Consider the following 144,179-nt stretch of genomic DNA (forward strand, 5'->3'; position numbering starts at 1 on the left):
CGTGGAGGCCGCACCCCCCCCGCTTTCTTCCTGGCTGCCGCGGAGACGACGGAGTCCGGGGTAGGCTGCGCCCGGAGGCATAGGGGGGCCGAGTCCGGGACCCGGTACTTTTTCTCGTACCGGTCTCTTTTCGCTGGCGTCGTGGAAGGGTTCTTGAGGAGGGAAAGGCCCTCATCCCAAATGTCGTCCAACAGAGGCACTGCGAGGACCGTCTTCCTCTTGGTCTCGCGCCGTTGGTAAAGGAAGCCTTCCTTTTTCTTCTCCTCAGGGCAGAGTTGGAAAAGCTCGGATGCCCTGGCGATCATTGAGTGGAACGATCCAATCTCGTCGGGCGGAGAAGCCCTGGTGGGAGGCGACGACGGAAAATCCTCGTCGTATGCCTCGTCGTCCGTACCCGTCGCTGCCGTGTCAGTCCCCGTATCATCCCCTCGGGTGGACGGGGAGGAGGGCTGGACGGGGCGCGACGGTTGAAAAGGAGGCGGTGGATGAATCCTTCTTTTCTTGGTAGGGGGAACACCAGAAGGTCCCGGTTCTGGATCCCCCGACGGGAGAGGTTCCTCCGTCGGTAACGGTAGTCTCGTCCTTATCTCGGAGCATAAGGACTGTATAGCCAACAAAATGGCCGCTGAGTTGTCTTGCGGCGCTGGCAGAGGGGAATCCGACGGGCGAGCAGGGACCCCGTCGGTATCCTCGACGATGTCGTCGTCGTCACCTGCGTCGGGGCCCATTCCGACGGGCTGGTCTTGTTCCACGCCTAGGCCGTGGCTTAAGACCTCGATCAGTTCCTCTTCTGAGGTTGAGGCCGAATCTACGACGACGCCCTGCCCCCCCTTCTTCCCCACGGAGGGTTTCACGGGGGTCCTATCGATGGGCACGAAAGAAGACTCCCTCCGAGGAGGCAGGGAGATTCTGGGCCCCGAGGCCGCCACCACTGGTGCAGCCTCCACAGGCTGGGCCAGGGCCGCCGCGACCGTTTCGATAGAGGGCTTGGTCGAATGGATCAAGGCCTTCACCACCTTAGGTGCGCTCACCGCCTTATCCTTGAGGGAGGGGGCACTGCCACGCTCCTCCTCTGCCTTAGAGCTCGACCGGGGTCTCTCCAGGAGCTTCGCCGGGTGCTCGGCCTTCCTCTTACCCGACCCAGAGCGTTGGCTCGTGGTTGATGGTGCCGGGGAGGGTGCGCCCTGCCTGGCGCCCGTAGAGCCCGACCGTTCGGCGCTCCCGGTGCCAGCGGACTCGCGGTGCTTGGCCTTATGTTGGGCCCCCGTCGCCGGGGCGCCCTCAAAGGTCTTAGAAGACCGCTCAGATTTCTTCCTCTTCTCGCCAGACGGGCTCTTACCCTCCAGCCAGCTGGCGAGACGTTGATGGCGGTCCTTCATGGTCCGTTCCGACATGTTGCCGCAAAACGCACAGTCCTTCTCCACGTGCGTCTTGTCCCCATGAAGGCAGTAAAGGCAGAAAGAGTGTTCGTCCTCCTTGAAGACGTTCTGCAGCTGGCATCCAGGGCAGGCCCTGAACAGCTTTCCGGGCGTCGAGCTTCCCTTCTCCTGGGCCATATCCGAGACCGGGCCTGAGAAGCTTCTGGAGTCCTCCGAAGTGTAGCTCGACGAAATCTTCACCCTTGAGGGGCACAGATGAATCCGACACGGGTCCCCGTTGATCGGATGTAGGATCGGTGGAGCTTGAGGCTCTTTTGACCGAAAGAATCGAAGTTTTTGTGAAAAAGCGCGAAAAAATAGCACTAACGCTCGAGAGCAATAGCACGAGGATCCCAACACATGAACGTGCGGTAAAAATCTGAAGATGGCTGCCAGAGGCGGTGCTTAGGTAGAGGGCAGTCATTGGCTGTGGTCAGTATGACGCAGAGACCAGTGATTGGTTATTACTACGAAAGACAGATCAGAAACGAAACTGATACTGGTTTTTTCTTTACCGAGGATTCCCAGCCTGACGACGGGGAATATTCATGAGCATGTGAATCCATGCCAGACCCCATGCTGGAGAAAGGATCATACCATTCACCAACAAAATACTTATCATAGCTCTCGTCATGTCCGGAGTGGATTACACCAACAGCTTCTACGACTACAAAAACTACAATGCATACAAAATGCAGTAGCCAGACGCCTTCCCAAACGACCCCAAAGAGAACACATCACACTGGCATTAAAACACTGCCTACCAATAAGACAACAAATAAAATTCAAATCAAAGTGCATCACGCACAGAGCAACACACAGCCAAGGTGCCAAATGCCTCAGGAATAAAGTACACCTTTATCAGCCAACAAGAAGGTTCAGCTCAAGCAATGACATTCACTTGGAACCACAACTCTACAACAAAAGAAAACTGGAGGATCCTCTTTCTCTCCCCAGGCTACGAAAACTTGGAATAACTTACCAAAGGAGACAACACAAGAAAACACCTACTATTCAGGAAACTATCCTGGCTCGTCAACGTGTAGTTAAAGATCACCCACATGAACACACTGCTAAACCAATGAATTTAGGAAACAATCCCAGCTCTCAGCATGCAATCAAATACAGAGCTTAGGGAACGCATTCCACGACTCATCATACAGCACGAGAGATACGCATGAAGGAGGACAGTCAAGACTGAAGACCTGGTCATAGCTGTGGAAACTCATAAGCAACGCTGGGAAATATGAATGGTGGCATCTGCCGTGTCTGGATGGGGATGCTGGCTTACGATGCATCTCAATTGGATGTTGGATGGCAGGTGCCACACCTGCATGGAGTGGGTTGACAAGTGACACATCTAGAGTTATGAATGACATGTGCAGCACTGGATGGAATGTTGAATGTCCCACTCCCCATTAGTGAGGACTCCCAAATTCAGATGTGCCCCCGTCTGCCAGTTATGTGCTGAAGCCCACCCACAGTCAAGCCTAGACCTTTCACACACTATGCAGGAATGTCGTACCTAGGGATAGCCTTCATCTTTGCATGCTGTATGGCATGTAAGTTTATCGTGAAATCCAGACCTCTCCAGAGAGGGGCACTCGAACACAGGTGTGGTACACACCTGTCCATTGTATGCTGAAACTAAGGGTATTGAGAGACCAGTGCCCCCCCCACCCCTTGAAGGACCGTGAAATCCACACTTAAGCATACTGTGAAGATTACTTACCCATATAACCCACCAACGTCAAACTCTACATACTTAACTCACTCAAAAACACAACCACCTCTTGCACTGCAAGCCGCATGCACTTTATCACACTGCAACACAAGCCGCACCAACAGCACACGATGACGGCCATCAATCCAATACTAGCACCAAAGCTCAGCACACAGTGTATACCGATTTCAAGCTGCCAACAGCACACCATCCATCTCACTATCCTACTCCCCCTTAGCCTTACTAACCATCCCACCTTCTCGTTTGCCGATCCGCCAGAGCACCTCGGGACCAACTCTGTTGGTGACGGTGCAAATCCCTTTAACATTTAACCCTCTCCCATCAAATTAATAATGTATCAAAATCCTGTCACTACCCTAACAAGCTCCTAAGCCGACCAACATACTAACCACTATTATGTCCACTGTTAAGGATTTGGTATAGTCCAATCTCAACATATCCGGGTACACCAGCATACCAAACTCAAACGCTGCTGCCAGACTCCTTGCACTGGGACACCAAGATCACATCTCCCCCATTCTCTGCACTCTCCACTGGCTCGCTGTTGGACAAAGGGCCCAGCATAATTACACCCTACCACACCCAAGGTCAAGGCCTGCCCTCTTTCTAATGATTCCAGTCAGCCTCAGTAGGGCTATTTTACTGCAAGATATATCCTGACCTACATCCAGTATCCTGCCAAGACTACAGTCACCAAGGGCATTCAACAGACAAGCGCTTTGAGATCATCCCATTGATATAGGACAGTATATAAATGCCAAATAACATAACAAGGGAAACCCAACACATTGCTACATGCACCGTTTACCCCAATGTAGCACCACTTAAAATGCAAAGCCCTACCACCATTATCGATCACAGGGACCCGACAGGAAATACTATCGAAGAATTATATACTGCATTACCATTAAACTCCCCCTGGCACCCTACCACAATCTGAATGACACATGGCCTAGGAAGATAAGTTTGTTTTGTCCATCTGTCTTCCCTTGTTGCATCTAGAAACACTTGTGTACAGTCCCATTATAAATGACACATTACAGGTAGAGCAGTTTAATGATATGGTGGAAAAAGTGTCAGCCCAGCAACTGTTTTATTTACTGTAAAATAGCAGTTTCAGAACTTTATTTTTGAAAAACAGAAGCCATTTAGCGTTTTCCACCAACACGAGGAGCTTGAGTCTTCATAGGCTTGGCAAACTTTTGTTTGGGTGCAGACTTTGAAGGAGCCTAAAAGACAAAAATATTAACATTCAATCTACGATAGAAAAGGATCAGCATGGAAAAATCAAAGTCCAATTGTATCGTAATACTTTACATGCCATGCGTTAGTAGTTAAAAGTCAGTTACTTACCTTGAACCAGTATCATAGCAAGCCTTGTAGTGGCTAGAACCAGACCTCTTTCAAACACCTTCAGACATTGCTTGTTATCTAATTCGGTTATACATTCGTATACATCGGACTGTTGCCACATGTGTGGTGGCAGATCGGCAGGGGTGCAAGAGCTGTGATGTTGGCAGCTTCAATTCAGGGACATCGTTCATGGAACGCAAGCATTTGTTGGTATTCGCCATGTGGTGATGGGCAACACAGCCCGTATCAGCTACTTTTACTCCCTGAAAATCCCCAATACTCATAAAAGTGAGTAAAAATACTCCCTATAAAAGTAGAACAGATTGGTGCTTGTCTCCATGCTTTCACCCAGAGCTAAGCTGATGTTTGGAACCACATGTAGCACCATAGAAGGCACAAGTTACTATCATTGTCCAGCATTGATTCACATGCTCATGAATATTCCGTCATCAGGCCAGACATCCTCAAAAAAGAAACAGTTTCACTTTCAAACCGTCTTTCTCCTCTAACCCAATCACTGTTCCCCTGGGTCATACTGCCCCCAGCCAATGACAGTCCTCTCCCTAAGCCCCTCCTTTGGCAGCCATCGGTCAGATTTGATAAGTGGCAGTATGACCAAGAGCAGCCACAGGGGGGGGGGGTAGGATGGAGTGTTTGCATGTGACTCCATGCTGGAGAAGACATGCATTACTCACTGTAATAGCATTTCCGATTCCATCTGCTTAGATTAACATGCAGTGCATATGTTCCGACATCCAGTGGTAACCGCAGAGTATTGCATCTCGTCTTTCGGGGACCGAAAGGGGACGTCGGCATAGGCGTGTTTAACACTATCCCTATCCTGTAATGTACCCTAAATCCCTCACACGCTGAGGTCCCTCCGATTGTATTTTTTCTGCTATGAGGGAAGCCCAAGGCTATTCTGAGTACATGAAGAGAGAAAGTAGTAAGATGTCCATGTTCCTTCCACCCCGAGCGGGGAGGCAAGGAGGGCGCATGTGAATCTAAGCACATACAATCAGAAATGCTATTACGGTGAGCAATGGAGGTCTTCTGATGCTTGTTAATCTGCCATGAAAGCCCCAGTGCCCCGAGTAGTGTGCTCTAGGCTTGAAAGGCAGTTCTCTTAGCAAGAGTAACAGTGTGATGCATTTGACAATACACCTTGAGATAGCCGATTTAGAGACGGGATTCCCTTTCTCTGCCAGCTGCCGTCGTTCCTCAGTGGTTTCGTTCTTTCCAGGTAGAACATACCACATTTAGATCCCATCCAGGAGCTGGGTGAGAAATGGGGGGGTGGATTCTCTTAACCACTTCCATAAAGGCCTTAATAACTGGTATTTTCCATCATGACACTTTGTTGTGACATGGTAGTCTGAGGGAGCAGCAAGATGAACCTTTAGGGAATTGACTAGTCCTGACATTTCCAGCAGATGACCACATGGGGGCCCACCAGTCTCATGGTAACTGGTTCCTGGTGCATCTTGTGCACTATCTTGTAGATCAGGGGAGGAGGAGCGGATGGGAGGGGTGGGGGGGGGCTGGAGCGTAGACATTTCCCTGACCATGCTATCAAGAGTCGGTTCCCCTTGGAGCGGTTCTGGGGATACTTTTAAGTGTAGTCCTGCACTGAGCGTTCTCCTGAGTAGCAGACAGACCAATCTCTGGGAAGCCCCATTCTGCAAAGACGTTGAAGACTATGTCTTTGTGTAGATGCCATTTGTATTCGAAGGGCAGTGGGAAATCTCTGCTGAGCACATCTGCCAGAAGACTGCGTTCTCCTGGAACGTGTTGGGACAACAGAAACTTGTGTTTGAGAGCCCACATCCAAATGTTTTGGGACAGCTTGGTTAGCCCTGGAGTGTGTGCCCCCTTGGTAGTATATGGCTGTGGTGCTGTGTCAGGACCAGAACTGTCTTTCCTTGTAGTTGAGTCTGAAAGGCTATTAGTGCCTTGAACACTGCTAATGGCTCTAACAGATTTATATGGAACGAGTTACTTACCTGTAACTGTTCTAACTTAACTCTCCAGCATGGGTCTGGCATGGATTCACATGCTCATGAATATTCCGTCAGGGTGGGAAATTGTTTGGTTATTAGGGGAAAGAAAGTTCAGAAACAATCACTGGTCTCTGGGTCATACTGCCCCGAGCCAATGACTGCCCTCTACCCAAGCCCCTCTGGCAGCCATCTTCAGATTGGGTAGCACGTAAAGTGGCAGTAGGACCAAGAGAAGAGCCGCAGAGGGGTAGGCGGGAGGGTTCGCATGTAAATCCATGCCAGACCCATGCTGGAGAACAGTTACAGGTAAGTAACTTGTTCCTTCTCCAGCATGGGGTCTGGCATGGATTCACATGCTCATCAATAAAAGAATACATAGCAGTAAACATGCAACCACGGGAGGTGGCAAGGCTCAACATTAAGCATTTCCACAACGCAACATTAAACATCTCTTACCTGCTCACCAGGCTCACCTTCAAGCAACAGGTTGCGCAGCACTGCTTGGCCAAGGCAGGGGCACACCAGACAGGAACGCCGCAGTTGCAGCAATTGTACTGGTTGAATGGGCTCGGAGGGCCAGGCAACGGTCGGTTTGCCAACCGATGACAGTGCATGATGCAGTCGGAAAGCCACCTGGAAATTGAAGCCTTGTAGAGGGCCTTCCCTTGGTTAACAGGTCCAAAGTTCAGACCGCTGTGATGTCTTCCGAAAACTGCAGTCCACGTAGAACTTGAGCGCTCTAGCCACATTTAGCAAGTGCAAAGTCCTCTCAGCCAGCGACAAGAAGAGTAACACCAAGGGCTTGTTGAGATGGAAGTCAGACGGCACCTTGGGCATGAAAGCGGGGTGCGTCCTCAGCACGACCCTCGTTCTGCGGAACGTCGAGTACGGTGGCTTACAGGAGAGGGCCTGGATCTCTCCCACTCGTGCGGAGGTGAGGGCCACCAGAAACGCAGTCTTCCAGGATAGGAATTTCAGAGGCGCCGAAAGCAGAGGCTTGAACGGGGGACCCATGAGCCTAGTCAGCAACACATTGAGCTCCCACACTGGGGCAGGAGCCTTCACCGGCAGGAACGAGCGGAAAAGTCCTTTCATGAACTCCTTAACCAGGCGATGCGACCAGTGACGAACACCCTGGAGTTCTGGTGTAGCAGGAGATAGCCACCAAATGGATCTTGATAGAAGCGTGTGCTAGCCCCACCTTGGCCAGCGACGGCAAATACGGGAGCACTTGAGGGCTGTAATCCATAGAGGGTTTATCTTCTGTGCACTGCACCAGACAGTGGACCTCTTCCATTTGTGTCCGTAGCACTTAAGAGTCGAAGCCCAAGCCTTGGCAAGTACCTGCCTGCAGTCCGCCGGGATCTCGTATCCTCTTAACTCTAGCGCTGGAGGAGCCAGGCCTGCAGGTTTAGCCACCCCAGGTCCCGATGCAGAATTTCACCTCCTTCCCTGCCGAGAAGATCTGCTTCTGCCGGAAGCTTGACTGGATGGGATGCTGACATGTCCAGAAGGTCCGGGTACCAAATCTGCCTCAGCCACGCTGGTGTGATGAGGATCATCCTGCACCGGGACCGTTGACTGGTCGCAGAAGCAACGGTGGGAACGCATAGAGAAACTGGCCGCCCCGGGGGAATGAAAACGCATCCCCCATGCTCCCCCGGGTGGGAAAACCTGCTGAAGAACCTGCAGCACTGGTGTTCTTCGCCGTCACAAACTGATCGATCTGATGATTGCCCCATCATCGAAACAGTAGGTCCACCTGATCTTGCCGAAGTTCCCACTTATGGCAGGAGAGCAACTCCCTGCGGAGTGAGTCTGCGACAGGGTTCTTCACTCCTGCTAGATCAAAGTGTACCAGGAACATCTTCTGGGCGATGGCCCAGTGCCAAAGGTCCTGCGCTTTCTTGGAGAGGGCTGGTGCCCCCCTGTTTCCAAATGTAGAACATTGTGGTGGTGTTGTCGGTGAAGACCTGCACCACCTTGCCCTTGAAACACAGGAGACTTGAGGGCCCAAGACACAGCTCGGAGCTCCAGAACGTTGATGTGCTACGATCGCTCCTCTGGGAGCCACAGACTTCTTGCGTGGAGATTTCTGGTATGTGCGCCCCATCCCTCCAAGGAGGCATCCACCGTCGGTCTCCTGATGCGCTGGGGTTTGAAAGTCCGTGCCCGCCGCGAGATGTACGTGGACACCGCACCACTGAATGGCTCGACAGAATGTCTTGTTGAGGGCGATCTTGTCCTCCAAGCTTCCTGCCACTTGCATCCACCGGGTATCAAACTCTTGCAGTGGCCGCCTCTGCAGCCTGCACAGCCGAACGAGGTAGATGCATGACAACATGCCGAGCAGGGACTTGATGGACCTCACCCTGGCAACTTCCATGTCAACAACCGTTGTACCTTGCCCAGGAAGTCCTTTATCCTGTCCTCCAACGGTGAAGCTCAGCGCACCACCGTGTGGAGTCCGGCTCCCAGGAATCGAGCAGAGCGTCCTGGAATGGCTCCAAGTAGGACTTCATATAGTTTATCGAGAACCCCAGTTCCGTGAGCAGGCGGACAGTCCTAGCTGCGAGTGCGACGGCAAGTTCCCTTGACTTCGCCCGGACGAGCCAATCATCCAGATAGGGGTAGACGTGGATCCCTGCAGGCGCAGTCGCGCCGCCAGGCACTTGGTGAAGACCCTTGGGGCCGACTTCAGACTGAAGGGAAGGGCCTTGAATTGGTAGTGCCACCTTGTAACACGAAGCGCAGAAACTGTCAATGCCCCTTGTGTATGGGGATGTGGAAGTAAGCATCTTCCAGAACCCGCGACAACAGGAACTCTCCTTCCTCCAGCTGTCCCAGCACGTGCTGAAGGGTGACATCCGGAACTTCTGGGATTTATGTATTTGTTAAGGCAGCGATCTAAAATGGGCCGCCAACCGCTGGTCTTTCGGACGAGGAGGTCTCCTCTTAACTGGTGGCTCCTCCAATGGTCCAGGCACCGGATCGCCAGTCGGCATGGGCAGCCTTGTCCTCATCTCCGTGCACAGGATGTGCAGAGCTTGTAGGTGGTCTTCCGGTTGCGATGGGAGTGGCCTGGAGTCTGGATCCTCCCCGTGCTGCCGTTCCTCTTCAGTTCCCTCGTCACTCTCCCCATCCCCCTCGTCGGTGTCTTCCCCGTAGGGCCTGGCCTCGACGCCCTTCTCAGGCACTGTCAGGCCCGAAAGCTCCTCAGAAGAGATCCAAGTCTAGCTAGTCCACTACACCTCCCCACCCTTCTTGGCCATGGGCGACGGTCTCGGGGAGATGGGCGGCGTCTTTACAATGCGCACAAATGATGATTCTCTCTGGGCAGGCAGAGAAACTCATTTTGGTGGATGCCTCCTGGGAACCCGCATCCAACAGGGATGGCACCACTCCCTCAATAGACGTTTTGGCCTGGTGAACTTGGGCCAACACGACCTTAGGAGTGTCTCACCGGGGGGGGGGGGGGGCGGGTACAGCACCTCGATCCCATTGGCTTTCTCCGTCAGACGATCGGGCCTTCTCCCGAAGCTTACCTGGTTGCTCAGACTTCCTTCACTTTGCTGAAACGGAGCATTGGCTTGCGGTTTATTGTGTTGGCGAAGCTGCGCCCAGGCTGGCTGCCAAGGAGCCTGTACCCACGGCGCTCATGGTGCCTGCGGACTCAGTGCTTTGCCTTTTGCTTGGCCCCTGTCGCCAGAGCGCCCTCAAAGATCTCAGAAGACCGCTCAGATTTTCTCTAGGGGAGACGTACATTGCCGGGGCTCACCTGCCACCGGGTTCCTTGTCTCCAGCCACTCAGCGAGCAGTTTGTGACGGTCCTTCATGGTGCGGGAGGACATGTCGTTGCAGAACGCACAGGCCTCCTTCACGTGCTATTTGTCTGAGTGTAGGCAGTTAAGGCACTGGAGTGCCCATCCTCCTTGAAGACGTTCTGTAGTCCACATCGGTGGCGAGTCTCCTTGGTCTTCGGCCATGTCCATGCGGTGTAGGCCTCAAGGATCTTCTGGAATCCTCCAAGTGAAGTGAGGGCATAGAAGTTTCCGAAAACGGGTCCCCATCAATCGGATGATGAATCAGTGGAGCTTGAGGCTCAATTGACCAACAAAAAAAATGGAGAAAAATTCTCTGAAAAAACACCAATACGCAGTAGAAGCTCGAGAGCTATAGCCCGAAGACTCCCAACACTTGAAGGTGTGGAAAAAATCTGAAGATGGCTGCCAGAGGAGGGGCTTAGGTAGAGGGTAGTCATTGTCTGGGGCAGTATGACCCAGAGACCAGTGATTGGTTATTAGGGGAAAGACAGCGATTTTTCTTTACCGAGGATTCCCAGCCCAACGGTGAATATTCATGAGCATGTGAATCCATGCCAGACCCCACGCTGGAGAAAAAGACATTCCACAAGCTGCGGTCAGAGCAAATCCTGAATGGGGTGTGGGGGGGGGGGGGGCATTTGCATCCTTGGTCCACTCGGGTTAGGCCTAAAGAATCTTCTGAAGCCTCCACAAAGAAACGCAACAAAATTCACCCTTGAGGGGCGTTGAAGAATCCAAAAAACAGGTCCCGAAGGTTCTGAGCCAGGCTCAGAGATCGCATCTTCTCCAGTATGCCAGCAGGCTTTGCCACAGAGGAGGCTTCCCACCTAGGAGGTAGGGACACCTTTGTCGCAGTAGGTGTGACCTTCATGGGGTCAGTCCCTTTGGTCTTCGAGAGAAGCTGCCACCCGCTCAATCGTTGACGAAGACTTCTCTCCTGCGCCACCATGGCCATCTTGGGCAGGTCGGCCACCTTCTCCTCCGTCCTTGGCCTCTCCGGCTGCTTAGCCGGGTTGGGCTATTTCCTTTTGATGAGGAGCTCGCTGGCGATGGAGCCTGCGTTGTTAACCGCACCCTGCCCATCGCGGGACAAGCTTACACAGCGACCCCAAGGCATCAGGGTTCCGGTGCCTGCCTTGGGCCCCCACGGATGGAACACCCTCAAAGGACTTAAAAGCCCCACCCTCCTAGGATCAAGCAGTCCTGGGTGAGGCATGACCATGCTCTGGGGACAGGGCAGAGGCCTTGGCGTTTAGCCACATCGCCAGTGTTCATAATTTTCTTGGAGAAGCTGAGACAGATCTTGCACTCTCCCTCCTTGTGGTCCGGGTGAAGACAGGCATGGAGGTGTTCATCCTCTACAAACATGTTCTGTAGCCCGAATCAGATGAAGGGCCTTAAAAGCGACCTTCCTTCTCCTCCATCGGAGGTGCAGAGTAGGCCCGATGGCGTGCTGGTAACTAAATGACCCCCACCCTTAAGGGATGCTGAAATTCACAAACAGATCCCCACTGTCGTCAGATGGAGAGAAAAGCACAGCAAAAATAGGAACTGTCAGAAAAAAAGTAGATTTATCTCACGAAGCAAACCGAGGACTCCAACACTGAAACATGCAGTAACAATCTGAATATGGCTGCCATAGGAGGGTCTTCGGGAGAGGATCGTCACTGGCTGGGGCAGAGGACAGGGATTGATAGAGACAAAAAAGATATGCAAAGAATAAAAAGACTTGGTTCTCTGAAGAACAGAAAACAAAAATTGGTTTTGAAGAAATAGTTATGTTTGGAAACGTGAACTTAACCCAGTTACACTAACCTTATATAAGAAAGCTGTCTTGGACTATAAAAATGATATACTTCTGGCTAAGAGAAACTTACATCACTTGCATAAGTAATGCAGTTTCCAATACCAAAGAATTGTTTACAATATTAAAGGAACAGGAAATCACACCTGCTCGGGCTTAGAGGAAATAAAAGACAAGGACTGGTGTCAACTTAGCCAAGACGGTCTGCAAAAGAAGTTGCATAATATCCGAGCAACTATGTTGGGGAAAAAGATGAATTCCGCCTCTCTGGATATTACGCCACCGAAGGTATTTAACAGAAACTCAGATATCGCTATTTTTAAACTTTCATCCAATAACCGAAATGGAACTTGAAAATATAGGACAGATGAAACCACCAGTGTAGAGGCGATGCTTGTGCATCCACGATAATCAAATCTGTGCTCCATCCATAGTTAAAGCAATCTGCACTTCGTTAACGCCTCACTTGAGGGGCTACTGCCATTGGAATTTAAACAAACTAAAGTTACAGGGCTGCCGAGATAATCCATTGAATTTTCGCCCCATCTCCAACACTGCATTTTTATTAAAAATTGATAGGGTGGTTTACCAAATTGTTCAACACTTGAATCTGTATCCTCTATTGCATTCTGAATCAGGTTTTAGAAAATTTGGAACTGAAAACTCTTCTGGAGCTTAAATCCAGGCTACTAAAAAATGGACAAGAGCGGGCTCTCACTGATCATATCCTTGGATCAGTCTGCAGCCTTCGACTTAATCGAACATTCCATATTAAACACAAGGCTTAAGTGGCTAATTTTTCCAACCAGGCTGCTGCTTGGATCACGTCATTTTAGCACACAGGCACAGTAGTGTCTGCTCTGATATTGCGGAAGCCGATTCAATCCTTGTTCTCTTTGGAGTTCCACAGGGGGCTAGTACCTCACCATGTATTTACAATCTATTTATGGCACCTCTTTTCTACATGGTGGAGCAGGAGGGTGTAATTTTTTTCTTACTCAGATGACACCGATGTGTGGTTCACCTAACAGGCTCCCATGAACTGGATGAGCTCGAAGTTAACAGAATCTTTAGCCGGATTGAAAACTGGCTGCTGAATAATTATTTGGCACTGAATAGGGCCAAGACTGAGTTAATGATTGTTGGCCCCCCACCACATTCTCTGAAGGTCCTTAATCATGCCTACAGCTCTTTCAAGCTAGGAGATATTATATGCCCACTTCAAAAAAAAATATTGTGAGTCATTCTTGATCAGTCACTCAATATGAAAGCGCATGTGTTATCGGTTGGGTCTTCCTCGGTTTATTATGTTAAACTTGTTGGCCTCTCATATCACAGAAAAGCGCTGAAACCATTGCAAGAGCGATAATAGAGGGGGGGCAAAGCTGAACTATTGTTGTAGCCTATTAGGTACCTGCAAGCTAGCCATACAGACACTACAACAGGTTCAGAACTGGGCTGTGAGTTTTAGTGGGGCTATCAAGGCGCAAACTTGTCTCAGATGCCAAGCGGGGGCTTCACTGGTTGCCAGAAGAGTCCAGAATTAAATTTAGAACCCTGGTTATAACGTAGTGTAGAATTCAAATGATGCCTCCATATCTTCCATGCCACATCAAAGAAAGTAAACACCAGACCATTAAGGTCTGGTTCGTACAATCTTCTGGAGCAACTTAGACCAAAAACATCGAAGGCGTAGAATGGGGCTTTTGCTTATAAAGCTCCCATATTATGGAACCAACTTCCAGATCATCTGCGCAAACAAACTCCTGACAACATTCAAGCAAGACCTCAAAACCTCTTCTCTCGAGTACGCCTCAAGGGACAGCACTATTTTGGAAATACATTTCCAGCTGGTTTTAATCCTTTTACCCTTTTAGATGGGCTCTTTTACATTAAAATAAGTATCTTTATTCGTTGTCTGTCTTGTACCTCTGTTAGCGCCTTTATGCCTACGGGCCCATAGAGCGTTATATAAATGTGTGAAAGTGACACTTTTCTTCTACAGGGGATTCCCAGCTTGATGACAAGGAATATTCATGAGCATGTGAATCCATGACAGACCCCATGCTGGAGAAGGTTAGTGTCACTAAACCGCAATGCTCTCCTTGGCATGTAGCTAAGGAGAGACTGTTTTGAACTGTATTCTAGCAGCCACAGGCAGTCAGTGCAGTTCTTTTCTGGCTTCCGAGATATGGGCTCTATAAGGGATATTTCTCACAAAGTGCACTGCCTTGTTCTGCACTACTTGAAGTTAATGAATGCTACCTTTGCTAGCATCAGCCAAATGGGAATTACAATAGTCAATCCTATGCAAGAAAGTCGCTTTGGCTAAGATTTCATAGTTGGAGACACTACTAAGTCACAGATGGCACTGAATTTTTAACAAACAGCAAGAATATGCTTCAATTAAACATTTAACAGTAGGTTCCTTAAAACAAAAGACTCTACCTTTGCAGTTGAGGTTGTAGTTTTCTTGGTTGCAGCTTTCGCCTTTTTGGCTTCCTTGGCAGCCCTAGAAAAATCAAACATGTAAGAATGAATCTCACTGTTTTAGTGACCCCACTGGCAAAAGATGTTGCTCCAGTTTCTATATCTGATAAGTTACCCCGTTCTTCTGATCCAATTGTATGGTTCTTACCTATGCCATTGGCAAATTGTGTTTAAAGGTAACAGTTGTCCAAACACAGAAGCATTTAATTTTTTTTTAAAAGCAAACACTTCCTTGTGGTCATCCACCTGGAAATTATTGATTAAGTGGAAAACAGTGTTTAAGAATATCAAGTCTTTTACATTAGACAAAATGTGGTGAATAAAAGAAACTACTGAAGGCTTGCAGGAACAATGGGGTGTGGTGCATTTTTAAGCACATTAGGTCAACACATGGTCACAAATGGGAGCATTTGAAGACCACTTACAGAAATGTTCCTGCGATATATGGGAGAACTTTCCATTACAATTAAGGAACATGTTACTTACCTGTAACTATTGTTCTCCAGCATGGAGAAGGCATGGATTCACATGCTCATGAATATTCCCAGTCATCAGGCCGGGAATCCTCGGTAAACAGTACTTACAAACTATTTCTCCTCTAAACCAATCACTGAGCTCTGGGTCATACTGTATCCAGCCAATGACTGCCCTCTCCCTAAACCCCTCATTTGGCAGCCATCCCCACATTTAGTAGCACGTAAAGTGGCATGAGAACAATAGTTACAAGTACTGGTTCCTTCTCCAGTATGGCGCCTGGCATGGCTTCACATGCTCATGAATAAACATTAGACAACCATGGGAGGTGACAAGGCTCATCAGAAGCAAATACCCTTACCCCCGGAGCAAGCTCACTTTCAAGCAAACAGGTTGCTTAGTACTGCTTGGCAGACCCTGGACTCCTCTGGAATCCCTGTCGATGCAGTAGAATCATGTGAAGGTATGCATGGACCTCCACATAGCAGCCCTGCAGAAGTTTAGCAGGGGCACACCAGACAGGAACGCTGCCACAGCTTGTACCACAGCTCCCAGTCGTACCTGGCCAGGATAGCTAAAGCGTTCACCACCTTGACTGTCATCGCTGAGTAGAGGACCCTTCTACCAATGGCATCCAACTTCTTCCCCTTGTTGTCCGGGGGAACAGAGGACAACAGGTTGGATGATTACTTCTTCCATACAGCCGAGACCAGAGTCTGGTGATGGCTGTGACCGCAGACTCTCCTCCGGCATGAGCTGAAAGAGTTCCAATGTGCAGGTGACCATGGAGTGGAAGGGGCCCGCTTTGTCCGGGGGAGAAACCCTTGGATGCGGAGAGATGCCATCTGTGTTGTCGTCATAGTGTCTGTCCCTGTATCCCTAGGTGTGGTGTGGAGGGTACCAGCGGCTGGAGTGGAAGTGTAGGGTGCCTCTTCCTTTGGCGGCGGTGGCCCGGATGTCAATGGGGTCGTCTCCAGTGGTGCGGTCATCTTCTGTAACGCGGTCTAGCGTGTGGAGTGTCAAGCAAATCATGCAACAGATCTCTGGGAGTTGCCTGGTGAGTATGGTTGCTGGGTCCAGTGCCTATGAGGTCATCTCTGCAGACACCCCAGGGGAACCACCTCCTCAATGTTCCTGTCATCCTAACGTCTTACAGGATGAGGACGGAACCCCTCGTCAGAATATCCGTGCCCTGCAGTTCTACACTCCTCCCCACCCCCCCTTTTGAGTCCTGAGGGGTCAGTCTTTTCCACTGGTTTGGCTGAAGCCTTCCACCTGGGAGGAAGAGCCACCGTAGGGGTACCCTGGACCGTTTCAGCCCTTTTTGCCTTCAAAGGGGCAGTGCCACCAGCGCAATACAGGACGATTTAGCCTGTATCACCTGGGCCTTCACGTGCAGGTCTGACACCTTTGTCCTGTTGTCCGACCCTCTCCGGTTTCTCCCACAGATTCCCCGGGGTAGTTGACTCTCCGAAGAACTGGAGCGATGGCTGGAGACTGAGGCCGATTGAGTGGATTAACACGGCCTGGCAGTCGCAGGACCTGCTTGCGCAGCAACCAACTTGCAGTGCTTTGCCTTTGGGCCCCAACGGATCGAGCGCCCTCAAAGGACTTAGGAGCCCACTCTGACTGGCTGGATCCGATAAGGCATGCCCCTGTGAACCACATGGAGTAAAGGCCTTGTGCCAGACCGCCAGTCTGGTGTGCCTATTCTTCATAGTGCACTTGGTAAAGTCACGACAGATCTCGCAATCCTCCTTATACGTCAGGTGAAGACAATAAAAGGTACTAGGAATGCTTGTCCTCCATGAAAACATTCTGCAAACTGCAGCTGGTGCAGAGCTTGAAGAGGGAAGTCCTGTCCTTTTCAGACATCGGGCCTGCAATCGGTGCGGCATGCGGTGCAGGCCCGATGGCCTTCTGGAAACTAGGAGTGATGAAAGATGCTGAAAAACAGATCCCCATTAGTCAGATGAATAAACGAGAGCACACGGGCTGGGAAAAAAAGGGGGTGGTTCCTAGCAACGAAAAGCACAAAAAACACAAAGCTCCAAGAGCGAAACACGAGGACTCCCAACACTTGAACGTACAGTAAAATTCTGAAGATGGCTGCCAGAGGAGGGGCTTAGGAAGAGGGAAGTCATTGGCTGGGGCAGTATGATCCACAGCTCAGTGATTGTTTTATAGGAGAAAGACAGTTTGTAAACAAAAGTGAAACTTTTTCCCGAGGATTCCCAGCCTGACTGGGAATATTTATGATCATGTAAATCCATGCCAGACCATGCTGGACAACATTGGCTCTCTTGCCCCCGCTCTCGCTGACTTGTGCAATCACTCTGGTCACTGGATCTTTCTCCCCTTAAGCACTTCCTTGTGCGCCCACTCCGGAAAACATCCTCTGACCCTACCTTCCCTGCCAGCTATAGCCCCATCTCCATCACCCCCACTTCCCGGGGAAGCTTGCATCTCTGAAGCCATCATCCTTCTCGATCTCTCTGCATTTGACAGTAATTCATCCCATCCTCATACAAAAAAGGCTCCACGATACACTTGGTATTTCGGAACAGGCACAGATTGGCACTTTTTCCAAGTCATACTGGGCCCCTTCTCTTCTACTTCCATCTCCACCTGTGGTGTCCCCCCAGGCCTCTAACATCTACCTTGCACACCTCATCGCCCCCTCTTCTTGAACTTAAGCAGACAACTCTTCAGACTCCTTGCTGACCCTCTTGCACCCTCCCTCATCCCAGACGGCCTATCTGCCATCCAGTCCTGGTGCACCTCCAATGATGTGTGCCTCATGCCTGTAAAACTGAGATCCTTCATTGGGACCCCTTCTGCCCCTCACTCTGGCCTTCCTCCTTGGACGCTCCCCTGCACCTTGAAGCCAGAGTCATCTTCCACTCCTCTCCCTCCTAGTAGTACAACTATCAGCTCTTCCTTTTCTCACTTTCCCCCAGAAGCTCAATGTTACTCAAACCCTGGTTCGCTCTGGACTACTTTAACAGCCTCCTCCTGAATCTCCCCGCCACTCTGCGACACCCCTCCAGCTTATCCAGACTAGGGCAGCAAGACTTACCCTTGGCCTTGAGCACAGGGACCGCATCTCCTGCACAAAAGTCTCCACCGGCTCCCGGTTGCTGCACGGATTAAATTCAAATCCCTCCGCAACATCCACAAGGCTATTGGGCCCCAGGGACCACACTATCTTAACTTACCAACTACTCTCCCCCTAGACCACGCTCCTCTAGCACCAAATGCATGTAGAACACTTTGCTAAATTGAGGGAGGGAGGCTGGGTTGCTTTCCATCTGCTGGCTCCCTTCTTTGGAATAGCCTTCCCCTGCGTCTTGAGAAGGATCTTCTCGAATGCCGGAAGCTCTTCAAGACCTCTTTTCCTCCTCAGCCCCCCCGCCACCACTCAGCTAATTCCAGTTGCTGAATCGGTGTCCTCGCCCTTACGCACACAGGGCCTTGACCTCACACCAATTCTTCCCAGCTCCTGTCTATCCACAGCACTTGGCATCTGCACACCCTCGGCTCAGGGCTTGCACATATACCTCCCTCGGCCCAGGCCATGTAGCACTCCACATTCTGAGCTCTTATATGGCTCACTCGAAGCCCGGACTCCCAGCACTTACCCCTGCGTGTCTCCTTTCTGCACTTGCATGTTTTAAATACTCAAAAGGCATAGAGTAGGTGCGTCCCTCTCCCCCCCTCTGCTCTTAAATATTGTGTTGCAATGTAGGTTACCACTGGATGTCGGACTATATGCACAGCATGTGATTCTAAGCAGATTAACAAGCATCAAAAAGTACTTTACTCCCTTGTAAACCCCTTTTTCTACATTCTGAACTAATTGTCACATCCATAGGAACACTTCCTAACTTTCCCAATTTAAGAAGGTACTTAGTGACCATGTGGGCACAAGGCCCCTTTCAAATTAGGCTTGGACTTTTAAAGTTAAGGCTCCCAATTGCGTAACTATTATCAGGTATTGGAGTAAACTGTATGCATTGCACTGGCCTGAGACTGAACGGCATATATTACAAGATTCACATACTTTGCATAGGCCGACTGGTAGGTGCATGACTTGAAGTTCAAAAAGGGGACGTCAACTGGCCATATTGTAATACTATCCCTAGTGTGATGTGTACTGTACTGATGGTCATTCACATGTTGAGGTCCCTCAGATTGTTACTTTTCTGACATGTAAATTTAAGCAGCTACAAGCAAGCATCAGAAATACAATGCATGTCTTCAGAGGCTTATGGATCTACTAGTGGCTTGTCCCACTTGTGAGTTCTGCCTTGAAGAGAAGATGTAAAGTTACCTCGAGTTGTGTGCCCCAAGCGTGAATGGTGAAGTTTACTTGGATAGAGAATAGCATAAATTGTACAATCCATTTAGAGATAACCAACTTGGAGATGACAGCCCTTCCTACATCTATAGTGTATGAAGGCCTTTTCAGTTGAATGAGTGGGCTTTGGGAAGAAAGCTGGCAGTTCTATGAATTGTGCATGTATTTGTAGAACCACTGTCATTGTGATTAACTTTTATGGGAATCCTGTCTCGGATAGCTCAGGGGCAATGTGCTCACCTTGGAAGCAAGACGATGCATTTGATCCCCAGGTCCGCGCTTGGAAACCTGTGGTTATTAGGCACGATATAAATATCATCCAATTACAAACTACAAATGGGTACCGAACTGAGGGCTTGCAGTTCACAAAGTGATAGCTATGAGAAATGCACTCTTGTAAGTAAGATGCTTCCGGTTTCATGCAGTGGCTCAAAAGGGTGACCCAAGAGTTTTAAAAGTACAGTATTCAGTCTTAACCCCTCCCATAAATGATTTAATTGCTGGAACTTTAAAGACACTTGACTTTGAGAAGTGGTGTATGCGGGAGTGCTGCAAGATGAACTAAGGGAATTAAACAGTAACACCAAGTCTAGCAGGTAAAGAACTATGTGCAATGGCGAGCAGTCAATAGGACTGATGTTGCATGTTCCTGCACCAAATGACAAAGCATTTCCACTTGTTGAAGTAGCATGGCTTGCACACTTCTTGTGGCAGGTTTAAATGTCCAAATTCCGACTTCAGGAGCCAAGCTGCCAAGTTCAGTGTTTGAAGACATGGGTGAAGTGTTGCTCCCCGATCCTGGGACAGCATGTTGAATGGGGATGGAAGTTTGACTGGTGGGCAAAGGGATATCTTGAGCAGGTGCAAGAACCACATTAGCGCTACTAGAATAAGTAGCACTGATTCCTGTTTCATCTTGTGGACTATTTAGTTGTGATCTATATGATCACTGCGCCACCCATAATGTCAACTTTCAAAATGCAGACTTCATTACAGCGCTGTGATCACTATGCAATGCATCCCCTCCACATTTATCTTTTTGGTGGCACACCTGTGTGCTGCCGCCTCCATCCCTGCAGCGTCCATTCTCTCCCACAATGGTCAGAAATGGCGCTGTAGGCTCCCTTTTCACTTTCTTCATTGTTCACCCAACCTCCCTCCACACCGCTACCATCTAATGGATACGGGGACATCCCTGCAACCCCGGCCCCCATTGCACCAACTAAGGGTGAGCAGGGGGTTGGGGACACCCCACAGCACCATTGCCCATACCAAGGGGAGCACGGGGACACCCCCACTCTGAAGTGTATGCAACTCTACCTGACCCGTTTATCCCTTGGACCCTTTTTGGGGCTACCTGAAAAACGAAGTATGGACACTGAACGTTCGTGTTGCAAAGAGATCCATGTCTGGCTGACCCCATTCTGCAAAACCATTGCCAAGAACATCCTTGTGTAGCTGTCCTCTGAAGGAAGTTGCATGTTCCTGCTTAGGTTCCTTGGAACATGTGACGAAGTGCCCGTTTGGACAGACCTGGAGTGTCTGCTCTCCTGCCCCCCATTTATTGATGCAATACTGAATGGGAGAACCTTAAAAATGGTAAGGAACAAGTTACTTACATGCTCATGAATACATAGCAGTACACATGCACAACCACGGGAGGTGGCAAGGCTCAACATAGGCATCTCTTACCTCCTCTCCAGGCACACCTTCAAGCGAACAGGTTGCGCAGCACTGCTTGGCCGACTCCACACTCCTCCCTGGAATCCCTGTCAACGCACTAGAATTTCGTGAAGGTGTGCTTCGACCTCCACGTAGCAGCCTTGCAGATGTCGGAATAGGGGGCGAAACCCAGGCAACACCAAGGGCTCGTTTTGATAAGTCAGACAGTACCTTGGGCATGAAGGAAGGGTGCATCCTGAGCACCACCCTCATCTCGTGGAAAGGCAAGTAAGGCGGTTTACAGGAGAGGGCCTTTATCACCCCACTAGTCATGCAGAGGTGATGGCGAAGAGAAAAGCTGTTTTCCATGACAAAAACTTGAGTTGTGCAGAATGCAGATTCTCGAACGGAGGTCCCATGAGTCTAGTAAGCACCACATTGAGTTCCCACGCCGCAGCCTTCACCGGCGGGAATGAGCAGAACAGTTTCTTGATGAATTCCTTGACCAATTGGTGCGACCACAAGGATGGTCGACCTGGTGTAGGGGGAGATGGCCACCAGATGAACCTGGATGGAGGCGTGGGCCAGCCCTGTGGCCAACAGTAGCAAATATCTTAAAATCAATCGAAAAGCCCAAAGCTCCAGCTCCATCTTTCGCCATCCAATGAAGAGTGCACCAAAGTCCAATCAGCCTTTACAGAAAAAGTCGTGAAAGCTAGGGATCCAGTATTGAAGGCCCAAAATGTGTCACCAGCTCAACATGATCCCTCCTTAGAAGCTCCTATTCCCTGCCAACAGGATCCCTTCTACTTAAAAAAGTAGTCACCACAGAGGAAGTACTCAAATAAGTCTAATGAAACCTACCACATGCGCCAAAAAGGTCATCCCACCTAAACTCACCCTCTCCTTATCAAAATAGTGAATGCATCATTACGGGATGGTCACGTTCCAGAAAGAATTAAAGCAGTTAAGGTCACACCCCTAGCAAAAAAGCCGGAGCTAGATCAAAGACCCAAGCAACCCAAGACCAAAAACAAATTGCAATTTATTACTCAAAGTACTCAAAATTGCCACCTCCCAACTTCAAACATATATTAAAGCCAACAATGTATTACACGGTCAGCAATCTGGATTCCGCATAGCCCATAGTATCGAAACAGCTATGTTGGACCTTCAGACCCACATGCTAAGTGTGGTGGAAAAGGGGAACACCAGGCTCCTTATATTGTTAGATCTTAGTGCAGCGTTCGATCTTTTAGACCACAACCAACTCAAGTTTGCACTGGCAAAGGTAGCCAACTGCTCGATTGAAGCAACTAGATGGCTCACATCTTTTATATCAAACAGAAAATCCAGGATACATTGGGGCGACAACTTCTTACGAAGAGGTCGTCAGATGCGGAGCACCTCAAGGGGCTAGCCTGTCCCTGTTGCCCTTTAACTTTTACATCAGATTCCTGTGTTTAGTCCAAGACAAATTGGGAGCCTTTTTCCCCAATTACGCTGACACCCAGCTAGTAGTGGAACTGAGCGGGGACTATGCACTGGATAGCGCACGGGTGAAAGGACTATACAAATCCATCGAGAACTGAAACAACTGGCTGTGTTTAAACGCAAAAAAAGACAGAACTGATATTTGGATCAAATCAAGCCAGAGCCAAACTGGCTAGCCAGTACCAATCCCTTCTAATAATTGACTCTGGTGGCCAACAAAGTAAAAACGCTAGGAATGTACATGGATGCATCCCTGAGCGAAGAAGCTCAAGTCCTTCAACTAAACAGGACCTGCTCCCATCAACTACAGCTCCTCAGAATATGCCCTTATATGAGCAAAGCAAATTGTTCCACAATAGCTATAGCAACTATCCTATCACGGCTGGATTATGGTAATGCCCTTAGGTTAGGTGCCACACAAGGCCTCATTGTCAAGTGCCAAGTAATTTAAAACAGCGCAGTCGGGATCAAAAATAAAACTAGAAAGGAACACAAGGCACCGCCATTGGCTGGTGGAGGACAGAATACTATTCAAATCCCTGACACCAACACATAGATGCATTTACGGGAAGGCTCCAACACATCTTAAAAGTCAATTAGTTACGTATGTGCCAAGACGCGCACTCAGGTCGGAACCCAAGCGCCTAATTAAGACAACCAGGGTGAAGAAAACAAATGGCTTGGGCAAAGCTTTCCACACTAAGGCAGCTACGAAGTGGAACAATCTTCCTCACTATCAAGCTAGACAAGAGCCACACAAGCTTTCGGAAAAAAGACTGCCCTCGTCAAATAAATCACTGCTCACCAGACAACTGAGCACCAGACATAAACCCAACCTCATACTCGATCTAATTGTCCCGTTATTATAGGTTTTGTATCAGTTGTCTTTATGTTAGCGCTCAGATGCTTGCAAGCAATCAGCGCTATAATAAAAATTGAATCACCCGAGGGGCCTTGACCCTCAGTGGGTCGATCTGGGAACTGCACCAAATATCGAATCTCTTCCCACTTGAGTCCGTAGCATTTCAAAGTAGACTATGCTCTAGCCTTGGCGAGAAATTCCTTGCAGTCCGCCGGGAGATCGTAGCCACCGAATTCTAGCGCTGCAGGAGCCAGGACTTCAGGTTCAGAGACCCTGGATCATGGTGAAGGGCGCCTTCTTCCCGGGCGAGAAGATCCACCACCACCGACAGCTTGACTGGTGGTACTGCTGACATGCTGAGAAGGTCCAAGTACCAGATCTGCCTCTGCTAAGGTGGTGCGACAAGATCATCCGGCACCGACACTGAGTAGATTGATGGCTCAAAATAACAGCACCAGAGGTAACGCATACAAAAAGGCCTTCCCAAGGGAATGAGAATGCGCCATGCTCCCCTGCTGGGAAAACCCGCTGGCAAACCCCCCGGCACTTGGTGTTCGTCTCCGCAAACAAGTAGAGCTGAGGATTGATCCATTTGCGGAACAGGTTCTCAGCTAGGTTCTGCCAAAGCTCCCACTCGTGGCACAAGCGAAGTTCCCTGCTCAGAGTCAGCGACTGTTCGACTCCTGCCACATGAAAGGATGAGGAACATCTCCTGAGCGACAGGCCAATAACCCTGCGCTTCTTTGGAAAGTGCTGGTTCCCCCTGCTTTCTGATGAAAATCATGGTGGTATTGTCTGAAGACCCGCACCACCTTGCCCTTGAGGGACGGCAGGAATGATTTGAGGGCCCAAAACACCACCCGTACCTCCAGCACGTTGATGTATAAGGAACAAGTTACTTAACTGTAACGGTTCTCCAGCATGGGTCTGGAATGGATTCACATGCTCATGAATATTCCGTCAGGCTGGGAGTCCTCGGTGTAAAAAAACAGTTTCGTTTCTGACATGTCTCTCTTAGTAGTAACCAATCACTGGTATCTGGGTCATACTGCCCCCAGCCAATGACTGCCCCCTCCCTAGGCCCCTCCCCTGGCAGCCATCCTCAGATTTGGTAGCACGTGAAGTAGCAGTATGACCAAGTGAAGAGCCGCAGAGGGGAAGGAGGGAGGGTTCGCATGTGAATCCATGCTGGAGAACAGTTACAGGTAAGTAACTTGTTCCTTCTCCAGCATGGGGTCTGGCATGGATTCACATGCTCATGAATATAAGAATACATAGCAGTACATATGCACAACCACGGGAGGTGGCAAAAGGCTCAACATTAAGCAACTCTTACCTCCTCACCAGGCCCACCTTCAGGCGAACAGGTTGCGCAGCACTGCTTGGCCGACTCTGGACTGCTCCCTCGAATCCCGGTCGACGCAGTAGAATCTTGCGAAGGTGTGTGTCGACCTCCACGTAGCAGCCCTGCAGATGTCCAGCAGGGGCACACCAGACAAGAACGCCGTAGTAACAGCGATCGCTCTGGTCGAATGGGCTCTCGGATGGCCGGGCAACGGTCGGTTGGCCAACCGATGACAGTCATGATGCAGCCGGAGAGCCATCTGGAAAAGGAAGCCTTCGAGAGCGCCTTCCCTTGGTTCACAGGTTTAAAGTTCAAACAGCTGTGATGTCTTCCGAAAACTCTTCGTTCGGTCCACGTAGAACAAGCGCTCTAGCTACATCCAGCGAGTGCAAAGTCCTCTCGGCCGGCGACTAAGGCAATGGAAAGAAAACTGGTAACACCAAGGGCTCGTTAAGATGGAAGACCGACGGCACCTTGGGCATGAAAGAGGGGTGCGTCTTCAGCACCACCCTTGTATCGTGAAAAGTCAAGTATGGAGGCTTGCCTGATAGGGCCTGAATCTCTCCCACACGTCGTGCGGAGGCGATGGCCACAAGGAACGCTGTCTTCCACGACAGGAACTTCAACAGAGCCGAATGCAAAGGCTCGCATGGTGGCCCCATGAGCCTGGTCAGCACCACGTTGAGCTCCCACGCCGGGGCTGGAGCCTTCACCGGCGGGAACGATCGGAACAGTTCCTTCATAAATTCCTTCACCAGTCAATGAGACCACAAGGACGGCCGTCCTGCAGTTCTGGTGTATCGGGATATCGCTGCCAGATGTATCTTGATGGAAGCATGAGCTAGTCCAGCTTTGGCCAGCGACAGTAGGTATGGTAGCACTGGAGGTGCCATAATCTGTAGAGGGTTGCTCTTCTGTGCACGGCACCAGACAGAGAACCTCTTCCACTTCTGTCCGTAGCACGAGAGTTGAGGACGCCCTGGCCTTTGCAAGAACCTCTCTGCAGTCAGCCAGGATATCGTACCCTCCAAACTCTAGTACTGCAGGAGCCAGGCCTGCAATCTCAGCGACTCCGGGTTGTGATGAAGAATGGCACCTCCCTCTGGAGAGAAGATCTGTGTCTGTCGACAGCATGACTGGTGGGGACGCTGAAAGGTCCAGAAGGTCCGGGAACCAGATCTGTCTCTGCCACGCTGGTGCGACGAGGATCATCCTGCATTGGGACCTCTTGAGCTGGCTGATTAGTCGAAGCAGCAGCGGCAACAGAGGAAACTCATACAGGAACAGGCCGTCCCAGGGGAACGAGAAAGCATCGCCCATGCTCCTCAGCTGGGGAAACCTGCTGGCAAACCTCTGGCACTTCGCGAACAGGTCGATCTGGGGTTTGCCCCATCATTGGAAGAGCCGATCCACTTGATCCTGGCGTAGTTCCCACTCGTGGCACAAGCGCAGCTCCCTGCTGAGTGAGTCGCAGAGGGGGTTTATTCCTGCCAGATGGAAGGGAACTAGAAACATCCCCTGGGCAATGGCCTAGTGCCACAGATCATGGGCCTCTTTGGAAAGGGCTGGGGATCTGGTGCCTCCCTGCTTCCGGATGTATAACATTGTGGCGGTGTTGTGGGTGAAGATCCTCACGACCATGCCTTTGAGGAACAGGAGGAATGACTTGAGCGCCCAGAACACAGCGCGGAGCTCCAAGATTTGATGTGGAGAGACCTCTCCTCCGGGAGCCAAAGGCCTCTTGCGTGGAGATCTCCAGTGTGCGCACCCCATCCCTCCAGGGAGGTGTCCGTAGTCACCGTCTCCTGATGTGCCGGGGTCTGGAAGTCCGTGCCCACCGTGACGTGTGCATGGGTGCCCCACCACTGAATCGCCCGACGGAAAACCTCGTTGAGCGGGATCTTGCCCTTGAAGCTGCCCGCCGCTTGCATCCAGCAGGCATCGAGGAACTCCTGTAGAGGATGCATCCGTAGCCTGCACAGGCGCACCAGATAGATGCATGAGGACATTATTCCGAGGAGGGACTCGATGGATCTCACACTGGCCACGTCCATAGCTAGCAGGCGCTGCACCTTGCCTAAGATGGCCTTCGTCCTTTCCTCCGACGGAGACGCCAATCATTCCACTGTATCGAGCTTCGCTCCCAGAAACAGTGCTACCTGCGACGGAACCAAATGGGATTTCGGGTAGTTGGAGAAACCCAGCTCTGAGTAAGCTGACGGTCTTCGCCGTGTGCTCGACGGAGAGTTCTCTTGTCCTTGCACGGATGAGCCAGTCGTCCAGGTAGGGGTAGACGTGGATCCCCTGCAGGCGCAGCCGTGCCGCCACTGGTTTTAGGCACTTGAACACCCTGGGTTCAGGACTTCAATCCGAATGGCAGAGCTCTGAATTGGTAGTGGCGTCCTTGGACTACGAATCTGAGGAACTTTCGGTGTCCTTTTAGGATGGGGAAGTAAGCATCCTCCAAGTCCGACGATAGGAAGTCATCCTCCTCCAGCTGTCCCAGCACGTGCTGGAGAGTGACCATCCTGAACTTCTGTGCCTTGATGTATTTGTTCAACCGATGTAGGTCCAGGATGGGGTGCCAACCGCCTGTCTTCTTTCTGACGAGGAAGTATCTTGAGTATACCTCGGAGCCTCTTGGGGACGAGCTCGATGGCACTCTTGAACATCGCCTTTACCTCCAACAGCAGTTGAGGGACGTGATTTTCCTTCCTGGCCACGGGAGGAATGCGGGGACACTTCTTTTGGAATTCGAGAGTGTGCCCGTGGGCCAGGGCATCCAGCATGGACTCCCACACGCTGACGAACTTCGCCAGCTGGCCTCCCACTGGGGTGCTTCGGTGGGGGCCCGACGCTACGGTCCGTTCAATATTGCTTGGAGGCAGCCTTGCCGCCGCCACCGAGATCCTCCTTGCTTGCCGCAACCTCTGTAAGCCTCCTGGGACGAGGAGCGGCCCGCCTGGCGGTACGTAGAGGAGCCACCGCCTGATCCCTTGGATGCCCCCTGTCTGCCTCTGGTGCTCCGAAAGGGTTGCTGAAGGACTCCCAGGGCTCGGGCCGTCTGTCGGCCTTGATGGCATGCAGCGACTCATCCGTTTTCCCCCAACAGGTTGTTGCCGTCAAACGGCATTTCCAAAACCCTGGTCTGCATGTCGCGACGGAAGTCTCTCACTTTGAGCTAGCCTTGTCGTCGAAGGCTAACACTGTTGCCTAACTGGCGAAACCCGGTGTGGGCAATGTCCGTTGCCACCGTTATGGCGTGGTCCGACGCCACCTCACCTTCCTGCAGAATCTCCAGGGCCTCAGCCCTCTTGTAGGAAGTCCAGTAGGGGAGCCATCGTGTACCACAGCTCCCTGTCGTAACGGGCCACAATCGCTAAGGCGTTGACCGCCTTAATTGTACTTGCTGCCATGACCCATCACCCCATGGCGTCCAATTTCTTACCCTCGCTGTCAGGTGGGGAAGTAGAGGTTGAGGCAGTCGCCCCCACCGCCTTCTTGGCCGCTGCTGAGACGACCGAATCCGGCATAGGTTGAGCCCTGAGGCACAAAGGGGCAGCGTCGGGGACCCCGTACTTCTCGTACCTGTCCCTCTTGGCAGGCGTCGTGGACGGGTTCTTCAGGATCTTAAGTCCCTCGTCCCAGATATCGTCGAGTAACGGTACCGCGAGACAGTCTTGCTCTTGGCCTCTCGCCGTTGATAGAGGAAACCCCCGTTCCTCGGGGCAGAGCTGGAAGAGCTCGGATGCCCTGGCGATCATGGTGTGAAAGGAGCCAATTTTGTCAGGCGGGGAAGCCCGAGGGAGTGGTGATGGAAGGTCCGTCCCGTTGTCACCGCTGTCGTCATCCGTCCCCGTTGCCGTGTCATCCCTGGGGTCCGGTGAGGGGGATGAGGGCTCCACGGGTCGTGGGGGCATGAAGGGCGGGGAGGGATGCACTCTCCTCCGCTTGTTTGGAGGGCTTCCCGACGGGCCCGGTTCTGGATTGTCCGCCAGGGTTTGTGGTAATCTCATCCTTATCTCCGTGCATAAGGTTTGGACTGCCATCAAAATGACTGCAGAGTTGTCCTGGGGCTCGGGCAATGGCTGCTCCTCCAATGGGGCCTCGTCGGCGCCACCGTCGCTTTCTTGAACCACCTCTTCGGGATCCCACCTTCTCGAACCTCGTGGAGTTTCTTCACGGTTTCCACCAGCAGCTCCTCAGAGGCTGAATCCGTGTTCGTAATGGTCACCCCCCGCCCCTTTTCCACTGGGGTCTTCTCGATGGGCTGGAAAGAGGATTCCCTCTGCGGTGGCAGGGAAACTCTGGGCCCCGAGATTGCCTCCACTGGTGTAGCCTCCCCAGGCTTCGCTAGGGCCGCCACAACTCCCTCGATAGAGGCCTTAGCCGGGTGATTCAAGGTCTTCACCACCTTGGGCGCGCTTGAGGCCTTCACACCTCGGGGGGAGGGTCACCGCCTCGCTCCCCCTTGGCTGAATCCTTAGAGATTGACCGGGGCCTCTGCAGAAGCTTACCCGGGTTCTCGGATTTCCTCTTCCCCGAACCAGAGCGTTTGCTCGTGGTTGATGGTGCCGGGGAAGGCGTGCCTTGCCTGGCAGCCGAAGAGCCCAACCGCTCAGCACTCCCGATGCCCGTGGAGCTTAGCCTTCTGTTGGGCCCCCATTGCCGGGGCGCTCTCACAGGACGAAGGCCGCTCTGACCTTTTCTTCTCACCTCGTGGGCCCTTCTGCAGCCAGCGAGGCGGGAACGCCGATCCCTCATGGTCCGTTCCGATAGGTTCTTGCAGAATGCCCGGTCCTTCTCCACGTGCGTCTTGTCCTCGTGAAGGCAGTAGAGACATCTCGAATGCTCGTCCTCCTTGAAAACATTCTGTAACCTGCATCCAGGGCAGTTCCTGAACAGCTTGGATCCGGGCGTCGAGCCTCCCTTGTCCATGGTAGACCTCAAATCTTCTGGAGTCCTCCAAGAAGCGTAACTCGACAAAAACTTCACCCTTGAGGGGCGTAGAAAATTCCAAAACGGGTCCCCGTTGATCAGAAGTAGAATGGTGGAGCTTGAGACTCGATTTAACCGAAAAATGAGAAAATCTCTTTGAAAGCGCAAAAATGCAGTAAAAGCTCGAGAGCTATAGCACGAGGACTCCCAACACTTGAACGTGCCGTAAATCTGAGGATGGCTGCCAGGGGAGAGGCTTAGGGAGAGGGCAGTCATTGGACGGGGGCAGTATGACCGAGAGACCAACGATTGGTTACTAAGAAAGATCAGACATGAAACTGATACTGTTTTTTCCCTCTTTACCGAGGATTCCCAGCCCGACGACAGGTAATATTCATGAGCATGTGAATCCATGCCAGACCCCATGCTGGAGGATGTTCCTCCGGCAGCCACAGGCCTCTGGTCTGGTGTCAACTCCCCTTCCCTCCATGGAGGCGTCCGTCATTAGTCTCCTGATGCGGTGGGGCCTGGAAATCCCCACCTCCAGTCAGATGAGCACACTCCCCACCATCTCATTGCCAGACAGAACCGTTGTCGAGAGCAATCTTGTCCTGGAAGCTTCCCAACACCTGAATCCAACAAATCGAGGAACCCCTACAGTGGCTGCATCCGTAGCCTGCAGAGTCAGATGAGATAAATGCATGACATCATGCCGAGCAGGCCCTCACTGTGGCGATCTTCAGAGCGAGCAGCCGTTGCACCTTGACCAGGATGGCCACCACAATGGTGAGGCCAGGCATGACTAGAGCTGGAATCCCAGGAACAGCACGTCCTGCGATGGAGTCAAGCAGGACTCTGCATAATTCACCGAGAACCCCAGATTTGTCAATAGGCGGACGGTCCTTGCGGTGTGGTCGATGGCGATGCTCCTTCAGCTAGCCCAGATGATCCAGTCATCCAAGTAAGGGTAGATGTGGATCCCTTGCAGTCTCAGATGTGCCACCAGGCACTTGGCACAGTCTTGTATCGGAAGGGCCTCAAATTGGTAATGCTTCCCATGAACGACTAAGCACAGAAACGTGCAGTGTCCCGTGTGAATTGAGAGGTGGAAGTACACATCCTCCAGGTCCTACGCCAACAAAAAGTCTCCCTCTAGCTGTCCGAGCACGTGTTGAAGAGTGACCATTCAGAACTTTGCGGACTTTTAGGTTTAGTAGTCTTTGAGAATGGGCCTCTCACGAGGAAGTACCTAGCGTACTCAAGCCCCGCAGCTCTTTGGGACGAGCTCCATCGCCCTCTTTAGCATGGCCTAAACCTCCAGCAGCAGCTGAGGGACGTGGCTTTCCCGATGGGCCACTGGTGGTATTTGAGGACACTTCATTTGAAACTCCAGTCCGTGAGTGTCCAGCACCCAATGGTCGGTGGAGATCGTCTTCCACACACTGATGAAATTCACCAGCTGGCCTCCGACTGGGGTGCACAGGTGGGGGCGCGACGTCACGGCCAGTTCATTCTTGGACGTCGACTGGCCACCTTTGACACTGGTGACGACATCCTCCAAAAGCCTTGGAACGGCCCCTGTTGGTCTCTTGAGCCGTGGAGCGGGAGGGCTGGGGGTACAAAGAGCTCTTGCTGTAACCCTTGGAAGAATGGGGAGGCTTGCCTCCTGAGGATCGAAAGGAAGGCCATCGCTACTATAGCGTGCAGAGGTCACATGCCATCTCCGTGTCTGCCTTGATGGCCTGTAGAGCCTTACCGAAGAGGTCGCCTCCGTCAAAGGGCATGTCAAAAACCCTCATCTGGACATCCTGTCGAAAGTTGGTGGCCTTGAGCTAGACGCGATGACTAAGGCAAACGCTGTTGCCCATCTGGCAGAACCCTGCGTCAGCGATGTCCGTGGCCATGATGGCGTGGTCCAACACCATGCCTTGTTGCAGAATCTCCAACGCCTCTGACCTCTTGTCGTCAGGGAGGAAGTCCAGAAGGGGAGCGAGCTTGAACCACAGCTCGTGGTCGTAGCACGCTACGATAGCGAGGGCAGCCTTGATGGTTATCGCTGCAGAGGAAATAACACGTCGTCCCATTGCATCCAACTTCTTCCCCTCGCTGTCCGGAGGGGTGGACGCTGCAGAGGATGAAGCGCCCGATGAGACCACCAAGTCCAGTGATGGTTGGGCCCGCAAGCAAGCACTTGGGTGCAGAGTCTGGCACCCTGTATTTCTTCTCTAGGCAGTCCCTATTCGCCGGGGCCACAGAAGGGTTAATGAGACAGGCCTTCGTCCCAAATGTCATCCAAGAGTGGGACTGAGAGGTCCCTGCCTTTCGGCGCTGGTATAAGAAGCCCTTCTCTAGCGCGAGCTGGAAGAGCTAGGGAGATCATCGCATGAAACAAGCCCATCTCATCCGGCGGGGAGGATCTGGGCGGCAGCGACAGGAGCCCCCCCCCCATCATCTGTGCCCGTAGTCTTGTCAGGATCCACCTCATCCTTCGGGGGAGGATAGGGTGCAAGGAGGCAGTGGGTGCCTCTGCCCCTTCTTGGCCGGCAGTTTCCCCGTTGCCAGAGGGCCGGCCATCAGCTTAACAGGCATCCTCATCCGTATCTCAGATACCAGCGTATGTAGAGAGAATGTCCACAGAGGTCTCTAGAGGGCAGCTGAGAGGTCAAATAGGAAGCTGGGGTTCATGAAGAGCCAAGGCCCTCGTGAGGCTCTCCGTCGCCTTCCTCAATGGCATCTTTGTTGTCCTCCTGATGGTCTGAAGGTAAACCAGCTCCTCCGAAGAGATATCCATGCCCTGGAGGACCTCTGCACCTCACCCCTGCCTCTTTCTTTGCATCTGGGGGACAGTCTCAGGGAGATAGCATCTTCTCCAGGGTCTTCTCAACTGGCAGAAATGAAGACTCCATTCTGGCAGGGAGGGACACTTGCCTTCATAGGTGCGTCCTGTGGGTGTGCCGCTGCAGCCTTTGAAAGGGATACCACCTTGATGGAAGGCAGAGCCTTCGTCAGGTGTACCTTGGCCTTGACGGACAGGACCAGTCCCTTGTCCTATTTGGCCTCCAGGGGGTGGGTCGGAGCCTCGGCCCGCCCTTGGCCTTCTCCATTAAGGGCAGGCTGGCTTTGGACTTCTCCTTGGCCATCTCTGGGGCCACCTTGGAGTTTGCCCGGGTGTCCGATTAACTCTTGGATGTAGATCCAGAGCGTTGGCTGGGGTCCGAAGTTGCTGGAGACGGATGCTCTGTGGCCGCCAAGGAGCCTGCCGCAACAGTGCTCCCAGTGGCTGTGGACTCCCGGTGCTTGACCCCTGCGGGAGGGGAGCCCTCAGAAGCACTCAGCTTTGCCAGATCCGGGAGAGGCATGCTCCTGGGACCCATCCAGTACAGAGGCCTTGGTCTGCAGCCACTCATTCAGCCGCTTACACCGATCCGACAACGCGCGTGTCGAGAATTCACAGAAAAAAGCACAATTGTCCTCCTTGTGCGTCGGGTAGAGGCAGTAAAGGCACTGGGAATGTTTGCCGCCCAAGAAAACATTTCGTAAGCCGTAGGCAGAGCAAAGCTTGAAAGGGGGTGGAATCCTGACATGGTGCACGCGGCGTAGGCCTGAAGAATCTTCTGGAAGCCTCCAGGAAGAAACTTGACGAAATCCGCCCTTGACGGGCAATGAAGAATCCGAAAATCCGGTCCCTGTTTATCGATAGAGCACAAGGCTCAATTGACTGAAAAATAGAGTAAAAACTCTTCCAAAATGTGAAAAAATGCAGTAAAAGCTCAGTGCCAAGCACGAGGGGCTTCGGTAGATGGCAGAGCTTGGCGATTGGTTGTTAAGAGAAATAAAGTTCAGAAAATAAACAAACAGATTCTCTTTTACAGAGGATTCCCAGCCTGACGGGGAATATTCACAAGCATATGAATCCCTGCCAAAACCCATTGGGGAGAATGAGCTATTCCACTTTGAACCGTAGATACTCACTTTGGGACAACATTGAAATATGAAAGCAAGTAATCTTTCATATCCATGCAATTCCCTTGCTTTAGGAATTGGGATTATTGCAATTGAAGTTGTATTGCTGGACATACTAGTTTGCAGGAGGCAACAGGAAGCATGGTGGTCTTTTTTGGGTACACTGAATAGATACCCTCATTTAGCTATTGAATAGGGACAAAAGCTCTATTGCTTATTCCTGAAATAAGGTCTCGAACTCTGATTGAAGGATGCGCTGTGGCGTTGCGACATCCTTACTCTTGGCGGATGAAGTCTAGGTCTTTGAAGGAATTCTTACAATATCTGTTGTCCTATCAGTGGGTGCCAACTACAGTAGCCATCTCCCTATGCATCCCCAGCTCAAACCCACTCCCCACACATCTGCTCCCACAAGCTCACCTGCTACAACTAAGCAGACACGGAGTTCATCCTTAAAATCACCAGGTTCCAACCATGCAGATCTGTCATGCCTCAGATATGAACTACTGAATGACAACCAACCACCGCATCCTCAATCCTGTAAATCCTAATCTGTAGGAAAACTAACCTCTTCCCTGGCCTCGATCCCTAGACTCCCCCACCAGCAACGTCCACCTTGGGGAAAAACCTCAAGACGCACACTTGACACATCTATTCCTCTCCCAACACATCAACTCTGTATCAAGAACCTGTTTCTTCCATCTACGCATCCGCATTCTCTGGCTTATCTTCCCTTACCTCAGCTATCCTCACTGTTTCTCTGCCATCATCTCAATCATCCTCTCTGGTTTAGACTATGCCAAAGGCCTTTACCTAGGCACAGCAGCTAAGGAAACTGCAAAGAATCCAAAACGCTGCAGCCCACCTGCTCATTCGCTTACCTCCCAGAGACATCAGCCCTACAAAAAGTCCACCACTGCCTTCCTATTTATCAACACACTACCTTCAAAGCCATGTGCACTCACCGAGCCATCCACAGCACCAGTCTGGAATTCAGCCAAGACAGTCACTCGCTACAAGGACACTCGCCAGAGCATCTCTCCTAGTTTTCCCACATTACAAATCCACCAGACTGGGTGGATCCTCGTCTGTCCAAGCGCCGATCTGAAGTCTACCCCTATACATCTGCAATAGGGACAATCACTTTGAATTCAGAAAGGCCCTCAAAACCTGGCTCTTCTCTCCCCCTCTTGAAACCCTCGCACTATACTTTAGGCGCACAAACGCTAACCCAAACATTACTATCCACCATTACCCCACGGATGCCAGTGCGGTCACAGCGGCAAATTCTCATTCTTACCCCGCACCACCTCACAGACAGACAATTGTACATAACCCACCTCCCTACCCCCCCCCCCCCAGTCCCTCTGGGCCCTTATTCCACTGCTCCGACTACGACTAACAAGACCAGACAATCGCATAAGACCAAGAAAACCATTGAAGCTGAACTCCATCCAAGCTTATGGTATGTATACCTTGCACCACACCTTGACACCAGCCCCAGGCACTGCCACCCAACCATGTACCCTAGAATGCAGCTATGCCCATGCTATTCTGGTCAAGCAGCACACAACCGTCCACACTGAAACTCCCAACGTACCTCTGCCATGAGTATACAGTGACAACCTATGAAAAATGAGTCAAGCTGTGCACACAGAATCTCAGGCACTAGGATTCTACCCTAAACCACCAACAGGACCCACCCACGTGCCCGACCTCCAGGTAACTTACTGGAGCTTAGCCAGCCCACCCAAGTTATAACCTGGCAAAATGCACACATGCATCTTGTATTTAACTCTTGGAGCCTGCCACACATGGACTGGTCACTGAGGGTGTTCCAGCCACAAAGTGCATCGAGGCCATACAAATGGGGAATGGGTGCTATATAAATGATATGGTTTAAGTTACTTACATGTAACTATTGCTCTGCAGAATGTGTCTGGCATTGATTCACATGCATGAATATTCCCAGTCAGGCTGGGAATTCGAAAAGAAAAAAAATGTCACCTTAAAACGCAATTTCTCCCCTACACCAATCGCTGTACTCTGAGTCATACTGTCCCAGCCAATGAGTCCTCTCCTTAAGCTCCACCCCTGGTGGCCATCTTTAAATTTGGTAAGCATCTAGTGTCAGTATGAACCAAGAACCACAGAGGGGACGGAGGGAGGCTTTGCATGTGAATCCATGCAGGAAAAGAAGTTTACATTTATTTTATTTGCTTTAAAATTGCATAAACTTTTTTTTTTAGCAAGAGCCAAGATACAGTTTGCAATGTACAATGTGGTTAAAAAATATTTGATAGTTAATTTAACACCTCTGTCAAGAACTTCACGACCGCAATTACATTTGTTTTTTGTCCTATCAAAGATGACCACCAGCCTTCGTCAGAGTTCAAAGTCAGAAAAGAGAAGTCTAAAATGTCTAGAACGGAGATCTAAGACCGGACAGGATGTCAAATTGCGAAGGGATTTTACTTTAGAGTGATCTTTGCAATGCCAAAAGTGATTTTCAGAAACCAGACCCCAAATAGCTAGTATTTTCAAGTAAGCGCTCAGGAATTGGTCCCCGATTTATCGGGAACTGTTTCATGGGACTCACTGACTCGAGTGGAAGATGAGCTACCGACTGGTAGCTACTAGCCCTCTCCAGCATTTTTTTCACCCGTGTCGGGTTACAGTGGCTCTAAGGAGCTTCCAATTCTGTCTAACAGATGCATCATAAAGTGCCATCAGGACAGAGTTGGGTTTGTGTTGGAAGACACTTCCTTGTGCAACATTTCCAAGATGGCTGGTAGTGAGAAGGCGATGACATTTTCCGAACAGAGCGAGTCTGTTCCAGTCCACCGTAAGTTTCAAGGAATTTGAACCCAGTTCGCTCCGTATGATAGCCATCGCAGTAGAAGTTGGAATACATAATACTTTCTTCCAAAAGCTCCCCTCAAGTCGGTTCCACAAGGAATCGCGGAGATTGAACAGGGCTTCTGCCCCATACGTCACAATGGGTACTACGTTGGCTCTGTAATACTTCACTGCAATAGATGCTCTCCTCCCACCCGTGGGGGAAGCTAGTGGTTGAAAAAGCATCCAGCAAACCCAAGAAAAAGTAAAAGTGCAGGTGCCATGGAGCACCCCTGCAAGTTCTTATGCGTTGGAGTTCAAGCTTTATTCAGTCTTACCATTAGGAAGTGTTGGAATGCAAGGCCTTGATTGGATGGAATATTGGTTTCGGGCATTTTTGTGCCAATTTCTACCATAATAATTTGCACCTGTTAATTTGGTCGAATGCCTGGACCAGGTCCACAAAGACCATATAAATCATTGGATTCCGTGCAACAGAGTTCCCATTCAGCAATTACAGCAAGAGGATGTTTATCAATGTACTCAGGCCTTTAACAAAATTGATCGAAGGCTCCAATCTCTACACCACAGGTTAGAGTCCAGAATAAAAGCTGTAGAGTTTACCAATCACGTCGATGAGCGATAGGGCGGTAATTCTTTGGGTTGGATGAGATCTGGCTATTTTGGCAAACGAGATGGATATAAAAATGGCCCAGTCGCCAGGGAACCCTTTTCAGCATAGTTTGATAACCTGTCTGGCCGGGTGCTCTCAAACCTTTCAACTGGTCTTGTGATTATGTCACTTAGCTTGTTCAGGGTAATCCATGGTAAAGTGCAATTGCTTATTTCATTGAGATCTTCGTTCTTGCAAGGTGACAAGAGTCCTGAAGTGAATAAAGTCCTGTTGCTTATTGGATTCCATTGATCAGCTCATGTTGATGCAACTTTGGCCTTACAGGAATGGTGCGGTCAGAAATATTGTCCCTATGGTTCGTCCATGTGTTTTTAACCATACGTATCGATCGTACAAACATTTCCTATGCACCTTACCGGAGTTGTTGTCTTTTGAACACAAGCGAAATGCGAAATCAGGCAGCAGGGCACGGCCATCTTGTGATAATCTTATCAGTTGACGCATCGGCCTGGGAGAACTGCCCTTGCAGCACTAAATCATATCCCCCGCCCCTGAGCCTGACTATCACTAGACACGTACCCCCCATTTCACAACGCCAAAGCACGTCTCGTGTCAACATTCTCTGCGCTTCAGCCAATGACGTGTCGCCATGGAAATGGCAGGACGCCTCTTTCCTCAATAAGCATAAACAGACCGTTTCACAACATACAACAGCAGATTTTATATTCCATTCCTCTCACTATTTCTTTCAGTATTGTGACTCTTTTCTGTGCTCTGGTCAGCTACCTTCGTTGCTTGTAGCCCGTGTGAACAGATACCAGTACCATCGCTATAAATTATTTTCATTTGTTTAACACAATGGCAACAATAATGCCTTATCAGTACGAGCCAGAGTATTCAGAGGGGGAATTACTGGAAAGAGAAAGATGTGGAAACTATGGGGCTTCGGACAACAGTTGGGTGGACAATTTAACAGATGAAGAGCCTGGGCCTAGTCGCATGGACGGTGTTTCCACCTGGTGTACCTGCAATCGGTGCGCGCTAATGCCAACCGAGGAGAACTGCTCCTGCAGAGAAAACTCTGGATGCTTGTCCTACATATCGCAAGGCGAGCCACAGCTGCAATGCGTTACCGAGCTGCCAGACTTCAGGGCAGCCTGCGTCACACAGTGAGTGTTGAGGATTTTGATGGTGCTTATGCACAAATTTAGCGCAACAGTTCACCCTCGTAATCCAAGTAACGAGTAAGTACACTCTGGTCGTGATGTCAGTTAGGGCACTACTATTTCATGGTTGTCTCCTATATTCTCGTAACTTCATTAAATCATAGTCTTGCAATTCTCTAGAATATTCGTATACATGTCGTTCAATATTGTGCAGTGTCTAGGTAGCATTTATTCTGGCAGAAATGCCATTGGATACAAGAATTGTCATTGACAACTAAGGTAATACATTTATCTTAGTCATTTAAAAACAGTTTGTACCTTTTCTCTTTCGCAGGTGGTACCGGCTGGCGGCCTATCTTTCTTTTACATGGTGGCTTCATGGGAGGCTTGGCCACCACGTTCGACAAGTAATACCCGCCTGTGTCGTTGGTGCCATTAGAGAAACTTTCCCCAGTGACAACGGTCAGTACAGGGGATTTTCCCTCGCTGTGATGCAACCAGACTTTCACAATGTGTAATAGTTTTGTGCCACCAAAATAACAAAATAAAACATTTATCATCAATGGTTGTTTCAGTTTAAGTGAATCAAGTGTCTCCATTCAGCAGTGTTCCGGTGCCTTCCTTGTCTGCACGCCCCAGGCCATCCATCGCCCTCCACTATCAAAGGCAGTTTGCACCAGTGGATGTGCGCTGCCAAGGGGTGCTGTCAGGGGCACGAACAGCCAAGTTGCCAAACACCATGTACACTTCATAACCATCTTTCACGCAGGGGTCATTGTTCACATGCCCTCCCCAGACCTCGTGTTTCCAGGCAGGCCGCGCCCCTGCAATCCACAATACTACGACATACACACGTCATCTACACACCCCTTTTTGTAATTCTTTATAAAACACTTGATATTGATCATGAGAACATCTTTGAGCACTGCAAGTCAACTCGTGAACGTGCTACCTGAGAACCCCGGTGACCGATGCTAATCTGCTAGTCATCGTGCTATCTGAACTTCTGTGACCGCTGCGAGTCAGGGCTACCTATGAACATCTCCCTGTTCTACTGCCGTCGGCTTGCTGAATCCAACTGTTGGTCAAGTTAAGGGCATGTATCCTAATCATATCGCCATCTGTAAATTTGTATCTATTTTGAAGTAAAGTACTCAGTAGTGCTATGTTCATTGGTCACACTGCTATTGACTTGAGTTTCATTTGTTATCTATATATCAATTGTCTATAATATAAGCAGGTTTCCTTTTCATGCACGATAGTACATTCAAGGGACAAGTAACATGTTCCGATTTGTCAATTACCTGTTTGTGAAAGTTATCCTATAATACAGCCGCCCACGCTGCACTGGTTTTGCTGTGGTGACCAAAACAAAGCATGCATTGAAGAATGTATGGTCCAATTCCTTCCTTCTCACATTTTTATGCAAAGTAAATTTCGATTAAGGTTGACTTTTTTTGCAGAATTTACAACAATGCCTGCATGTTTTATTTTCGGTTGCCCTTCGAAGACCCATGATAAATCTGAAGGCACTACAATGCATGTATTCCCTAAGACTGTTGATCGAATTAGAGAATCGGTCAGATATTGCGGATATGCACTGGCAGAGCTTGAAAGTAGTCAAAAGTCTCGGAGGACAAGAGGGGTGATCGATACCGCATCCGCAGCCTGCACTTTACCCTGAATATGTACGACACATCCTTGTACATAAAGAATCAACTGAGAACGACTCAAAAATTGCTCCCAAACGCTATACCGACTTTATTCGTTCACATGCCGCCACAGGTGAGTCACGCTTCTGGATTTAGCTTTAGGCCTTGCGGTAGTGTGCAGGTAACCATATGGATTGGTATTTTAGGTGTAAACGTCTATCATACTTGATATTCATATGATTGTATAGCTTTTTAAATAATGACCATAATCAGTCCTTGTTTAGAAGACTCAGAAAATTGATTTATGGGCACAGGTAACTGCTATATTTTGCATTTACATAAGCAAAATGTTGTCGTATTCAGTCTCCTTACATGCCAATTTTTAATATTAGCATTTCTAAATCAAATAATGCTTTCCCTTTACAACTCCATGACTATCCACGCAATATGAAGCTACAAGATTCAACATCCATGTCTTGCCTGGAGTCAACCACTTCGAGCGCGTATCAGGTAATCTTACTTAGCTATTCTGTTCCAGACTTGTTTTATGCATGGAATTTGAGATAATGTAATCATATTTACGTATCGTGTGATTCTTTTACAGAAGGTTTCATTCGTGGTTTGCCATTAATATGTACCTTTGTCTTTCCAAAGTGTGTGTTCAATTTCCAATATTTTTATCCTTATTAATGCAAGTACTGTGTTTCAGTGATATGCTGGAGCGTCCTCTACAATTAACATCCCTTGTAGTTGATCCAGATGTATAGGTACTGACAGTTCCATCGAATGAGCTAATCTGATCATATTTACATATCGTGTAATTGTTTTACACAATGTTTCATTTGTGGATTGCCATTAATATGCAACTTTGTCTTTCCAAAGTGTGTGTTCAGTTTCCAAAATTTTAATCCATACGTACTTACTGTTTTTCAGGGTGTTGCTGGAGCACCCTCTACAATTATATCATCCCTTGTAGTCGATCCGGAGCCAGACCGGAATGCGTACTGACAGTACCCTCTAATGAAAGAAAATCGGTCTAATTATGTGTAATCCAAATGACTTATTTTAAATGGATACTCTTTTCTAGGGATGTATGTATAGATGGATCCGTATATTGAACGGGAGGCACATGGATCCGAGTCGGTGCACCAGCTTGCTGTTGGTGATGTTAGAGTAAAGGTTTCAAGAAAAAAGAAATAAGGTTATTTATGTACAGTCTATTTTTAGCAATTGTTTTCTGCTGAAGCCTTCATTATATGCTTTTTTTAATGTAAATTGTACGATACTGTATGTTGATTTTACATTGAACATCCATTTTCCTATCTGTCCTGTAGTTGCCCGATGGAGTACGGACTATGCAGACACAGACAGCGACACAAATGAGATGCTACTTGCCAAACTGTTTTCTACATGGAGGAACTATTAATTGAGGCGCAGCGTGTTCAGACTCTATGCCTTTGTCCAATGGCCAGAAAATGAATTTAATGTGACCGGCGAATCCAGCAAAGTGTTTTTGGACCATTGCGACAATGAGACTGCTCCACAAGATGAAGATGAAACAATGTATAGAAGAATGTGTGAAGTGCTATGCGACTAAAACTATCGACACCCGCCAAAAAAATGCCACCCAAAAAGCAGTCGACATTGATGTTCTCTCCTATCCACAGTCAAGTAACAGATGTTGAAATGACAGACTGAAGCATCAACACAATTGATCGACGAACTAGACAAAGATCTCAGCTATAGTATGTCCAGTTTGGCTGATATGTCCACAACGGTTCAGTCCGAAACATTGATGCAGGATGACAGTCAGAGGCCAAATACATAGTATTCGACAGCAGCTTGGAGATTATAAAGATGCTGAAATGTGTGCATTCAGTGAGGGGAAGTGTGTGGGAAGCCATTGGTGAATGTGACTCGTCTAACAAGGTAGTAACCTCAAAATACATGCCACCTGTGAAATGTTACATAAAAAATGTTCATGGTCCGCTCAACTGATGCTGGGGAAACTGCCAGCTGGCAATCTACTGTGTGCAACAGCTTTACTTTTCAGTGGCTTTAGTTTCAGGAAGTCACCCAGTCTGTCAGTTTGTGGGACGCTTCATTTCTAAAACGCAGTACTACAAATAAACTTGTTACTATTCCCTGCCATTAGTGAAGCTTGGAAAATTGAATAATTGTTAATTCAAAGTACATTCTCCAACAACTGTTCAGGCTAGCCAGCAATGGACAGTTTGACAGCCCCGGATTTTCTGCTAAGTACTGCACATTCCACTTTCAGGACATGGCAAGTAAGAAAATTGTGAGTTTGGTGGTCGTGCAGGTGTCCAAATGTAAATCCTCAGTGGCCATGGAGAAACTTGGTTTTATAAAATCACTGAAAGATCTACAATTGAGGGGAATGCAAATAGACCTCATAGCCACGGTTCAATAGCCAAGACAATGAGACATCAGTTTCCAAATATTAATCAATTTGATATATGGCATGTTGCCAAAATCAATTAAAAAAATCTCGGCTGCAGGGGGGAAAAAAAAGGTTTGGAAAGTATTTCAGTGGTCCCAGTCTTTCAGCAACCATCTTTGGTGGAGCTCCAAAAAAACATGTGATGGGTCTGTGGAATTCTACTGGAAAAATGGCGGTCACTAATGCACCACTGTTCCAACGTTCACCACTGGACAGAAAACCAACATTTCCACCAATGTGAACATGGCCCTTTGTCCCCGGAGCAGGCACGGAAGAAGTGGTTGATTCCATCTTCACCTCCACACAAAGCCCTTGAAAGGATGGTGTTTGATAAAACTCTATCAAGAGATCTGAAGGGACTTAGAATTCTGTCACACAGGAGATTTGGAGGTGTTCCACAATATGTGCCTAAACTACAGGCCAAAGAGATCGCATTTCGGCATCAGAGGGATGAAATATAGGACATTACTAGCTGTATTAGTACATCACGAGAATGTAGGCCGTGAACAATCTAGGACTGCAGGAAACTTAGGGATTCTTCGCTACACTATGGCCTTTACGAAAAAAAGCAAAAAATGGGTGGTCAAACCAGTATGAGGAAATGGCATTCGATTTTGTTAATTATCTTATTATTAATGTCGTAGAGATGCATACTTATGGAATTGCACACAAATCTGTTCAGAGCACACATACATTGCCACAAAACCTTGCCAACGTGCCATGCCCACCCAAAGCAGAGCTCATTGAACAGTTCACATCCCAGTACAAATGATTACCAACTGTTTATTTTTTCCAAAAATGTTTTTATAAAGTGTCCAAATAAAGTATGCAATTTCTCTTTTGAAATCTATCCTGTTTTTTTTTTTAAATAGTACAATTATTACGATTGACGTACAATGTAACACTTTCACATTTTCGTCGAGCTACTGTGGGACCTTCATTTATCATGTTCGTGCGCGATAGATAACTGTAAAAATCTTAGGGTTTCGGCAGTTGCCTCGCCATACAGTTCCCCAAACAGCTGAATATCTGCTTGTCACACAAAACGGATGAGACTTAGGCTACATAAGATACTAGGCACCCAAGAAGTACGGACTGAAAACATGCCACGGGGTAGGAGGCAGTGGTGGGGCTATTCATGTTTAATCGACTACAATTTTGGAGTAGGGCGCATTCTGTCATTGGCAAGTTTCCCCTACCCCTCAGCAGCGCCACGAACAGCGAGCAGTGACAGCCCCCAATGTTTTCCTCCAGGGCCCGTGCTTCAGAATTCCAGTTCTCATGGATGTGTTGACACGGGATGTTGCAAACTAAGAATGTATGTCAAGGTCACCAGCTTTTAATTTTCGCTTGGGAGATGGGGAGGCCCATGCGTCGCACACAGTACAAGGTTCTATTGTTTTTTGGCCAAGACACAGGGACCATTCCGAAAGGGATTGAATTCGAGGGGTGTAATAACGTAAGACATAAGGTTATCCATTCCGAAGCTGGACCTAGTTACATGGAAGTTCAGTTTATGAAAAATCATTGACATGAACTGTCTGCATTATACCAAGAGAAAGGAAATGCTGAATATAATGTAAGTTTCTCTTTAGACGATTTTATACCAGAACTAGTCCAAATACAAATAGCTGACCGTTATTGCTGGGTTACATTGTACTTGTTTGTTGTGTGGCATATTGTAATGAAGCACAAGTACAACCTTTGTGTGCTGGTCTTTCTACCTGGCACGTGGGCAGTCCAACGTCGACACGCATGTAGACCACCACTTGTTTCCCCCCTGGTTCAACGCTAATAAATCATTACTTTGTGCACCTCGAATTGTTGCCTCAGTTTACGTATTACGCTTGGAGCTGAACATACTCCATTGCACTATCCTCAGGAGCAAATAGCGGAGTACTTTGATATTCCACGTTGTGTTCTCTCGGTTCACATTGTGTCACCTCTGACAAATAAAATTTATTAATTGTAATAAAGATTGGCTACCGAGACATTTCTATTGTTATGTTTTGCAAACAGGTACATCCTGCTATTCTGCGATTGTCATCTATTCCAGACCCCAACCCATGGTTCCTTCAACCGCCAGCTGCAGCTACATGTCAATCACTGGATTTATTTGACTTTTTTTGGAACGATCGCCAAGGGCCGATATGCCCTTACGCTGTACCAGCGGTTAGGAGCAACATAACCTTTACGGTGGTCTAGTGCCAAGTTGACACACAAGCCTTGCAATTCATGGTGCGAACAAAGTGCTTCATTGACCCAAAAACAAACAGCGTGTGATTCACGAAAATATTTGCGGATCGAGAGCAAAGAAAAAAGTTCCATTTTGATTGAATAGGTCAATCGCTGAATGTTCTCGAAGCATTTAATGTGAAATACATGTACTTTACAATTGTACAGTCTTGCTGTTTCCTTTCGAATTGTGACACGATGTGTTGTGAAACGATGTGTGTTTTCCGGGTTCTGTGTCAAGTCATGTAGGTGACTGGGCACGTTTGCTACGCTGCCCAGTAACATCACGAAGAGAGGCGGAGAATATCAATGATTTGGGGATGTCAGGCTTAGGGGCAGGGGATGTGATTTAGTGCTGCAAAGGCAGTTCACCCAGGGCGATGCAGCAAGTGATAAGATTATCAGAAGATGGCCACGCCCTGCTGTCTGATTTCGCTTGTGTTCAAAAGACTAACACTCCGGTAAGGTGCATAGAAAATGTTTGTACGATCGATCAACGTATGGTTAAAAACACATGGCCGAACCAAGCAGATTTTGGGCACGAATTAGAGGAATGGCGCGGTCAAATGGATCTTTTCCTGCCAATGCTTTTAGCATAGCATCAGCGTCGTGTTGGTATCTTTGTGTTTCAACGCCGAAAGCCAATTTTTGTAATTTGACTTCGCAGTCCAGGCAGTAAGGTGGGCCTCTAGTGATCCCGATTCCTTGGCTATACCCAACAGCTTTCTCAAATCTTTACGTCAGGCGACCAGTTCAGCCTTTTTGGACAATATGAAAATTGTTCTAGCAATGGTGAATAATCAACTGTTGCACCACCTTGGCCTTGGGTCGTCATTAAAGAGCTTATCCCTGGAGAGGAAAGTATCAGGTCCACCACCCCCCCTCCCGCCAATACAGGTGTTAAATGAGGTAGGCATTTGGTCCTGGGTCTGGACACCCCTAGCCATCCAGTTGAGCAGCAAAAGATGGTCACTATGTAGTGTCTTGATGACTTAAAATTAATCTACAAAGGGTAAGCAGTTAGACACAGATTTAGTCAATTACTAACATGCTGCCCATATTTTCCCCATGTCGGCTGGGACGGTTGCCATTAAGCAAGTGCAGGTCTCTTGAGTTCATGTGGTCGGCCCAAAGGTTAAGTCTCATGTGACGTTAGTTATCAAAATTCTAGATGTGCCCCCGTGTTTTGGTAACCAAGTCTGGTATATTAAGATCACCACATGATGTGAAGCTTGTTAGTGGGTGTAAGCAACCTCCAATAAGATTGCAACTTGATCCACAAATACCGCTGGCGATCGAGACAGGGTTCCAATAAATGTTAATTCTGGTCATCTTCGATGTAGAACCTAACCGAATTACTTTGGTTCCCCAGTCAATCACCAAAAATTGAATGAGAGGGTTCGAGTTTGTACATTTCACAAGTTTTAAGGGACTACCTGACCACAGTCTGGAGATCCACAGATGTGCAAGCAACGGTCCCCTTGGTGGCAGGGTTGATGGATGTATGGAAACCATCAATCACAGGATTTTTCCTCAACCAGGTCTCCTGTAAGCAAATCAGGTCGTAGTCCCCCAGATATACATCGCTTGGAGATGTTAAATGGGCAAACCCCCTAGTGTTCCATCAAGCCAATTTTAAGCTAGATCGAAAAGGGGTTGAAGTGACACTTGCCCGGTGTTCGATAGTAGATGAGGGTTGCTACAAACTGTTTTGCCCCTCAAGGGCTCAGGCCATCCAGGACCAGTCTGTAGAGACCAAAGTGGGCTTCTTGATGGTAAGTTTTCATTCAACACAATTTACATGGCAAGAGGGAAGGGAAGATCAGTTTGAAAGGTGACACTTATCTTTACGCCGGGCCCGTCGGTGTCCGGCCCACTCCCAATGGGTCCCTGTACATAAAGGTGGACAAGCACTAATATCGTAGGCATTATCTTTCCTTCCTACCATGAGGCTTGAATGTTTGATTCCCTCAATAACCAAGGGGTTGGCCATCCTCGGACTCCCCACATCGCTGGTGCCGACGTGATTTGATGATGGCAGCGGGCAAACTGGTAATTCCTCGGGCAAAGAGTGGTGTTCACTTCTGTTGGTATGATATCTCCCTGGGGTGGTCTTTGGGCCGTTTGGGAGGTCGTCAACCCCAACATTAGGAAGCTCTGATGCATCCATCAGCATATTTAACAGGCAACCAAATGTGGAGACACCACATCCAGGAACCTTTCGTTACAAAATTCAGTGGAATGTAACTGCCTCAGATTGGGGATGGAATAAAGAGATCTAGGACAGTTCACCGATCAAGGATAAGCAATGTAACAGTCCAGCACTCAAGAATAGACTTAGTTCCCCACCTCTCCAGCAGTTGAGTATTACTCCTTTTAGGATCGTTGGATCCGCTGAGTCTAAGACCTTTTCTAGCTGCCGACTCGATTTTATGGTGAGGTGCAGGGGAAACTTCATCCTTTTTGGCCCTTGGAAAAGTCAAATTGCACATTAATTTAGGATCAGCGCCTTTTTACATCCATGGTCAATAAAGGCAGGCGAAACCGGGGATCATTCAGTGGCCCCACTTTGCTAGCTTTATCCTCCAAATCCGTGCCCATCTATGGAGTCGTCAATTGAATAAGTGGAAAGAGCAACGCCAACACGGTTGGACTTCTGGGTCCATAAGGGGCTGTACCATTGAAGTGGAAGCGCCAGCACTTTTAGGCGATTTACAGGAGCCCATTGGGGCTGTGCTTCTTGGCGTTGAATATTGTTGCCAGAATCAGGGCTCCCTGAATGGTGCCAACATTGACTTGAGATTGTGCTTTAGTGCAAGATTTAGAAATGGGTTTGCTTCTTATAGGTGGATCGGGGAGCTTTAGTTTATTGAAAAGGCTTCGTTGCTGAGAGGGCCTGATGTTTTGTAGACTCTCGTTACAAATGCAGGGATCTTTTACCAAACATGTGGAAGAAGAAGTTCTTGTGCGTGCTTCAGGCTCCCTTGCTGTTCAGGACAATCTTCTGTCAAGTCCACAGGAAAAGGCACACTGGTAGTCTGAACAGACTTCGAGCTGGCGGTACTGTAATTTGTATTAACTAGGTCATGTTGGGAATTCTTAAATTCCGATCTTCGTTGGCAGTGACAAATCCTTCCAAAAAAATAAGTTTAGAATGGATCCTTGCCAATAATGTTCTATGGTCTTTAGATGCGCCATTGAATTTATCACAGTTTAGTGAATGGGACCAGAGGAATGGTAATTATCGACACATGGAGAACAAGTCACTTTTTTTTGTTTGGGGCAGTAGTTTGTTAGTGATCCCAAAGGGAGTCCGTGCCAATCCTAGGAATGTTAGTTTTGAGCTGGTGTAAATGTAGAACTGCACCCTACATATACAAGTTCAAGACTTGCTTGTTCCCCCGGAAGGTACCCAATTGTTGCCAGTAACAGGCTGTGCTCCTTCCAGGCTGGGCCGATTAGGGCCCCCAACTTGCTCTTTGTCTCCATCAGTAGTACTGACCTTTTGTTGGTCCGAGGGCTCAACGTCAGGAGACAGCACTGCAGCAAATTGTGGGCCACATCGCAGTCCTCAACTGGGTCCTGCAGGTCTTTTGATAGCCACCCCCAGGTCTCCACACGCTCGAAAAGGTCTGCATCAATTGTTCCTGCCCGAAACTAACCGTGGTGATCCAAGTTTTTGGTAAACATGGATGGCACGGTGGGACCTGACCAAGTTTAAATACGAGGCATCTGTGCTGTTTAAGTATGATTTTGCAGGTTTTTCCTTAGATCCCCAACCATCCTGTTGACTTCTCGCTAGTGTGGGTCGAAGGCGTTTAAAAGTCCTTTGCATTGTGTTGGATCGGTCGAGAGTTGAGATGTTCGTAGTCATTACCTCATTAAGATCTGGGTTGTCACAAGCTGGTTCAAATTGTGCTAGGCCAGAGACTGGCACTCCCTCGCCAACCAAGTGAGGAAGTGCTGGGGTTTTGTTATTCAAGGTTATCACAATCAGAGCAGGTGTGGCGTTGAAATCGGGTGCACTGCTTGCGCTCTGTCGTATAGTGCAACAGGCTCTGGAAAGGTTGATAAAAAGGTGAGTTATGCACTTGGACTTTAATCAAAACCGATGCACCCGAAGCGCAGGCAGGATAAAAGTAGATGTCTCCTGGAGGCCAGGTCCTGGAAAACCCAGGAAATCACAATGAGGAGTGTCAAGTTGTTAAGTAGCTGGGGTCTCAGGGAAAGCTGGTCTGCACCCAGGAAACCTTCATGGAAAGGAATTTGCGCCAGCGAGCCAGTCATCCTGGCAGCGTCTTACAAGCTGTGTCCGTTGGTTGTAATGCAGTTTATGACAGGGAGAGAAGCGACGGGTCTGCCTTCTAAGTAGTAGGCAAACCAGATGTCTGCAGACTGCATCATGGGTGACGATTGCATGGTTACAAGATGGTCATTGGTTTACTCACCAGTTGCCGTTCTATGCCAGTGTCAGGGTGAGTCCCAGGTAGTTTTGGAGTCCGTATAAGGGCAGTCCACCGCAATGCGCTTAGAGCTTCTTAGCGTCAGCCTCGTCCATCAGATTACCACACTCCGCCATGCTTCGCTACTCATGGTGGTTGAGAGTGAGAGGGGGCGGGGGGTGTCTGGGATGAACAGCAAGGGCAGACTCGGCGAGTCTACAGGGTCCGGGAAGAGCAAAAGAAAACTCAGCAAGTCTGCAGGGTCCGCGGCGAAGTTCACAGCCACAAGAGAGGGAACCCCAGTGAAATAATTTGACAGCAGGATTATCAGCGACACCAGACAATAGTTACAGGTAAGTAACTTACATTTTCTCCAGCATGGATTCACATGCTGCTGAATAATGATTACACAGCAGTACATACACAACCATGGGATGTGGCAAGGCTTAACAGAAGCAATTGCACTCTAACAGACTCACCTCAAGAGAACAGGTTGCAAAGTACTGCTTGGCTGACTCAGGACTCACCCTGAAATCCTGGTCTATGCAGTAGAACCTTGTGAAGTTGAGTGGACCTCAAGTAGCAGCCCTGCAGATGTCGAGCAGGGGCATAGCAGAGAGAAACAGTCGTTGCTGCAATGGCTCTGGTGGAATAGGCTCTTGGTGAGCCTGGCAGCAGCCTACTTGCCCGTCAACAGTGCATGATGCAGTCTGAGGGACACCTGGAGAGGGAAGCCTTATACAAGGCCTTTCCTCGATTTATGGGTCCAAAGTTGACGAACTACTGAGAAGTCGTCCAAAAAATGTTTAGTATGTGCCACGTAGAATTTCAAGCAAATGCAAGGCCCTTTGCTCCAGACATGCGATTCAGGAAGACTGGCAACAAAGGCTTGTTGAGGTGTAACAAAGGGACCTTGTACACGAAGGTGGGACGAGTATGTAGTACCACCCTTGACGCGTGGAAGACAACTAATGCTGCTTGCAGGACAGAGCCTGAATTTCCCCAACCCTCCTGGCTGAGGTGATCGCCACGAGGAAAGCAGTCTTCCACAAGAGACATTTGAGTGGGTCCTGATGCATCGGCACGGAAGGCGCTTCCATGAGCAGACCTCCCAAGCCGGTGCGTCTTCACAGGAGGGAAATTCCTGAAAAGTCCCTTTAACTCCTGGACGAGTCTGAGACTACAGCGAAGGTCTGTCTTGAGATCTGGTGTACCTGGATATGTCAGTGTGATGCACCTAGATACAGGCATGAGCCACGAATGCAAGTATGGCAGAAGTTTAGGGGCGAGTACCCGCAGCGGAACGATCGGTCACCACACGAAAACGAGTATTTATACCCGTAGCACTAAATGTTGACAAGGCCCTGGCCAGGATGTCCTTACATTCGTCGGGTAGAGCATAGCCCCCAAGCTCTAGGGCTGCAGGAGCCATGCCCTCAGGTTCAGGGACTGTTGTGATGCACAATCGCCCCTCTCTGGCTAGAAGATCCAGGGACATCAGTCATCTGAGGGGCTACCAACAGACGCAGCAGGTCCAGATACCTGATCTGTTTGGCCATGCTGGGGCGACTTATCCTGCAGTGGCACCGAGTGTTGCTCACACATAGCAGGAAAGAAAGTGTACAGAAACAGTCCCTCCCACAGAAACAGGTCCCTCAAGCTTCGGTTAGGGGAACCTGCTGGCAAACCTCTGGCACTTGGTGTTCACCACCACAAAGATTGATCTGGGACTGCCCCATTTGCCGAAAAGAAAATCCACTTTGTCTTGGCGAAGCTCCCACTCGTGGCAAGAATGAAGTACCCTGCTGAGTGAGTCCAATTGTGTTATTGACTCCCACCAGGGGAAACGGAGGAACAGGCCTTGGTGAGTGGCCCACCGCCCCAAGTCCTGGGCATCTTTGGAGAGTGCCAGGGAGCGGGTCTCCCCACACCCCCAGTTTCCGGAAGTAGAAAATGGTGTTTTCTGAAGATCCTCACCAGCTTGTCATTCAAAGACAAACAACTTGAGGGCCCGTGTAGATTCTTTTCCTCTGGTTGCCAGATGCCTGTGGCGTGCAACTGGCTGGTGTTTGCCCCTCATCCCACTAGAGAGTGTGGTGATTAGTCTCCTGGAAAGGAGGAGCCTGAAACTGAGCTCCCTGGACAAGATGCTGCCTGAACTCCATAAAGTTACCAGACACTTGCATCCACCTCCTATCCAGTAACTCGTGGAGAGGTCTCCTGTGCAGTCTGCAGAGGCAAACTAGGCATGGTGGACATGCCCAGAATTGGACCACACCGTCACTGTCTGGGCCGACAAGCACAGCACCTTGCCTTGTATGTCCTCACCCGCTCATCTGAGGGAGACGCCAAGCATGTTAGTACCGAGTCGTGCGCCAAGTAAAAAACATCCAGAGATGGCTTCAAGCAAGACTTTGGATAGTTTATGGAGAACCCCACCTCCGTCAGACTAACGTCTTCGTTGTGTGCTTGCTTGCTAGAGCTTGTGAGCAGGACCGCACCAGCCAGTCGTCCAGGTAGGGGTCTACATGGACGCCTTGCAAAGGTGTGCCGCCACTGGGGCCAGACAATTAGTTAACACTCTCGGGCCAATGTCTGAAAGGCAGAGCCTTGAACTGGTAGTGCCAACCTTAAAACATGAACTTAGGAACTTGCAGTGTTTTAGGCGTCCTCCAGATCCAGCAACGTCAGAAAATCTTGTTCCAGCTGGCCAAGCATGTGCTGCAGTGTGATCACCCAGAACTTTTGGGACTTTAGTACTTGTTGAGATGACAGATGTTTAAGGGTATTGTCATGCACCACCACCGGAGTGGTCCCCTGGTGCTCTGAAAAAAGGGAAGGGGCGAGTTAGTGGGAATGAGCTGGAAAAGTGCAAGAGAGCAGTGATGTGCTGTTGGCAGTCTCAACACGTTAATTGTTGGTTGGACTTGGGGTGTTTTACTGTTGTGCAAGTCTGTGGTTTGTTTTGTTGCGGTGTAGTAAAGATTGTGCGGATTGCACTGTTTATAGGCTTGGGTTTGGTTAGAGTTTGAGAGGTGTATGCAGAGGGGTGAAATTGTTAGTCGATTTGTTAATTGGCATAGCTACCAACCATATTTCTATCTAGGTGTGACATGGAACAAGTTACTTGTAACTGTTCTCCAGCACGGGTCTGGCATGGATTCACATGCTCATGAATATTCCCCATCAGGCAAGAAAAAAGTCAGTTCACTTCTGAACTGTCTTTCTCCCAACAACCAATCACTGGTCTTTGGGTCATTCTGCCCACAGCCAATGACTGCCCTCTGGCAGCCATCCTCAGATTTGGTAGCACGTTAAGTGGCCGTAGGTCAAGTGGGCTTGGAGGGCCAGGCAACATTTGGTTTGCCAACCGGTTAATGATGCAGCCAGAGAGCCACCTGGAAATTGAAGCCTTGGAAAGGGCCTCACCATGGTTTACAAACAGTTGCAACGTCTTCTGAAAACCCTTCACGCAGTCCACGTAGAACTTCAGCGCTCTAGCCACATCCATCAAATGCAAAGTCCTCTCAGCCCGTGACAAAGTCATCGGTAAGAATACAGTAACACTAAGGGCTTGTTTAAATGGAAGTCAGACGGCACCTTAGGCATGAAGATGGGGTGCACCACCCTCGTCTCGTGGAATGTCAGGTAAGGTGGTTTACAGGAGGACCCATGAGCCTAGCCAGCACCACATTGAGCTCCCACGCCGCGGCCAGAGCCTTCACCGGCGGGAACGAACGAAAAAGTCCTTTAATGAATTCCTTGACCAGGCGGTGTGACCAAAACGACTGCCCCGGAGTTTTGGTGTAGCGGGAGATAGCCGCCAGATGAACCTTGATGGAAGCATGAGCCAACCCTGCCTTGGCCATCAACAGTAAATACGGCAGCACCTGCACAGCCGTAATCTGTAAAGGGTAGAGTTTGTGCGCGGCACTAGACGGTGAACCTCTTCCACTTATGTCTGTAGCGTTTCAGTGTAGACGAAGCCCTGGCATTGGCAAGCACTTCCTTGCAGTCTTATCCAAACTCTAGCGCTGCAGGAGCCAGGCCAGCAAGTTCAGCAACCCTGGGTTGTGGTGCAGGACCACGCCTCGTTCCCTGGCGAGAAGATCTGCGTTAGCCGGAAGCTTGACTGGAGGGGATGCCACCATGTCCAGAAGGTCCGGGTACCATATTTGCCTCGGCCACGCCAGTGCGACAAGATCATCCTGCACCAGGACCGTCTGAATTGATTGCTGAGTCGCAGAAGCAATGGGGGAATGCATAGAGAACCAGCCGTCCCAGAGGAATAAGAATGCATCTCCATGCTCCCCGGCTGGGGAAACCTGCTGGCAAACCTCCGGCACTTAGTGTTCGCTTTCGCAAACAGATCGATCTGGGGATTGCCCCATCTTCAGAAAAGATCCACTTGGTCCTGCTGAAGCTCCCACTTGTGGCACGAGCGCAGCTCCCTGCCGAGAGTCAGCAACAGTGTTCTTCAATCCTGCCAGATGAAACAGGACGAGGAACATCTCCTGGGTGAAGGCCCAGTGCCATAGGTCCGGCAACTCTGGAGAGCGGGGAGAGGAGATCTGGTTCCCCCTGCTTCCGGATGTAAAACTATGTAAAACATTGTGGTGGTGTCGTCTGAAGATCCGCACCACCTTGCCCTTGAGGGACGGAAGGAGACTTGAGGGCCCAAAACACTACCCGTAGCTCCAGAATGCTGGATGTGCAACGACTTCTCCAGTAGCCACAGGCATCTTGCGTGGAGACATCCGGTGTGGGCGCCCCATCATTCCAGGGAGGCGTCCGTCATGACAGTCTCCTGATGAGGGGGGTCTGGAAATCCTCGCACACCGACAGATGGAGCCCACCAACGAAGAACCGCTCAACGGAAACTCTCGCCAAGGGTGATATTGTCCTCAAAGCTTCTCGAAACTTGGATCCAACGGGCGTCGAGGGACTCCTGCAGCAGTCATAGGCGCACGAGGTATATGCAGGACAACATCGTGCCGAGGAGGGACTTTATGGACCTCACCCTTGCGATCTTCAGGGTCAGCCGTTGTAGCTTGCCCAGGATGACCGCTATTCTCTACTCAGACGGGGACGCCAGGCACAACACTTGAGCCGGGACCCCAGAAACAGCAGGTCCTGCGATGGCAAGTTTATCAAGAACCCCATGTGAGTAGCCGGATGGTCCTCGCCGTGTGCTCGACGGCGGTCTCTCGATTTCACTCAGCTAAGCCAGTCGTCCAGATGGGGGTAGATGTGAATCCCTAGACGACGCAGCCGTGCCGCCACTGGAGCCAGGCACTTGGTGAAAACCCTTGGCGCCGACTTAAATCCGAAGGGAAGGGCCTTGAACTGATATAGCTGCCCTTGGACCACGAAGCGCAGAAACTTGCGGTGCCCCTTGTGAATGGGGATGTGAAAATAGGCATCCTCCAAGTCCAGGGATGATAGAAAAACCCCTTCCAGCTGTCCTAGCATGTGCTGAATGAACGGTTACTATCCGTAACTTCTGGGATTTGATGTACTAGTTCAGATGGCGGAGGTGTAGGATGGGCCTCCAACCGCCTGTCTTGACGAGGAAGTACCGAGAGTATACTCCGGAGCTCTTTGGGACGAGCTCTATTGCACCCTTCAACATGGCCCGCACCTCCTGCCTGGCCATGGGTGGAATGCGAGTGTGTCCGTGGGCCAGAGTGTCCAGCACCCAACATCCGTAGAGATGGACTTCCACACGCTGACTAAGTTCGCCAGCCGGCCTCCCACTGGGGTGCGCACCTGAGTCACAGCCGGTTCAATCTTGTTTCGCAGCAGAGGTGCCGCCTTTGGGACCTTGGTGACGACTGCGAGCTCCGATGGACTTGCGGCAGCCTCTGTAGGCTTCCTGGGGCTAAGAGTGAGACAGATGACGAGCTTCTGCCGAAACCCTTGAAGGAACCTTGGGATTTGCCTCCGAAAGGACGGTAGTCGCTGCTGGAGCGTGCCCAAGGCACGAACCGCCTTGATGGCCTGAATAGATTTGTCCAGTCTTGCCGAATAAGTTGTCCCCTAGACGGGCATGTCCAACACCCTCAACTGTACATCCTGGTGGAAGCTAGTGGCCCTTAACTAACCCCACCTAAGGCAAACGCTCTAGCCCATCTGGTGGAAACCTGTGTCGGCAATGTCCATGGCCACCATGACAGCATGGTCAGATGCCACCTCTCCTTCCTGCAGGTTCTCCAGCGCTTCTGCTCTTGTCGTCGGGAAGGAAGTCCAGGAGGGGAGCGATCTTGAACCAAAGCTCCCCGTCATAACAGGCCACGATGGCTAGGGCATTAGCCACCTTGATTGTTGCAGCAGACGAGTTGACCTGTCCCCACATGGCGTCTAGCTTCTTTCCGTCGCTGGTGGTGGTTGGGGGGGGGGGGGGGGGGGGGGAATGGGGCCGCAGCGGAGGGGAGAGGACATTGACGCAGAAGATTTCTTCCTTGCCGCTGCTGAGAACACCAAGTCCGGGGAAGGCTGGGATCCGAGACAATTGGGTGCAGAGTCTAGCACTCTGCACTTCTCGTACCGGTCCCTCTTCGCCAGGGCCAAGTGCAGGTTCTTCATAAGGCACAGCCCCTCGTCCCAATAGCGGGATCGAAAGCAGTCTTCCTCTTGGCCTCCCAGCGCTGGTACAGAAAGCCTTCCTTTTACTCGGGAGCCAGTTGGAACATTTCCGAGGCCCTAGAGATCATGGCATGGAAAGAACTAATCTTGTTGGGCGGAGGCCCTGACCACTAGATGTAGACTGAGGTCCACTCAGTCATCCTCCATGCCCATCATCGCCGTATCCGGTTCTGTACTGTCCCTCGGAAAAGGGGATGCGGCGAAGGATGGCAAGGTGGTGGAGGGGGTGCACTCCTTGACAGGGGGGGGGTTCCCTTGACAGCCTAGGTGCTGCTGGAGCTCCCGCCAGCGACAGGGGCATCCTTGTCCAGATCTCCGGCCACAAGGTGTGCAGTGCCTCTAGAATGTCCGCCGACATGTCTGTTGTAGCAGTGGTAGATGCAATGGGAGCGATGGCAGTGGCGTGTTCTCTGGCTACTCGCCGCCCTGCTGCTCGTCGGTTTCATTGCTGCTCTCCACATCTGCCGCGCTGAGGTCCTTCCCCCTAGGACCTGGCCTCAACAAACTTATCCAGTACGGCCTTTAGACCAGAAAGCTTGTCAGAGAGGTCTGAGGCTTGCAGGACTAACAGCCCCCCCCCCCCACCGCCCTTCGACCAGTGGGGACAGTCTAGGGGAGATCAGCATCATTTTCACTGGTGTATTCTTATTGGGTAGAAAAGACTATCACCTCTGATCAGGCAGGGAAACTCGTCTTGAGGGTGGTCTCCTGTAAAACCGCATCCGCAGCCTTCGCTAGGGACGCCACCACTCCTTCAATAGAGTATTGCCTGGTGAACCTGGGCCTTCATGACTGGGCGGGCTTGAGGCCTTCATCGTGGAGGGAGGGTCACTGCCCCGCTCCCCCTTGGCTTTCTCCGTCGGAGTCGACTGGGACTTCTCCAGAAGTTCAGGTTGTCCGACTTACTCTTCGCCGGAGTGTTGGCTCATGGTTGAAGGTGCCGGAGACGCCGCTCCTGACCTGGCCTTATGTTGGGCCCCGTCGCCGGAGCGCCCTCAAAGGTCTTAGAAGACCGCTCAGATTTACTCTTGTTGGTTGAGGCTTGCTGCTGGGGCTCAACTGCAGCCGGGTCCTTCGTCTGGAGCCACTCGGAGAGCCGCTTGCGACGGTCCTTCATGGAGTGGCACCATATCCTTCCAGAAGGCACAGGCCTCTTCCACGTGCGTTTGGTCGGAGTGTAGACAGCAAAGGCACAGGGAGTGCCCATCGTCCAGGAAAATGTTCTGTAGGCCACATCCAGGGCAGATCCTGAACAGAGGCATCAAGTCAACTTCAGCCATGTTCACCCGGAGAAGGCCTCGAATCCTCCAAGAAGGGAACTCTACCCAAAAAACAAGCCCTTGAGAGGCATATAAAGTTCAGAAAAACGGGTCCCCGTTAGTCGGAATATGGATCGATGGAGTTTGAGGCGCGATTGACTGGAAAACGAAGAAAAAGCGGAAAAAAAGCAGTAAAAAGCCTGACTCCCACCACTCAAACGTGTGGTAAAAATCTGAGTATGGCTGCTAGAGGAGGGGCTTGGTAGAGGGCAGTCGTTGGCTGGTGGCAGTATGACCCAGAGACTAGTGATTGTTTGTTAGGAGAAAGACAGTTCAGAAGTGAAACTGATTCTCTTTACCGAGGATTCCCAGCCTGACGGGGAATATTCATGAGCATGTGAATCCATCCCAGCTAAGTGTGGGACATGCTAACATTCACATTTCTATCTAGATGCGACAAAGGCCAAAGTTCACAATAGCGCATGCCAACAGTCACAATTCTCTTCAGGTGTGGCACTTGTTAACATTGACAGTATGCAATGCAAGGCAACATTCACAATCCTAGCATGAATAATATCAGGCTGATGGTCACAAATCGGTTTAAGTATGCCTGGTCTATGTCAGTCTGTTATGGTAAGGTAGAGTGGCGTAGGCTTCCTGGAATAGAGTAATTGCTCTACACCACACCCATGCCACACTTGCGGTTTTTATTGGTGTGTTAACTGCTGGCTTCCCCTCAGACACGCTGCCATTGTAGGAACCACCCTTGGCCTTGGGGCCCTTAGCTGCAGGGGCTGCCCATTATAAGGTGGGTGGTACCAATCAGGTCCAGAGGGAGGCATGGGAGAGGGATCACACGTAGGAATTTGCGTCTGCAGTGCTGTTAAAGCATTTTTTTTTTTTTTAAAGGCGAACACGGGGGCAATGGGTGAGAGTTCTGGGCACTCACCTTGTCACAGAAAATGGTGGAAATTGGGCGCTAGATCCAGAATCTGCCTCCAACCCAGCCTTTGGAATTTACTCAGGAGTCCCAGTCTCTATTCCAACTCCGTTAACATCAACCGCACCTTGTGAAGAAGCTGGGGCCCATGCAGTTCCTGTTGCTGAATTGGAGGCAAGAGACACCTGCGTTGGAACTCCAAGGTGTGCCCTTGCCCAAGAGCGTCCAGCACCCATTTGTCTGTGGTGATCTCTTCCCCACATGCTGATGAACTTCGCCAGCCAGCCTCCCACAAGGGTGGTTAGGTGGGGGCCCTGAGCCACAGCTGGTTCAGGCCTGCTTGGGGCAGGGGCTCTGTCCTGCGGAAGATGCTGCTGCCCTTGCTGCCAAGAGTCCCCTGTACACATAATGTGAGGAATAGCACAAAGGCTGCCTGTATGGGTGTACTAGTATAAACTAAAAAGGGCTGCTGGCAATTCCCTGATCTGTCCAGGTGAGAGAGGGAACAAGCTACTGTTCTCCAGCATGGGTCTGGCATGATTCACATGCTCGTGAATATTCCCAGTCAGGCTGGGAATCCTCAGTGAAGAAATCAGTTTCACTTCTGAACTGTCTTCTCCTAACAACCAATCACTGGTCTCTGGGTCATACTGCCCCCAACCAATGACTGCCCTCTGGCAGCCATCTTCAGATTGGGTAGGACGTAAAGTGGCAGTATGACCAAGAGAAGAGCCGCAGAGGGGTAGGCGGGAGGGTTTGCATGTGAATCCATGCCAGACCCATGAAAGAACAGTTACAGGTAAGTAACTTTTAACTTCTCCAGCATGGGGTCTGGCATGGATTCCCATGCTCATGAATAAAGAATACATAGCAGTACACAACCACAGGAGGTGGCAAGGCTCAAAATTAAGCATTTCAACATCAAGCATCTTTTACCTCCTCACCAGGCTCACCTTCAAGCAACAGGTTGCGCAGCACTGCTTGGCCGACTCTGGACTCCTCCATGGAATCTCAGTCGACGCAGTAGAATCTCGGTGTGTCGACCTCCATGTAGCAGCCATGCAGATGTCCAGCAGGGGCACACCAGTCAGGAACGCTGTAGTTGCAGCGATCGCTCTGGTCGAACGGGCTCTGACAGCCAGGCAACGGTTGGTTTGCCAACCGGTGAGCCACCTGGAAATGGAAGCCTTGGAGGGCCTTCACTTGGTTCACAGGACCAAAGTTCACAGTTGACGTCTTTCCGAAAACTGTACGTAGAACTTCAGCGCTCTAGCCACATCCAGCGAGTGCAAAGTCCTCTCAGCCGGCAACGAAGGCGGCAGGAAGAAAACAGGTACACCAAGAGCTTGTTTAGATGAAAGTTCGACAGCACCTTGGGCATGAAGGAGGGGTGCGTTTGTAGCACTACCCTGGTCCGTAGCACTACCCTCGTTTCGTGAAAAGTTGTACGGAGACTTACAGGAGAGGGCCTGGATCTCTCCCACTCGACATGTAGAGGTGATGGTCACAAGAAATGGTCTTCCACGATAAGAGTTTCAATGGCGTCGAATGCATAGGCTCGAACGGAGGACCCATGAGCCTAGTCAGCACCACATTAAGCTAGGAGCCTTCACCAGCAGGAACGAGTGGAAAAGTCCTTTCATCGGTGTGACGACAGCAACGACCGTCCTGGAGTTCTGGTATAGCGGGAGATAGCCGCCAGATAAATCTTTATGGAAGCGTGCGCCAGTCTTGCTTTGGCCAGCGACAGCAAGTACGGCAGCCAACTGGCCCATCCAGGGCTTCTCCAGAAGCAAGTTTAAGAGAAAGACAGTTCAGAAGTGAAACTGATCTCTTTACCAAGGATGGATTCCCAGCCTGACGGGGAATATTCATGAGCATGTGAATCCATGCCAGACCCCATCCCATGTTGGAGAATACATACTAAACAGAAAATGATCAGAGTGGGCCGAATACAATTACTCTAGAAAAAGAATTTAAATTAGTTTTACTAGTATAATGGGTAAGAAAGTTTGTCTTAATGGTGTAGGACATTTTGACATGGTATAAACCTCAAGTGACAAAGGAAATAAAGGAACAAAGCTACATAGTGAGGAACTTCTTGTGATATACCTAGATTAGTAAAATAGGGGATTCCCATTACATTGATTGGGAACCACACGTCATATTTGCTGAAAAAAAATGCTGGTTAAACAGTACGATCATTTAATACTGTAGAGAAATGTCAACACGCTACACAATTGTGTCAGCCACAAGTAGTAGTTGGAAGATGTTGGTAGGGCAGACAGCTGTCAAGGGTCCACTAATGTTGGTTTGTAGGTGTCCTGGTTAGGCGGGTCTTCTTGGTTTGCCACGATCTACCTGACCTGGGATTGGACTGACCGGCTCCGTCCAAGCATAAACTGAAGGCAGATCGTGGTAAACCATAAGACCCACCTAAAACAGTAGCAGACCCTGTGCATAGTATGTGCACAACAAAGTATTTTGCCATTTATTGAAAATCCATCAATTTCTTCCCGTCCAGATGAAGGTTGCCCTACCAACAGCATCTTCAAACTGCTACATGTGGCCGAAACAAAAACAGGTCAACATTTCTACACAATATTGAATGATCATACTGTTTAAGTGATTTTCTCAGCAATGATCTGTGGTTACCAATAAATGTAATGGGACCCCCTGAATTAGTAAGCTACGTGCATCACAATAAGTTTCTTTTCCTGCATTATGTTTCCTATATAGCTTCGGTTATATTCATTTCCTTTGTCCTATGACAGGTTTAAACCATTGTTAAAACATGTCATACACCATTTCTTGTTACCTATTTATTCTTTTTGGAATCTAATTGTATTCAGGCGCGCCCTGATCATTTTGAGTTTATTATGAATGGGGTACTATAACCCTTAGAAGAGCTTCTTTCCTCTGAAAGAGCAAAAGGAGAACGACCATCGCTGCTGCAATCCAGTCTTCATCGTCTGCAAAGATTCGTCAGCCGCCTTTCCAATGAGGTTCTGTCAAGCGGCATATCCAGCAGCTTAGTCAGCACGTCCTGGCGCAAGTTCGTAGCCTTCCACCAACCTTGGCGGCGCAGGGACACCCAGTTCCTCATCTGGCAAAAAATCTCTGCAGTCATCCTGATGGTGTGATCTGAGGCTACTCCTCGCCCCTGCGCCCCCTCCTGAAAGAGCTCTAGTGTCTCTCCCTAGTCTTCGGGCAAGCTTGTACCAGAGCTCCCGGTCAATACGGGACAAAAATGGCCAAGTCGTTCACTGCCTTGAAGATAGAAGCTGCCGTGTAGATTATCCTTATGCCCATCCAGCTTTTCCCCCTCCTGGTCTGGGGTACCATATGTGGCGATGACTGGTTTGCTGAGAGTTTCCTAGCTGCAGCCCAGACCACAGAATCTGGAGAGGGCTGAGACCTTAAGACACCTGGGGGCCGAATCAGATACTGTACTGTTCTCCAATCTGTCCTGCTTGATAGGGACCGTACTTTAATTTTTCATTAGAGCTAGGCCTTCCTCCCAAATGTCATCCTGGTACAGGAAACTCGTCTAAGGAATTACCTGAAACAGAGGCCCTTGACATGACAATGACAGGATCCAACTTCGCCCGGTTGGGAAGCCCTTTGGGGCTTGCTCATGCAGAGCATCTCAGTCAGCCGCGATGTAGTTTCCGTTGGTACCAGTGGCAGCTGTATCCATGCCGTTGTGGGGACCCCGGAGGTGTCTTCTCGCAGTGAGGTGGAGTCAGATGATGCAGAGGACCAGTGCCCCTTTTGGACATCCTTTTCTGCAGGAGGGTAATGTAACCTTGGAGGCTCTAGTGCCTCCCATGGAGGGAGGTGTAAGCCCGATGGAGGCATCCTTTGATAAATTAATTTCGGTGACCAGTGTGTGTAGGCTAGATGTCCTTAGGTCTAGGGGTGAACAGAGCCAGAGGAGTGTTACCTGGGCTGATGCATCTACAGTAGCCTGCTGGTCCACATCTGGGGAGGTTACACAGGTGGGACAATTTCCCCTCTGCTCGGGTTGCTGGGTCGGAGCAGCCGCCTGGTCTTTCCCCAGTCCCTTCCTTCGCTGTTTCTTCCGCAACCATATCTTGCCTTGGAGGAGCCTCCACTTCTACACCCACTCTTTCAGGTCCATGGTCAATATCCTTGACTTGGCTTTAACCTCCCCAGGTTTTTCCCTTGTCGTATTATCCAGACACATGAAAGTTTGATTGGGTTAGGGATTTTCTTAGTAGCTCCTTTCGTTGCAAGACACTGGAGGACGTCATGGCGACCGGTTTTTGTTCCAAGTCGTGACCTGCATCAGCGGTGAACCCAGCTTTAGCTAGCGCCTGAGCCTGGTCTTCTCTTAAGACTCCTGCTGGCGGGGCGTCCTCAAAGGATCAACCTCCTGCCGGAGAGAGAAGGCTCCTCAGAACACCCAGTCCTGGAGGAGGCTCTGCCCAGAGGCTGCATCAGAGGGCGTGCTTGCCATGAGCCACGCCAACTGTCTACTGCCTCTCTTTTGGTTTGCTTCGAGAAACCACAGTACACCTTGCATCCCTCATCGTGGTCCTGGTGCAGGCAGTGTAAGCATTTCTGCTGCCGATCCTCTGCGAAGAAGTTTCTCAAGCCTTCTAGAAACTTCAATGATCCAAATGGGGATGAAGATCTTAGCCCGGTCTTTGTCCTTCGCCAAAGACAATAGAGCAAAAACAATGCACAAAAGTCACAATTCTAAGTAACTTTGGAGAAAGAAAAAAAAGGGCAAAAAACCCCCACAAAACTAGCTCGGCAAGCAACAAGGACTCCCAACACAGTGTTACAAATCTGAAGACGGCCGCCCGGAGTGGAGCTTGGAGAAGGAATGCACTGGATGGGGCACAGGGACTGGTTTAGAGGAGACAGATTTAAAATTGAAGTGAAACTTGTTTTACTGAGGATTCCCAGTCTGACGTCAGGTAATATTCATGAGCATCTGAATCCATGCCAGACCCATATGCTGGAGAACGTATTTTTTATTACGTACTATTATAGCACAAAGCACTAAAGGGTAGCACATGTCAGTCGCGTTAGGAGAAAACACTTATTTTAGTAATCACTCTGGGAGTTGATCGGTTTCAAAAGATTTGATTAACGATGGGTGCTTAAGATAAACTATTGTATTATTGGTTCCTAATATTTAGGTTTTCAGTTACAAGTACACCTACACAATGTTGAATTCGTTTTTTCCATAATATAAGGCAAGAGGTCTAATTGTACAGATGGCTTGTTCTTGAATATGTATGTTTCAATAAAAAGATCAATTTAAAACTGGGCACCAGTATGCTCACCTGATCGCCTGCTCTCGCTGAGCTTTACGCACTTCTGGCTTTTGATTTCTCTTTGCCATTATTTCAGCCAAAGATGCACCAGTAATAGCACGCTGGAACTTAACTGCACGACGGCTGCGCTTTTTTTGTATTTCCTCCTAAAAAAAACAAAAAACAAAGATCCATTCAAAACATCACCAGTACATACATTTTATGGGGAGACAGTTATTTTAACTAGCATGGTTTACATGCATTGTGCCGAACTGGATTACAGATTCATATATTCCAATTTAAGTTCGGATTAGTTCTGTCGAGCCCACATGGGAGCTGGATCAGAATGACTTGTTCCGGGTGCATCTTGTGGACTAACTTGTTAGGGGTGTTGGTGGAAAAGCATAAGTAAATTTCCCTGACTAGCTCATCCACAGGGTGTTCCCTTGGACTTGGTTGGGTACACCTGGATGCAAAGTCTGGGCATTGTGCGCTTTGCTAACAGATCTAGATTTGGATGCCCCTTTGCCACTAGTGTTCTGCAAGATACAGATTAGTGCCCACTAGTGAATTGTGTACCCAAATGTGGCAACAAGGAAAATGTTGCATCAAAACATTACCAAATCTTTTGGGCCAACCTGGACATGGTATGCTCCGCTAGGTTTGTTGAGCTAGACTATGGCAGAGGCATGGTCTGTGAGGACTAGAACTGTCTTGCTAAGTGATGTTGAAAAGCTTGTAATGAGGTCTGCTAGCAACTCTAGTAGATTGATATTTTTTGGCTGTTGTGTCCACGCGCAATGTGATGAAGGTAATGTGCCCCCAGCCTGAGAGTTAAGAATCCGTTTTGAGAGATGTCTGCACTGGTGGGTTGCGAAAGTGTTTTCCTTAAAGGAATGGTTCGCCCAAAAATGTTTATTGCCCAAAAAGATGGGCAATAATAAAATATACTCTCACTTTTTTTTTTTTAAAGTTCCTATGTAACATTTTGAGCAATTCAAGCTCAAAATTTGCAAAAGCAAGCACATGGGCGCATCCATTTTGTGAAATGGATGCCCGCCTGTGCTGGCTTTTGCGGCACTAATGAAGGAAAAGCCAGCCAGCTGTAGTAAAAAGCTACCACTGGGTGGCTTTTCCTTCATTGGTGCCGGGACTCGGACGCAGACCGGAGACTACAGGCAGAAAAGCTGCATCTCATTTAAAAAAAAAAAATAAGCACTAGCTGCGTTTTTTCCCCTAAGTTTTCCAGACTGGAGGAGCCCAGAAAACTTAGAAATAAAACCGCAGCTTTAAAAACGTATTTATGTTTGCGGTCGCTTTTGAAAATAAAACATTTTAGATGGAGGAAATGGGAAGGGGCAGCTCACATGGTCAGACTGGACCATAAAACGGTTTTAGGCACCAATGAAAAAATGGCCAGCAGTTGCAAATGGAGATTCAGTCCTTTAGTCACAGACTGTTTGAATAGTACCCAAGGGGTTGTTTTTTGTTCAAATGTAAACAAACTGATCTTTAAAAAATATCTATTCAGCAACAATGGTCAAAACTACGAACTGCATAGTGAATTAACTCCTCAAAGTGGCCCATTTTAACTGGCCTACACTAGCATTTTTGGTACGGTCATCGCCCTATAGGCCAGGCCAAAAAAGTTTGAAGACCACTGGCTTAGAGGCACCTGTAGCTGTGGACGCTCCACCCCCCAAGATCTTCTGTAGCCGCTCTGAAAATTGGACTGATAAGGGGTGGGTTGGCGCCGATGGTTAAACCAAGGAGAGGACTGGGACGGATTGTATCCTAACTGATGAGCAGGAATCATTGCCCTTGAAAAGAGAACGGCGCAAGTTATCCCTTTGTATATAGGGGATATTTGATATGCCCCAAAGTGTAGGGTTTCACTCTTTACTTTTACATGTACTGCTTTGACGCAGAGACCATTGGGCTCAATGGGCATATTTAGTACGGTAGCCAGTGTTTCTATTTTAAATCCTGATCGCCAAAGTTCATTCAACATGGTAACATTCTTTCGACTAGGTGTTCCTCCCACGTATTCCTCGTCCTATGGTATTTTCATACCCAGCTTCAGAATTCATTTCCAGCAGAAGGCAATGCGTGTCTAAGTCCCTCAGAGTCCTCAGTCACTATGTTGACATTGATGGTATAAGTGTGCAGCAACTGTTTGCTTCAGTTCTGTTTACATGTATAGGATATCCTACACCCGACAGTTACTTCTGAAAGAGCGAAGACTGCAATAACAAGTTGCTTACCTGCAACTGTTTTTCTCCAGCATGTGTCTGGCATGGATTCACATGATCATGAATAAAGAATACATAGCAGTACAACATTACACAACTAAGGGAGGTGGCAAGGCTAAACAGAAGCAATAATCTTACCTCTGAAACATACTCATCAAGCAAACAGGCTGCATAGCACTGCTTGGCCAACCCTTGACTCCTCTGGAATCCCTGTCCACGCAGTAGAACCTTGTGAAGGTGTGCAGACCGCCACGTAGCAGCCCTGCAGAAGTCCACAGTAGGGGCTCACCAGACAGGGAACGCAGTTGTTGCAGCGATCGCTTTGGTGCAATGGGCTCAGTCTTGGCAGTGGTTGGTTTGCCAACCGATGACTGATGCAGCTGGAGATGGACCTTGGACAAGGCCTTCCCATTATTCACAGGGCCAAAGTTCACGAACAGTTGAGACGTTTTCCGAAAACATGAGTGCGTAGCACTTCAGAGCATGTGAAAAGTCGAGCGAGTGAAAGACCATTTCCGCCGTGACAAAGGCTTCGGAAAAAAACACGCAACACCAAAGGCTTGAGGTGGAATTCCGACTGAACCTTTGGCATGAAGGGGTGCGTCCTTAGCACAACCCTTGATTTGTGGAAAGTCAAGATATGGCTGTTTGCAGGATAGGGCCTGGATCTCAGCCACACTCCTGGCAGAGGTGATGGCCACGAGGAATTTTTTTCCACGAGAGGACCCAGATGCATAGCCTCAAAGGTGACTCCATGAGCCTCGTCAGTACCACGTTTAATTCCCACACCGTGCAGGAGCCTTCACCGGCGGGGAAAAAGCGAACAGTCCTCTGAGGAACTGTTTGACGAGAAGGTGGGACCAAAGATGCCTGGAGGCCTGGTGTAGCAGGAGATAGCCACTAGTCCAGTCCGGCCTTTGCAAAAGAATAAGTATGGAAGAATCTGCGTGTCCGTGACCTCAGAGGGGTGATCTTCTGCGACACTAACCATGTAGCAAAATGCTTCCACTTGTGATGTAGCATTTCAAAATCGGCGAAGCTCTGGCCTTGGCAAGGACCTCCCAGCAGTCGGCTGGCAACTTTTAGCTTGTATCCTTCAAACTCTAGGGCTGCAGGAGCCAAGCCCTCAGGTTCAGCGATCCTGGATCCTGATGCAGGATTGTGCCTCTGGTAAGAAGATCCGGGTCTACTGGCAGATTGCCCAGTGGCAAAGCAGACAGGCTGAGAAGGTCCGCATACCAAATCTGCCTCAGCCACGTCGGGGTGATTAGTATAATCCTACATCAGCACTGTTTGAGTCTGCTGATGACTCTTAGCTGGAGAGGCAATGGTGGGAACACGTACGGAAACAGGCCCTCCCACAGGAAGGGGAATGAGTCCATGCTCCTTGGTTGGTGAAACGTGCTGGCAAACTTCTAGCATTTGGAGATTGCTGCCGCAAACACATCGATCTGGGGCGGACGTTCCCACTCGTGGCAGGAGCGCAAATCCCGACTGAGGTAGTCAGCAATGGGTGTTCTTAACTCCCATCAGGTGAAAAGGGACAACATCTTGTCCGACGGCCCAGTGCCACAAGTCCTGCACCTCTGGAGAGCACTGAATATCCACCACCTTGCCCTTCAGAGACGAAGGAATGAGGGCCCAAAACACTGCCCGTATCACCAGGATATTAGTGTATTAGATCCTTCTCCTCCGGCAGCCACAGGCGTGCAGATGTTTGGTGTAGGCTTGCCAGCCCTCCAGGGAAGCACCTGTGGTGACTCTCCTGGTGGGGGAGGGAGGATTTGAAACCCTGTGCCCCAGGCAACATTGGAGTGCACGCCCCACCACCTTATTGCCCGATGGAACTGAAGCAGGACCTTGTCTGAAGCGAGTAGCCAGGAACTCTTGAAGAAGTCGCATCCGTAACCTGCAGAGCCGGATCCGGTAGATGAAAAACATGCCATGCAGCGACTTGGTCTGCACTGCAGCGGTCTTCACAGCCAACAGCCGGTGCGTGACTGCTACCCTCTCCTTGGAAGGCGACACTAGGCAGGAGACGGTAAGCCTTGCTCCTGCGAACACGTGTTCTGTGATGGCCAAGCAGTACTTTGGCGAATTAATGGAGAACTCGGATCAGTCAGCAGCTTGATAGTCAGTGTGTCTTGCAAACTGGCCCGGATGAGTCAGTCGTCGAGGTACGGGTACACGTGTATCCGTTTAGACAGATGGGCTGCCAGGCACTTCGGCCTGAAATCTGCCCCAGCGTGTTCACGAAGGGGAGGGCCTTGAACTGCGTAGGAACTTCCGATGTTTCTGAAGGGGGATGTGGAAGTAGGCGTCCTCCAGGTCTAACAATGTCGAGAAGTCTCCTTTTCCCAGCTGGCCGAGCACATGCTGCAACATGAACATCCTGAACTTTGGGATGTTAGAGACGTCGTAGGTCCAGGATGGGCCTACAGCAAAACCCCCCCGCACCCTCCCCCAGTCTTGTTTCTGACCAGAAAGTATCTGGAATAGACTCCAGCCTTGGAGTGTCCGACACCTTGATGGTGGATGCTGCGGTGTAAAATCACCTTTCTTCCCATGGCATCCATCTTCCCTTCCTTCCAGAGGAAAGGAAACGAGAACAGTTAGCTGACTGCCGCCGATACCATCTAATCTGGCAATGGTTGCAAGCTCAGGCACTTGGGTGAGAGTTCGGTACTCAATACTTCTCCAGCCTATCCTGCTTGGCTGGAGCCGGGCAAGGGTTCTTCATGAGGGCCATGCCCTCTTTCCACACGTCGTCTAGAAGGGGTATTAGCTGTAATAGCTCAAAGGCTCTGGCGACATGAACGACCCCACCTCGTCTAGTGGGGATGCCCTTGGTGGCGCATACAAATGCAGACTCACCGTCCGCTGCAACGATATCCTGTCCGTAGTCATGTCTGCTGGGGAGAAGATGCCCAACGCAAATGTGGAGGCTGAAAAGGGGGTGTCTGATGATGCTTCCTCTTTGGGTGCTGGACGGGAGCCTGGGGACCACTGGAGCCGACCAGGTGGCATCCTCTTCTGGATCTTGACACCAAGTGTGAAGGGTCGACAGAATATCAAGACATGCCTCGGCTGAGCTGGTAGGAGCGGACTGCGAGGCTCCCCCTTTTTTCCCCCCTGGTGGGATTGTACTGTGCCTGAGCGCCCCCCCTTTAAAGTCACTGCGGTGGTGCCATACCTTGGGGCAAGGATACCTTTGTGCTGTGGGGCAGCCCCCTTGGCGGTCGTGATGGCAGCCGCCACCAGCTCCATCGTCGACCAAGTAAAATTGGGCCTGCTTGGGCTGTTCAGCCTTCTGTCCCTGGCTTGTCGGATTTCTCCCACAGTTGGCTGAATTCTTTGATGAGCAGCTCGATTGCTGGCTGGCAATGGAGGCTGATGTTGTTCGCATCCTGTCCACCTTGGGAACTGCATCCACGTCGAACTCATGCTTGCGGTTCTTGGTCTTGTCTTGGGCCCCTACGAATGAGACGCCCTCAAAAGGACTTCGAATACAGCTCTTCGGATCTGCCGCTCCTGGGTAAGTCATGACCCTGCTGTGGAGCATGGGGCAGAGGCAATGTCGTTCAGCCACCAGTCTACAGCGGCCTTTCCGTCATCTTCTTGGAGAACCCGAGGCTTAACTTGCGCTCTACTTCCTTCTGGTCTGGATGCAGGCAGTAGAAGCTTAATAGCCCACACTTTCTGCAGGGCTTGAAGTACCTTTCCCCTCCTCCACCGTCATGGTTGGAGGGCGTGAAGGTGGCACAATCGCCTTCTGCAATCTTTGATGATCTCTGCCATCAAGGGGCACTGAGATTCACCAACAGAACAGATCCCTGCTGTCAGAAGATGACGAGCGCACACAGGCTCTATCGGAACAAAAATAGAACCTGCTCCCAAAGACGAAAACGTAGAAGTAGCTTGTAGAGCAAACACGAGGACTCCAAACAATAAGCATGCTGTAAATCTGAAGATGGCTGCCAGAGGGGGCTTTTGGGATAGCACTGGGGCAGTATGACCCAGGGCAGTGACAGCAAAACTGTTTTCCTTTACTGAGGACTCCCATCCCGACTGGGACTATTCATAAGCATGTGAATCCATACCAGACCACATGCTGGAGAAAGAACCATTACTTCCCTGCAACTGTCAAGCATGGGTTCACATGCTCATGAATATTCCCTATAGCCAGGCCGGGAATCCTCTGTAAAAGAAAAAACTTTCACTTTGGTTTGTAAACTGTCTGCCCTAACAACCAATCACTGAGCTCTGGGCCATACTGCCCTCAGCCAATGACTGCCCTCTCCCCAAGCCCCTTTGGCAGCCATCTTCAGATTTGGCAGCATGTAAAATGGCAGTATGACCAAGCAGAGCTTCAGAAGGGCAGGAGGGAGGGTTTGCATGTGAATCCAAGCCAGACCCAGGCAGGAGAATAGTTACAGGTAAGTAACGTGTTCCTTCTCCAGCATGGGGTCTGGCATGGATTCACATGCTCATGAATACATAGCAGTACATACATACACAATCATAGGAGGTGGCAAGGCTCAACAGAAGCAATTACTTTTACCTCCACACCAGGTTCACATTTAAGCAACAGGTTGCGTAGCACTGCTTGGTCGAGACTACTGGAATCCGTGCCGACGCAGTAGAATTTTGTGAAGGTGTGTGTAGACCGCACATAGCAGTCCTGCAGATGAGCAGGGGCACACCAGACAGGAACGCTGTTGCAACGATCGCTCTGGTAGAACAGCCATGCAGCGGTCGGTTTGCCAACCAGTGACAAGAGTGATAGCAGGCTGGGAAGCCACCTGGAGATGGAAGCCTTGCACAAGGCCTTCCCATAGTTCACAGGACCAAAGTTCAATCTGAGAAGTCTTCCGGGAACTTCGTGCAGCCCACAAAACTTCAGCGCTCGAGCCACATCCAGCGAGTGCAATGTCCTCTCGGCCGGTCACAAATGCGCCGGAAAAACACAGGCAACATCAGGGGTTTGTTGAGATGAAATTCCGACTGGAGGAGGGGTGTGCCTGCAGCACCACCCTCGTCCCGTGAAAAGTCAAATAGGGCCGCTTGCAGGACAAGGCCTGGATCTCATCCAGCCTCCTGGCAGAGGTGATTGCCACAGGAAAAGCGATCTTCCAAGAAAGGAACGAGAGGAGCTTGATTCATAGGCTCGAAGGGGGCTCATCACGTTGAGTTGCCATGCGGGCACTGGCGGGAACGATCAGAACAGACCTTTAATGAATTCCTTCACTAGGCGGTGTGACCAAAGAGAAGACAGCCCCGGAGATCTAGTGTAACAGGAGATTGCTGCCAGATGCACTTTGATGGACAAGTACGGAAGGATGTGGGGGCCATGACCCATAGAGGGTTAATCTTCTAGGACCGGCACCATGAGGCAAACTAGTTCCATTTGTGTCCGTAGCACTGGGTCGATGCCCTGGCAAGGACCTCCCTGCAGTCTGCCAGCAGCTTGTACCCACCGAATTCAAATGATACAGGAGCCAGGCTTTCAGGTTCAGCGATCCTGGTTCGTGGTGCAGGATTGCAACTCTTTCCCTGGCAAGCACATCCGTGACCACTGGTGGCTTGACTGGAGGTGCTGCTGACCCGATGAGAAGGTCCAGGTACCAATGAGGATCATCCTGCACAGACGCCATCTGAGTTGACCGATTACTTGTAGTACAGGCAGCGGAGGGAAATGTGTACAGAACAGGCCTTGCCACGGGAAGGAGAACGCCCTCCCATGCTCCCCGGCTGGGGGAACCTGCTGGCGTACCTCTGGCAGTTAGTACTTGCCGCCTTTGCAAAAAGATCGATCTGGGGTCTGCCCCGCCCGAGGAAGATGTCCTGCCGAAGCTCCCACTTGTGGCAAGAGCACAGCTCCCTGCTGAGGGAGTCGGCAGCGTTATTGACTCCCGCCAGGTGAAAAGGGATGAGAAATATTCCCTGTGTGACGGCCCAGTGCCACAATTCCTGCACCTCTGGAGTGCTGGGGATCTGCTGACCCCTCCCCCCTCACTTTAGCGGTATTGTCCACTAAGTCACCACCTTGCCCTTGAGGGACTGAAGAAATTACTTGAGGGCCCAAAACACTGCTGGCAGTTCCAGGACATTGATGTCCAACATCTTCTCATGTAGCCAAAGGCCTCTGGCATGGAGCTGTCCGGTGTGGGCTCCCCAGCCCTCCAGGGAAGCGTACGTCGTGACTGTCTCCTGAAGTCTGTGCCCCCCCCCCCGGTGTCGGAGCGCACACCCCACCACCTTACCGCTCAACGGAACTCATCCAGCACAATCCTGTCTTTGGAGCTTCTAGACACCTGGATCAAATGGGCTTCCAGAGCAGGTAGATACATGACATGCCTCAGCGACTTGATGGACTTCACCCTGGCGATCAATGCTAGAAGCTGCTGCACCTCGCCCAAAATGGCCACTGGCTACTCCTCCAAGGGGCCTGCCAGGCAGGAAATGTTGAGCCTGGCCCCCAGGAATAGCACGTCATGCGATGAGTCAAGCTTGACTTTGCATAGTTCACAGAGAATCCCAGATCCATCAGCAGCCGGACAGTCCTGTGTGATCAACGGGGACGTCCTTTGCCTTGGTCCAGATAATCCAGTTGTCGATGTAAATGTATCCCTTGTAGGCACCGGGGCCAGGCCCTTCTCTGGGCGCCGACCAGTCCGAAGGGGAGAAGCTTGAACTGGTAGTGTTTCCCTTGCACAACGAAGCGCAGGAACTTGCGATGTTGTTCATGAATGGGGACATGGATGTATGCATCCTCTAGATCCAATGACAAAAGTCTCCCTCCTCCAGTTGGCCGAGCACAAGCTGCAATGTGACCATCCTGAATTTTTGGGACTCTGCATACTTCAGTCGTAGATGAACCCCTGTCTTTGTTACTAGAAAGTATCTTGAGAAATCTCTGGTGCCACGTAGTCACTTCAGAACCAGCTCTATTACCCCCTTTAACATGACTCGAACCTCCAGCAGCAGAGATGTGGTGTTCCTGCTGGACCACTGGTGGAATCTACCGATACCGCTGAAACTCCAAAGTGTGTCCGTGGGTGAGGGTGGAGAGGGTTTTCCCCACAGACTAACGAAGTTCACCCACCTCACACTGGGGTGCAGGGGCCAGATAACTTGGCTGGTCCAATCCTGCTTGGCGGCCTGCGCACCACCTTGGAGCCTTGACGACCACCTACAAAGGTCTTTGAATGAACCCTGTAAGCCTCCTGGGTCATGAAACATGATGGTTGGTGGTACGTGGACGATCCTCTACCAGGCTTTCCTCCTGAGAAACAAAAGGACGGAGCTGTTGTGTGCCCAGGGCATGGGCCATCTGTCGGTCTGGCTTTTAAAAAAAAAAAATGTAAAAAAAATGGTCCCATTGAACAGCATGTCCAGGGCCCCCACCTTAACTTCCTGCCTAAAGTTGGTGACTCAACCATCCATGACCACTGAGGCAGACCCTGTTCCCCATTTGGCAGAACCCTGTGTCTGCAGGGTCCAAGGCCACAGTGATGGCGTGGTCCAATGCCACCTCGCTCGCCTGAAGGATCTCCAGTGCCTTGACCAGTTTGTCCTCGAGGAAGAAGTCGAAAAGCGGGGCCATCTTGTACCATAACTCCCGGCCGTACCTGGCCAGGATCGTTAAAGCTTTAGCCGCCTTGACCATCATAGCCACGAAGTAGATGGCCTTTTTACCCACAGCGTCCAACTTGTCTCACCCCCTCCCCCGTCTGGGAGGCCGAGGATGACTGGTTCAATGACTTCTTCCATGCAGCCGCTGAGACCAGTCTGGTGATGGCTGTGACCTCAGGCCCTTGGTGCAGAATCTGGCACACAGTATTTCATCTCCAGCCTGTCTTTTTGCTGGGGCTGAGGCAGGGTTTTTCAGCAGCGCCAGGCCCTCATCCTAGATGTCATCCAGGAGGGGCACTGCCATAATGGTCTTCCTTTTCACCACCTGGCATTGATACAGAAAACCCTCCTTGGCGTGAGCTGGATGAGTTCAGACGCGCAGGCGACCATGGAGTGGAATTAATCTACTTCATCCAGGGGTCCATTTGAGGCGGAGTGATGTCAGTCATCGCATTGCCCATCCCTAGGGGGGCACGTGTGACGGTTGGTGAGGAGGCATAGGGTGCTGCTTCCTTCTCTTCAGCGATGGTGGGCATGGTGTCAGTCAGCATCCTCTTCTGTATCAGACTTAAGCATGTGGAGTCAAAAGAATGTCATGGGAAATCTCCTGGTGGTGGCAGGGGGGCAACGGGAGTAGGGCTTGGTGAGCCCAGTGCCTATGTCGTCCCCGTCGTCACCAAAGTCCTCCTGGACCGTGAGGATGGAAACCATGTCCTCTTAGTCTGAAGAATTATCTGTTCTCTGGAGCACTTTTCAGGGATCTGTTGCACTGGCTTGGCCAAGCCTCCCGCCTGGGAGGAAGAGCCACTCTGGGCGCAGTCAGGGAACCCTGGACCGGGTCAGCCCCTTTCTCCTTCAATGGGCAGCCACTACCAACTCGATAAGTTGACCATTTAGCCTGGATCACATGGGCCTTCACAGGCAGGTAGGACACCTTCCTCTGCAGCTTGGCCTTCTCCGATTTCGCCCTCAGCTTTTCCTCTTCGACGAAGAGCTGAAGCGATGGCTGGTGAAGTAGGCCAATGGATAAGATGAGTGCGCCCTGCTCGTTGCAGGAACCACTTGTGTGACAACCGACAAACTGACGTGGAGCTTGGCCTTGTCCTGGACCACCGCTGATGGGGCACCCTCAAAGGACTTAGAAGCCCGCTCCGACTAGCCGGATCTGGGTGAGGCATGCCCCTGTGAACCACATGGGGTAGAGGTCTTGGCGTTGAGCCACGCCACCAGCAGGCTGAGCCGCTCCTTGGTGTGCTTGGTAAAGCCATGACGGATCACAATCTTCCTCCTTGTGCATCGGGTGGAGACAATAAAGGCACTGGGAATGCTTGTCCTCCACAAACACATTGCTTAAACCACAGCTGGTGCAGAGCTTGAAGAGGGAACCCCTGTCCTTTTCTTCTGGCATGAGGTGTGGGCCCGATGGGCTTCTGGAATCTAAGAAAAAACTAGACCATTCTGCCCTTGAGGGGCAAAGATTGGTGCTGACAAACAGATCCCTGTTCGTCGGATGAAGAAACGATGGGGGCTCGAGCAAACAAAAATAGGAATGTCCTAGCAAAAAAGCTTTTCCGCGTTTTTCGTGTTAAGAGCGAAACACAAGGACTCCCAACACTTGAATGTGCGGTACAAATCTGAAGATGGCTGCCAGAGGAGGGGCTTAGGGAGAGTGCAGTCATTGACTGGGGGCAGTATGACCCAGAGCTCAGTGATGGTTTGTAGAAGAAACAGTTTGTAAGTGAAAATTCAGGAGCATGGGAATCCACGCCAGACACCATGCTGGAGAAATACCCAAGCCAGCACAAAAGATTTTGCAGCAGGACGACGACTTTAGGATCTGCAGCCAAAAATCTGGCCTTGAATTCCTCCATCAAGAAGACAGGACACTGGATTCAGCAAGGATCACAGGAAAGGCTCTAGGCAATGTTTTCCAGGCCCCCCTCCTCCACCCCCCCCCAGAGCTCAGATGATCAGGTCGCTGGTCAGATTCTCATCGTTTAAGGTCCAGCACTCTGGTGAGGGGACTTTTCGGACTGGATCATGCCTCTGGAGATACAACAGGATGCCCACAAAGTTCCAGCGAGATTTGAAATTCAAGACCATGCACCACAAAATGGCTCGAGGTCCCAGGGTATTAGGGGCAAAGATCACAGGATAACGTGTGATGGCTCAAAATGCAGGTCTCGAGTCCAGTGGGTCTCACGAGGCTCTGGGTCATCGTTTTCAGAGTCCCCCGGTCAATTAGAAGGAAGGGCTACAGCAGGGTCTAGTTTAACAGCAGGCTTTCTGGTCACTGGAAATCTTCAGCTTAGTCTTTGGTTCCAGTGGTAGACTACCTCTTCAGGTTCAGACATTTATGTAGGAACCCAACAGAACAGCCTTAAAACATTCAAACGTGGGAGGTTGGCAATCCTTTCAGGACAGCCAGCCTTCCAGTTTGAACTGGATTCTTGCAGTCAGGCTGGACGATAAAGGGCTGCAGAGTTTGACTCCTCCCTACCTTCACAGACACTGGCCTGGGAATCCACATCCCACCGAAAACTATACACAAAGGAATTCCCCCCTTGAATGTCGGTGGAAGGAACAACAAACGCTAAAAGGCGAGAAAAAAAAAAAAAAAAAGTGGCCCATTTTGGTAAAATGGGCACCCATGTGTGCCTCTACCGGGGCTGTAGAAACAGCATGCAGTAAAGGTGCACTAAATTAATAAAAAGTTTCAGCTCTCAAGGTTTGCCAGAGAAAGGGGGAGCCCCTACAGCAACCCAGTAACAATAGGCACTTTGCCAAAAGTTGTCAAAGAGGATAACAAAAGACTAGAGTCTTACAAATGCACCCATATTTTTTTAAAAAAAAGAGTAAAAGACTGAGGGTGGAATAAGATTCCCACTCAGCAAGGTATAGCGAAAAATAATCTACCAATCCAGCAAAAAGTTCAGGGGTTGACATAATAGCGCTGTAAACAGATGTTTTAACACTTGACCCACTATAGAATGTGTGTAAGCAGTAATGTTGGGTGAAAGTGAAATGAACTACAAGTAGCAGCCTTGCAAAAGGCATCTAGAGCACATTTGCTTTAATAGCTAAAGTTGCCCCTGCGCTGCAGGTTCACTGCTCTATGGTGACATTCTCTTAGCAACAGAAAATTTGGATGCTGTTGACAGCCCATCTTGAAATTTCTGTTTTAGAAATGCGTCACCTTCTCTTCCTGTGGCTATGGATACAAAAAACGATTCATAGGTTTAGTCTTTTGTAGGTAATACATTCATCCTTTTTGCACCTAGGGTATGGCTGCTTTTTTCTGCTGAATGTGTGGGCCGTTGGAAAAAAAATCCAAGTTGGAATTTTCTGGGTGTGCATGCAGTACACCTTTTGTGGATAACAATTGGATCTTGCACTGATAGACTGGTCTGAACTGCAAGCACTAATAAATAAATAGCCACAAGAAAAGCCATCTTATAAGTGATTTGTATGTTTAAGACTGGCTTTGTGCATAGGCTCGAAAGGGGCAAGTCCGAGCCAGGAGTAGGATAGAAAGGAGGGGTATATTTTGACCCCCTCCTTTAACTACAGGCACCATGAAGCCTCGTTTTGTGAAGTGGTGTATGCTGAGAGCAGTTATATGTACTTTAATGAGTTGAAGACTAAGCCCAACAGATAGTCTACTATATTAAAAAATTACCATTAAATTGGATCAAGTGTACATGCTTAGCGCCAGAATACAAAATGCTTTGATTCGTTAAAATAACAATGTCTAGTGGTCGCTTACGTATTCCTTTTGGAATGTCCATGCACCTTTGGTCTATGTTTAAGTGACCAAATTCCAGGCTAAGTTAAATGTCTGTGGGAACAGGTTCTGTCCCTTGATTCTGTGACATGTTTGATGGCATGGCAATTTAATGGGAGGACAAAGACATTTGTATGTGTGAGAACAGTTACTTATTCCCAGTGTAGTAGCTTGAGGACCATTTGTTTCAGAGGTTGTCAGTAGTGCGTTCCCCTTGGATTCTGAGGAAATCTGGATGTGTAGTCTAGGTATTGTGTGCTCAGACTGGGGTTCCCAGAAATCAACCTCTTCAATGCTCTTGTGTTCAGAGGGCAGCACCGAATCAGGGCCTTCGTTACACCACCACACCCCTCTATGGAGTGGTATCAAATGCTCAAAGGTTTGACCAATATTTGCCACCAAGTCTTGGGCTCCAAATCCTTCGGGAAAGTATTTTTATTCCCAACCTTTCACCAATGTAACGGGTCACAGGAGTTTTAAAATGAACTTTGCCATTACATGCCAAAATAGTTCTTAAGGTAACATCCAAAGCCCCAGTTAAGCAATCTTTCAAGCCTACCATGTAATGACCAGCATTACTCAATCTATATTTTGTATTCCTCCATTAAGTTAGCAACATAAAATAGTAATGTGTTTAGCAGGCCCTCTTGGAGACCTGCAGAGGTTAAGTTCAAAATAGCGGTGTCTTCAGCATAAAGAAGACGGCTATAAAAAGTACCCTACAGAGACGGTGGATTAACTTTCCTAAGAGAAGTACTAGAATCAACGTCTGAAATAAATTGGAGCCAACTGACATCCATGCCTTTTGCCTTAATTGGTGGGGAACAATGTATAATTCGGCGATCTTGTACATTGGACAGCCGCGTAGATGTCTATCAGATGGATAAGATTTAATAAAACATTCGAGTCAGCAGTAAAATATAAGTTACTCCAGTTTCTACCAATCAAATATTTTCTCCAAATCTTAAAAAAAAAAAGTCTCCCTTACCTTTACTGTATTCCTCCATGATGGTGCTCAGAGTGACGCAGTGGTTCACTGTACTAAGCCCTCCCCTGAAACCCGTTTGGGATGCCTTCCAAGATAGTTACTTCAAGTCCACTCCCAGTCTGAGCAACAATTTGAATATCTTCTGGTCAATATCCAGTGAACCGTGGGGGGCTGGTGGCCCAAGGACTACTTGTCCAAGGAGATGGCATAATGCCCGTCTCGACAACTGCATTAAATAAAGCAATTTGGTGTCCTTCTCAAATATCGATTTTTTGTCTTTTAGCAATTTTCATATGCCATTTTGGATATCTGACTAGCCATGTACACACCACTCATTAAATTGTGGTTGAATTTTCTTTTCAAGATTCTACATTCTGCATTGAACCATGGAACATACCTTCCTAGAATCTGGACCTTCTGATCTTGGGGATGGTGCTTGCCAATAGCTCTGTTTGGATAGTTTTAACCAAAGACTGATGTGGTCTCCATTTAACCGTTTTAAGGGAATCTTAATTTCTTGTGATTTTAATTCTTTCCAATGCCTCCTTCGACAACTAGCCCCTCTGGCTGTCAGACATCTTCGCGGCACCCACCCTGGCCATTAGTCAATTAACCCAAGAGGATAATGTTCCCCTTGTTCAAAAAGAAATGCAAAATGTCATAACATTGCTGAAGGAAAAACAATCCACAATACAATGATCGATGAATGAAAACAGTCTTGCTGATCTTGTATACTTAGTAGTGCACCATTTGCCACTAAAGATCCCAGAAAATAAACCCAAAGTACACCAATGTTCCATTTGTGACTAATTTTACTGTCCAAACATTTGCACTAATTTTTTTCACAATATTTTGCTCACGACCCTGAAAACTCTTGATGTTTGTTTACTCCTACTACACGTTTGAATAATTTGACTGGTACCATGTGTCTAAAACTAAATATTTACTATTGACCACTCAATTTCCTCAACATTTCCTGTAAACAACCACTTAACGTCAAATGAAGTTAAAGGCTCTGCAAATTTTACTAGCATTGCACGTGGTCTAATAACTATTAAGTAATGAAGATTAAAGTCTTCTATAAGCAGTCATAAGATTACTACATTTCTAATTTGTGTTGCAATAATTTGTCTCGCCAAATGAGTGTCGATATGTTCAGTCAGAAAATGGAGGTTGCTCACCATTTCATTTCTTATGCACGAAAGGTTGGGGACCCCTGTATTAAAACCTTGACTATGAAAAATGTGTCGCGCGGTGAAGGGACCCCTTTGGGCATATGTTTTATTTGCAATCTGGACTTTTGGGGTCTCAAGGTGATCAACCACATTTCCTAACCGGACTACATCAATTAGCATAAGAGCCACAAGTTTTGGGTTTAAACCCAGACTCACAAGTGTGGTTTAAATAAAATTCCCTCAGCAATGACAATTCCTGAAGTGTCAGCCGAGTCCAAGATATCGTATTTAGTATGTATGCCACCCGTTTTCCCCCCTGTGATGTGGTGTGATTTAGCAGGTTCAGAGCACCTCATCCCACTGTATGTTATAACTTGCCAGCAGGGTGGTATTGTTTGCAATTCTAGTCATGTACACCCCCCCAGAGGTAGGTATGAGTTTGCCTAAAGTGCATAGGCCATTTACTCCTCAATTAGGGATTGCTTAAGCTAGTGGCGACTACCAGTGAGTCGGGTTTCACAAGTCCCCTAATGTATAAAGGGTCTGAAGGCAAATGTCTAAATAGTATTTCCACTCTAGGGTTAACTGCCCTAGTAAGTGAATACTACGCGATTCTCTTTAATAAAATGTAGCAAAGAACTACCACAAATCAACCAGTTTCCTCGGTGTGGAAAGTAAGTTGTTGTACAACAACCGAGATGCATGTCCATGGTCAGGTGCTGCAACATCTTTAGTTTATATGGTGAAATCCCAGTCATCCTGCCAAAAATGGTCAGGGTCTCGATTAGGGTTGTCTTGGTCTGCAGATCATCCCCTTGTAGGGAGTCACGGGAGGTGGTGAGTGGGAGAAGGTGCTGTGGGGACTTAAGGGTTCGACCTAAGGGTTGAGACATCTCCTGGTCTAATGTCTTATGGCGAATGGGAACTTGTTGATCCTAAAAAATAAATTTAGGAAACTCCTTTTGTCCCAAGTCCCTGTCTTAAGCATTTCTGTTAAGGGGAACTGCTTGCCTTAGGGATTCCGCTTGGTCTTTTCCTTCTCGTGAAGAGATGGGACAAAGGGGAATGTCCTGTTCAGACTGGTGTACCTCTTAAGGGGCAGCACAAGTGAGATATAGGACTGACTTTATGGTCAGTGCCGAAATGTGACCTTTTTGCTTCAACATCTCCGAATCATCCAGCGAGTGGTTTTATGCACACCTATTGCTGCAGATTGTTCAATGCCTTGTAGTAAATGCAGCTTTGGAATTGCAGCAGGCTTTGCTGGCACTTGGTGGGTAGGTCGTAAAGCACCTACTGCCAGGATGGAGCCTTCCTTCGACAGCTTAGAAAAAACGACCTGGGGTTATGAGTTTGGGTGTGCATTCTTCTCACCAAAGGCTCTAGCCATAGCAGCACACTGGGACTGCCTTTCGGGGCTGGGGACTGACGTGCTGGAGCCTGATGGTTCCCTTGTGATGTTTGGCTCTGAACTGGAGCAGCTGCTGCCCAGCCTTTATGTATCTGACAAAAGACATGTGGCAGTTTCTGACTCGGCCATTAGAGCATGTGTCACCCACTGCTTAGAGCGACATTCCTTTAGGGTCTTAAGCCAAAAAGGCTTACAGGAAATGGAACCGGTCTCGTAGTGATGGAGCAAGACAGGGTCCTTCCACAGATTTTTTCTGTTGCAGTTGGGACAGAGTGGTGGGTGTAGATATTAAGGGCAGCAAGACCGAATCAGTACACTTAAGAAAAGCAGGTATGCATTCTGTTTAAAAAAGGAAGTCCTTACTAATGCTAGGCCGACTGATGTAGGCCAAAGCCTGTCGGCGGAACGATCGTCTGGGTTGGTAGTCAAAGTTGGTCATCCGTAAAGATATGAGTCGAGCGGTAACCATTGAAATATGGATTAGTTTTAACTCCAAAAGCAGCGTAGCAACATGACTCTGCGAGAACAGGTCTAACCACGATGGTCGAAAGAAAAATCGGAGGGACAACACATGAGGGATCATGGATAGTCAACGTCCCTTTTCAAACTTTACATATAGTTACATATAGGTTTGATTACAATGTGCTTCGTGTGTACCTAAAAGTTTAATAACTACTTACCTTGAATTATTTAGTGTTGTCTGGCCTCCCTAACCTGTTCACCAATCTTACCACCTGATAATCCACAACTTGCCATTGAAACTGAATACCAGCGTGTACACCGACCTACACAAATAATCCAGACTCAACCGCCACAGCACTCCAACCATACACTCATTGCGCACCTTGTTAACTGCAAAGCTAGCAACAGACCTACACGGCAAGCCAACTTCTGGATACACCTACCAATTCTCTGAACAAGTGCAAGGCCAGAATCCATCTGATCTGCAACAGTCAACCCAATAGCACAGCAACATTCCCCAGTCTCTCCATGCGCCTACTTTAAGGAAACCATTTAGCAACTATTTTGCAGGTTCCAAAAGTGGCAAGAGAAAAGCAAATGTGTGCTACATCAAACCCATTAACAGTGTGTACTTACTGACTGCCCCTTTTTGTGTTTCCGTCTGTACAGGACAGTCCAGTTTATTTGTCGAGGATTCCTCTTGGACAAAAATGCAGATTCGCATTTTGCATTTAAAAACTGGAAAACCTTTGAAAGAAAAAGGCAACATTGTTTCGTTATTATCTTAAAATGGACAAAAACATTCTTCCGACACCCCAAATGTGCACGTAGTTAAGAGTAAAGCAAGCATGGTCAATGACAAAGTATCCATCCACAGGATAGGAGGCAGGAGAACGACCCAACTACAAACCAAAATAAAGTTGCGTGTGGCCTCACGTATCTGAGGGTTGAAGCCTTAACATTGGTTACTTTTGCAAATTTGGGAACACACGCAACCAGAATCCGGAGTGGTCCATGGACTAGAAATCTTTAATTTCTAAATAAAAGCAGGACAGCGAAGCAAGGATTCATAATTTGAAATATCTACTGCTCAACAGCCACTGCTTTTTAGCTGGGCAAGCATGGCTGCGGAGTAAGAATAGGGTGTCATTTTAACTAGAAATGCAGTAAAAGTAGGCTGGGCAAGGGTCTGCAAAGCAGGTGAAGCATTACCAAGGACTGGGGACCATTTTAACACGCAATGGCAACAGTTTTGGCTTGTGTGGGCATGGAAAAGCAATTTGCCAAGCAGCGCTGTAGTGGTATCAACAGGCCATTAATGGTAGCAGTTGAAACATTTTTAAAGTACCTGCGTATAATAGCAGTGCCTCGCAAATGCCAAATACCTATACACAAACCAAAACGGTTTGCTTTGTCAATGCTGGTTTTTAACAGTACTTCAGTAAAGGACAGACCACTTGTCAAGTGGCTGAACGCAGATCTGGTTAAGACTCACCATAACAAGTTTACAGCTCCAATCAAGTCATGAACTCAGAAAACTGCTTTGAAAAACAATGGCAAGCACAAAAGTTGATGTGAAGGCTGAGGTCCCAGGATGTGTTTCGGGGAGCTGCAGGAAGTGGGTGGTAATGGCTACAAGGCAGTCAATTGGTGGATACATTTAACACCTACAAATCTGTGTGCTTCCTCATAGGCCATTTCTCACTTGTTTTTTGATTTATAGGTGGCGCTGAACCAGAGGCATATTTACAAATTGCATTCAGCCCTGCGGCCAAATTCAGGAGAAGTGGGTTTTATGATTAGTTTGGCTGTGGGCACGTACTAGTGTCATTTTGAGATTGAGCAAGGAATTTGAACATCGCTTCAAAGAATTCCACTAATTCCACAGGCAGAGCATTGAGGGGGGCAAGTAGGAAAAGTTAGCAAAAGTAGGAGGCACCAGGGCCACCATGTGGCACTCGGATACGAGCAGCCTCAGCAACGGACTCGCACTTTATTTTCGGCTAGAAAGGGAGCCTGCAAGTTGCGGGTGAAAACAAAAGCAACTTTCCCCTGTGGGCCAACGTGGGCGAACACAGGAGACAGTGCCGTGGTGCGGAGAGAGAAGCGAGCGGGACGGGAGGCAAGCCTGTGCCGCCACCCCACCCCTACGGGACACGCTACCCCGGGGCACAGAAGGAGTGAGGACCGCACATTGTCACCTGGGTGGCCGGCGCGCGTTGGGAAGCCGGACTGCCAGGGGAAGGGCTGCCACTGCACACCAGAGCTGTGTGTGGGAGGCTCCACTAGCGCGAGAAAGCCTCAGAAGCCCGCGGAGCCTGGAAGAGAGGCAGGGGACCCGCTGAGGTGCCTCGGGTGACAGCCCTCTGGAGAAGCAATGTGAGGCCATGCAGGGTGCTGGTGGTGCTCCTGCCAAACGAGGGAGAACACAAGGCCCAGAAAAGGTCCAGTGAAGGAACTGGAAGGCTCAGGATGAGCCCAGGAAACAAGCAGCCTGGAACTGTGGGTGCAGGGGGAACTCCACCCCAAGAAGAACCAGAACCTAGGAAGAGGTGGATACAGCCAATTCTTGGGATAAGAGACTTCACAAGGAGGACTGTTAGGCAAAGTTTGTATGCAGTACCCTCTAGGAACACTGCAAACAACTGACTACAGGTATTGGAAACCCAACTTTGGTATAAGCTTGTACTAGTTTTGAAAAAAGGTAGCAGGCGCTCCTCTCCAGAGAGACGGCAACGGCATGATAACCTGTTCTGTGTCTTCCCCCCGCCCACTATGAGTTTGCTGCCCTCGCTTTTTGCTCACTGTACCTTTCACAGATGGGAAATACCCATTTGCATATCAGTCTTTGTCCTGCCCACATGGGCAGTCCAGCACCGAAATGCTATGGCAATTCGCTCCTGAACAAGAGTACCAACAACCAATACACGTGTTTCAGCCTTGCTGGACTGTCCATTTGGCATTTTTTGGGGGCCCAGCATGCCCAAATTTTGCTCAGGGGGCCAGGCCAAAAAGTTTTGAAGACCACTGCACTAGATGCTCTTCATATAGGTCCATCTCGCTCCTTAATGGAGATGTTAAGATACTGGCGAAAATCTTGGGAATGAGATTGGAGGGGAAAATGCCACTTCTGGTGCATGGAGACCAAGTGGGGTTTATTATGGGAAGGCAAGGCTCAGACATCAACCTGATTCAGAGCACAAATGGGAGGGCTGGATGCATGCATAGTGACGCTGGACCAGGAAAAGGCTTTTGGCAGGGTGGAATGGCCCTTTATGAAGATTTTGGGCAAGATGGGGCTGGGATCGAACTTCCTGAAATGGGTGACAGCACTATACAATAGGGCAAGGGTATGCATTAATGGGGGGCTGATTGAGAATTTTGAACTCACAAGGGATACTAGGCAGGGTTGTACCCGCCCCACTTTTATATGCCCTGGCCATGGAGCCACTGGCAATCGCAATTAGAATGAACAACCAGATCGTGGTATAGTTGGGGGTGAAGTTGAATGTATAATTCGCTGTTTGCAAACACACCGGCCTGCATTACGAATTTGCAGGTCTCCCTCCCAGCGCTGATGGCTCAGATTGCGGAATACGGCAGCCTCTTGGGAAATTCTCAAAATGAATGTGGGTGCGGGTGAGGGGCGCAAGTCTATTCCTGCTTCTGCTGGAACATCCCCTCCTAGACAAGGAGAGCTATTGTGGTATGACTGGTAACCAGGGGAGTATTCAATACCTGGGCATCTGGGTGACAGGGGGAGATGCTAGCGGCTAATTATAACCCCTTTCGTGCACAACTCACGGCTGACCTGAAGAAGTGGCTCCCTCTGGTACTTACCTGGTATGGCAGGATGACATTTACTCCACAGACTGCTCTATTTGTTCACGGCCATCCCAAGACCGCTCCCAGATAGTCACAGGTGAGCTCCGTCAGTTTATGTGGAGGAACAAGACCCCAAGAGTGAAAATGGCGACCCTGACTCTTCTGAGGGACATGGGGGATTCAGGTTTCCGGATACCCACCTGTATTACAAAGCGGCACGATCAGAGGGTTGCTGAACATATGAGGGGATCCGAGGACTGGAGATAGAGGATCTAGTGGTGCACCCCTTGATGGTCAGACTACTTCCGGTCCCCGCTTAAAACCAGAGCGTCTCTGCTTGCATCCTACTTTGGGGGGGTTCTCAAATCAGTGTGGCGAGAATCCAGAGCAACACAGGGGTACACATCATGGCCCTCCCCCATGTCCTCAGTATGGGGGACTCTGTTCGAACTCGGGCGTCTGGGATTTAAACATTCGCAGAAGTGGTCAGATGCAGGGCGAGACAATTGGGGCTGGGAGCCATCAAATGCCTTGTGTAGTAATTTTCTCGTTGCACATAACTTATCAGTGGAGCTTGGTTGTTTGAATGTGTGAGGTGGGCAGTGACCTGAGTGAGCGTGTGGATGGGCCAGTGTCACCTCTCATGTACATTAAGTAAATGGTTCGCCCTTCTCTACATGAGTGAACCTGTCCCTTAGCCTACTTAATGCAATCTGGTCAATACAGGTTTGCATGTATGCTCATTAAATGCGAGAGGCCTAAATAATCCCGTCAAAGCCTGCTTTGAGACACTGGGCGGCTTTGATCGTTTATTGGCATGGACATGGTAGATCAGGCCATCACGTAAAAAGGCTTCCCACAGCCAACCAAAATACCCTCGAGGTTGAACAACTTCATATTTATGCCCCCAAGGCAAGCGCACCAACTTTCTTATCCGACCCCTCAGGTTATTCTTTTTCCATAGAAACGTACGGCAACATTACTTTTACCGGAGGGGATGGGGCAGTGTTAAAGTTTGAATGCCACTGAGCGTGCTCAGAGCGATAACCTAGGTCTTATCGCGTCCTAAAACTTGCAGACCTGTTGGGCGGTTACAACGTCGGCAAAGTCATGCGGCCCATACACTCAACACAATAAAAATAGGATTCTTCAATCACAACTCTTGCACCGAGCTCCAAAATACCCTGGTTTGCTTTCAAAATGTATTGCCGTACGGCCATCCATCTCATTCGCGCATGTCTTTACAAAATAGTGTCGCCTACAAGTGAAATCCGTGCATGCAATGACCCATACCTAACAAACTATCCTAATTGAAAGACAATTCGCTATCGCTCAAAGTGCAAATATAGCAAGGAAAACACAAGTGGGTAGCTTCTATTTAGCATTCAAGAAATTACAATGTGCTGAAGGGTCGCTCCAGGTTCTAAAACTTGCTTCATGTCGAACATTTGGGTGATAATTTATATGTTTATGGTGCAATTGGTGGATTAAAACCATATACACTTTTCTCAACAGTTAAGTTCCTTACATATCATTTGATTACCAGTTACAAATCGTATAATAAAAACAATTCTTAAAATCATAATGTTAAAAGTAAAGTGTATACACAAACAGGGCGCCTACTATAGACAACCTCTTGCTAATTGTTTATGGAAAAGGAAAGCAATTAAAATTAACAGTCCCAAATAAACGGATTAATCCATAGTCAATTAAACCATCTTTTACTAATTTCTGGCATCAAAACAGTTCTATTCCAAGTATGGTATGCAGCTCCTACCATGAAACGGATTGGAGTGCATATAGACTTGCATGCAATGGTTTGAAAGAGCATTGAAACGAACGGCTTTTGAGTGCTTGACACGGCCGTAACGCATGGATGGTCGGTACATGGAACTATTGGAGTGGGCTCGGCCTCAAGCAGCTAGGGTAAACCACCATATCCACATCTCCATGCTTACTCTTCTTTACACCAACACTCAAATAGAACACAGCGATACTATGACACCATTCGGTATAGCTGTTCTCATACCATCATTTGCCTCATACTCCCCATCACCCTAACTAAACACTGCTGGTTTCACACCCTCCACAGGCCTAAAGCAGCCAAATCGGTCTGGATAACTCCCTGCCAGAACGAACACATACTCCTGATCTCTCAGCCTCCTGATCTCTCAACCTCCTCAAGCAGCAGCTATCTATTGCCACACCAGCTGCACACATGTCTGGTGCTCACACGCACCTTTTGACGCTCTAAATTTTTCTCTACTGACCTGAACTTCAGTCCCCGAGGGGGTTCAACCTACCAGCGCCCTGAGACCATACCAATGGTACATAAGGTGCTATATAAATGCAAACATAACATCTGTATCCCCTTTACATGCTATATATCGGTACATCTGTACCCCCATATATACCTGTATCAACCCCTGTCACTATATATCCGTATGTCGCTATGCACATCCCCACTGTCCAGTTCATGTGCCGGTCTCGGGCACTTTACAGATAACCACCATATCACACCACTACGCTTACTCTCTTCTATACATCATTCAACTATAACACCGCTATAACCCCAATAATTCGGCCTAGCTGTTGACATACAAATACAACTCCATAAACACCTCATCATCCTAATAAAACAGCTAGCTGAGCACATTCTGGCCTTGCTGCTCACATAGGCGTTCCTCAGGCCTAACGCAGCCAGAATCCAGCTTGGGTGTCCACCCACCAGACGGCACACATCCAACTGATAACCTCAGCACCACACCCATCACTAGGAAGCAGCTATCATCCGATATCTACACCAGCTGCACACACATCCAGTGCACCCACGCACCATACGACTATCTCTGACCCGAACTACGGTTCCCGAGGGTGTTCAGGCTACCAGCGCTTTGAGGTCATACCAATGATACAAATCTATGAGTTAAAGCCAGCTACGAAGAAGCCTTTGAAAATTTCATACCAGTAACGTTTAATAGCTCGATATGGTAAAAATGCTTGCATGTCCTTAGTTGAATATTCTTAAACCATACATGACAGGCTGGAGGTTTGTGACGAGACTGCGTCCCTGATGAACTCAGTGTTGTCGACACAGCCCGTGTGTCTCAGGGGGGCTGTGACTTTGGAAACGCGCTACCTTGTCATCAGAAGCATAGCCCGTCTTATGCATGATGGTGAATAGCCAACAAAGACCCCTTGCAAATCTGTGACAGTTAAAGCGAGCAACACAATAATGCACCCTTTGAAAATACGTTCATACCAATAACACTGAAAAGCTTGATATGCTCACAAGTAAAGTTTGCTTGGATGTCCCACATACTGGAGGGTTTGTGACAAATTTCCAAATGTGAGTTTATGGCACAACTTATTTGTGTTTTAAAGCGCTGAAAATAAAGTGGCTAAATCAGGATTTCTCTTTTGCATCTTATCGTTTTCCATTCAGGATGTGGAAAACAAGGTACCTTGCAGTGATATTTTGCCCCAAGATGCTGCTATAAGGATTTACATGTTGTCATGATGCTTTACTATGCAATTTGGGTATCTTGCATGTAAATTCCATAGGACAGTATTTGTGTAGGTCTTGACACCATATTTGTTCTAAGTAAAGTGTGGAAGAAAGTGGCCATGCCCAAATTGAAAGTGTTGGTTAAAATACCTGCTTCGCTGTTTAGCTTAAGTGTGTGATCCTGGGCAAATATTGTACTCTCACCCTAACTTCAACTGCAAAAATAAGAGTGCTTATTAATGAGGTGTTCACCCTTATAATAGAGTGTAGGGCCACATTGGTGTACGCTGGTGCTCATGCTAGTAGATCCAATACTTCCACATAGAAATGCATTATTGCTGCACTGGCCCTCCTCCAGTCTCGCAACACTGGATCTGACAGGCAGACAGTCTCACCAGCCAGTCAGTGCACCAGAGATTCTAGTATAGCAGACTGGTAGAACCAACATTACATGTTCTCCCCTATTGCTTGGGACGTCCAGAGTACTGCCCCACACTCTGCAATGTCCTGTTCTGCTGTGATATTGAGTCTTTCATTGCACACAATCTGCCATTTTGACACTTTCTAGGACCTTCAGGACCTGCAAGAAGTGGGCGTTTCAGACTTAAAGGAGAGTGTTAACTAATGTAACATTGAAGCTGCACTAAAATAGTCTCATTACAAGTAATCAAGTTAAATGCCCCTACACAAGTAAGTTTGCCACCCCTCCACTGTCTCTGAAGTTAGTGCTTTTCCCAACATTTGAAGGGTTAGCCCTGTCTAAATATTAGCCTAGGTGCACCCCTGGATGTGTGCACTTATTTTGTTAGGCAGAGAGCTGAGCGAAGCCTTTCCCCGAAGCTGGCAGTGTTTAAGTTTTACTGTTCGTTGACAAAAATGCTGCTACTTTCACGAATTACTTGCATCACTTCTCTGCATATTGCGCTTTAAAATATACCATTAGATAGTTGGGTCTCCAGACAGTGGGGGAGGGGGATAGACTGGGGCAGAGCCTCCAAGTGTGCCCTGTCTATTTTCTGAAGTTGCCCCTGCCAGCCCAGTCTCTCCCTTCCTGCATGCACACTTGGATGACTCGGCCAGCCCATTTTGCTTTGACCCAAGCCCTGGGGGTTTAATGGCTGGACCCCACACCCATCCCCTGGGGCCCTGTCCTGATGTCCTGGCATTTCTCCTTTCTACCTCATGCTGCATCATTCTCTCCCCCCCCCCTTCTTGTTCACTTGGGCTGAGTTGATCATCTTACTCCCCTGGGGACCTCCCCCTTTTTTAGGCCTTTGTGTACCACTCTGAGGCCCCCACTCCCCTGTTCCCGACCTTGGGTGGGGGGCGGGGATTACTTTGGCTGGGCAGGTATGCATAGAAAGAAGAGGAATCTGGCATGAAGCACTAGCTAAAATGGTGGTAAAGTGTGTTGAAGGCATTTAATAGCCAAGAAAGCAGAACAGAGCACACTCACAAACGGAACCTGGAAGGTAGGCAGTGACCACACCAGTAAGTGGCAGACTGCGATCTCAGGAGAGGTGACCAAGGAGCCCTGTGCGGTTGCTACTAGACCACCAGGTACATATGGGGATTATAGAGTGATGAGGAGGGGCGTTGTTTAAATGTGAAATAGCAAAGCAGAGATGCATACAGACGTTACCAAGCTTGGGGTAAAGTATATACAATTTACCCAAGTAGTCTGGTCTTCACTGGATTACCATTTCCAGGACTGAGTTGGTCTTCCTCACCCCCCCACCCAGTAAGCTAAAGTGTGTATGCTTCTGTAGCTTCCTACATTTATTAATTGATGCAGTCTTGTGGGTCCTGGTCACCTTTTGTGAACCGTCAGATTTGTATGGAGTTCAGGCCTAAGGAAAAAATTACCCCCTAGTCACTGCACATTAATGCCACCTCATAGACCTCTATATACCAATATTTCCTGGTCTTCATTGGTATATGAAGAATCAGCAGCAAAACCAGAGTATCAGAGGTCCTGCTGGACCAACCAGTACTCAGACTTCAAAGAGCTGAACTAAAAGTGGGGAGGCGGGCAGAGAAGAGCCAGCCCATGTACTTTGAACTTCAAGTACATGGGAAAGGAATCCCACTAATTGCAGAGATTAATGTCTACACACTTGCCACTACTCTTACTATCTGGTTGGCATTTTAAGAGCATTGCCAGGAGGGACCTTTATTATGTTATGAATAGTACGATGTAGCCAGTTTCAAAAGCTCAAGTTATGATAAGTTTTAAACAACTATGTTCAATTGCACAACTAATAGACAATGAAAGGCCATGTCAGAAAGGGTGGTTGAAGTTGTTCATGCTGTTTTCCAGGTAAGAACAAGGTGCCTGGCAGTGGCAGAATTCTAGGGAGAAGCAAGAAAAGAAATGCAGAGGTAGAACAGCCAAAATGGCTAAAAAGAACACTGCTAGATTTCTTTGCACCCATTACAAAAAAAGCCAGGAAGATCCTGTACTGTTATGTGGAGCAATTGTACACGACATGATTCGCAATGTGGTTGACAAAGTTGAGCAGCAGGAAAAAAAACAGGAGAAAATGTTAAAGATAGCACTTTTGCTGAATGGCAAGTAAGGTATCCATGGTTAGAAACAAAATTGAATGGACAAGGCAATAGGAGACTTCTATGTAAAGTTTGTGTTAAGGCAAACGTTTGTAGTGTGTGGGACAGGAAGGAGCCCTCAATGTTCAATTATCAATCATATCGCGCCACGAGGATTCCAAAGATCATCAAACTGCTGAAGGGAAAATTGCATACCATGTGATGTCCAATATCGTTCAGAATGTCTAGGTAGTATTGACAGTGAGGAAGAGAATGACAAAAGCTTGTTCAATACAGTATTTTATGCAGCAAAAGAGGAATTGCCATCCGAAAAAGTGAATAGTTTACTTGAACTTCAAGCCAAGAATGGAGTTACTACTGTACACAGTAAAGATTACAAAAATGTAAGCTGGGATTCAGTGAAGGATGTACAAAGTAGCATTGCATCTGTGATGGAAAAACAATTATTTAAGCAACTAAAGCAATCACCTTTGTTTGGTATTTTGATAGAAAGTCAGGATCTTGTGTTCAAAAGAAACTGGCTATGTGTGTTCCGGTACCTTAATAGTACAGGAGCGCCAATTACTAAGTTTGTGTGTAATATACGCATTGACAACAGAAAAGCAAGCACAATTGTAGCACGGGTGACAGAAAAAATGGAGTATTGGTCTTGATATGGGAAAGCGTGCATCTCTTGGAACTGATTGCGCTGCAGTAATGTTGAGTTCAAAGACAGGGGTTGGTGTGCAACTCTGGGGCAAATACTCACCATTCCTTAAACAAACACATTGTCTTGCACACAGACTCAGTCTAGCATGCACAGACTGAAGAAAATGCCAATCCGACAAATTTACACCCCGGTTTAATTCTTTATATGCCCCATTTCATACTTCTGCAATAAGAATAACAAAACATAAGAAGGTGCAAGTAATGGACGATCCAGTTTTAAAAATGAAAGACTCGGGTTAGGTGGCTAAGCAGTCCACCAGAAGCTACCCTTCGGTTGTAGTTCATCACAGCTTGCTGCTGATGGGAACGCTACTGCATCTTCACTGCACAAATATACTTTAGCAACTACAAGTCAGACGTTATTGCTGCATTTATGTTAGGTGTACACAATGTTGTGGGAATTCTTTGCCGGGAATTGCAGAAACAGACATTTACTGAAATTCAGCCATCGGTAATGCTACTTTTATAAGTCTTGAATCCTTACTCAAAGAGGATGGTGATAATTTAGGCAACTTGAGATTATCTTTGGGGTCGCCTGACAGGGCAAATTATCTCACTAAAAGGTGTAATACTATCTTATAGGTCTCTTTCTGATGCTGAGTTTAACTTATTAAAACAGTATGTCACAAATCTAAAAGAAAACATTGGGAAGAGATTAAGGATAATGCAATTTCTACTCAATTGGGTAACTCGTTAGAACCAGCAACAGTTTTAGACAATAGCGAGTCTAAAATCGGGAAGCACCTCAAGGCATATCCACATTTTATGAACAAGCAAAAAAGTAAAAATTCAGTAGGACATCGAAGGCCTGCATGTTGAGGAAAATGAGATTGATTCTTTATTAGATGGCCAAACTTTACAGAAAAAGAATGGCATCTGTTGCATGGTACGATTAAGGGGAGCTTTAAGGGTTGCAGTATGACAAAAATCTCCAGGCATGTTGCTAGTCTACATGGTGATTTGAGGACAAATATTGCAAAAGTATGCAAAATTGCTTTATGTCTGTGTAACCAGTGTAGGATGCAAACGTGCATTTAGCACACAAAACAGGATTAAAACAAAATTCAGATGCTCCCTTAAAAGTGAAACCATAGACACTTTGATGAAAATTGTTATGTTAGGACCATCCCTTAGGGACTTTGACCCAACTACTGCAATAAAACTATGGCATTCAAGGAAGAAAAGACGTCCAAGCCAGGCTTTCACAGCCATACACACCTAGACAAAAGAAAGTAAAATTAACTGAATTCTTATAGGGTTTCTTCACCTTGGTACTTTGTTTCTGCCGTGATGCTTTCAAAAGCATTATATACATTTGAATGGTGTATTAGCAAGGACACAGCAAGCCTGGAGACTTGCATATTCAATCCCCTTAAGCATGGTTGGAACGTGCAGACTTATCTGCCAGAGACTAAACTTCACCTCTAAACAAGGCAGTCATGTACTGTACAGCCAGGAGTGTTAGTGGATGCAGATGTTTGCAGCAATTATATAAGATTGTCTTTTGAGATGTCGACTGAACCGTCTACCTCAATTCTCTCGGTTACAATCACACACACCTATAATCTGCTAAGTCCATCAGCAGGCTGTTTTTCATCTTTTAGTGTGATTGTGTAATGGGTGGCTCAGTTCATCTTGCTCCAATCTACCATGCAAGCCTGTAAAAGTTGATTCTGGCAAGTGAGTAATGTGGGGAATACTGGTGTTCAAAACAGAATACCTTAGCTCTACGTAAGGGTAACACTTACATTTGTTAAGCGGTGTTTACTGCTTTCACTTCATTCAAATTATGTAAGCAAGTTCTGTACAGTAACACTTGTTTACTCACGCTCCATCTGCAGGAAATTCATTAGTCTCAATCTATAGTAGTTATTTTTGAATTTTGAAAATGAAGCTGCTTATGTAGCAGGTACGCACGTTATTTTATGGCAGAATATTTTCTGCAAGTGTAATAAAATGGTTAAAGGCAAGCCAGACAACTTTGATCTACAACTCTTTGTCTACGGGTCTGACTTTACGTACACATGCATTGGGTGTATATGTTGGATACATTTTACTCTCTTGCAGAGGAGAACTCATTTTTACTCTTGAAATTGCATTTACACTCCAATTTCAAAAATAATGCGTAAAATACTCCCACCTCAAAATCTTATCTGGAGCACTGTGTCCTAGATTTCAGTAAATCTGTCATAATTTTTACGTTAAAAGAAAAACCATCACCTGACAAAGAAAAAGCATTTTGAGTTTGTACAATCATAATTTTGATCAGAAAAGATTTAGACCATCACATTAGCATGATGTACATTCCCAGAAAGGTCCTCCTACTTCACAACCTCAAACTGAGAAGCAGACCAGCAAAAAAAAAAAAAAAAACACAAGGTGACATTAACTCAGGGGAGGGAGGATGATTAACTGGAAATATTCAATTGTGACAGGCAGCAGGTTGCACTGGAGTGGGCAGAGTAGGGAGAAAGCAAAAGCATGGGATAGTGACGCAGTATGTAAAGTAACAAAGGAACAAGACAATGAGTAGATAGATACGAGCCAGGCATTGAAGAGCAAGACCAATAGATTTGTAGATCTGAAGGAATTCAGAAAGGGAGTGGTTCCGCATGGCGATCCAACCAGCATGGTACAAGTAGGAATGACCTGCGTAGGTTGTAGGGAATGCAACCAAGAATTGGATATGAGGTTGGAGATTAGTTGTCAAAGAAGGCTAGCAAAGGCAGCTGTGGTCCAACGGTGTGGTCAGGTGTCCCGGGGACTCCAAAGTTGCAAGTGTTGTGTGTCGAGGTTGCACGAACCAGAGATGAGGCAATGGGAGAGAGGATAGTGACCAAACCAATCTGTGCATGAAACCCACGATAAATGTGTTCTTTGCTGCCAATCATGAGCTATGCATTTTATTGAATTATTCTGCCACACAAATTATTCCTTTTACTTGGTTGTAGAAAGGAGTCCCTGCCCCACATGCTATTTTACATTTCCTTTTCTGCACCGTCTTGAATGGGATAGCATTGAGGTAACACCCCTCTAAACCCCAACTGAAATAAGTTGCCCTGACTCCGTTTCTCAACTCTTCAGATTGCCAAACAATTTGGGTGCCACAACTGCACCTGGGTGAGCTACCCAGGTGTAATCTTTTGTCCATGTTAATGGCAGGTGAAAGGCATGAAAAGAATAGAGAGGACTTTTGTCAAGGTAGAGAAAGTGGAGCAATAAACAATGAACATACAGGTTTACATTAGAAGCATGCTTTTTTGGTGGCCATTGAGCATCGAGAGGGAACTGACGCTGCAGGTATAGAGCGGAGTTGGCAGCACACACAAGCGTGCTGCTGAATAGCTACGGGGGAGGGTTAGGGGAATTTTGGGGTAAGTGATCTATGTGATCACGGTGCAGTGCGATTTTCCGAATATTTCCGGATTCAAAATTCTGTGCCGTGCACGCATGTAGATCAAATTACATTTTAATTGTTTAGAATTAAGCGTATAGGATATTAACTGGTTAGTGGAGTAATTTATTGATTAGCTATATTATGATTATGTAACTTAAGAAAATTAATGTTTTTCAGGGTTGAGAATGGTGTATGATTTTTTGAATATTGGATAAAAGGTACATAGTCAACCATGAGCTACTTTTGGCTCCTCTAAACGGTGCAACATTATACCTAGCATTAACTCCTCATGGGAAAGAGGTACATTAACACCTCTACATGACATGTTAAGAATGAGTGTTTCTCATTGAGAAGGGGGAATTTGTTGCATATTATGGCCTCATTCTACAGCAGGGGCAGACATACAGTTTGTCCAGCAGAGAAATTTAAATGTGGAAGTGAAGAAAGGGACAATGTCACAAATGAACCTAGTAACATATGCAGTCGCTGTTTAAGTAGTAAATTTATGAGCCATCAAACTGACTGAAAACAAAAAGGTAAAGACAAAAGGCTAAGCGTTGAAAAAGTCAAAAGTGAATACACGCAAAGCAACATGGCCAGAGAGCATGGATTCTACAGAAAGCGATAGCGCCCAAGATGGAGCAAGACAGCCATTGAAAGGGGTTCAAGATGTGCATTTTCGGTTGTATGCCACAGACCAGGCGCTCCATTTGAGACTGGAATTTAACACCTCCTGCATCACTACTGATCATAGTAAAATCCTGACACCACACCCATGAGCTACTTCACAGCTCCTGCTCCATGAATTGCAATTTCGACCAGTTTTCTCTGAGGTCCCTGATGTCAGGTTCATGCATTAAGAATATACTTAGCAGGTTTGTCCAAGTAAGCTACACTAAAGCTTTCTGTAAAAGGAGGGCACCTTACAATTTACCAGCATTGCCCAAGTCACAGCCAGGATGACATTGTACAGGACTGCAGACCCATAGAACATGACATTTTTTTGTTAATAGCATCTTTTACATGCAGGTTTATTGGCCACGATGGGACATTTCTGAGATAATACACAGGTCCTAATACCCAGAGAAGAGTGCCCTTCAAAATCGCTTACATTAACAAAAGTTGATCTTTAAACAGGCCACTTCAGGTCTACTAACCTGGCATTCAAAAAGGTTTGATTTTCATGTCCATTAGTCGAATGTAATGGAGAAACTAAATCACGTACACAAGATAGTCATGCCAAAAGGCTAAAAGTATGGTGGTGTAAAATAGATTTTACTGTTGCATCAGTTGTATTCTGGGGCTTTGATTTTTCATTCATGCAACACAGCGCTACAATGTTATTTTAGCTTAACTGGTTACTGTACAGATGAAGTGGGGGCAATCTTTCGCTGAAGATCATAGCTGCTGGCATTTGCTCAAAATATTCTTCCAGCTTTTAGGTCTTGTTACACCACAAGTGTTATTTGATGGCACATCAAGTGATACTGTTATGGCACAAATTTCGTGCCCGCAGATCCCTTCAAACCACCCACTGACCCGTAAAGACAGGTCAACGCTAGCACCATTCTTCTTTACAATGCAGCTGGACATTAAACATGAACTACAAACCAACAAAGCAAACTTATGCACCACATCAGAAACACAATTCCATGCTGGCAAGTAACATTAACAGTTCAGGAAGGTGCTCAAGGCCCTCATCTTCAAGGGGAGTCTCCACCCAAGGCCCATACACTGTCTACTCACCACTTTACCTGAGAATGGGTAACCTGACCATTGTTCCTCCCCGCACCCCCCCAGGTCACTTGTAGATCCAGTGCTGACTATATTGCCCCTCTCCCGTTAAAGCCCCACTTGTTTCTCTGCCCCTTACTCCTCCCCTATGATTGCAAAGCGCAGTGTTGCTATGCCTGCGCTCAATAAATACCCTAATAACCATTTTATCCAATACCAATCATGTATTTAGGCACCTGCACAATATTTCAATGGCCCAAACGTTGGTACACTGGTTAGCACCTTCTCAAATTCTGATTGGTATGAAAATTGTCAATGGCCAATAGTTTACTCCTCTGGAAAGGTTCACCTTGAGGTCAGATTTCAATTCAATCGTTTTAACAAATTGGAAAGGCACATCAATCCGTGGAAAGTGAATGCAAAAGGTGATGGCTGGGGTGTTCACCATCAGCCACCTACCAAACCATTACAGAAAGGCCGTATGCAAATCAGGCTTGGCCCCACCCCTAAAAGGGCAGTCTAGCCTGAAGTTCTACATCACTTACATGCAATGGGGAACTAGCCTAGCAGTTGGGCATATGGCTGGTCCCCTTTTGCAATGGCACAGACAGGCTAAAACGGAATGTTGTGGATGGAAGTCTGCCCAGAGCAGTGCAAGTGGTTCAAAAAAATAAAAAACCTTGCCCCATCACGTGGTCAAAGTTGGATTGCATGGACACCACACCAGCATGCATTGGAGCTCTCCACAAGCTCCAGAAAGCAGCTCAATACCTCCCCCCAATCGGTCAGAGGTGACTAGCAGCGTGGCCGCTTATTAGTCTTACAGGGCACCACCCCCACCTGTCTCATCACCCACTCTACCCAGCTTAGTCTCCAGGCCCCCTCCACGATCAGCCTCCCCTGGTTGAGTGGCAACAATCCCCCCAGTCTGGTCCACCCCCCCCCCCTTCCCAGCACTAGTAGTTAAGCCCCATCATATACTGGCACTTGCCCTCCAGGCTCCACCTGCCCCCTACGCACTCCATGGGCCTCCATACCACTTGCACTTCCACTGCACAATCCAAATGCCACAAGGCTTAGTAGGACAGTTATTGGTTTCTTGCCCTTTGGCTTGTGGCACCTGGAAACATTGTGTATAGGAGCCATATACATGCAATAAATAAAAATACTCTAGGCAGCAACAACACCAAAATAAAAGACACTGGTAAAATAAATGGTAAAAAATTAAAAAAACAGCCAATGGCTAGAAGTGTGAAGGACCAAAAAGAGAAACTAACGAGTGAGACAAAGCAAATCTCATACAAGAACTGAACATAAGGCAAAATGCCAGTAAATGCTGTAACGATAAAAGGCATGTTAAAACGTTCCGAGTATGCATGCTATTGCGTTATACCTTTCTCTTGAGATCTACCCGTAGTGCGTTGGATTTACATTACCATAGCTTGTTGTATGGTCTGCTTGTTTAAGGTGGATTCTGCTCGTTTCGCCAAACCGTCAAAACGGACCCGGTTTCTTAAAAAAGCAAGACGATTATTCCCAAAAACGTAAACATTCTGGGAAGGGCAAAATATATTCTACATAATGAAGGTCTGCTTCCGAAACACTTCAAATCTGCCTGGGGTTTACGATCGTCTGAACACGGGTGCCATGAAGCAGACCAGGACGTACTCAAATTAACTTGCAGAGCCCTCACTGATGCTACTCAACGATTTCGTCAACGTGTGTTAACACGAAGCCATTTCCAAGCCAGAAAACAAATCAAGCGGAAAGGGGTTCTGCACCTTGTGTAATTTTGGAGAAAGAGCTGCACACTAGTACCGTAGCCTACCAGCTGACAGAAACAAACCCAACCTACAACTGCCGTGCCACGGAGCGGTAGGTGCGGCACAACCTGCGCTAAGCCACTCAACCGCGCATTCCACTACCGGTGGAGGGGGGTGTCTGTGGGACGAATAACTTTCAGATTGCTTCTAAAATCAACACTTAAAGCCATTGAGACAGAGGAAACGAACGGCATTATCTTCACCTTCCCGTCGATCCTGGCGTAGCGCCTGCCGTGACCGGGGTATATCTTGTAGCCGCTGAAACTGCACAACTCCACCCTAAAAACAAAGTGTACTGTTAGCTTACATGCAATCCCAAAAACAAAAAAGTAAACCGATTACCGCCCTAAAAGCCGCATGGCGACTTACTTCATGATTGCAACAAAATGGTGGCAAAAGGGCAGAGGAGGAAGGGCTGTGGGCTCTTATAAGGACCGGAAGTGCTTCAGGGGAACGAAACACTAGAATGCGCTCACGTCTGTCTGTTCAACCTATGCCGCTCTTGCTACAGTGCGCATGCGTATTAAACAATAAGTTGTCTGTTTTCTCTTTCATCTAACTTCCTCCCTGTCCCGGAGGTAGTGACTAGATCACGGGTCGTTAGAGGAAGAGTTATATTAAGTGTTTACATATCGATTACCTCAACGTCACTCTTCCTCGTCGCAGTACTTACTTGTGAGGGTCCACGACCGCCATCTCAGGAATCCATTCTATCTTTTAACTAATAATCAAACACATACCTGCCTACATTTGAAAATAAAAAACCCTGAGATGTATGCCCCGCCCACAGTCACAAACGACTCCGCCCATTTGCACACGGCCCCGCCCACCTGCCAAAAAGGTAAACTCGGCTGTTTTAGCTGTCATTAGAAACACGTTTGCAGTCAGTGGAATGCAGCAAGTGTGAATGTCCACCCAAATTGCATAGGACGAATGGCATTCGCCTGCCACATAAAAGCAATTCACACACAAAACCAAGAGAGGATATTTTCTTCAAATAATGATTTTGAAAACGTTAACTTGTGTGCATGTTTTGAACTCCAAGAACCAATACAAAGGTTTTCCCTGGAACTTGCAGTACCGAAATTGGTCATTTCTTTTTTTTTTTTTTTTTTTTTTTTTTATTGCTTTAACCTATTGGTTTTAACAAAAGATGCTTCGCTATGCTTTGAGTTTTGCTTTAAGTTTTGTACTTGTACTTAGGACACCACTCTCGATGTGTCATGCTAGTCCAAACCGGGCTTTGCTCTGGCTGTGGTTTCTCTTGTACTACTTTCAGAGGGCGCTGTCGTCGGAGGGTTGATTTTCTTTAACACTCCCTCCAAGAATTTGGCTGTCGACCTAGCCCATCTTGGAGAATCTCCTGCGATCAGACGGAACCACAAGGTCTCTTCATCCATTATTGTTAGATCTGAAGTGAGTGGTGCCAAGTACGTTTTTCTTTCTCCTGCTAAAGCTGGACAAAACAAGAGCAGGTGTCGGATTGTTTCTATTTGGGCATGATCAGCGCAGAGCCGGCAATGCGCATTGGTTCCTGGACTTCTGATAGCCATAATTTCATTTGTATTCAATAAGTTCAGCCTGGCTCTCATGAAAATTTTTCTCAGGTTCTTCTCTGGAAATTTCTCGCAATAGTTCAGAGGGACTTTTAGACGATTTGTAGTAGGTGGCAGATGTTTTAATGATTTATAGCGAAGAATTTTTTCCGTAGTGCGTATCCAATCTTGATTTTCCAGTTTTTTCTTTACTTTTCCCGGGTTGCTCAGGAGCGTTTTTGTTGAACAGGCCACTTCTTCTAGGCTTTCAAGAATCTTTCTTTCCCAATCACATAAGGGTTTACAAGACTTTTTTACAATTTCCGCTTCCATAATGCGAAATATCGGCAACGAGCTGGGTAACAGAATTTTTCTGTACAGTAGGACGGCACCTTGTAATATCACTGAGGCTAGAGAAGGTAAGCCCAGGTCTCTCCGTATGGCAGATATGGGGGCGGAATTTGGTAAGGATAACACTGATCTCCATATGTGACCTTCCAACTTCGCCCAAATTTCAGGTGGTAGGTGTAAATTTGACGCCATGCCGTAAGTTAAAGCTGGGACTACTTTGGATTTGTAGTACTGCACTGCCGGTATCCAGGAGAATTTTCCGAATTTCTTGTCTACAGCACGGGTTTGAGCTGTGAGTCTTCGAGTTTTTTCCCATAGTGTGTGCTGCAAGGCAATGTCTTTAGTGGAGTTGTCTAACTGCACACCCAGATATTTAAATTCTTTTACTGCCTCAATTTTTGACTTCTCCAAAAACCAGGAGTGAGATTGCTGAACTCCTCTTGTATGTTTGCAGAATGACATAATTTTGGTTTTTGTAGTGTTTATCTTTAGATTATTGCTCTCCATGTATACTGACAGATTAGCTAACTGTCTTTGGAGGCCTATGGCAGTCTGGTCCAACAGAATTAGATCGTCCGCGTACCATAGCCTTGAAATTTTGACTTCTCCCAACTTAGGTGGGAAGGCTCGCACGAGCTCCTCGGTGGTTTGGAAATCGCCAATGAAGGCTATGAATAGAGCTGGAGCCAACGGGCAGCCTTGTTTCACTCCTCTCTTGGTTTCAATCTTGTCTGAGAGTGTTCCTTGTTGGCATAATCGAATTCTTAGAGAAGTCTTCGTGTGGAGGGACATGATAGGATCCAAGATCTCTTTTGGACATTCCCAGTTTGTTAATTTCGACCAAAGTTTTTGACGATCCACCATGTCAAATGCCTGAGATAGGTCGATCATGGCCATATGGACATTGGGGGCGCCTTCCTTCACCTTTGCTTTGATTGTATTAAGGATCAGAAGATTGATTCCTGTTCCCGCTCCTTTTTGGAAGCCTGTCTGAAAAGTGTCAGTAGCCGGCGAGTTCTTAGCCCATTTCTTAAAGAGGGTGAGTATCAGTGACGCGAAGATTTTTCCAATAATGTCTAATAGGACTATGGGCCTGTAATTGGATGGTATGTTTCTTGGTCCCTTTTTGTAGATGGGAACAAGTACAGCCTCTGTCCAGTTAGTCGGTATCTGTTTTTGATGTACACACTGTTCGAACAGTTCTTTAATCACCCTCGCCCATGCTTCAGGGTGTTGTTTCAGATTTATGTTAGATAGACCGTCTGGGCCGGGGGCCCTGGATTGTTTCAAGCTTCTGATTGCCTTTAGAATCTCGTCTAGACTGGTGATATTCGCCCAGCCCCCGTTTTCCTCCTTTGGGGGTTGGTTTTGCATAGAGCAGAGGGTGCCAGAGGTCGGAAGTGCGTATAATTTCGCGAAATGGGTGATCCACTGCTGTTCTGTGACGTCACACAAGATCTGATTTGGTTTCTGTCCATTAACGGTTTTGAGTAGTGACCAGAAGTCACGATTGTTCTTGGACACACAGACTTTCATCATTGCTTCTGCATCGTTCTGATAGAGATTTTGTCGTTCTTGCTTAAGCCATGCTTTGTACTTTACTTTACCTTCTTGATGTTTTGCCCAGGCTTCTTTGGTGTTGCTTTTTTTTGCCGCTCTTTTCAATTTTGTAAGGTCTTTACGTTTTTCGACCAATGTTGCATTAAACGTGTGTTTGTGTATGGGTTGAGTTCCATTCTTTCCCCCAAAGCTTACTTTGTGGGGTATCAGTAAAGAGACATATTCAGGTTGAGACGCTTCCCTAGCGCTGTTTATCTCCATGTGGTTTTTGCGAAGCTTGTTCTCCAATATGTTTATGTTGCCGGAGGTCAGCCGAATTCGATTTTGTTGCGTGTTGACACCAATTACAAAGGGATAAAATGATCGCTCTTTGGTTTCACCCCTCCACGACAGAAATAGAAGGTTGTGGTCACTTTCTCTGGTTCTTTCCACTTGGAATTCCACAAAGTATGGAATCAAACCTTCTGTAACAAAGATGTAGTCGAGATTTGCCGCTGTCGGCGCTCTCTCCCAGGTTGGTATCTGCACTTCGAGTTCTTGGAGAGAGGCGACGTTGTGAAATTGTCTCGATTTCATCAAGTCCATCCATGCTTGACCTCTTTTGTCCCTTTTCCTCAATGCTACTGCCATCGTGTTGCCTATCAATTGGGTTCCACATTTTGCATTGAGATCCCCACAAATGATTATATTGGGGGTATCGAAGTTTACTCTAATTTCGTCTATTGTTGTTGCAACTTGCTCACAGAATGTTTTCGTAGCTGTTTTCTCGGGATTCCAATAAAGGTTTATTATGACCAGATCAGGGCTCATCTGGACATTTTTCCCTTGAGCCTGGGGATTCCACTTTGTTAGGGTTGCCAGCATACCATATTTTTCACAGATTTTGATCTTAGGTGAGATTCCTGAGCCTAACCGAATTGCTGTTAACAAACCTCCAGAGGGTCTTCCTGATGCGGGTCTCTGAGCTGGCGAAACTTCGATACTGTAGCCCTCGAGAGTAGGTTTCTCTGTTAGCCATGTTTCTTGCAGGCAAATTAGGTCGAAGCGGTTCAATTTTACATCGCTGGGCTTAGTTAGGTGGCTGAATCCTCTTGTATTCCACGACGCCATCTGAAGTGAGGTCTTTTCCTTAAATTGGTCTGGGATCATTACCTGGATCTTGTTATTGACGGCGTCATGGATTGATTGCTAGGCCTTCTTCTTACGGCCAAACGTGTCTGCAATCCATTTCCAAGGTTTGGTTGACGTGGAAGGGGATTGAGCTGGTTTGATCTCTGTCGCCTGGTCCCTCTTTATGTAGGCGTTACGCGAGCTTTCCACTCGTCGCCTTGGCGTAGTAAGTGGTATGTGATGATTTCTGTCCCGTTTCCGGGGGTAGTCTTCCCCATTCCCGCTTTCTTCTTTGACTTGGCCAACGTCCAACTCCTCCTTTCTATTAGCAAATTTCGAGGGGGCGTATCTTTGAGAGCCTGTCGTATCTTCATTTTCCTTTAGTTTTTCTAATTTTAGGCCTAGACACTGTAGCTCTTTTGCTATTTCAAGGGGCCATTCATGCAGGGCTTTCGACCTTATGTGTAGATATGCTTTAGCTTTATGGTCTTTGTGGTAGGGTTCCACCAGAACCAGGTCCCTTGTGGATAGATGCCGCAATTTGTCAATTTTTGCTGTGATTTTTAAGACTGTCCTTCTATTTAGGACCATGTATCTATCTTTAGATGAAGATTGCTCTAATTTGAATAGCGATGTCCCTTCGAGTTTTAGGAGTTTTTTTTCTGCCGGTTTTGATCGACCGTAGTCTTTTTTATAGGAATTAATCCTATATTTTCTATGCTCGCGATTAGGGATCCGTTCATCGCGACGGTCTGTCTCTTTTTTAGGGACTGGCTTCTCTTCCATTTTCTTTAAGGTTTGGATAACCTCCAAGCCAGTGGTGGGGGTGCTCGAGCGAGATCTACCCTGGTCGCTTGGAGCCTCCACATGTGTAACCCTCCTTGCTCCAGATCGCGTCCTAACGCAAGCCGGCGGGGTAGTTATTCTTGGTTGCTGCGGGCTTGAGATTTCCTCTTCAGCGCAGGCCGAGTCGTCAGAAGAGTTAGATGAATCGAGGGCGTGGATCAGCGTGGGGGACCTTTGCGCGGTTTCGGGGCGATCTTGCTGTGAGTGATTTCCCACTGTGGTCGCCTGTCGCTTTTCTTTGCTGGGAATGGCTCTGTCGGATCTGTCGACGGGGGGGTCCACCGCGGAGGTGAGGGATGCTATCACTCGAGTGTCTGGGAGACTCTTTGGAGGAACACACAGGAGGGGGCTCTCCATTGCCTGTTTCCTCATGTTTTTTGTCTGTAAGGCTCGACTCTGATCCGGCACATCTCTTGGTAATTTGACACGGGCTTTCGTGAAAATCGGAGCCACTTCTGTGACTCTGGCCATCTCTTCCGTTTGAGTACTTTGAGAGGTCATTGCTAGTGTCTGCCTGGTTTGTCGATCCATATTGAGCAGCTTGTTTTCGAAATTCGTTAGTTTAGTTTCGAGGCTCTTTTGTATGGTATTTGAGTTCCTTTCTACTGCTGTTAGGTATCCTTCTATAAAGGTCAATTTATCCTTAAGTGAGGTGATCATGGACGTGTTGTCCTTTAGGGCCTCATGAATCGCCTCATACAGTTTGCTGAAGGGGTTTAGCGCTATTGAAAAGGCTGACATGATTGATAGTAAGTCAGCCTTTTTTTTCTTTTCTGAGGGTGTTTCTTTCTCAAACCCTGCCGGGATGTCACTTGGCCTCCTGTTTCTGGTTGGTGTGTAGAGTTCTTTTTCGTTATGGAGCTGATTGAATTTTTCAGAGAATCTTTTGTCCCCTCCTGCAATCACGCCTTGTAAGCTGGTTGAAGATTCCGCCCATGATGTGTTACTATGTGCCTGGCTATGCGATCTAGTCCGCGCCGCTTGATCTTCGACGTAGGACTGTCTTTCGCTTGGTTTTAGTCTTGTCTGAGTCTCTTGATTAGCCATGGCTGCGGGTGCTTGACATTCGGGTTGGTCTAAAGTGTCTTTTTTGCTCAATAAGCTGTGTGGGCCTTCACTGACTACATTTGATGGGTCTGACGTTTGATGGTCTGTTGCCGTTTTTATTATTTGATTATTGTCTTTTTGTTTTGAATCTCCTGAGTGAGGTGTCTCCCCACTTGGCTCACTAATGCATTCGTCATTTGTCCTTAGGATGTTTAATTGTTCTGCATTTTTCTCTGATGTCATAAGGTCCTTCGCACTCAATTCTGCCGGGGGCTTTCCTTTCACGACTTCAATATTATGCGTTCTGTTTGGTGAAATACGAGCGTGCCATTTGACTCTTGGTAATGATTTTTCCTGTGGCTGATCAATTTTCTGGGCTTTACACGGTGAGGGAGGCTCTCGGATAGCCGCCAGAATTTCAGCGTCTGACAATTCTTGGTCTGTGGCTTGTTTTTGCTTTGTTTGTTTTATAAAGTAATCCCTCAAGGAAGCTGAGAGTAACACTATATCTTGTCTTTTCGAAACTTCACCCGCTTGAGGGCCTGCTTTCCGGCCTTTCTTTTTAGGTGGCATATCATTCCCTGCCCTGGCTTTGCCTCCAGCCTTCTTGGTTTTTTTAAAGATTTTTTTCCTTATAGTTGTATCTCTAAGTTGTTTATGTTGTTCGTCCTGTGATGTAGACTGATCAGATGACACCGTCATCTCACAATTTACAATTTGATCCCTGGGCCCTTTGTTCTCTGGATTTCTGGCCCTTGGCTCTTGTAAGAGATCTTCTTTTTCTTGTTGTACTTTTTCTAGTTGAATTCTTTGGGCTATTATTTCATCTGCTGATGGGTCTTGGCTGGATATGTTTCCGCCATCCGACATTGTCTCTATGAAGACGGAGTCATCTGCGTCGTCCCCCGGCCCTGGCTCCTCTCGTTCTTCGTTTTCGAGTGTCTTAGGAGAGGGAGGCCTTTCCGACGGCGAAATGGTCTGCTTTTTTCTGTCTTTGTCCAGCATGTTTCTGTCTTTGGCCGCCGCGATTGGGGCCCTTTTTCTGACACTTATGTACAATGGCCATTGCCAGGCCTCCCCCCTCTCGGCTCTGGACTAGGGCATCTTTTTCACCTGTGCCTACCGAGCCTTTCCTCATGTCTTCACTCGGCATTGGTGTAAGATGCCGTTGGTGCGTGGGTTGCCCCATGTCTCCTTCCACCTGAAGAGACCCTAGCCATGCAGACCCCAGCCGAGGCCGTCCTCCGACAGCTTCAGGCCTGGTGTCATTCACCGAGGCGGTACGCTGGCGGGGCGTTTGTGTGGAATCCGTGGAAGGGGCAGGGGCAGGGCCTTTTGTTCTTTCCAGGTTTAGATAGCCTTTCTGTTTATTTACGGTCGCTTCTTGCAGGGAGGTCTCGGGTGGCACGTTTAGATCTATTTGGTCTCCAGTTTTCAGCCCCCTTACAGTGGCTGTAGGATTCGCTGGGGTCATGATGCTTATGTTTTTTACTCCTGAGGTCAGTGGAAAAGCATCTGAAGACTGCCCCTCTAGCCCCTCTTGCGAGGCATTTGGCATGCTGCTGTTGTGTTCTAGCGTAGCGCTGTTGGACTGCTTGCTGGCCACCCTGTGGCCATGATCTAACTGTGTTTTGTCGCTGCGCATCCACCTCCCGGCCTCCACTTCTGTCGGTGAGAGCGGCGCCATTCCTTTTTTGATATTTTTGGATAGCCGAAATGAAACGCGAACGGGGGTTGTGGACGCTCAAGTGAGGCGGAAAGTCTTTAAGCGAGACTTGCGTAGGATCGGGATATTTCCAGTGCCTTAGTGTCTTGTTTCACAGGTGTCCCCGGAGCGGAGTGGCGGGAGAGACAGCAGAGAAAGGGTGCAGGGAGGGACTAGAGGTAGGGAAAAAGAAGGAGAAAGAAAGAAAGGGGGAAAAGGGAAGGGGGCAGAGGGAAACGGGAAAGAGATAGGGGGATAAAAAGAGAAGGAGCGAGAAAGGGAGGAGAGGCGAGAGGAGGGAAGGAGGGAGGGGGAAAGGGGAAGGGAAAAGCTTTGGTTGCTGCTCACCGCTCTTTGCTTCTGGCTCCGTTTGGCTCCGTTTGTCTGTCTCCGTTTTTTCGCTCTTCGGCCTTAGGCCACTGGACACTGGACACTAGACACACTGTGCCGCACACCGCGCCGCGCTCCGCGCGTGCGCAGTGATTTTGAAGAGTCTTTGTGGAAATGGTAAACAGACTGTCACAGGGATCGCTGGAATCCGGAACGAAATGCACAGAGGTCTGTCCTCAGTCCTCACTAGACACACTGTGCCGCACACCGCGCCGCGCTCCGCGCGTGCGCAGTGATTTTGAAGAGTCTTTGTGGAAATGGTAAACAGACTGTCACAGGGATCGCTGGAATCCGGAACGAAATGCACAGAGGTCTGTCCTCAGTCCTCACTAGACACACTGCGCCGCGCTCCGCGCGTGCGCAGTGATTTTGAAGAGTCTTTGTGGAAATGGTAAACAGACTGTCACAGGGATCGCTGGAATCCGGAACGAAATGCACAGAGGTCTGTCCTCAGTCCTCACTAGACACACTGTGCCGCACACCATGTGGTCATTTCACTGTTGTGGCCTTGACAGATGACAGGACACGGTTTAGGCTTGACAGTGTGTTTATTTAGACACCTCATGTAATGTAAGAACTGGGAGTATGTCAAATCCAGGGGCAGTAGTGAAATAACTACTCACAATTGAGTTGTCCAATTATTGCAGTTAACTTTACTGCAAGTTGAAGATGTGAGTGTATCAACACACCTCAACAACTAGAGCATAGCTCTCAACTCGCACGCTTTTGGCGGGTGTCACCCGCCTTGAAAAAGGCTGACTCACCCGTCAAGCCTCCTGCACGCCCATTCATTCCAATTGGCGTCTGACCCACCAAAAACAAAATCGGGTGATTTCACCCGCCTTTGCAGCACAAATGGTTCAGAGCTATGCTAGAGCACCCAGAAGGCTGCCCTCAGCCTTGGGATTACGCTCTAGTTGTTGTCTGGGTCCAGTGTCTGCAGGCCCTGGCAGTGGTTCACTCTCAGGCAGGAGGAGCGCATGGGCTGACTGTCCGTGTCAGCCTCCTGCTGAGCTCTGCCCACTTCCCTTCTGCAGCGCGCCTCGCGCTCTGTAATCTCGCAAGATCACAGGCCATAATCTCACGAGGCAAAGTCCTCCACACACCTCCTTTGGTAGGAAAAGATGGTTGCTAGTTCATGAGGAAGTTGGTGAACCTGGTGGGCTTTCTTCTCTCCCTCTGAAGTCTGTCCTTGTTGGAGATGACACCTGGGGTTTGGGTGGTGACACAGGGTGTTTCAGTCGGGTGGAGTGAGGTCATCTGGTGTTGCCTCCGAGTATGTTTCTTTGGACTGGGCGGGGGGCTCGAGCATGCCAGGTCCCCTTCATCCTTTTCTCCTGAAGCATCTGTCTCTGAATGTTGGGGGCCGCTGGGGGAGCGCCATTGTTCAGGGTCATTGCTTGCTTCTGTAGAGGGGTGAATGTTGGACGCTCTTTTGCAGTACACGACCACTCTCTCCAGGTTCCATCGTCTTCCGTCGCTGGTGTGGACGTGCTTGGTTCCCCTGCTGGTGACTTCTATGACCCTGCTGTAGTTGGAGCCAGTTGTGGTATCTTTGTGAGGTAGGCATATTTTTACTAGGTCGCCTTCATTGACCTCTGTGCGATGGGCCGCCCTGCGTTTGTCGCCTTGGGATTTCATGACCTCCTTTTCTTTTGCATGCGTAACACGATGTCTCATGTCTAGGTCTTCAACTTCTCTGATTTGGTGCAGCCACGGTGGTACCAGCGTGGATGCCGCCCTTCTCCCTCCCAACAGCTGAAACTGAGAAACTCCTGTAATGGCATTGGGTGCAATGCGGTGAGCCACACCGGCCTCCTTCACTATCTTGTTTGGGTCTTGGCCCGCTGCAAGGCGCCTTTGATGAAACGGTTCGCCCTTTCCAGTAGCCCATTCGCTTGTGGGTGGTACAAACTTGCGCTCAGCTGGCGAATGTTGTTTCCTCAAGAACTTTTCCATTTCCCTGGACACTAACTGCGCTCCATTGTCTGTTACGATCTCCTTGGGGAGTCCTTCCCTCTGAAAGACGGCGGTGAGTGTTAGGGAGAATTCTCAAGCATGTGCTAATTTCCCTTACCTTTTGAGACCCCCAGCAACTTTGCTGGATTTCTAGGATTTTAATTGTTACCTGGAAAGAGGGTGAGCCTTTTTTTCCCACTCTTGCATGTATTTTGATGTGTGTTTTACTTTTGTGTTCTTTGGATATGGAGTTTTAAACAACTCCATAGGCATCATCTTTTTCTTGTGTGTCACACAGCACCTTCAGTGCAGTGGCCCAGGGATGTCTTTCAGACTTCCCAAGGTTTAAATACCTTCTCTGCGACTGACTACTGTCTCCCAGAGCATGTAAAGTTAAATTGACTTTACCAGTCTTTTTAAATGTACAGACCCACCACACACAATCTTCCTATAGAGTGCTGGAGGGGTTGCCTAGCATCCACTATGTCTAAGCACTCATGTAGCAGTCAAATGTTACCCTTTCCTCTTCAAATGGCTGGTGGCAATGGTTTTAGAATGAACTACCAAGATTTTTCCAACCGCGAATACCGGTAGCTAAAAATCGGATCAGCCATGTTTTCCAATATGGCGGCCAAGACCTACTGTAAAAACAGACTCCGGTCAACTTTTGTCACTGTTTCTTTTAGGAAAGGTCCTTTTAGTGTTTGTCTCTGCGCGCCAAACCAGGTTTGGTCCCTTTGTCCGTTGGCGGGCTTCAGTGCTGAAGCCCTCCTCTTGTGCCCGAGTGTCTGGGGTGGACAGGATGTGAGGGAGGTGCCGAAACTCCCTGTGCTTAGTCTCCTAGGAGACCTGGATGCACTCTGGCGTGATTGCGGCAAGGACAGCCACCCTGCTGGGTGAGTGACAGCTAGGCTGGAATGAATCGGTGAAAACTGTTTAAAAGCAGGGGTCTCTGGGACTTGGAAAGCAGAGTCGACCACTGGAACGAAAGAACCGAAGACCAGCTGAAGGAAGACGACTGCTGCAACTCCTGGTCCACCGGTGAAGTCCCGCTGCAGGTCCGAATTGCCTGAAACTCCCTCGACAGAGAAGCCCTTCAAGGAAAACTGCTTCCCTTGAGCTGGTGGGAACAACCAACTCGCAAGTCACCTGGACACCGTCTCTATACTGGTCGAATTTTCTTCAGAGTGCTGTTGAAAACCGGATAGCCAGTGAGAAGGATACCAGTTTGTGGACTTTAAGGCACTCACTTAAACCGACATTTTGCCAAGCTTGCGGCCTCTTCCCTGGGCAGTGCAGGAACCTCACGGCGTCGTCCTTCTTGTCCTCATGACTGAAGCTCAGGAACAGCGAGATCTGCAGGAACTGCCAGGAACAACTGTCTCAGCTACAGCTTTTTTTAATTCTAAGGTACTGTGCAAGTGCGGTAAAGAAATACTTTCTGCCGCGGTGAAAGGTTGTGAAACTATCCCAACTTTGGAGGCTTGTTCTCCCCTAAACCGACATATAACTTTTCTTTTGGCAAACTACTTCTGAGAACATTGGCAAAGACTTAACCGTTTATTAGCAGAACTGTACTATCCTATACCAAACTCTGAACCATGGACTTTGGCCCAGGCCTATTGAATTGAATTGCTTGTGGTAGTGAACTGAAACGATTTGCCCTGCCTATGAAAGTAATTGTGCTTTGATTCTTATAACCTTTGTATTTCTACCCCTTTTGAAAGTTACTGAAGTGCCATTTTGCTCCGACTTCAGGGAAGCCGAACGTGTTCAGAAACATATTGTAGTGCATTATTGTGTGATATTGAGCCGCTTCGTACTAGTGGAATGTTTTCCAACTGACTGTGTAAATAAATGTATATTCTTTTACCAAGAAACCTTGAGTAAGTGTGTGTTTGAACCACTGTAATTGCAAGTCCTTTGTGTAACATCTTGTACTGCTCACTTCCCTCTTGAGATAAGTCTGGCTGCTCAGCCACTGCTACCACATAACTATGTACTACAGGCTTGTACCAAGGGTGAAATTGTACTTACACCTGTAGTCTTAATTGTGTGTAATGTTCCCAAAGGGTGCTGCATGTGATTCTGCCTAACACTGGTGACAAATGGTGAGGATAAACGTATAGTTATTACATTTAGAGTGCTGCCATTTACCTTTGTTCAAATAACCCTCACAAGACTAAACACCACTAGAAAAGCAATTGTTTTATCAAGCCTGATACGGATAGCTACAGACAGGAGACCCTAGTCACTTTAACAGTTGAAGTTGATCAATTGAGAGAGATGTGTAAAGCTAGGAACCTCACTATAAAAGGCAAAAAGGTTGAATTGACAGAAAAGTTGTTGGAATACCAAAGTCTGAGAAGTGGGTCTGATATACCTGCTCCTGCAGCAAATGTGGAAAATAATGAGGAAGATGATAATGTTTCAGAGTGCAAAATGTAGGCCCTGTTTTACCTCTAGCTCATAGGCTTCAACCTTTAGCCACAGGGACCCCATCAGGTCCAACACTAAGTCCTGAATTTGTGTCTCCTGAGAAGATGAGATTGGAGTTATAATTTAAAAGGATCAAAATGAAAACTGAAAGCAAACACCAGGAACTTAAGCTCAGAGCAATGGAGTTTAAACATGCACTTGAAATGAAAAAGTTGTCTCTTGAGAATGGTTCACTCCCAGAGTCTTCTCGGTCTTCCAGTCCTAAGAGGCCTCGCATGCCTAAAGATGCAGTAAGTATGTATGAGGTTAAGCTTGATATTTTGGATTAGTTGGCTACTTTTGAAGATAACCATGGGATTCAGAACATTACAGGGAATCCGCTGATTCCTTGGCTTCTTTCTAAGCTACCCCCAGTTGCATCTGATGTTGTAATGGAGATGGGAGAAGTAGACAGAATGGAGTATGAAAGTGTGAAACTAGCTTTGATAGCTAGGTTCGGGAAAACTCCTTCCCAGTATCTTAAGAGGTTTAGAACCCTCAAAAAGCATGATGGCTACCTGGGTGTGTGAATGTTTGAAAAACATAGATGGTTGGGTTAAGGGTTACAGAGTTAACCCTTATGAAGGTATGAGAAATCTGTTTATGTTGGAATCCATCTATGATGCCTGCTCTCCTGAGCTGAGACAACACTTGGCTGACTCTAAGGAAATTGATCCAAAGAAGTTGGCAAGGGCTGCTGACTTATGGGTTGCCAACAGGGCTACTCACAAGGATTCTGGGGCAACTCAGAAGAAGGATGAGGAAAAACAGCACAAAAGAGAATTCTAATACCTCCAATCCAAAAGAGGGCCACAAACATAACAAGGGTAAGCCACAAGGGAAACCGAATCAGGCTAGTGGAACCCCTGTTGCTAAACCAGAGGTGGGTCAGGCCAAACCCCCATCCATAAAGACATTTGCAAAATGTAATGCTTGTGGGTCAACTGACCATGTGAAAAGGATCCCAGATGTAAGGGTAAACCTTCAGGGATCCACACTGTCCTCTTAGCCTTCTCCCCAGAGGAAGAAGTTCAAATGGCAAGTGGAAACTTTCACCCACTGGCTGAGGAACCCATGAAAGTCTCAGCCAGTGTTTTTTTAGTGTCCCTGGGTCTGTGGGAACAGCATAACTTAGATCTCTACAATTCCATTCCAGACAATACTAAAGAGTATTACAAAGACAGTGTTCTTGTGAATGGTCAGGAGACCCCTGCCAGCAGAGACACTGGGCCCAGCATTACTGTAGTGGATGAATCATTTTTCAAGGTAGAGGATGTTGCTAAGGCACCCAAATACCACACTAAGCTTGCTGGAGGCCCTGTCCAAATGCTTCCACAGTTACCAGCTCTCATCCAGTGCTATGACATGACTGTCAAGATACCTGTAAGTGTGCAGAGTGAAGTACCTGGGAGAGTCCTGTTGGGGAATGACTCAAAAACCCTTAGAGTTGTATCCAGCACCCCCAGGCCTCCCAGCAAAAGGAAACAGGAGCAGACAAGGAAGGCCAGAGAGAGTACCTTAATGGGCTCTCACGGGAGAATTATAGAGGAAACTATAACCCCCAGTCCAGAGGACTTACTGACTGCAATTTCTAAGAAGAAAGAGGAGAAAGAGAAACCTAAAACCTCAAGAAAGAAGCCAGCCAGCACTCATGTGTTACCTACAAGGAAATCCCAGAGATGACTGTCCAAAGGTTCACTTGTGACTCCTCCACTAGCTGAGGCTGAGTGTGAGGAACAACCTAGTGTGGTTGAATCAGCTCCTGGGGAATCAGAGCTAGAAGAGGACCTTGCTCCTGTTGGAGATCTGGATCCTGCAGGCCATCCTGAGCTGCAGTCTTTACTGGCAGAAGGTGGACCCTGTAGGGCAGACTTCAGCAGAGGTCAAAGAGAGTGTCCTACTCTTGAAGGTCTTCGCCAATAGGCAGCTTCCCAGCTGGAAGGGCAAGAGCCAGGGAAGCATAGGTTGTACTGGGAAGATTGCCTCTTTTCCAGTGAACCTACTTAGTCTATTCCAGGGGACTACAGAAGACTTGTAGTGCCTCTGGAAAGTAGACAACAGTTCCTACAGTTAGCCCATGAGATTCCTTTGGCTGGTCACTTGAGTTTCAAGCTTTCTCTGTATTTCTACTGACCTAAATTGGGGTCTGATGTAGATAGATTCTGTAGGAGCTGTCACACTTGTCAGACATCTGGCAAGAGTGGAGCCAAGCATGTGGCACCCTTGGTGGCTCTCCCAGTGGTGGGAGTCCCTTTTGAGAAGGTAGGAATCGACATTGTTGGTCCCTTAGACCCTCCAACTTCTTCAGGAAACAGGTTTATCCTGGTTGTAGTAGACCATGCTACTAGGTATCCTGAAGCAATACCTACGAGGACTGTTACAGCTCAGGCTGTTGCTAAGGTCCTACTTGGTATTTTTACCAGGGTAGGTTTTCCTAAGGAAGTTATCTCTGACAGGGGATCACATTTTATGTCCCACTACATGCAGACCATGTGGAAGAACTGTGGAGTAACTTATAAGTTCTCAACTGCCTACCATCCTCAGACAAATGGGTTGGTAGAGAGGTTTAAATGAACAATGAAGAGCATGATAGGTGCTTTAGAGGAACCCCTTAGGAGAAAGTGGGACCTTCTACTGCCATGCCTTCTATTTGCTTATAGAGAAGTCCCTCAGGAGGGAGTTGGATTTAGTCCCTTTGAGCTTCTCTATGGCCATCCAGTTAAAGGTCCATTGGCCCCAATTAAGGCGGGGTTGGAGAGTGCTCCTCCCCCCAAGCCAGTGAGAGTCACTGACTATGTGATACGTCTCCAGAGGAGAATGTCACACATGATGGCAGAGGCATCAGATAATTTAAAAGCAGGTAAGGCTCTGGTAAAGCACTGGCATGACCAGAAGGCCAACATGGTTGAGTTTACTCAAGACCAGCACGTTTTAGTTATGGTACCTACAAGGCAGAGGCCCTTACAGGACAAGTGGATAGGACCCTTCAAGGTTGTGGGAAAACTTGGAGAGGTCAACTATCTAGTGGACTTAGGCAATCCTAAGGAGGCTCCCAGAGTCTTTCACACCAACCGTCTAAAAGCTTATGTCTCAAGACCAGGAGTAGGAGCTTTGCTTCTAGCTTCAGCTCAAGAAGAGGAGGAGAGTGAACCTCTACCTGACCTACTCAAAGGCCTGCCTACCAGCTATGAATTCGACCTTGTCTGGGTGCACCAGGCGCTGACTTTTTGCTTCTAAGCGGGTGGCTAGGATGCATGTGAAAATCGCAAGTCACCTGGACACCGTCTCTATACTGGTCACATTTTCTTCAGAGTGCTGTTGAAAACCGGATAGCCAGTGAGAAGGATACCAGTTTGTGGACTTTAAGGCACTCACACCTTAAACCGATGTTTTGCCAAGCTTGTGGCCTCTTCCCGGGGCAGTGCCGGAACCTCCCGACGTCCTTCTTGTCCCCATGAATGAAGCTCAGGAACAGTGAGATCTGCAGGAACCCACAGCACAGGTTGTGGTGAATGGGAAAAAGTCCAGGGTCATTAGAATAGAGAGGGCACTAGACAAGGCTGCCCATTGTACCCTCTACTATTTGCATTAGCGATGGAACCATTGGGCATAAAGATACGCCAACATGAGCAAATAGCGGGCATAAAAGTCCTGTTCCCCATAGGCAGGGAGGTGGAGGGGCACAAGGAGGAATGGAGAGACCTTGGAATCCCGGTGGAGGAGGGCAACATACAATACTTGGGAATACGGATACCCAGGGACCCAGGCAAATTGTATGAGGTAAATTTCCCTCCCCTGCTACGGGCACTGTTTAGGGACCTGGAGGCTTGGTCGAGACACCCTTTTCGTGGCTTGCAAGACTGAATGTGGTTAAAATTACATTGCTTCCCCGTGTGCTATATCTATACCAGGCGCTCCCCATAGAGATGCCATACTCTCACTTTGTGGAACTAAAACAGGGGATTAACAAATGTATATGGCAAGGACAAAAGCAAAGGGTCTCATACAAAATGCTATCGCAGCAAAAGGAGCATGGTGGAGTAGGACTGTCTGACATGGGCACATACTACAGAGCAGCACAATTTAGAGCACTGATCCCCCACCTCAGGCTAGATTGCGAAAAACAATGGGTCCAAATTGAAAACTACCCCTGGAATCGGCTACTATGGGAGAATGGCTCTGGGCCCCATCGACCCGGTTCCGAAGATGGTGATAAGACACCATATAATGGTCCCCCTGCTGGCCCTATGAATGACCAAAGGGGAGATGAAGGGAGCTATGACTTTCCCATCCCAGCTGAGCCACATTTAGGCCTCTGAATAAGATAATACATCCCAGACCACGCCAGATTCCAGGACTGGTTTGACACAGGTTTGGATTGGAATGTAAAGTGTGAAGGAAGAATGGAGATGGCACCCCCATATAGTACACTTTTTGCTGCTGGCAACAAGGACATGTGTGGCATCTGGGTGGAAAAGGGAGGCCCTCCTAGGTGAGAGACAATGGCCCATGAAGGCACACGATATTTAAGTGATGGAGAATCTGACGGGGCAACTTCACGGCCGCGCCCCATCGAGGGAGCTTGAATGGTTGGAGTTCCTAGGCAAATATGGTCCACGTAAGGAGCTGCTAGTAGACTAAGCCCTGTCTAAGGGGAGCTAAAGGGGACAAAGGTCTTTCAAAGAGGTGAAAGAATGTAAGGTGCCCTTGCCCGATGTATGTGAAGGGGTGCCCAACCCAAAGCAAAACGAGTGGGTGGTATAACAACAGTTTGACCTTAGGCCCAGACTCCAGAAATCTATGAATTGTATGAAGAGAACTACCTCTCACTGCAGAGAGTTGATATATGCACAATGGAGAAGGACACACTGGACTCGCGGGACACGTTTGATAGCTACCCTGGGTAATGGGGGGAGGTTGGGGGGTTTACGTTTGGTTATGCAAAGTTTATAAAACGAAAGGGTTGCAACTTTCAGCACAATGCTACTGTCATACTGTAATTTGGAAATGTTACAACTGCTAATAAAAAAATCTAATAAAAAAAGGAAAGATACAATACCGTTTACAGAGTGCTCTGGCACCGTGAATGTGCGCAATCGAAGGTCTCTGTAAGGTATCCTGCCAAGAGAAACAAAAGTAGAAGATTGATGAAAAAAATGGCGTGAAGTGAATCGAAGCGGTCCTGCAACGGTTTAAGCAAAACCCATTGCACATTCGAAAGTCTTTGATTTTGATATCAAGAGGATCCGAGCCCAGAAGAGGGAGATCCATGGTCCGAGCCCAAACGAGGGAGACAGTGTGAACATTGTGATGAAAAAGGGGTCTCAGCCTGAAGGAGGGAGACCCATGGTGAACATTGAAAGCGAGAACATGTGCATGTGAAAATCCGGATAGGAATGGAACTTTGAGATTTGTTTGTTACAACAGACCCTCTGCAGCAAGAGACTGTTTTTGAAAAAGAGACTTTGGCAGAAGACCCCGTTGTCTAAGCTTTGAACTGTATCTTCATGGTCGAGAAGCCAAAGTGTGTGCAAAGCTCAAACGTGCCGCCTTGCCCCGTGCTGAAAAACGTGGGGACGGGAAACTAACTACTCAACCGTCCTGACATATTATTTCTTGAACACTATTTCTTTTTGCATACACCATTGTCACACACACTTTTGTCTTTAGAAGTAAGGATTGGCAATATGTTTATTAGTATAGGCCCTTTTATTTTGACAGAGACATGACTAGGACTGCGTTATTATTATTTGATGGTCGTAGCTTGTTCCCATCCTCAGATTTAGGTTTAGATAGGTGTTCAACTAACCCCTTAAAGTTCAATAAACATCCTTGAACTGTGATCACTTGTGTCTGTCTTCACTGTTTGATACCATGCCTTCCTTACAATAGCCACCGCGAAAACAGCAGAAGGGAAGCATTGACATGTTTGTGTGGTATACACGCATTTCACCGCGGTATTTTTCATCGCGTGTTTTTTCATCGCCGTTTTTATTTCGATAAAAAAACTCATAGTTTTCTTTTGTTGGGGGGGTTAAAAAATTAAATATATGGTTGTGGGTGTAAGGGAATCAAAACAAATGTAAAAAAAGGGTGGCCTGGGGGGGGGCTAACCCCCCAAAAAAAAAAAACAATCAGTTTTTCGAAATAAAAACGACGATGAAAAAACCTGCGATGAAAAATACTGCACCGAAATAACGTAGAACCGTTTGTGTGGGGGGGGAGGGTGCATTCCACAAATCTGTTATCATGGTGGCCGTACTGTGCACAGGACATTGAAGCTTTAAGAAAGACCCACGTGTGCAGCACAACACGTGGGCCGGAAAGGAGGGGCAAGGAAAAAGGAAGTCACGTAAGGGGAGCGTTAGCTAGGAGTTAGAAATAAAGATTAGCAGTTCACCATTAACTTGCCTCTGTGTTGTCCTTTGAATACATATGTACACATTCCAGCCGAGGTAACAACTGACGATGAAGCACGACCCACCATCCCGGCACCCGGTGCAGAGGCAAGCCAGTCGAGGTCAGACGTCCGCTACGACAACACTCTGGTGAGAGAGATACACCCACAGTGCAGTGAAGGATTTCCAGCACGGATGATCCTGATGTGCTCGCATGCAATCGGGGATCCGCTGTGCTTTGCAATACAGCCGGTGATCCCACAGAATAAATATAATAATAATTTTGTATTTATATAGCGCTTCGAACCCTCAGGTATCTGAGCGCTGCTTATTATTACCCACGGTATCTGGTGCTCATTTATCGACCCCGGAAGGATGAAAGGCTGAATTTGGCCCTGCCGGGATTTGAACCTAGGTTAGCAAGCTCTGCACGGATGTCAAAGCGATTGCTCTACTCGCTGTTCCACTTGACCGGCACAGTGAGTAGATTGCGCCCGCCGGCTCCTTCAGCTCCACCCACACCCCAGCAATCCTGCCGCACCATTCCATACGTGCCGGCGAGCACAAAGCAATTAGTCCGGCAAGTCATAAATGCCACATGCGGTCCTGCCTGCCAGATCCTTGCGTTCTCCTGCTCCTCCAGCAGCAAATCAGCCATCGGACGTTCCGCGTGCCGGCGAGCACACTGGCAGAGCGCTATATCCATGAGCAAGAAGCCCAATCTTCTTCTTTGGCTCCAGTGACCTACCTGCCAGACCCCAACATAAAAAAACAAGAAAAAAATAAGGTGCAAGACATCTCATTACAACTCACTGGAACACACATCCTGAGATTGCACATAGCACCTTCCAGAGACAGTGCAACAATTCTGCATACACCAGAAGAAGTCACTGCGCTAGGCAATGCCACGTCCAACCCGAGCACACACTCAACAACACCGCCATTGATAGCTTTAAGGAACTCATGGTGGCAACAGTAAAGAGAAACGCAAGTTATCAGTTCAAGGGTGTTTATTAAACTGTATAAGTAGGTTGGAAAAACACCTAATCTAAATCTAAGATGGGAGCAAGCTTTGACCATCAAATAATAATAAGGCAGTCCTAGTGGCGTCTTTTCAAATAAAAGGGCCTATACTAAGAAAAACCTATTGTCAAACCTTACAACTAAATACAAAAGAGTGCGGCATATAATTCACAAGAAAGAAAGTAGTTTTTAATGAATAATAAGTCAGGATGTGGTAGCTGGAAGTCTCCCTTCCCCACGTTTTCAGCACGGGACACACTCAAGCTTTTCCCAGCACAAGCTTACAGTTCCATTCTTGGGTATCAGGACCTTTGGTGGTTGAGTCTCTTTACTATGAAAAGTCTATGGCCTCCGAGGACCTGCTGCATTCAAAATAATAAACAAAAGAGTTCCTTTCTGCTTGCTGGGTGATGACATCTCAGCCCTGGATCCCCCTCTTCCGGGCTCAGATCCACACAAAGTTCCCTGCAATATCGAGACACCTGCAATATCGAGACACTCTATGTGTAAATCCCTTCCTTCCAATGGCCCGATATACTCATAGTGATGGTTTTCCACCCCTGGTCCCCCTCCTCCGGGCTCAGACCCTTCTCACATATCAGCCTCCCTCTGCTGGGTTAACTATGGCTTCTTAACACACTCTCATCTGTGACATTCACAAGTCTTTATGTCTTTTTAAACAATTCACTGTGTACATCCATTTGCCGGGTTCACTCTTTTCCTCTTGATTGTTAGCCTCTCTCCGCCGGGTTCACTATGGCTTTCCTCAATCAATTTCACTTATGGCATTCACAAATCTCTGTGTCTTTTTCAACAGTTCACTGTGGCCATCCCTCAGCCGGGTTCACTCTTGCCAACACACTATTCATTGGGACTTCAGACTTTGCCTCCTTTTCATCAGTTTTTACGATGCAGGATTCACTTCCTGTAGCTTTTCGATCATCTGCCCGTGTAGAGAAAGAGCTAAGTACCCCCACCTCAATCGACCCGTCCCTTTTACCTGTGTGTTGGAAACCAAAGTATGGAATGTATACAGAACAGCTGAATCAACGAAGAGCAGAATATGGACTCAGTCCAGTCCCATTCAAATGACCAATACCTAAGAGAATCTGGGAGCAAAGGTACCCACTGAGAAAACCATATTGACATGCAAAGAAATATAATGGCTATTTGAACGAGATCCCTGAAGAAGCAGAACCGATAAACGGCAAGGATGAATGGTAGGGGTACCAGCCACTGCCAAAATATATGTTATTTGAAGCTGAAGATGAAGTACATAAGATGCAGTGATCAGAGAATGCGGATATTCTATAAAGGCATCAAGAAAGCTATAAGGATAAGTGACATCTTGGGCTCAAGTTGTAGAAATTTATCCCACAGAAACAGATGAAGATATCAAATCATTTTACACGTGTACAGATGCTGAAGAAACACAAGAAGCGAAGTAATCGTGAAGCTAGCTCTAAGCTTATAGTAAAGTAGATTGCGGCAAGCGCCAACGTATACATACATAGGGATAAGATGATTATGGATGTTTCCACTAAACATATTAAAGCAGTTTGGAAATTAGCAAAAAGACCTCAGTTCAGTGTGTCGCAGTTTTAAAAGCAGACATTGAATTACAGAATCAGAACTCAGAAAGGCGAGGTTGGATGAGCCCCATGATGCCAAGGTCTTATCAAACTGAAGTAAACTGACTTTGGATAGAAATCATATGAAAGAACAAACCTCCTGTTCAGAAAGAGTGAACATAACAAGGAAGCTGTCAGAGGACAATTGGAATAAAATATTAAATACACGAAAAGGCTTGATTTTATGGTCTCTAGTCACATGGAAACATGAAGTAGACGAACAAGATGATCGCACCTACGCATGGAAGCAGACTGTGCTGCTCACTCCCTAATTTTCTCAGAGCTAAGAACACTCTCAAGGACAAAGTTCAAAAGCCTAATTGACAGTAGACCAATGAGGTGATGATGGATTGATATGCTTATTGGTGGGAAGCTAAGTTAAGGCAACCTCACCAGCATCTGGACGGCCAGCCTGCAAGCTGCTAACTTAGGTGGAAAAATACTGAAGATGGACAGAGTGCCAACCAATTGTAGAGGACCTACGTATTTAGGGGTCCTATAGTGTGAAAACCAATGGAACGTCATGCATTTAGTGACGTTCATAGTGGTCATTTTTAGAGGAGGGCTTAGTTGCCCACATTATGTTAAATAACCAATCACATAGTTACACTTTTTTAGACTAGTATGATCATATACTTAGATGTTCACGCAGAACCAATCACTCTCTCCGTTAGGGTTCTGTAGTTTGCCACGTAGGATGACATTGGTAACATGTAGGTTAGACGTCAGTGATGACACATTTTGCTTATAAAAATACTGTTTTTTCTTAAATATGTTGAGAGTTGAAGATCGAGCGTTCGCATTGATGTTCATGATGTTCCCTGTTTTAGATACTTGATATTAAAACAGTCTACCTTTTGTCAACTTCCTGAGTCGGCTCTATTATTTGGTGTATGAGTAAGATCTGCATCCCCATCCATCTCAAAGGTAATTGCTGCTCATCAAAGGAGCTAGACAGTCCAGTTCACTTGGTAGCAGAGAGAGGATGGTTCAAGAGCCATCGACCTGAGTAAACTTTAGAGTCCCGGTAATATTGAACAACCTTTGCCATTCGGCTGAAAGAACGTGAAGCTCCCTGTAGATAGTGGCTAGAGTAAAACTAAACAAGAGTCTTGAAAGACCAGGTGTGACGGGTCCCCTATTTTCAGATGGAATCCCCTCCCACGTCTACGCGAAGCGGATCGATCGGAAGGTTGAAGAGGCAGTAAAAAAGGCGGACGATCCCGAGGTTCGGAAGAGGAAAAGATGATATTGGCGAGTAAAAAAATGAACTGAGCGAGCTGACAAAAGCACGGATGAAGAGTGAAGAAAAAAGAGAGTAACAGAGGGAGGCGGGATACAATATAACATGAGAGTAAGTGTATAATATATGTGGGGAACAAGATATTAACTCAAGTGTGGCCGAGCAATGAGATAAATCATGAGAGTGGCCACGATAAGAGAATACGCACTGGCCTGAGTATTTATGACGTAACAGAAGAAGTTTGAACCCAAAGTTCCATAGTGGAATCATAGGATACAGTCCTGGTTTAAGACGGGATCAAAGGGGTAACTTAAACTCCAATCGGAGTGTTTGTAGAGGGCTAATAAGTATTAAGAGGAGAATTAGAAGAAATCTATGTAAACGTTTGAGTCTGTCTTGTTTGTTTTATGTGGTTTTATGAGTGATGACGTCATAAGCGGAAAATATAATTTGTTATACCTGATGGAAAATATAATTTGTTATACCTGATGGTTATTTTTTAGTAAAAAATTGTGATTAGTGGGATTGGAGCTTGCGATGATTGGTGCTCGCTCATATTATGTTATTTTTCTGAAGCGTGTTTAAAAACTGATTAGAAAATAAAACAAAGTGCCACATGAAAGCTAAGGGTAAACGAGTTAAGGATGGAGGATATTACTCCACTTATACATATTTGTAAGCAGCTACCAAAACTGCACCTAAGCTTAAACAGTACAGTGCGGAATGGGTTAAAGGAACCGCAGATAAAATGTTTATGCCGTGGCCACAAGGAGGTTCGCTATCAAAGACGGTCCTGCAGCATATGACGACATATCTGCATGCGGCATACACAGGAAAGAAGCTAGAAAAGCGATTAGCTAGTTTAGAACTTTGGAAGATGTACCAACAGGAGAAGGAGGAATAATATCCAATAGATTGGATACTTAATATATGCAAAGAGGGGGGTGAGGAGCCCCCTGCTCCTCCCGCCGCAGCTGAAACAGGAGACAAAAGTAATAAAGACGATGGGTTATATCCATTGAGAGAGCTTAAAGCAGCAACAGGGTTTAGTAACCCGGCATATGAGTCACCTGTGCAAAGTAGTGATGAATTTGCGGAGAAAGATACTGAGAAAGATGTAATCTCTAAGGTACCAAGGGACAAGGAGAGACATGATAAGGAAAGAAGTAATCGAGCAAGTACATCTCTAGATATAGGAAGAGAAATAAAACGATGGAAAGGAGAAAGAGACAAAGCTGATGATATAGCGCTTTTACAGAATGAATGGATGGGTGGTCAGATTTTATTAAAACTTGATGGTAAGAGCATTGAGGATGTAAGACAACAGGAAGATCAAGACAAACAAGACAAAAGAGATAAGGAAAGAGAAGAATGATTGAAAGAGGAAGGGGCGAAAAGAACGGATAGGCAGAGACGAGAGCAGTTATATCAAGAAGAACAATCGAGAAAACAGGAGAGAGCAGACGAGCAAAGAAAACTCAATAATTGTCAGAGAGCGATCGATGAACAGGAAAAGCTAGAACAAAGAAGAATAGAAGCAGAGGAACAGAAATGAAGGTATACAAGAATGCAAAGGCGAAAAGATGAAGAAATACGCAGGGCAAATGAGAGAAGGGATATGAAGAAAAGAGAGGAAGACAGAGTAAGAGAGGAAGCAAGGAAACAAAGAGAATTTGATGATGATTTGGAACGAAAGAGAAGGCAGAGAGCACGCAATCTCGAGCACCTAGGGAAGGAGATAAGAGATCCCGAGCCAGAAGTAGCATGGAACGATATAGAGGAATTTTATCCAGAAAATGAGTCATTACCAGGCCCATCTGGGGTAAAACTAGAAGACGAGTTTGACTCAATGAGCACTGGGGAAGTGATCGATAAAGTATATCATGAAATGAAGACCCAGAAAGAGTTAAAGAGGAAAGGAAAAAACAATCGACTCGAGAGCACTCAATTATATGATACAGAGGGAGCCTCATTTCATGTAGTGCGAGGCCAAAGAGCTGTCTCTAGATACACGGACTCTGAGCAGAGAGGATGATGACAAAAGTCACACAAGTTGGACACAAGAAATGTCAGATGAAGACAGAGACACCTCCTAAGAGGAAGGAAGAAGGGAGGTATGTGGCCCTGATGGATGTTTATCAATGGAGAAAGAAGCCAGATTGTCTGATTTAAACGCACCTGTAATGAAGGTGCCAGAGCCACTGACGCAGTCAGATCGACCCAAGGGGCAATTCCATAGTGAAAATCAGCGTTGGATTGAGCAGTCGGCCAATCGGCCCGTGGCCGATGAGAATTAGAGCTGACTGGACTGTGGGCCGGCTTTATTTAGCACTTAGGGGCCGATTTTCACACACACACATAATAAATCATTCATGTCAGCTGCCTCGGCTCTCAGCCTGATGGTGCCGGCGGGGCGGGCCGGCCCGCAGGGCTACCTGGGCGGGTGTGGTGTTGTTATTTAGTTACATTTCCTAAAAGTAACAGCCTTTGTCTGGCGGAGCGCGCCAATGTGCCCAGAGGTGAGAGAGCAGAGCAGGCCATTTAGCATTCGGGTTTCGTTTTGCTTCCTTTTGAATTTTGCATTCAAAAGGAAGCGAGACTTCGAGTGCTGACTGCCTGCCGAGAGGAGCAAAGTGCTCCCTGCAGAGGCTGTGGGGAAGGCGTGCACACACTCTGACGAGCTGGAGAGGTTAGTTGGCGGACATGCATAAACCTTGTTGTTCTCCTTTCCCAGTGCGTGTGTGCCAGTTTTGGGATTACTAAATGATGTACCTGCTGACTCGCATTGGAGCTTCAAGCACGAATTGTGCAGCCCGTACCGTGGAAAATCATGGATTTTTTTTAAAAACTGACGGCATTCCTCAGACACCGAGAAGGGAAGGAAGGAGGCGGGTAAAGGAGTCATGCTCAAGTTATTGATCAAAAGTCAACCGTAGTGTTAACTGTGCATTCATCACACGAAAGTTGTGCAGCCTCCGTTTACCTAGGCTGGCAGGCCTGGGCTGTTGCTTTTACAGATTCTCTTTGCTTCAATTATGTTTTCATGTTCACTCTGAAGTGCACCATCTGCCAGGCTGTAATGAATTAATTTGCAGGCAGCGAGTTGGCAAGAGACAACATGGCGCCAGCAGCCACTTTGCATGTGGGAGTGTTACCTTTTTTACAAAACACTGGGAGCCAGCCTGGCCCGCTCCCAGTGTTTTGCAAAAAAGTAACATCCTGCAACAGCTCGTCCGCCGGGTTCGTGCACAATGAAAATGTGTAGTTTATCGTGCGGGTCGAGGAAGGAGTTTTCGTTCGAGGAGGTGGGAGCAGGGAAGATTCGAAGGTAAATAACGATCAAATGAATTTCTGTTGTGTGTCTGGTCTGGTCAGTTAATGTGCTGTGTTATTCGGTAATGATATGTAAGCTTTGTCTTGTCCCCGGACCTGTGCCACGCTTGCAGAGTAGATTGATTTGTACATAATTGTCCAGGGAGGCCTATGTGCCGCAGAGGTAGGTTTTAATATTTCATTCTCTGGGTCAGTGTGATCATCGTACCGCAATGTTGTTTATGGTCATGGCCAATGGTTGATTTGTGGCTGCAGCATGCATGCCTGGTTCCAGAGGGTTCATTTGGGGTAATGTTGGGGGAAGCAAACTGGCCTCGCAGCGGGAGTCGGGTCTGTGTTGGCAACTTGGCGGGCTCCAAGTCATCAGTGCATGTGAAAGCAGTGCACGGGTTGTGGGGCTTCTATGGCGCTGGCTATGTCGTTGCTCCACCGAAATGTCAACGCAGTTTATATGGCAGAGGGCCGCATTGGACAATCAAATCTCCAGAAGGCAAGAAAACGAGTGCCTCTGCATGTAGAGATTACACATTTAACCGCAATTGGGGTGTGGGAGGCGGTGTGGTTGCTTGGGTCTGTGGGCATCCATTTGCATGTTTGCACATGGGAGAGGTGGTATGCCTGGGCAGCGAGTACGCAATAAAAAGAAGCCAGTCTAGGCGAATGGCGCACTTGCCCGGTAAAACAAGTCATGTGCAATACTTCACCCCACACTTTGGAATCAGGCCACTTTCTGCGCATGTAGTGATCTTGCGCAATTCACTGAAATCTGCCTGTGCCGCGTGTCTTCCAAAAATAAGAGCTCTTTGACACAAGGCCTGCATTACACAAGGCGCTATATAGAAGAAAACTGGAGGCACACTTCACAGGAAAGGATGGCGATAAGTGAGTGATATGAGGAGGGAGACAAGTTGGATCCTTTATGCAGTGCTCAAAACAAACTGACATGTCTCTGGTCGCTGGAGTGCCTCTTTATGTAGCGCCTGGACGTACATCCAGAACACTCACCACATATAAAATAGGTTGCCAGCAACAAACAAGGACACAACCCAAAACCTACAGCACTTCAGCATTAATATTAATGACACAAAAACAGGAAATTAAAGTCTGGATCCGTCTCGCGCCACAGTAGGCGCATTTACCCAAGAGGCAACTCTGCTCTGTGTGAGAAGTGGGAACGCCAATTGCTCAGGGCGCCCCCTTTTGTTGTGGGACAGGTGGTTTGGGGTGGGTAGGGGTTGGATTGTATGGGCGTATGCTGACAGTTCCAGTGGAGTGAGCGGTGGGTTGCGTCACAGGGAGGACAGCGTTTGCGAGTTCATTATAGGAGACATGCTTTTCAGTAGGAAAGCGGGTGGGGGTTGTTAATTTGTGAGCTTAGTTGGATTGGTTGGTGTTGCTGGGCAGCGACTGAAGAGTTTTGTGTTTTCCCAGGTGTCAAATATATCCAAGACACAGATGTCCTAATACTGATTTTAGGACCGCAATGGGCACCACAACAACAAATGCTACTTTACTAAAAACACTAATTCTCATAGTATGACGCTTGAAAACCTATGTCGCCAGGTTGATTATGATAGTTAATTTCATGATCTGAATGAATCAAGGCCTGTAAGAATGTCACTGTATTTTCTCATGTTCCCTCCCTGCTTTGAAGCGCTATGAAACACGTTGTGAATAGGCGCTATATAAATAAATATTTAATTCAACCCTGCAGCAAGCGCATCAACCTGGGCAGACATCTAGATGGAAAACCAAGAAGAAGAAACGTTATAAACACAGCCCTGCCACCTGTGGCCTTCCCTTTTAATAACAGAAGGTGGAAACACACAATATTCACATGTCCTCTGTGTACGCCTAGAATGAAAACCCAAAACCAAGTTAATCGCAGATTTGTTGAGGTAAAAGGGGCGGGGGCGATGCAGCGGTACTTAAACGACCAACAAACCAACATGCGGGCTATGAATAAGTGTGTGTAGGACTATACATCTGTGAGCTTTGGCAAATCCACAATAAATACCACTCTTCACCCTTCAGTGAATTGGGGTTGCCATGGTATCGTTGGGCAGCCATGGAGAGGGTGAGGGCATGTTGGAATGCTTGCGATCCTAACGTAGATTTCCAAATGTATGTATCTGTGGAATTTTATAGGTAACAGAAAAAGCGCTTTGAGAGGGTACAGGGGGTCACAAATACCAGAATGTAAGGCAAAAAAACTCAACCATCGTCACCCTAACCCTCCTTCCCTGCTGGGGTTGCGGAGCCCTGTATAAGCATTGACTTGCAGCAGGTCCCAAAACCGCAGTGGGGGTGGTTGGTTCATTGCACTCCTGCGCCTCGAAGCTGTGGACCCTGTAACAGAACTGTGTGAAAAGTTATATTATTTTATGAGTTGTGTTGTAATGTAACAGACACATGAACCCTCCGTAAGTAGCATTTTCTGTAAAACGTGAATTGACGTGATTCACGGATGATGGTTTGAGGGCCACTTTTTTGAGGCGAGGGGTGGGCCACTTTTTTGAGGAGAGGGGTGGGCCACTTTTTTTTGGGTGTCCGGGCCTATTTCTTGTCCTAGTCCGACCCTGGTGAAAGGGGAGAATCGCCAATTTATGTGAGCCGACTAAGATCGCTATCTGGTAGAAGGCGATGTGGTAAAATCGTTCCTGCATTGGACAGACAAATGATGAAAGATGAGAATGAATTTGGTGTGTCAGAGTTTCCCTTATTGGAAAAAGGAGGGGCATGACTGCAATATGTACCGTGGCCCCAGATGGACAAAGATAACTTAAGATGTAAACTCCCCATGTTAACTTCGGGCCCTGGGAAATGGATACATGAGTTAGAGAAAATGACGGGAGGAAACACGTTAGCCATAGGGGAAATAAAGGTCTCCTTCTCGCCACACTTGGTGAGAGAGCTGATGACATATGGATGAGGGCGGGGTACCCTGGTATAACCATAGGTAACACCGCTCATGATGAAGCACCATTCAATAACTGTAGGGCGGCAGTTTGGAAAGCGCTACGAGTACTATATCCGGACATGTCCGTTATGGGAGCTATAATGACGAAAAATATGAAGGACAGAGATGATCCGTTGCTTTACATTCAAAGTTTTCAGTAATCTTGGACTTTGGAAACGCGCAAATCTTGGGCAAAATCGATATCAGTATTCTATCATATATTATGTCAAGGGTTACCAGAACCTGTACAGAAGCAGCTCAAGAAATTAGTGGGTATTGCAGCCAAACCGTGGTCTGAGATTCAACTGACCATTGCGCACTATTGTAGGCTCCTGCAGGAGAAGAATTGCAAAAAAGATGATGCCCAGAAAGGCGAGGAGGCAAAGTTAGTGCAGAAAAAGCTGTCTAAATATGCCATTGAAGGGGCAATGTTGACGAGTGTAGATGGAGCAAATCCACAGCAGAATGCAAGCACGCCACAGGTGAACAACCAGAGGCAATTCGATCAAAGTAATAAAGGGTTTACACCGTGTGGAAGGGGTGGATTTCGAGGAAGAGGTTTTCAGAATAATCAAGGAAATTGGCAGAATAATCGAGGAGGGTTTCAGAACAATCAAGGAGGGTTTCAATACATGCAGAATGACGGTCAGAATATACAGGATGGGCAGGTTAGGAGGCCACCCCTATGGCGGACATGCGGGATGACAGGGCATTTTGCTTGCATGTGTAGAAGTCAAGGGTTTGTGCAGAACAACCAATTCTCAAGAGGGGGATGTCAAACCTGCCTGCATATTCGCAGCAGTATAATGATGGGTTTGCTCAGAATCAAACGGTGCAACAGCAGCAAGTGCTGAGAGTGCAGCAAGGCTTGCAGACACAACAGGTAGCAGTGGCTCCACCACAAGAGCAGTCGCAGCATGCGCCCATGCAAATTCAGCAGAGTACTAGTATAGGACAGCTAACTACACCTAGCATAGGGAGTGTCACAGTTGGTGGAGGGAATCCATTTTCAGGCAACATAATGAGTCTGTACCCACAATAGGACAGCTCAATGGGAGACTTGTTGTGTTCAGTCCTATCCGTGACGCCAAATCCTCAGGAGGAACCAAGGGTTGACGTCACTACAGGGGGCAAAAGATTTTTATTTCGAGTAGACACGGGTGCAACACGCTCATGTACATGTGAGGGAAATATTTTAATGTCTGGCACCGGCATGAATACCCAGGGCTTTTCAGGAGCTACAAGTCGAGTTCCTTTCACTGAAGAGTTACCAGTCTCTATAGGGGAATGCGATGTGAAGGTGCCTCTACTATATTCCAGGGTGACACCTGTTAATATATTGGGTCGAGATTTGATGACAAAGCTCAATATGACAGTGACATTTACCGATGAAGGTATAGTGTGCTGAACTCCAGGGATGCATTATTTAAACATTTGTGATATTATTAGAGCATTTGCAGGACAGGTAGCCATAAGAGCGATACCCTTGGAGCCAGAAGTCTTTTATTATGAAGTGCGTGTTCTACTGGCATATTTGCCAGGCCTAGCTGGCAGGGCAATGAGGATACCTGATGAATTTCTGTTTAGACCAAAGATACCTATGCGCGAAGAGGAAGGTCAAGTATTTCCCTTGAAACTATGAGCAGCTATAGTGCGAGGTGAAATGGCTTTGCTTGATGGGAACGATGACAAAGGCAGACAATGGTGTACAGTGATCGCCCTCGGAGAGGATTACAGATTAACTGACTTCACCAATGAGGACATATTTGACGATCACCTATCCGATGACAAAGTAGTATTTGAGATGAGTATTACTTAATGGGTGAGAGCAATCAAACCAGAGATACCTCAAAAAATGATGATAGCACAGCAACGTCCTGAATATTTTGATGAAGATATGGCAAAAGTGGCAGCTTCATTATGGACCACAGGCCCCTATGACGTAGGCCTATTGAAGGGGGTTGGAGAAGTGAAGATTAATTTGAAACCAGGAGCAATTTTACCTCGAGCACAACAGTATCCCATGTCTCGGGAGGCAGATGAAGGTATTTTCTAAACAATTTCCACCATGATGGAGCAGGGCATCTTAGTGACGTGAGAGTCACCATGTAATACTGCTGTGTACCCTATCAAAAAATCTAAGGGAGGGTCTTGGAGACTAATACAAGATCTTAGGCTGATAAACCAAATTGTAGAGGCCGAGTTCCCTCTAGTCCCGAACCCGTCTACAATTCTATGTAATTGTAAAGTAGTAGACTGTAGTCGGAATGCAGGGTTCACAAGGTAAGATATATTGCTGTGTTAACTTTTCAAACAGCCTCTCATTATAAACAACAAAACATGCTTAAATGTGGCTCAGCAGGCTTGCTCGGAAAAAGGGTGGATCAATTCAGAGTTTGCATGAATGTCCTCTTAACCTTTGCTCCTCTTTGAAAGAAAAATATTCAGGTCACATACATTCCTTTCCCCGGACACTAGCTTTCCATTCCTTCGCCAGCTGTCCAAATTGGGTTTTAAAAAAAACAAAAACAAACAGAGAGGGTAAACCCACAGAAACACTGTCCTTTGAAAATGGTTTACGGCCAGATTTTCCTTGTCAGTGAATCCGCTTCAGTAGTGTTTCCCGGCGCTGCCGCTCTTCGAGCCTCTCCTGGCGGAGAGTCTGCCTCTTGATGAGGATCTCCGCGATGCTGAGCCTTCAGCCTCCTAGTACGCGAAGTGTACATCACCTGGGGATTCCTCCCACTTCTCTGTGGTCTCCAGCCACTGCTGCTGCTGTAATGAGAGACACCTGATGAGTTTCCCGGGGCTTCTTTTAACTTATACTTTGCTCCTCCCCTCCCCTCAGCTTCCACCCGCCTTTCCTGCCCACTTCCCACACCTGCAGCCAGCTTGCCCTCCCACCTCCACCCTGCTCCATGCACTGTTTGTCCATCCCAACCTGTACTGCTATGGGGGTACCTGTCACTGTACCGCATGACAGGGCTGTATCTATACCGCTTCCCTTTGTTCATTTTATCTTTTCCCCCACCTGGTCTCCATTTCCCGTGGTGGTTTATGGGACATGTAGTTTTGTTCTGTCCTGCTGATGTAACATTTTGGGTGCTGGGTCTGAAAGTTAGAATGGGGTTGTCTTTTATCTCCATTGCCTCTTTGACCTCCTCACATACTCCCCCCAGGGAACCAGGCCGTTCGGGCCGGTTCAGCGCTCTGGATAAATAATCAGCTACTAACTGATACTTTCCGGGTTTATGCACTGTAACAAAATGATAGGGCTGAAGAATCAAAAACCACCTCAGAACCCTATGGTTTGAATCCTTCTGGGTGGCCAGCCATCTGAGAGGTGCATGATCCGTAAAAATGGTAAACTTCCGCCCTAGTAGGTAATAACAGAGGGACTCTACTGCCCACTTTATTGCCAGACATTCATTTTCTAGCGTGGAGTACGGTATCTCATGTGGCAGGAGTTTTCTACTGATGAATGCGATTGGGCAAAGGTTTTGTTCCGTCAACTGGGATAGCACTGCGCCTAGACCGCATCCTGATGCATCTGCCTGCAAAAAAAAATCTTTAGAGAAGTCCGGGCAGTGTAGGACCAGTTGGGTTGATATTAGCTGTATTAATTGTTCAAAGGCTTGCACCGCTTCAGGAGTAATTTTAAGTGGCCTATTGGTTTTCAAGGCATCCGTCAGTGGTGCTGCAATTGTAGAAAAGTGTGGTATGAATCTTCTGTAATACCCCACGAACCCTAGAAATGCTCAGATCTCCTTCCGTGTCTCTGGAATTCGTAGTTTTCCCAAGGCCTGTATTTTGTCCACCAGGGGTGTGATTACCCCCCCTCCCACCGAATATCCCAGATTCTTAGTGGTTTTGGCTGCCAGTTTGGTTTTCTTGGGATTAATATGTAGCCCCGCCTCTTGTAAGGATTTAATTACTTTGGTGAGATGTACTAAGTGTTCTTCCCAGGTTCCACTGAAAATAACTATGGCTTCCAAATAGGCCGCCATATATGGTTCATGAGGTTTTAAGATCTTGTCCATTAAGGCCTGAAACGTGGAAGGAGCCCTGTGTAACCCAAATGGTGACACCGTAAACTGAAATAGCCATTGGGGTGTTGAGAAGGCCGTTTTCTCCTGATCCGCCGGGTTGAGCGGTATCTGCCAATATCCTTTGGTTAAGTCCAAGATGCTCAAGAAGGATGCTGTTCCCAGCTTCTCTAACAGTTCATCAATTCTGGGCATTGGGTACGCTTTGTATCGGGAAATGGCGTTTAATTGCCTAAAATCCATACAAAACCGTGTGGTACCATCTGGTTTGGGCACTAGCACCACAGGTGAACACCATGCGCTCTTGGAGGGAATAATGGTACCTAGTTTCAGCATACTATCTATTTCTTGTGCTATCTCTCCCCTTTTTGCTTCAGGGATTCTGTAGGGTCGGAGGCGTACAATCTTGCCTGCCTCTGTGGGGATGCAGTGGGTAGCCATATGGGTTCTTCCTGGTATACTCGAGAATACTTTTGCCACAGGTTCTAAGGTGGAAAATAACTCAGTTCTTTGGGTGTCGCTCAATTGTTCCCCCAATCCCACATCTTGTATGCCGCTAGCCGAGGTTGTGACCATTTGTTCTGGGACCGACAGCTCTGCCAGGGTTGTACACAATACAGCTGAGTCCCCTTCTTTCCATAACTTGAGGAGATTAATGTGATAGTTCTGATGTTTGTTTTGGCTATCAGGTTGTTCTACCTCATAGTTAACTGGGCCCAATATTTTTGTGATGCTGTACGGGCCTTTCCATTGGGCGAGCATTTTGTTGGTGTGAGTGGGTAATAGTACCAACACCCTGTCTCCTACATTAAGCGTTCTTGGTCTGCTTCCTTTATCATAATATTCCTGTTGTCTTTCTTGAGCCCGACCCAGGTTTTCCTGTGCATAATCTCAGAGTTTTCCCAGGTGCTCTCTTAAGTCATTAACATATTCAGTGAGGTTTGTTTCCTCCTGGTTTTCCCAGGTATCATTTAGTAATCCCAAGATAGACTTTGGTTGTCTTCCAAATAATAATTCAAATGGGGAATACCCTGTTGAAGATTGTGGAGTGTCACGTACAACCATCAACACCCATGGCAGCACTCGCTCCCACCCCAGACCAGTGGGACTGCTGGCTCTTTTTATCATTTGTTTGATGGTTTTATTATATCTTTCCACCAGCCCATCCATTTGTGGATGGTACACAGAGGTTCTCAAATGGTTGATTCCAAGGGTCTTGCATATCTCCTTCATGACAACTGACATAAAATTCCAAATTTCCAAAGGAATTCACAATCTCCAAAGGAATCCCTACTCTGGCAAAGTAGGGCAGGAGGGCATCACATACTTGTCTTGCAGACATTCCTCTTAATGGAAAGGCTTCGGGGTACCTAGAGGCATAGTCCACTACCACTAGTATGAACCGGTATCCTCTGCTGGTAGGTTCCATAGGCCCCACAATGTCTAGCCCTATTCTCTGAAAGGGTTCTTTGATCAAGGGCATCCTTTGTAGCAGGGCTCGGGCCGTTATATGTGGGCTTGTTTTCTGACATATCCCACATTCTTGGCAATACTTTGACACCTCCGCGTAGACTCCGGGCCAGTAGAAATTTTGCAACACCCTTTTTATTGTCATGTTCTCCGCTAGATGTCCCCCTGTGGTATGGTCATGTGCCAGCTGTATCAGCCCTTTCCTGTAGGACTGGTGACCAACAATTGCTCCTTCTCTATGTTATCAGGGTCTTGAGTTACTCGATATATTAATCGTTTTTTTAATTTAAAATAAGGCGTAGTAGGGTTGGTCCCGCTAGCGTCTAGGGCTTGTTCTCTGGCTCTTTTTAGCGTTTCATCTAACCCTGTTTCTGTTCGAAATGACGGCATATGATCCCCTACTTTCCAGTCTATAATGGAAATGTCTCTGTACCTTTCCTGATTCCCTCGGTTCATCCTTTTCTGGGTTTCGGATATTTTTTCTCGACTGCAGGGCCCCACTAGATCAGTTTGTGCAAAGGGGGCCTCTCTTAACCATCTATCAAATTCCGGTAGATCTGTTCCTATCAGTACCGGGCGGGTAGGGTAGGGTAGGAATAATGGCTGCTTTGATTGGTATCTCCTGCCCCTGCAATCCCAACACAATGTCTTTGGTAGGATACCCTTTCACATCCCCATGCACACATTTGATGCCAATGGTTCTCACCTGTTCGTGATCTTGCTCGCTCACATGGAGCTGTATGGCCGTCTGTCGGCTTCCACTATCCATCATTGCTTGACGGGGATGTCTGTCCACTGTGACTTCTATCACATAAGGTAACTGTTTCCTTCTGTATTCCTGAGTTTGTAAGGTCCCGATTTCCATTGGTTCAGGGTTAGGTTGTCGGGAGCAAAATCGAGCAATATGACCCCATTCCCCACATTCGAAACATTGGGGTGCCGTTCCTTTGTTTGTAACAACCCCATTAGGTCGGGGTTCTGGCCGGTTCCTGGGTTCGGTGCTTGGCCCCTTGTAAGGCCCACTGCGTAAGGCGGGAGTCTCCATACTTGGTCTCAAGTGGGTCGCTGGGATGGGCCGAGTGTTACCTGCCTTCTGATATGCTGTTGCCACATCTATGGCCTCGGTTAAGGACAGATGGTGATGTTGCCTAACCCACCTCTGTATGGGTCCGGGTAAGGCATCAATGAATTGTTCCATCATTACTTTATCCTTAATCTGTCTTATTGTGGCAGTGCCTGTTTGTAGCCATTTTTCCGCCAAATCTTGCACTCTGTAGAACAATTGTCTTGGGCTTTCGCCGGGTTTCAATCTGGTTTCTCTAAACTTGAGTCTGTAGGATTCTTCATCCATACCGAGTCTTTCCAACACTGTTTTTTTAATCTCGGTATAAGGAGTGTCCCCTGTGGGGTTGGCAGCTTGGTATGCCCCCTGCATTGGCCCTGTGAGCAGGGGTGCGAGGTAGAAGGCCCATCCGTCCTGCGGCCATTGAGCTGCTCTGGCTATTCTCTCAAAATTCACAAAGAAAAAACTGGGGTCTTCTCCTACTTGGTATTTCTGTAATACCATGGACGGTATCGCGGGATGCGTCCGTGTGGTGGCCACTGCTTCTCCCAATATTCTTAAAGCTTCCCGTCCTTGCTCTTGTGCCGCACTTTGCACTTGTATGGCTTGTTGGAGGGCTTGTCTGTCTGCCTGCGCCTGATGGCCTTGCACTTGGATAAGTTGTTGCAGTTGCTGCTGCCCCTCTGTGAGTGCCTTTATCACAGCTTCCATTCTGTCTGCCTTGGCGTTCTCTTGGATCCCACCGCTGCCACCACTGTAAAGTAGTAGTCTGTAGTCGGAATGCAGGGTTCACAAGGTAAGATTTATTGCTGTGTTAACCTTTCAAACAGCCTCTCATTATAAACAACAAAACATGCTTAAATGTGGCTCAGCAGGCTTGCTCGGAAAAAGGGTGAATCAATTCAGAGTTCGCATGAATGTCCTCTTAACCTTTGCTCCTCTTTGAAAGAAAAATAATCAGGTCACATAAATTCCTTTCCCTGGACACTAGCTTTCCATTCCTTCGCCAGTTGTCCAAATTGGGTTTTAAAAAAAACGAAAACAAACAGAGAGGGTAAACCCACGGAAACACTGTCCTTTGAAAATGGTTTACGGCCAGATTTTCCTTGTCAGTGAATCCGCTTCGGTAGTATTTCCCGGTGCTGCCGCTCTTCGAGCCTCTCCTGGCGGAGAGTCCGCCTCTTGATGAGGATCTCTGCGATGCCGAGCCTTCAGCCTCCTAGTACGCCCAGTGTACATCAACTGGGGATTCCTCCCACTTCTCTGTGGTCTCCGGCCACTGCTGCTGCTGTAATGAGAGACACCTGATGAGTTTCCCGGGGCTTCTTTTAACTCATACTTTGCTCCTCCCCTCCCCTCAGCTTCCACCCGCCTTTCCTGCCCACTTCCCACACCTGCAGCCAGTTTGCCTTCACTCCTCCACCCTGCTCCATGCACTGTTTGTCCATCCCAACCTGTACTGCTATGGGGGTACCTGTCACTGTACCGCATGAAAGGGCTGTATCTATACCGCTTCCCTTTGTTCATTTTATCTTTTCCCCCACCTGGTCTCCATTTCCCGTGGTGGTTTATGGGACATGTAGTTTTGTTCTGTCCTGCTGATGTAACATTTTGGGTGCTGGGTCTGAAAGTTAGAATGGGGTTGTCTTTTATCTCCATTGCCTCTTTGACCTCCTCACAGTAATATACCTGTTGAAGCACGATATTTCACTGTGATTGATTTGAAAAATGTGTTTTTCTCAATCTCATTGCACAAAGACTTGCAGGATCTGGCATTGTTTACTTTTAGACAAACGAGATTAAAAAGCACTCGCTTGCCTCAGGGGTACTGTGAGTCTCCATCAAGTTTCAATAGAGTCCTACAGATGGACTTAAACAATATACATTTGGAAAGTGTTGTTCTGCAATACGTAGATGACCTATTAGTTTGCAGTACTACAGAGGAAGAATGCAGACGCAATTCTGTCCAGCTGATGCTAATACTTGCTGACAAAGGATACAAGGTTGACAAAGAAAAGTTACAGTTTTGTCAACAAGAAGTGTTGTATATTGGCCAGTTGATTTCACATGAAGGAAAGAAGGTTACTCCAGAGAGGGCTGAGGCTATTTTGAAAACCGCAAAACCACACACGATAAAGCACATGCAGAGCTTTTTGGGACTATGCAATTATGTCAGAGCATGTGTCTTTGATTACAGTTCATATATAAGGCCTTTACTACAGGCTTTAAAGAAAGCACAGGCAACGCAGGAAAAAATCATGTGGACTGAGAAAATGGAGGAAGCATTTGAAGAGCTGAAAAAAGCAATTTGTACAGCTCCAGTTTTAGGGATTCCCAATTATACTGAGGATTTTTTTCTATTCTCACACACAGATGGTACTGTTATGACATCAGTCCTGACGCAGAGAACCACATTGGGATACAAGCCCCTTGCATATTACAGTGGGCTTTTAGACCCAGTGATGAGAGGTCACTTCCCGTGTGAACAGTCTTTTGCTGCCGCTGCGTTCACCATAGAGAAAGCTGCGAGCATAGTGATGGGATGTTCCGTGACACTATTTGTAGAGCATGCACTATCTGGCACACTGACTTCTCAACGGGCTTCTGCCTATGAGGTAGTTATATCAAATCCAGCGATCAAAATAGCAGAGTAGTGAATCCTGCCATGTTTGTAGCCAAACAATTGGCAGAGGATGAGCATGCACATGACTGTGCAAACTATGAAGAGTTCTATGATGAAATCCCAAGAGTAAAAGAAAATGCCTTGCCAGGTGGAGAAATCATTTTTATTAACAGTTAATGATGGACAAACATATACAGGTGCCGCTGTGGTAAAATACACAGCCAATGGAGAGTTTCAGACATTGGTATGTGCATGACTCCCATCTCATTATTCAGCACAAGCTGCAGAGTTAGCGGCGTTGATTGTAGCGCTCAAGAGTCATGCAGACCAGGAAGGAACAATGTACAGTGACTCCGCCTATGTGATGTCAATGGTGCACGCAGGGCTAGCACGTTGGAAAAGGAGGGACTACCTCGAAGCGGATGGCACGCCAGTGCAACACGCAGCCTTATTGGACAGGCTTATTAAGGCACTAAAACTCCCAGTGGCCATCGCAGTCGTTAAATGCACAGCTCATACCAAAAAGACAGACTTTATTTCACTCGGAAACCAGGCAGCAGACGATGAAGCGAAAATCGTTGCATGTTCAGAGAATATAATGTCCTTTGAAACACCTGATGTAAAAGAAAACATTTTTGTGTTGATAAATGTGGTTGAAAGGTATGGTGATTTATCGAAAGGACAGCTTATGGAGGTTCAGGGGGATGCACTGCAAGATGAGAAAGATTTGTGGATATGAAGAGGGTGTCCTTTAAACCCCTCTGAAGCGTTGTGGTGACAGGATAGCACTGGAAAACAGGTGATGCCTGTAGCCTTATTGAGGGTCGCGGTGGAACAGCTACACTACCCAGCGCACACAACTAGGGAGAACCTTGCGGCAACGATTGCTGAAGATTGGTTTGTACCAAATCTGTTAGAGCACGTTGCCTTCTTTATGACAAACTGTATAATTTGTCAAAAATTCACGGCTGGGAATACACTACGCCCAGTTAGGGGGTCATTCCTAAGACCCATTGGTCCCTTCCAACATTTGCATATCAACTATGTTGATATGATTTTAGTATGTAATGGGTACAGATACATGATAGTTGTGGTCTATCCCTTCTCAAGGTGGATTGAGGCAGGTCCCTGTATGCATCCAGACTCTACCTGTGCAGCTACAATTTTGGTGCAAGAAGTGTTTCCTAGATGGGGAGTATGTGAGGTTATAAGGTCTGACAATGGTCCACACTTTGTGAACCAAGTATTTGAGCAAATCAGCTTGTTGCTTGGTATAAAGCACATGTTTTCCTCAGCTTATCATCCGCAAGGAAATGGAATTTGTGAGAGGCTCAACGGCTTGCTTAAAGAAAGGGTAGCCAAGTTGAAGCTTACTCAAAAGAAAGGGGGGTTGCATTGCCTACCACTGGCATTATATGCTTTGAGGAACCAACCAGGTTCTGAGCACCATCTCACGCCTCACAAAATTGTGACTGGAAGCCGGATCAGAACACCCCTAATGCCTCCATCCCGAGTTAGAAGTGATGCTCAGTCAACTGCAGATGTGTTTGGAAAAGAAATGCATGATTATTTGAACTGTATGACTTCCAGTATTTCTGTCATTTCAGGACAGTTGCAGCGACAAGGGTGCAGGGCAGTACAGAACACAGAAGGAGATGCTTCAGCAGATCAATTTAAAGAATTACGTCTTCTCCAACTATTTGCCGGAGATGAGGTCCTTATTCGGAACGACACGAGAAAAAGGTGGGACAAACTTGTTTCAACGGAGCATTTGTGGTTGAGGATGTCACGATGTCTGCTGTCAAAGTGCAGCGCAGACGTGCTTGGATTTTCCTTGGTGATATAAAGATCTTTTCTGGAACAACCTCTCTGCCCTCGCACCCCACCGAGAAGCAAGTACAAGCATCGGGGAAGAACCACAGCACGTGCATACGAGATCTATGAAGAGGAAGAAGGACGCAGAAGCTGATAAATAAGGAAATAAATACTTTTTGTAGGACTGTGGCTTGGCTCAGACACTCTTTCAAGCCATCTTTGAAAGGGTCAAAGGAAGCTGATGCAAACACTCTGTGCTGATATATCAGAGTAAAAGAAAAGTATTTGTTTTAAAGCCACAGAGGAGCTTATTGACTTTGGACTGAGGTATGATAAAGCCTTGATAAGAAGAGAGATGCCAGACTCTGATCTTGGCTTGGATAATTGGAAGAGAGTGCAGTATCCTGATTCGTTCCATTCGTTCGGATTTGCCCATGGTGTTATCCAATGACAACGTCTCAAGGATCATATTTGAAGTTTATCTCTATGTGCTGCGCTCTTATCCAGCGATCGTGGGGAGAACTTCTAATCTACGTACATTTCTGCAAGATCCTAAGAATGCTCCAATAGTAAGGAGGCTACTTTCAGCAATTATCGAACAAGTGTTGCAGTTACCTGAGTGAAGTGGGGATAGCACAAATGCCCCTGTCACTTGAGGCTCCACACAGACCTGTCAATGTGGTGTTTTTCTGTCTGATTGAAGAATATCCACAACTTGTTAGCAGAGACACAGATGTACTCACGTTCCTAAGGGACCCCAGAAATACTGAAACTTTAACTGTGATCTTGGAGGGAATCATCATTCAAGTCAGCCTATATTCTGAGAGAACCGACAGGACGGTGGTGTGAAACTTACCTTCGAGGGACAGATCGAGAAGGGTTCTGACAAAAACAGACATTTTGTTTCATGGGGAAAGAAGTTCATTATGTCGCCTGGCTTGAAGCAAATTCGAAGAGTGGACTAGGAATGGATCTATATCATGGAATTGGTCTAGACATATTGAGAGCAGCTTTCATCTTGCTGGAGACATTTCTATTTCGCATGGTTAAGAACTGATTCCAAGAAAATAAAGATCAAGAGTTAATTTCTGTTATTCAGCAAGCAGACCAGTGGATCTAGAACGAGGGTGCCAAGGCTGGACAGCAACTTCCAGAAGGAGTGTGTAATGCTAATGTATTAAATAATTACTTTTTCCTTCCTTATGCAAAAAACATGGGCATTTCGAGTAGCAACTTTGTGATCCAAGATACAGAAAGACATTCACATTGTCCACGGAAGAGGTGTTGTACATCCATGTACCTTTGCCTTATTTATGGGTGTGTTCTGTTTATAATCATACTGCTTTCATTCACAGTCTGCAAATCCTACTACTGTTACGCTCACCTGGTATCCACGGGGATGCCACCCAGCCCTGGTTGGATGATTTGCACTCTCGAACCCTCTCCCGGTCCCTTGGTAAGGCCTCTGGTTAAAGATGGGTCTGCAATATAGGAGAGCTGGATTCAAGACCAGATTGTCTTTATGTTTTCCCACCTCCCTTGGCCTCAACTCCTTCCTCCCCCTTGGGCCTTTTTCTCACCTTAATATTGTGAAAGGTGGATTCTCTGTCCTGCTCCTCGTGGCAGGGGCGCGTAGATGTGGGGGGCGAGCAGCGACCAAATTACTTCACTGGTGCAAGCCCCCCTGTGGGAATCCAGGCCTGCTGCGACTCCGTAGGTTTGCTGCTTTTCAGTCTTTATATGCAGTTCTTATGTTTCTCTTAGTTCGAATAATAATGTCTTGCTTCTTCTTTCCTTTTAGGTATGGAAAGGTATTTTGGTGTTGTCATGCAGTTTGAAGATGAGCATGGGCCGGTAGGCGAAAGCACCGTGTGTGCGATGCTGTCCTGTGAGTAATGCGAGATGCGCGGTGCTGTTTTGCCTTTTATATTGCTAACCTGTGTCTTTTCTCTCCTTGCAGGTTGCGATGTTCCTCGCCGAGCGCCGTAATGTTCCAGCAATGATACTGACCAGGAGAGGACTACCCAGGTAAGAATTGTGTGGCTTTCTTCATTCGGGAGGAAACGTGATTAAACGCTTACTAATGCTGTCTTTCTTTCTCCTCTTTCCAGGTTATGGTATTCCAGGATGCATGCGGTGCCGGATGATAGAGTTCGTACCTTCAGGTGAGTGGAACTGAAGTCAGCGATGGATTGAAGATAGGATACTGTTCCAGGTAAGTTTCGTAGTGTTCTTTCGCTCTCTGCAGGTCCTTGGTTTCAGGTAAACTGGCATCAAAGAACTGGACACGGTGAGCGTTACGCTGCCCACAGCAGAATAACGCAAAGCATGTTCTGCTGTTTGGGTGTGGTTTAAATAGTCTCAGGTAAAGTAGTCCAGGTAAAATAGTCCCAGGCCTGCCACACCCAAAGTAGTCCAGGTAAAGTAGTCCCAGGCCTGCCACACCCAAAAGACTAGACTGCATAGCTCAGTTCCTTGTAACTGAGCTATGTGTGTGCCTCCATGTTGGCTAAACCCCCCAAGTTAAATAGTCCCAAGTAAATAGTCCCATTCTAATGTTGGTCTTCATGATGGTTATGAGCCTGGCGCCTTGTCTTGGATGAGGTTTTAAGGCCTTTGACCTGGTCCTAACTGGAAGGCTGATTTGCCATTGAGGGCGAGGGGCAAGGGTCATGACAACTACCTTGATATACACGGGGCTAAGACTCCAGTGAATCTTCCTGAGCAAAAGGAAGTAACAATTGTGGCAACTACAAAACACCCAATGCCCTATGTAATTATTCCTGTCCCAAAGAAAGATGACCTGTTATCTGAGTCTGAGATAAGTACCATTAGCTATCATTCAAATACAAGAAAGGTTGTAGAAATTCTGTTTGGACAAAAGAAGCAGGTCTGGCAAATTGGGCAAGATGAGAGGTTGCCAGACAAAGTGCCTAAACAAGTAATAAATGCAAATGCATCTGATCCCGTGGTAAAGAACCCAAAGATAACTCCCAGAAGACAGACATATATGAAGTTTATGCATGACTTTTTTAGGCCTACATGGGCAGCTGAGCAAAGGAAACCTTCTAAATGTTCTCCCACCAAGGGAACATCAACAGGTGTACATCGTCCGCTGACAGATGTGCCTATGATTTATTCAGAAAGAAGGAGTTATGCTGGTATACTTCATGACATAATTCTGTAAGATCACATGAGGGGAATGAGAACTAAAAGAAACACTCACGAAGACGACATTGCGCTAAATGATTACTTGGACAGTACGGCACACTTGGGAAATAGCTTGTTGGCTGGACACGACCTCCCTACGGTAAGAGGAGGGAGACAATTTTGAAACAAGCCGGTTACTACGGCTGGCAGAAAGGATCACCTGGGCACTTCAAAAGAGGACATCCATCCCTCCTGGTAGATATTAAATCAAAATTCAGAAACTGCATGTCGGAAATAGCCACTAGGGTAGATGGGCTGGACAACCGAATGGAGGAACTGGAACAGAGGATCAGCAAAGTGGAAGATCATTCCCTGGAGCAAACAACACAACTAACTGAGCTACGCAGGAAAGTTCAGATTTTGGATGGGAAGAAGGAAGCTATCACACTCTAGCAGGAAGATATCGAAAACAGGGCTCGGAGGAACAGCATAAGTATTAGAGGGGTGCCTACCTCGATAACAGACCAAGCCCTACAGGAATATGTGACCAACCTGTTTCAGTCTCTTCTCCCCAGAATGTGATAAGGCAATGCTGCTCCTGGACTGCACCTACAGAATATGTAGTCACAGAGGGGCCACCGCAGACTACCCCCCAGATCTAATCACCCGCATTCATTTCTTCTCTACAAACAAGACCTTATGACTGCAAACCGCTTGCAGGGCGAGCTGACCTACCAAGGAACTCTGATACAGATTTACCAGGACTTGGCATCTGCAACAGTACAGAGATGCAATGCGCTAAGACCCCTAACCACCTTCCTGCAAGACCGGAAGATCAGATACCGCTGGCTCTTCCCCGCAACCCTCCAATTCACCTATGAAGGTATGACGCGGATTATTGGTGTGCTAGAAGAAGCCGAAAACATCCTGTCAGGGGGACCCTCGACCACAGATGAAGACCGTACAACATCACTGGCAGGTGGAAAATAGGGGGACCCCAAGCAGAGACGCAATACTTGGTTGAGGGTGGCAAGGGGCCGGAAACTTAGAAGCTGCCCGCAACAGACATGATCTACTCCTCCAATCATCCCACATGGACTTCCGGTCTGCCTGTCAAAATGATCCCTCGAAGATGGCTCCCTAAGCTAAAATTACGAGTGACCACAGGCTCTACACGGCATACCACAGCTTAGAAGAGTACAGGCACTCACCGGCCAACTGGCCTTTAGGCCCAGTTTTGTTCTTGTTTTGGTTCTTCAGTTCAGTTATGACACTTGTTTGAGAAAAGTTAAAAACATGGTTGCAGTGACACAAGAGAAAGATAATGAAACCAGATGGCAGTGATACATCACTCGGATTCCCCCCCCCCCTAAATAACCTGACAGCTAAACAAGAAACCTCCTCCCAAGAAACCTCCTCCCTACACCAGAAGTTGTGCTTCTTATCCCTCAACATAAAAGGCCTGAACTCTCCTAATAAGCGCAGATCCGCACTGCAAAGCCTAAATGACCTAAGGAGCTCAATGGTATTTCTCCAAGAACCCTACCTGATTGAGACTGACTTCCCACGACTTCGTTGTAGAGCCTCCTCAAAGCAGTACCTACATCTAGTGGCTCCAGAAAAGGGGGCACGGCAATCCTTTTGGCCAAAGGAGTCCTATTTACAGAACTGGAGGTGCTGCAGGGTCCCGAGGGGCGCTACCTAGCCATCAAAGGTAAGCTGTTTGGCCGTTTACACACCCTGGACTCAGTATATGCCCCCAATGAAGAAAGACAAGAGGAATTCATTGCAGACATAGAATCCAGTATGCTGCCCTTCCTGGAGGGGCAAGTGATCATAGAAGGAGACTTCAACGGGGTCCCAGACCCAAATACCGA

The 144,179-nt window shown here is 47.8% G+C and overlaps 1 protein-coding gene across 1 annotated transcript; it reads right to left on the reverse strand.

The window, feature by feature from the left end:
- Positions 1 to 4,238: 4,238 nt before the first annotated feature.
- RPL24 (ribosomal protein L24) lies at positions 4,239 to 99,027 on the reverse strand. The gene is made up of 6 exons (XM_069637313.1): positions 98,937 to 99,027; positions 98,771 to 98,846; positions 81,641 to 81,751; positions 63,328 to 63,464; positions 14,592 to 14,655; positions 4,239 to 4,391 (listed from the first exon to the last, which is right to left on the reverse strand). The coding sequence occupies exons 1-6, from the start codon at positions 98,939 to 98,941 to the stop codon at positions 4,311 to 4,313; spliced, it is 474 nt and encodes a 157-aa protein (XP_069493414.1). The 5' UTR covers positions 98,942 to 99,027; the 3' UTR covers positions 4,239 to 4,310.
- Positions 99,028 to 144,179: the final 45,152 nt, after the last annotated feature.

Source organism: Ambystoma mexicanum, chromosome 7p (assembly GCF_040938575.1).
Source record: "Ambystoma mexicanum isolate Mex_15411 chromosome 7p, UKY_AmexF1_1, whole genome shotgun sequence".
NCBI classification, from domain to species: Eukaryota; Metazoa; Chordata; class Amphibia; order Caudata; family Ambystomatidae; genus Ambystoma; species Ambystoma mexicanum.

Excerpts from the sequence above, each read along its gene's own strand:
- RPL24 (XM_069637313.1), bottom strand. Across the intron at positions 81,752-98,770 it reads ACGCCAGGATCGACGGGAAG|GTTTTCCAGTTTTTAAATGC; the intron begins GTGAAGATAATG and ends TTTCTTTCAAAG. Across the intron at positions 14,656-63,327 it reads CAGCGAGAGCAGGCGATCAG|GGCTGCCAAGGAAGCCAAAA; the intron begins GTGAGCATACTG and ends TGATTTTTCTAG.